Below are 136045 nucleotides of genomic sequence, written 5' to 3' on the forward strand. Positions count from 1 at the left end.
GCTCGCTAGCTTTGCAAATTCAGCTATTGTTGGAAGCCAGCCAATATGAAACAAACTATTAAAATTACAAAAGGTTGCAGCATATGTTGTGTAAATGGTGAACTCATACAGCTGTCAACTCTTGTCATTTTAATCCGTTTCACATTTGCTAGCTACCTTTTAGATCGAAGCCCAAATAGAATGATTGAAGATGATAGAAGCCCATCTCCTACTGTAAATAACTTACACACTGTGTGTGTAGCCAGCCAGTCAGGTAGAAAAATGGCAGAAAAATAAAAGACGGACATCAGAGTATTTTTCAATACACCAAAACGCATAGTAAGAACCCTAGTAGCCTAATATCTCAAAGACTAGTTGATAAAATGTTCATAAGAAAGAAATGAAATTCTAATGGAAATGTTTCACAATGATGTCATTAGGCAGAGCAGGCAACAGATGGCACACAGACAGCAGAGTTGGGGACAGATATGCAGGGACAGACTGGCAGAGACAGGGAGTCTCAGGTAAGTTTGTTGAGTCTTTGTTTGGCAACATTATGAAAGGTTCTCAATTTTTTTGACTTGTAAAATAGGAACATAATTGGAAAATGCCATGGATACCCCCACTCTCAACTTAAACTGGTGACTGAACTAACATTTGTTAAAGGCAATGGTATTGCTGTTGTGATTAGTTGTGTAGTTTTGGGTACCGGTAGTTAGGAGTACGGCAAACACCTTATTTCTTTGGTTCCTCAATATACATTTACCATATTACAATGTAGGCTATGTGTTACAGCACTACTTTTGGTGTCCCCCTCAGGAATTGCTCTTGAGAAAATGTCATGTAATTGTCCCCTCCAAAGTTGATATCAGATTTTCGCCCCTGTCTGGCAAGTGATGCTCGACCGGACCGGGTTATGTGTTGTGAAGCTAGCCACAAAAAGGATTAGGCACAATAGTGGAATTTGCGGTTTGCCTTCAAAATAAAAGTACCTCTTTGAACGTGATGCAGAAGGTTACAATTGGTGGAATCATGCCATATTTAGACTAGATAACGTTAAACAAGGTTGGAATGTGAAGCAATGAAATGGGGTATCAGTCTACTCGGTGACACCCACAGAACACAACTGAAGAGTTTACACAAATATTAGCGTTGTAGCTCTTATCACGGGACTGTGAGAAATCACCTCCCCAGTCAGCCTATTGTGTGCATTGACATTCATACTGCACTGTACAGCTTTACCTAAGGATTGGGGATCAATGAAATGGGGTATCAGTCTACTCAATCCCCAATATATTTTTTCCCAACGTCCTCCTCAGAGTTATCAGACTCCAAAACATCCACGCAGTATTGTTTTTCCTCTGGAATAGTGTTCAATACACATAGGTTGACAATAAATGTGGCTCAATTCACAGTTGTTTCAGAGTCCCGCAATAAGACGCTAATGTTCTCTGGGTGTCACTGAGTTGACTGATATCCCATGTCATTGATCCACAATCAATAGGTAAGGCTGTACAGTGTGTACAGTACAGCATACAGCTGTACAGTATGCTGTACAGTATGCCCCCAATGTAATTCTAAAGTATAATACATCCAGTGAGATTAACAGATTTGTCAAACAAATTTTATTTTGTTGATTTTATATAACATTCCAACTTCGTTTAGCATGATCTATTCAATTATAGCATAATTCTACTATTTGTATGCGTTTGCATCACTGTCAATGATATTATTTTATTTTGAAGGCTAACTGCAAAGTCCACTGTTGTGTCTAATCCTTATTGTGGCTAGCTTCACATAGATGGGTCCGGACCACCATTAATCAAATAAGAACTGTCTTATAAATTAGTCTTATTTTAGATGACACCTAGCTATATAGTTAGCCAGCTAAATATAGCTACTAAAACAGATTGTCGTTTTGCTATGTTTTTGTGGAAGAACATTGTTTGCATACGAGCTAGATAGCTTTTTTTTCTTTTTTTAATCACCAGCACTGTAGGTGCGCGAGACAACTTTACCAGCATTATAGCATACGTATCGATGAATCGTTGTGACATATGAAATACGAGTGATAGTGTAATCAATGTGTAATAACTACGTAAACAATTAATGAATGCGTTAAATGATGTGACGGTCAGTAATATTCAGGTCCTGATTGTTCAACAAGCTTATTTGACACGTCAAATAGTGTTATTTGACGTGTATCTTTTTAGACACGTAAACACCCAAACAGCGTTCCATAGAAATCCTGCTTGAGAATGAAACGACTGAACAAATGAAAAATGAAAAAGCACATCAAGTAAGCGAAAGAAATAGGTTTTGATTATGTTTTACTGGTAATGGGGACATACGTAAATGCCAATAAAATAACTTTTTGGGAAGTGTGGTGTGTGTGTGAAACCTTTATTAACTAGGCAAGTCAGTTAAGAACAAATTCAAATTTACAGTGACGACCTACCCCGGCCAAACCCAGATGATGCTGGGCCAATTGTGCGCCGCCCTATGGGACTCCCAATAACGGCCGGATGTGATACAGCCTGGATTCGAACCAGGGACTGTAGGCGTCTGTTTCTCAAACTAGATACTCTAATGTATTTGTCCTCATGCTCATTTGTGCACCGGGGCCACCCACTCTTTCTATTCTGGTTAGAGCCAGTTTGCGCTGTTCTGTGAAGGCAGTAGTACACAGAGTTGTACGAGGTCTTCAGTTTCTTGGCAATTTCTCGCATGGAATAGACATAATTTCTAAGAACATGAATAGACTGACAAGTTCCAGAAGAAAGTTCTTTGTTTCTGGCCATTTTGAGACTGTAATCGAACCCACAAATGCTCCAGATACTCAACTAGTCTAACTAAAGAAGGACAGTTTTATTGCTCCTTTAATCAGAACAACAGTTCTCTGCTGTGCTAACATAATTGCAAAAGGATTTTCGAATGATCAATTAGGCTTTTAAAATGATAAACTTGGATTAGCTAACACAACGTGCCATTGGAACACAGGAGTGACGGTTGCTGATAATGGGCCTCTGTACGCCTATATTCCATAATTTTTGTAATTTTTTAAATCAGCTGTTTCCAGCTACAATAGTCATTTACAACATTAACAATGTCTACACTGTATTTCTGACCAATTTGATGTTATTTTATATTGCCCTTTTTTTGTTGCTTTTCTTTCAAAAACAAGGACATTTCTAACATTTGGTTGAGGTTATTGCTGCCAAAGGAGGGTCAACCAGTTATTAAATCCAAGGGTTCATATACTTTTTCCACCCTGCACTGTGAATGTTTACACATTGTGTTCAATAAAGACATGAAAACGTATAACTGTTTGTGTGTTATTAGTTTAAGCAGACTGTGTTTATCAATTGTTGTGACTTAGATGAAGATCAGGTCAAATTGTATGACCAATTTATGCAGAAATCCAGGTAATTCCAAAGGGTTCACATACTTTTTTTGCCACTGTATGTAGTTCTGTCCTTGAGCTGTTCTTGTCTATTAATGTTCTATATTATGTAATGTTTTGTGTGGACCTCAGGAAGAGTATCTGCTGCATTCGCAACAGCTAAATGGGATCCTAATAAAATAACTAAATACTAAATAGTCCTAATTGTACTATTGAAAATGTAGTTTACACTTTTTTGTTATACGATAATAATATAGATGATAATATTGAGGATTTCAGAAGTGTATCATGTTGGACTAATATGTTGAATAGATGTCAAAAGAAGTGTCCCACTTCTTCTGAATTCACCCTACTATATTTCTGTTAGGTGCCATTGGAATAACAGTACTCCAAGTACCAGAGTCCTGCGTAACCTAAGTACAGGGGGTCCCTAATATAAAATGGATCTCTTTCGCCACACCCTGATCTGTTTCACCTGTTCTCGTTATTGTCTCCAACCCCTCCAGGTGTCACTTGTTTTCCCCAGTGTATTTATCCCTGTGTTTCCTGTCTCTCTGTGCCAGTTTGTCTTGTATGTTCCAAGTCAACCAGCGGTTTTCCCATTCTCCTGCTTTTTGCTATTCTCCTTTTTCTAGTCCTCCCGGTTTTGACCCTTGCCTGTTTCTGGACTCTGTATCCACCTGCCTGACCATTCTGCCTGCCTTGACCACGAGCCTGTCTGCCACTCTGTACCTCCTGGACTCTGATCTGGTTTTGACCTTTTGCCTGTCCACGACCATTCTCTTGCCTACTCCTTTTGGATTAATAAGCATGGTAAGACTCCAACCATCTGCCTCCTGTGTCTGCATCTGGGTCTCGCCTTGTGCCTTGATATCTTTCCTCCATTGGAAAAGCCTATAAGACTGCCCTACTTTAGCTAGCTATGGTTGGTAAAGTGTGACAACTAAATAAATGAATTACAAAATATATGTGCATGCTTCCATCGGGCAGAAGTCAGCCTGTTGTTGTGATTCTGGATAGCCACATTTTTAGCAAGAATGACAAACTGCCATGCGGAGAATCGTAAGTGGCTAATTTCAGCTGGTTTCATCTTTTTATTGATACTATGTCTTGTTTTGACTTATTTCATGTCAATGCTAATATGGCTAAAATTCGCTACCTAGCTAACCAGCAACTGTAACGATGTATTTGAGACAACAAGTGGTAATTGTGCAAATGTATTTATGTTTTCAATAAACATTGGAGACGAAATATAGCTTACACGTGTTGTCAACAATCTACGCCAACCTCATCTGGTGGCGGTGGGGTTATGGTATGGGCAGGCAGTAGCTACGAACAAACACAATTTCATTTTATCGATGGCAATTTGAATGCACAGAGATACTGTGATGAGATCCCATGTCACAAGAATCTGTACACAATTCCTGGAAGTTGAAAATGTCCCAGTTCTTCCATGGCCTGCATACTCACCAGACATGTCACACATTGAGCATGTTTGGGATGCTCTGGTTGAAGTGTATGACAGTGTGTTCCAGTTCCCGCCTATATCCAGCAATTTCTCACAGCCATTGAAGAGGAGTGGGACAACATTCCACAGGCCACAATCAACAGCCTCATCAACTCTATGAGAAGGAGATGTGTCTCACTGCATGAGGCAAATGATGGTCACATCAGATACTGACTGGTTTCCTGATCCAATCTACTTTTTTTTTACGGTATCTGTGACCAACAGATGCATACAGTGCATTCGAAAAGTATTCAGACCCCTTCACTTTTTCCATATTTTGTTACATTACAGCCTTATTCTAAAATGAATTTAAAAAATAATAATAATCTCATCAATAATGACTAAGTGAAAATAGGTTTTGAAATTTTTTCAAATGTATTAAAAATAAATGTACATATGTATTCAGACCCTTTACTCATTACTTTGTCAAGAGGTTTGGATACAAATACACTGTATATATACACACTACATGACCAAAAGTATGTGGACACCTGCTCGTCGAACATCTCATTCCAAATATGAAATTGGTCCCCCCTTTGCTGCTACAACAGCCTCCACTCTTCTGGGAAGGCTTTCACCTTGTGTTGGAACATTTCTGCAGGGACTTGCTTCCATTTAGCCACAAGAGCATTAGTGAGGTCGGGCATTGATATTCCAATATATCCCAAAGGTGTTCGATGTGGTTGAGGTCAGGGCTCTGTGCTGTGCAGGCCAGACAAGTCAACACCGATCTCGACAAACCATTTCTGTATGGACCTCGCTTTGTGCATGGGGGCATTGTCATTACAGTTGGCACTACGCATTCGGACAGGTAGCGTTCTCCTGGTATCGGCCAAACCCAGATTTTTCCGTTGGACTGCCAGATGGTGAAGCGTGATTCATCACTCCAGAGAACGCGTTTCCACTGCTCCAGAGTCCAATGACAGCGAGCTTTACACCACTCCAGCCGATGTTTGGCATTGTGGCATTGCGCGTGGTTATCCTAGGCTTTTTTGCGGCTGCTCAGCCATGGAAACCCATTTAAGGAAGTCCCGACAAACAGTTCTTGTGCTGACATTACTTCCAGAGGCAGTTTGGAACTCGGTAGTGAGTGTTGCAACCGAGGACAGATTATTTTTTACGCGCTACGTACTTCAGCACTCAGCGGTCCCGTTCTGTAAGCTTGTGTGGCCTACCACTTTGCGGCAGAACCGTTGTTGCTCCTTGACGTTCCCACTTCACAATAACAGCACTCATTGAGACTGAGGCAGCTCGTGCCGGGCAGAAATTTGACGAACTAACTTGTTGGAAATGTGGCATCCTATGACAGTGCCACGTTGAAAGACACTGAGCTCTCCAGTAAGGCCATTCTATTGCCAATGTTTACTATGGAGATTGCATGGCTGTATTGGAATATCAATTTTTATACACCTGTAAGCAATGGGTGTGGCTGAAATAGCAGAATCCATTCATTTGAATCCATTAATTTGTGTGTATATACAGTACCAGTCAAACGTTTGGACACACCTACTCATTAAAGGGTTTTTCTTTATTTTTACTATTTTCTATATTGTAGAATATATTGTAGAATAGTGAAGACATCAAAACTATGAAATAACACATATGGAATCATGCAGTAACCAAAAATGTTTTAACAAAATCTAAATATATTTTAGATTCTTCAAAGTAGCCACCCTTTGCCTTGATGACAGCTTTGCACACTCTTGGCATTCTCTCAACCAGCATCACCTGGAATGCTTTTCCGTCAGTCTTGAAAGAGTTCCTACATATGCTGAGCACTTGTTGGCTGCTTTTCCTTCACTCTGAGGTCCAACTCATCCCAAACCATCTCAATTGGGTTGAGGTTGGGTGATTGTGGAGGCCAGGTCATCTGATGCAGCACTCCATCACTCTCCTTCTTGTTCAAATATCCCTTACACAGCCTGGAGTTGTGTTGAGTCATTGTCCTGTTGAAAAACAAATGATACTCCCACTAAGTGCAAACCAGATGGGATGGCGTATTGCTGCAGAATGCTGTGGTAGCCATGCTGGTTAAGTGTGCCTTGAATTCAAAATAAATCACTGACAGTGTCACCTGCAAAGCATCCCCACACAATCACACCTCCTCCTCCATGCTTCACAGTGGGAACCACGGTGGGAACCACATGCGGAGATCATCCTAACCTATTCTATTCCGTGTGAGATGGTGGTTGGAACCAAAAATCTCAAATTTGGACTCATCAGACCAAAGGACAGATTTCCACCGGCCTAATGTCCATTGCTCGTGTTTCTTGGCCCAAGCAAGTCTCTTCTTCTTACTGGTGTCCTTTAGTAGTGGTTTCTTTGCAGCAATTCGACCATGAAGGCCTGATTTATGCAGTCTCCTCTGAACAGTTGATGTTGAGAAGTGTCTGTTACTTGAACTCTGTGAAGCATTTATTTGGGCTGCAATTTCTGAGGCTGGTAACTCTAATGAACTTATCCTCTGCAGCAGAGGTAACTTTGGGTCTTCCTTTCCTGTGGCGGTTCTCATGAGAACCAGTTTCATCATAGCGCTTGACAGTCTTTGAGACCGCACTTGAAGAAACTTTCAAAGTTCTTGAAATTTTCCGAATTGACTGACCTTCATGTCTTAAAGTAATGTTGACTCAAACGCATTAAGGAAAGAAATTCCACAAATTAACTTTTAACAAGGTACACCTGTTAACCTCTCTAGGCTAGGCGGGACGAATTCGTCCCACCTACGTAACAGCCACTGCTATCCTGTGGCGCGATTTTCAAAACCTTAAAAATCCTATTACTTCAATTTCTCAAACATATGACTATTTTACAGCCATTTAAAGACAAGACTCTCGTTAATCTAACCACACTGTCCGATTTCAAAAAGGCTTTACAACGAAAGCAAAACATTAGATTATGTCAGCAGAGTACCAAGCCAGAAATAATCAGACACCCATTTTTCAAGCCAGCATATAATGTCACCAAAACCCAGAAGACAGCTAAATGCAGCACTCACCTTTGATGATCTTCATCAGATGACAACCCTAGGACATTATGTTATACAATACATGCATGTTTTGTTCAATCAAGTTCATATTTATATCAAAAACCAGCTTTTTACATTAGCATGTGACGTTCAGAACTAGCATACCCCCGCAAACTTCCGGGGAATTCGCTAACATTTTACTAAATTACTCACGATAAACGTTCACAAAAAGCATAACAATTATTTTAAGAATTATAGATACAGACCTCCTCTATGCACTCGATATGTCCGATTTTAAAATAGCTTTTGGTGAAAGCACATTTTGCAATATTCTAAGTACATAGCCCAGGCATCACGGGCTCGCTATTTAGACACCCGGCAAGTTTAGCACTCACCATAATCATATTTACTATTATAAAAGTTTGATTACCTTTTGTTGTCTTCGTCAGAATGCACACCCAGGACTGCTACTTCAATAACAAATGTTGGTTTGGTCCAAAATAATCCATCGTTATATCCGAATAGCGGCGTTTTGTTCGTATGCGTTCCAGACACTATCCGAAATAGTAAAGAAGTGTCGCGCGCATGGCGCAATTCGTGACAATAAAATTCTAAGTATTCCATTACCGTACTTCGAAGCATGTCAACCGCTGTTTAAAATCAATTTCTACGACATTTTTCTCGTAGAAAAGCGATAATATTCCGACAGGGAATCTCCTTTTCGGCAAACAGAGGAAAAAATCCCAAAGGCGGGGGCGGTCGGGGTCACGCGCATAAGCCAGTGTCCCTTGATCGGCCACTTGAGAAAGGCGATAATGTGTTTCAGCCTGGGGCTGGAATGACGACATTCTGTTTTTTCCCGGGCTCTGAGAGCCTATGGAAGACGTGGGAAGTGTCACGTTAGAGCAGAGATCCTTAGTAAATGATAGAGATGGAAAACAAGTTCAAGAAATGGTCAGACAGGCCACTTCCTGTAAAGGAATCTCTCAGGTTTTGACCTGCCATTTGAGTTCTGTTATACTCACAGACACCATTCAAACAGTTTTAGAAAATTTAGGGTGTTTTCTATCCATATGTAATAAGTATATGCATATTCTAGTTACTGGGTAGGAGTGGTAACCAGATTAAATCGGGTATGTTTTTTATCCAGCCGTGTCAATACTGCCCCCTAGCCCTAACAGGTTAATGTAAATGCATTCCAGGTGACTACCTCATTAAGCTGGTTGAGAGAATGCCAAGAGAGTGCAAAGCTCTCATCAAGGCAAAAAGTGGCTACTTTGAAGAATCTCAAATGTAAAATATATTTTGATTTGTTTAACACTTTTTTGGTTACTACATGATTCCATATGTGTTATTTCATAGTGTTGACTTCTTCACTATTATTCTACATTGTAGAAAATATCAAAAATAAAGAAATACGCTGGAATGAGTAGGTGTGTCTAAACATTTGACTGGTACTGTATATGAATGGACAAAGCCATCGATCATGTGACACCATTCATTCCTATGCTAAGACTCAATAGCGCATTGAAGCCAAATGAAGTTGGTTAAGATTAAGAAGGCATCTCATTGAGACATCCACAGTCTGAGCTGCTCCAGAAAGTGACGTTGCAGGCTAACTCAGTGCTGCACCCTCTCATTGAGGAACAACATTTTTGGGCTCCCGAGTGACGCAGCAGTCTAAGGCACTACATCTCAGTGCAAGAGGCGTCACTACAGTCCCTGGTTCGATTCCAGGATGAATCACATCCAGCAGTGATTGGGAGTCCCATAGGGCGGCGCACAATTGGCCCAGCATCGTCCGGGTTTGGCCAGGGTAGGCCGTCATTGTAAATAACAATTTGTTTTTAACTGATTTGCCTAGTTCAATTAAGGTTAAATAAATACAAATATTTTTAAAAGTCTGACCGGAGTACTGCAGGCTGCCATTAGCCACTAAATTATCCTTATATCCTGTGTTCGATTTTAAAATAATCAGTTCAAGGACATACATCTTGATGTATGTCTTTATTTACACGAAGATTGACATTTTTCCATTCACTATAATGGTGGATCCTTTTTTTCTGCTAACAATACCTGCAGCACCGCGGTCGGCCTAGAACCTCTGTGGCTTCAATGAGGGGCAGTAGTTCTCCCCTGGTCTGTTCTAACACCTTCGAATCCGAGGCCGTGGGTGCGCTAACTTATCAACCTTTATTTGCATGCAATTAACATATATGAACAAATATTACCATAACTACGGTTCAAACACTTAAAAGACACACCCTATCCCCTCAGCCCACAAATGAAGTGGATACTTCTGATGACGTACCATGACGTCTGACGAGTATATGTAACCGATGTGAAATGGCTAGCTAGTTAGCGGGGTGCAGGCTAATAGCGTTTCAATCGGTGACGTCACTCACTCTGAGACCTTGAAGTAGTTGTTCCCTTGGTTGCGGGTTTTGTGGAGCGATGGGTAACGATGCTTCGTGGGAGAGAGTTGTAGATGAGTACAGAGAGTCCCTGGTTCGAGCCCAGGGACGGAAGCTATAGTGTTACATATACACTTGCAGAGCAAGGGAGGATGGAATGACTTTTAAATGGACCACCTTTGGCAGGAAATAAACGTCACTTGTTTATCCCGCGATGATTGTATTTTCAGCCACGGGTAGCTTGTGGGTGCTTTATCTGCGCTACAGTCAATTATGAGTGCATGTATACTTATATTAAATATAATTATTAATTTACACCTACTGTATGATAGCTAGCAAACCAATTTGCTAATGTTAGCCTGCCTAGCTGTAACTCCTGAAGAATGAAAATGTTTTATTTCTACAATTTCCAAAAGATAAAACAAAAACATATTTACTTTTTACATAGTAGCAACATTTCTAACTTAGTTGCATTCGTTTTTACTTACACTTGTATGTTGACTTCTCTATTGATGTTGTTTTTAAGTTTTCGTGGACTTTTCTTAGCGGATGTCGAGAAGTGAATTATGGGGAGTTTCAGGTCCCGGAGTAAACATAATTGCACACTCGCAAAGCCGACTAAAAACGAGGGCTGAGGGACTGATGTTGCAAACCTCCCTTGCTTGGCTAATCATTTGGACCACCCGCCAACATGGCGACGGGGATTCCCCCAAGGGCATAAGACGAGGGTAAGTGGACGAGGGTGTGTCTTTTAAGTGTTTGGACTGCACCCAATTTGTCCCGACAGTTGAAGAACTGCTCTGACGCGATGCATGAATGAGCACCCGCACCATGCCGAAAGAGTGACAGAGGCTGCATAACTATCCTATCCGACTATGCGCACTGCGTGGTTTCAGACGGCAATCTATCCCCGCTCTTCCAAAGAGAAAGTGAACGTTTTTAGTTCAGTGCGGCGATAGAGTGGTGTTTGAATTAGGGTTTATTCTGATGACATGATGATCGTGGATTGGGTGACGTTTGACATAAAACATATTGTCGCTCTTATCCATTAGAATCTTATAATGTAGGCAAACCTACCCGCACTATATCTGCGAGCTGTTGTCTGGAGCGCACATGGAAAATTATTGCTTGAGTTAATTAAACACATTGAGAACTTTGGATTTTATTCGGTACATGACAACTTAAGCGAAAAAGTACCTTTTAATGTGCACTACGTCATTACGCACTGCTTTTTATTAGACCACTGGTGGAAAAATGCGCAGATTTTGTTTATGCAAGATTTTGGAATATTCGCCTGAAAATCTTTCACCAATTGGATGGAAACATAGCTACTGTAATAGAAACAACAGGCAGATATATTTACCACATACTTTAATGTTGCAAGTTCAGGTTAAAATAAAACACTTTAATGAAAAACTTACATAGTCACCATCTGCTACATAATTATAGATATATGCATCCTGTTTGATATTACACACTGCTCTCTAATATGATCAAATAAATGCTTATGTACATGCTGCTCAGTGTTAAGCTGTATTTACAAGATTGATCTCAAATGGAAATAATGTAAAAATGGATATCCAATTACACATCAGAAACAAAAGATTTTACCCCCAAACTAAAGCATTTGCTAACTGTCTAGCAAGTACTGCATCTGATCATACACTCTTTCACTATAAACACACACAAACCATAAAATGCATACCCAAAGGCAGCATACAGAGAAAATACCCATACGCCAAAAATGTACACACACAGTATTCAAACTCACATGGGCCAATCGCACAGAAACACTTACAAACTGTGTAATGCTGCAGCCCTTGACATCATTAACTGAATACATTGATTGCCATTTAAAGGATAAAAAAACATGACCAATGTTATATTGCTGACATTTTAAAGTGAACTTTAACCACGCGCTCTCACGCAGACACACCCTACTGTATTGCACTTCATACTCCAACAGTAACATGACAGAGCAGCACTAAACATAATTACTTTTTTTCAACTCTGCTTGTACCATCAAACATTAAGTATGAAGTCTTAAAAAAAACACACACAAAGCAAGGTAACTTGCTTTTTCACACATTCACCTAAAAACTTCAAAAAAGGGAACAGCCTTCGGGGCGCTAGGTTTTTGCATAACGGTCTAATTGTCTCAACCCTGTGAATTGCACTTAATGAGAGAGAATTTAGTTTTTTGATGACTGCAATCCCACTCAGACGCACAGATTACATGAGTAGGATTTAGTGAGATTGCTAAAAAGTGGTCGCACTGCAACACACACACTCGTAAACACACAACTCACACATGCCCAAGTGTATACAAACTCTCGCTCACACATACAGCCTGTACTCACTCATTCTCTACCACAATATAACGAAACATTGGGATATCGATATTGACAAAGGTGCTCCCGTAACTGGAGTAGGTTTTATATGAAACTCGTAAAACCTACGTGTGTGTGTGTGTATATATCTCACACACACACAGTATACAAAAACATTAAGAACACCTGCTCTTTCCATGACAGACTGACCAGGTGACTACAGATAATCTATGATCCCTTATTGATGTCACTTGTTCAAACGACTTCAATCGGTGTAGATGAAAGCGAGGAGACAGGTTAAAGAAGGACTTCTAAGCCTCGAGACAATTGAGACATGGATTGTGCATGTGTGCCATTCAGAGGGTGTATGGGCAAGACTAAATATTTAAGTGCCTTTGAATGGGGTTTGGTAGTAGATGCCAGGCACACCAGTTTGTGTCAAGAACTGCAACGCTGCTGGATTTTTCATGCTCAACAGTTTCCTGTGTGTATCAAGAATGTTCCGCCATCCAGCCAACTTGACAACTGTGGGAAGCATTGGAGTCAACATGGGCCAGCATTCCTGTAGAATGCTTTCGACACCTTGTAGAGTCCATACCCAGACAATTGAGGCTGTTCATTTGGAAGGTGTTCCTAATGTTTGGTATACTCTGTGTGTGTGTATATATATATATATAAACATCACATGCTACTCTTGGCAAAGCTGTATGAAGTGACGGAGTGGCAGAGCCGATGGCCCTTACGCAGGGTGAGGGGACACACATTCAGGCCAGGAAGAGCAATGGATGAGGGATGAAACATCAATGAAAACATCTCCCTTCACCGCTCAGTCCCAGCCGTTGTCCTTTATCATGTGGGACAGCTCAATTATGAACTTCCCTTCCTTGTACTTCTGACTCAACTCAAAGGCCTGCTCCTGTAGGGAGAGGGATAGAGATGGTGTGGGGGATAAGAGGCTGGAGTGAGTAGTAGACAAGCATAAAAGACATCTACATTTTTTGAGGATGGGGATTGAGGATATTATTTGAGTTATTTACAGTGTGTAGACATCGATAAGTAGCATAGTATGTGTGTGTGTGTGTTTGTCCTTACGTATTTCCAGCCCAGTGTGGTATGGCAGTTCTCACAGTAGATGTCTGCCACAGCGTGGAGCCCGGTGAGTAGCAGCCTCTCCTCGGCAGGACCACAGCCCACGTTCACCCTGAAAACACCAGGAACAAGAACCACAGGTCAATTACCGACATGGTTCCCTGCCACAAATGTGTGTTTTGTGGCCTGACCTAAGCTTATCAGATTTTCTGGTGACCCACCAGATAAGCATACAGTGGGGGAAAAAAGTATTTGATCCCCTGCTGATTTTGTATGTTTGCCCACTTACAAAGAAATTATCAGTCTATAATTTTAATAGTAGGTTTATTTGAACAGTGAGAGACAGAATAACAACAAAAATATCCAGAAAAATGCATGTCAGAAATGTTATAAAATGATTTGCATTTTAATGATGGAAATAAGTATTTGACCCCTCTGCAAAACATGACTTAGTACTTGGTGGCAAAACCCTTGTTGGCAATCACAGAGGTCAGACGTTTCTTGTAGTTGGTCACCAGATTTGCACACATCTCAGGAGGGATTTTGTCCCACTCCTCTTTGCAGATCTTCTCCAAGTCATTAATGTTTCGAGGCTGACGTTTGGCAACTCGAACCTTCAGCTCCCTCCACAGATTTTCTATGGGATTAAGGTCTGGAGACTGGCTAGGCCACTCCAGGACCTTAATGTGCTTCTTCTTGAGCCACTCCTTTGTTGCCTTGGCCGTGTGTTTTGGGTCATTGTCATGCTGGAATACCCATCCACGACCCATTTTCAATGCCCTGGCTGAGGGAAGGAGGTTCTCACCCAAGATTTGACAGTACATGGCCCCGTCCATCGTCCCTTTGATGGGGTGAAGTTGTCCTGTCCCCTTAGCAGAAAAACACCCCCAAAGCATAATGTTTCCATCTCCATGTTTGCCGGTGGAGATGGTGTTCTTGGGGTCATAGGCAGCATTCCTCCTCCTCCAAACACAGCGAGTTGAGTTGATGTCAAAGAGCTCCATTTTGGTCTCATCTGATCACAACACTTTCACCAGTTGTCCTCTGAGTCATTCAGATGTTCATTGGCAAACTTCAGACGGGCATGTATATGTATTCTTGAGCAGGGGGACCTTGCGGGCGCTGCAGGATTTCAGTCCTTCACGGCGTAGTGTGTTACCAATTGTTTTCTTGGTGACTATGGTCCCAGCTGCCTTGAGATCATTGACAAGATCCTCCCGTGTAGTTCTGGGCTGATTCCTCACCGTTCTCATGATCATTGCAACTCCACGAGGTGAGATCTTGCATGGAGCCCCAGGCCGAGGGATATTGACAGTTCTTTTGTGTTTCTTCCATTTGCGAATAATCGCACCAAATGTTGTCACCTTCTCACCAAGCTGCTTGGCGATGGTCTTGTAGCCCATTCCAGCCTTGTGTAGGTCTACAATCTTGTCCCTGACATCCTTGGAGAGGTCTTTGGTCTTGGCCATGGTGGAGAGTTTGGAATCGATTGATTGATTGCTTCTGTGGACAGGTGTCTTTTTTACAGGTAACAAGCTGCGGTTAGGAGCACTCCCTTTAAGAGTGTGCTCCTAATCTCAGCTCGTTACCTGTATAAAAGACACCTGGGAGCCAGAAATCTTTCTGATTGAGAGGGGGTCAAATACTTATTTCCCTCATTAAAATGCAAATCAATTTATAACATTTCTGACATGCGTTTTTCTGGATATTTTTGTTGTTATTCTGTCTCTCACTGTTCAAATAAACCTACCATTAAAATTATAGACTGATCCTTTCTTTGTCAGTGGGCAAACGTACAAAATCAGCAGGGGATCAAATACTTTTTTCCCCCCACTGTATATATTTCTTTCTTTTTTTAACAAGAAAGGTGATCATTCTATACAGAACCTAATATTTAGCCCCAAATCGAAGGGTGTTTGCTATGCACCAGTTGAGAAATGACATGCTAACTACTAAATGGGGCGGCAGGTAGCCTAGTGGTTAGAGCGTTTGGCCAGTAACCAAAAGGTTGCTAGATCGAATCCCCGAGCTGACAAGGTCAACATCTGTCATTCTGCACCTGAACAAGGCAGTTAACCCAGTGTTCCTAGGCCATCATTGTAAATAAGAATGTGATCTTAACTGACTTGCCTAGTTAAAAAAATAAATTCAAACTACAGCTAACAGAAGGTAAATATAACTCAACTAGAACGTGACATCCACTTTTAGGATAGTGAACTGGCTTCAGGTTGCATTGTATGGGTTACAGGACTAGAGTAAACACACTGAAGTGGCATAAGGAGAACCTGGCAGATGCATGATAATGACAGTGTACTGAGGCTTGAGTGGTAACTAAGGTAGGACTGTGTTTTAGGGACCTAAAAGGGATACTATTTTGCTTATTAGTTATGGGTACACTGTGTAGGCTATATGGCCAATACACTGGATGACAAGTAAAGATACTCACACAGAGTTGAAGAGGTAAGCACGTCCCTGGCTACCCTGAAAAGACTGGACGACAGAAAAAAAAGAATGAACTCAAATGTGCCACGAAGACAGAGAGAGAGAGCGACAATGCAAGATAAATAAAATAAAAAAATTAAAATCGGTGGTTTTAAAGAAAGTGTGACATTGAGGTAACGTTTCTCAGCTTACAATGCAACAGAGGACTGTGGCTGTTTCCAATGTTATTGATATGTAATATAATTTCACACAGCAAACCAGGGGTTGGAACAATTTTCCCCCCCCCAATCGTTTGGTTCTAAACAAAACCACAAATGTTTTGTTTTCCAACCAGCAAAATAAAGCTCTGAACTAGAGGTCAACCGATTAATCGGAATGGCCGATTAATTATGGCCGATTTCAAGTTTTCATAACAATCGGTAATCTGCATTTTTGGACACCAATTATGGCCGATTACATTGCACTCTATGAGGAGACTGCGTGGCAGGCTGACTACCTGTTACGCGAGTGCAGCAAGGAGCCAAGGTAAATTGCTAGCTAGCATTAAACTTATCTTATAAAAAACAATCAATCTTAACATAATCACTAGTTAACTACACAATGTTGATGATATTACTAGTTTATCTAGCTTGTCCTGCGTTGCATATAATCGATGCGGTGCCTGTTAATTTATCATCGAATCACAGCCTACTTCGCCAAACGGGTGATGATTTAACAAGCACATTCACGAAAAAAAGCACTGTCCAATGCGTACCTAACCATAAACATCAATGCCTTTCATAAAATCAATACACAAGTATATATTTTTAAACCTGCATATTTAGTTAATATTGCCTGCTAACATGAATTTCTTTTAACTAGGGAAATTGTGTCACTTCTCATGCATTCTGTGCAAGCAGAGTCAGGGTATATGCAGAAGTTTGGGCTGCCTGGCTTGTTGCGAACTGTGTGAAGACCATTTCTTCCTAACAAAGACCATAATTAATTTGCCAGAATTGTACATAATTATGACATAACATTGAAGGTTGTGCAATGTAACAGCAATATTTAGACTTACGGATGTCACCCGTTAGATAAAATATGGAACGGTTCCGTATTTCACTTAAAGAATAAACGTTTTGTTTCCGAAATGATCGTTTCCGGATTTGACCATATTAATAACCTAAGGCTCGTATTTGTGTGTTAGTATATTTTAATTAAGTCTATGATTTGATATTTGATAAAGCAGTCTTATTGAGCAGTGGTAGGCAGCAGCATGCTCGTAAGCATTCATTCAAACAGCACTTTCCTGCATTTGCCAGCAGCTCTTCGCTGTGCTTCAAGCATTGCGCTGTTTATGACTTCAAGCCTACCAAATCCCGAGATTAGGCTGGCAATACTATAGTGCCTATAAGAACATCCAATAGTCAAAGGTATATGAAATACAAATGGTATAGAGAGAAATAGTCCTATAATAACTACAACCTAAAACTTTTTACCTGGGAATATTGAAGACTCATGTTAAAAGGAACCACCAGCTTAAATATGTTCTCATGTTCTGAGCAAGGAACGGTAGCTTTTTTACATGGCACATATTGCACTTTACTTTCTTTTCCAACACTTTGTTTTTGCATTATTTAAACCAAATTCAAAATGTTTCATTATTTATTTGAGACTAAATAGATTTTATTGATGTATTATATTAAGTTAAAATAAGTGTATTTTTTACTTTTTTTGGTTCAAACCGGTTCAGAGTAGAGGTCGACTGATTATGATTTTTCAACACTGATACCGATTTATTGGAGGACCAAAAAAAAAAAAAAAGTACCGGTTTATTTAGTTCCTTTCTGTTCATTTTTTTACCTGTGAAATCAATAGTTTCTACATTTAGCTCATTAAATTACTTCACCAATCCGTGTGGATAGAGCAGGAAACTAGTTGTTTACATGTGTGATGGACGGACAAGTGTAGCCTATTTTGCAAGATGTGACTGAAATTTTATGGGTCGGGAGAGAGCGAGAGGGTTGCTATGACATCCATTATCTGAATTAGATCCACAGAATTATACCTAGGCGGAGCAGCTTCTATGAAGGAACTTTGAATGTCCTTTGAGCTAGCAAGCTTACGCGCTTGAACTAGCAAGCTAACGCTTGTGTTTGCAGAACGTCACCAGAATAAAAAATAAGTCCAACGTGAAATGTGATAACTAAGCATAGTTAACTGACATTGAAAAAGTAAATCCATTATTCTCTAGCTAATTAAAAATGTCTATCCCGTCTTCTTACATCAGTACAGTAGCCTATGCTTTGGAGGGGGGAGGGGCAGATTGCCTGTGCATGTTTAGGCTAAGATTTTCAGCTTGCAGACAGACAATGGAATACGTTTCTGAGTGATAGAGAGGGTTTTGCATAGGTGCTTTGTTGCATTTTATTTGTGGGACTAGAAAAAAATGCCTGGAATGTAAAATAACATTTATTAACCGGTTTTCATGCTTTTAAAATAATGGTTCTGTTATGGAGCAGTATGGATCACTTTCGTTCCTGGTTCCGTTTCTGTTATTGAAAAATTACATTATTTTCCGGTTTTCTGTTCTGTTCCCTGAACCGGGTTCCAACCCCTGCAGCCAACACATAGGCTTATTATTCAATTATATGGAATTTAACCCACTGGCCACAAACGGTCCCTGTAGTCTCACCTTGGAGATGAGGTCATCATGGTTGGCCAGGTGTGCTCGGCAGTGAACACAGCTGTACCTGCGGTGGCACGAGTCTAGGTACGCCTGGAACGTCTTAGCCTTTGTCAGCTTCACCATGTCTGAGGAGATAGAGAAGAAAACAGAGAGACTTAGCGTTTAACAGGAAAACAGGAGAGACAGAGAGGATATTGGGTATTACAGGGGCTCATAATGCTAGGCTACTCCTAAATGTGATTGTAGTAAACCCTAAATTTCACTATTTGTGAAGTTTAGTAACTATGAGAAGATACCATTTCGTAAGCTTATTTGCCAAATAGGGTTAGGCAAATTTGGGTAAACAACACAAACACAAAGAGCAACATATGACTCCCATGGCTTTCAACTGAAAACTGGAAAATGCAAGTGAAAGAAACAAGTTCAACAACTTTTGGCTGTCTGTCCTGTCCAACGCTGCAAAAAAGTAATGCCAGCATTGTAGAAAACACATGCACTCAACTGTTAATTTCCTCCATTTAGGCATGACAGGTCACACCTTGAGTGTCAAAATGTCAGAAAGAATCAAACAATAATGAACTAAATGTATTATTAGGAGTGTGAAACAAGTCTGGGCGCATATTAGTGACTTAACTTTAAGCCATATGCATGTCTAATTCGCAGCACACTTCCTGGTACAATTACAGCAGGGTCCGTGCTATCAAGCGATCCTCCGTGTTATCCACGATCCTTGGAACGTCCCTACCCATTGAAGTTTACATTTGAAATGTTTTAAGTAAGGGTTTAGGGTTAGGGGTTAAGTTTTGGGTAGGGACGTCGCAAGGATCCCAATAACTCTGACCATTGCACCAGACAGAACACAACATGCATTGACCTACTTTACTGTACCAGCTAAACCCGACTATGTATGGTCAGAGTCAGTAGCGCTCCATAGATGGATGGGGAAAATGTGTTATTTTTTACTCAAAAGTCTTATGTCATTTAAAACGGTTAAATGTTAGTGTGAAAATCCATTATTGTAGCTAGAGTCATTTCAAAATAACGCCGCAGTATTAATGCCAGCGCATACACGAACAAGCAAAACATCACTCTGAACCTTGGAATTTTGCTGGCCTGCTAACGTTAGCTGACTCGCTCCACATTCTGACAAAGCAACCAGCTAACGTTACATAGGCAGCTAGCCAATAATTCCCCAAAACGATGCATACAGTGAATTATTCATCGACAGCCTTCCTCTGTGGCTAGCTATCCATTTTAGCCAACTATCGTGAGAGACTAGCAAACATGTTGACGTTAGCTTACTAGCTAGCAACTGAACCATAATCTGGGTTTAGAGAAGAAGCTGAACATGTTTACTGTAAACCCGCCATTTCAGGTTTAGCTAGCAACCTACATGGAAGGAAATACAAGCGCAATAGAAAATAGCTCTGGACTCACCTAAAGTAGTTATCGGATTTTCAGTGGAAGACCTAATTTGAACGAAGATTTGACCAGCAACTAAGATGGTCAACTAAGATGCATCAGTAAATTGCTAAATCGTCTAGGAGATCACTTTTTCCAGCAAGAAACCATCGGACAGATGGATCCAAACAAACAAGAAGAATCGTGGTGTAGATTTTCTCTCGGTCTCTCACACTTGACAACAGGAACAAGTTTTTCTCTGAGATGAAACAGTTTCGTGTATGTTGTAATTAAAATGACAATAGCTACTCCGACTTAAGTTTTGTGTAGATAGGATATTTTCGTGGTGACTGACAAACTTGCAATATTATGCAGCGTTTGTTTACAACGCTGGTTAAGGAGGCGGTACCAAAAACGTCACCAGCTACAAAACAAATCCCCAACGACCAATGGGAATCGTCAGATTGACTGGGGGAATGTAGGTCGGACAATTAGGTTGAATTTTTACTCGTTTCTATGAGGAGATTCGACCGGGCGCCAATGTAGGCATGTTTTGCACTGGCTGAAAGTTTATTGAATTCGATTCCCAGGCATGATTGTGAGCCATGTTTCTGAAGCATGAATAATGCTGCCTTGTTGACAACATAACCAAGCGGTGCAGATTTGAGCAGGGCGCTTCTCTCCCACCCAGTCACATGACGGGCTATAGGCATATTTAACCCGGGCCAGTTTAATAGAACTCTGCCATAGTTATGGTACTTTCAAGACTCTACCATAGAGAACTCGAAAAACTTTTTTTCCCCCTTCAAATCATGACGTCAGTGGTCTTCAGGTCGGAAAGTTGGAGCTCTCGAAAGATGCCGGAGTTTCCGAATTGTAATTCCGAGTTGGATGACCTTTCAAAACGATTTTTCCCAGTCGGAGATCGTTTTTCCCGAGTTTCCAGGGTTCTTGAATTTACTAATGTCGGAAGTCGGAGATTTCCGAGTTCCCAGTTGTCTCGAACCATTAGCATCTGCGTCCAGAGATACTTTTGAGGAGATGGGAAGCTCAATTGGAATCGTATTACATTGTGTAAGTTGCAAATGCTTTGTCAATGGGCAGCTCGGTGCATTCTGGGACAGATCACTCCATCAAGGAGTGAATGGAAGTCAATTGGGAACTAGCTCAAAAACTCAACATTAGCACGATTTACGGGAACCACAGCAGGTTAGTGGCGCCTTAGTTGGGGAGTACGGGCTCGTGGTAATGGCTGGAGCGGAATTAGTGGAATGGTATCAAACACATGGTTTCCATGTAACTTGCTCTCTATAATGTCGTATAAGCTTTTAAATCGTGACATTACATACTGTTAGGTTGCGTCAATTCGATCTGGTATCGGAACAAAATATTCAGCACATAGTAACTTCTGATTTCTTTGTACTTTAATTAATGCAAACCCTTGAAGGGTAAATAGGTGGTTCGTATATACGGGCTCCCTGTAACACCTCGCAGGGCAAAACAGAGAACTGAAATGACATAAGTTCTTCCTTAAATACTTCTTGACAGACGTAGTTCCCTCTCCCTGAGGGCCTGTCATAGTAGAGGCTTGGGTGTGGTTTAGACTTACTCCAGCCTATCGTTGGCGTGCAGGCTGGTCCCAGCCTCTAGACGTGTCTTTGTTGCCAAGCATAGTTGTCTTCTAGCTTATCTTCGTGTGTGTAACCGAGAGTCAGACACTCAAGGACAGTGCCTGTTTTTATGCTACAGCCATTCTCCCCTCTATCAGTTCCTCACATACACCTGTCCTTGAGCGGCCCCACAACCAGGCATTGTGTGTGTGTGTGTGTGTGTCACGAGTCTACTCAGCCTACACTACTAGCCAGCAACCCTCCAGTTAGTCATGTCTATTATATGTCGCTCAATCTATGTTAATACAATATAAACCTTTTATGTTTAGCATTAGTATTCATAAGTTATGCACCACAACTAATTTTATTATATAGGTTTAAATAGTTGTATTATATTGGTTATGCAAACAAATAGTTGGTTAAACCCTAACAATACCTTCGAGATTACCTAGTCAGGTTTCTCGGCATAGAGCCCCATAGTGGACGTGTCGTAATACCTAGCCGTCAAACAGGGAAATGGTTATAATCGTTTTTCCACCATTCATTTTTCCCATAAGGGATTTTAAAATAAGGTCTGTGTTTGGTGTGGGCTTACCCTGGCATGATGTTTCAATAACTATGTAAATCTCTCCTGGATAAGGTGACTTATATTTGTCTCTATTTACCCTCAGATTCTAAAATAGTAATTAGGATCAAAGTAGACATTGTGCAAGACTACAAATCCCTGCAAGCTCCTGCATGTCATCTCTAGCTGACACCTTTGCTAACAAGTATTGTGACAATTTTAAAACTTGCACAAGACAGTTCACAGAATAGTCAATTTAAAGAAATGTAGCCAATTTATTCATTACTAAATTTAGCTAACATTAGATAAGTTAAGAATTTAAGCTAACTTTCTGCCCATATCAGATATGGGCATGTCCTGGGATTTTGTTTTGTTACGCACAACCTCATACTAATCACATTAGCCTACGTTAGCTCAACCATCCCGGGGGGAGAGATTGACACGATTATCAAAACGTCACACCAGGGTAAACCTACATGATACCAGTGGTGGAAAAAGTACTCAATTCACATACTTGAGTAAAAGTAAAGATGCCTTCATAGAAAATGACTCTAGTAAAAGTGAAAGTCACTTAGTAAAATACAACTTGACTAAAAGTCTAAATGTATTTGGTTTTAAATATACTTAAGTATCAAAAGAAAATGTAGTTGCTAAAATATACTTAAGTATCAAAAGTAAAAGTACAACTAATTAAATTCCTTATTAAGCAAATCAGACAGGACAATTTTTTAAAATGTTATTTCTTTTTTATTTACGGATAGCCAGGGTCACACTCCAACAGTCAGACATAATTTTAAAACATGGCATTTGTGTTTAGTTAGTCCGCCAGATGAGAGGCAATAGGGATGACCAGGGATGTTCTGTTGATATGAGTGCAAATGGGACCATCTTCTGTCCTAAGAAAGTACTTTTGTGTGTCAGGGAAAATGTATCGAGTAAAAAGTACAGAATTCTATTTAGGAATGTAGTTAAGTAAAAGTTGTCAAAAATGGAAATAGTAAAGTACAGATACCACAAAAAATTACTTAAGTAGTACTTTAAGGTATTTTTACTTACCACTGCACAATACACAGCCCTTATTTGAAGTATTTCTGAAATCGCTTATGGGAAAAATTAATGGTGGGTATTATGACTCGTACGGTGGTACTGTTCATATGCTAAACGGAACTAGGAAACTCAGAAATTTCTGAGTTTCTTAGGTCCGACTCGCACATGAATGTGGCATCAAACCCTGACTTTTAGAAGGGATTGCTTGACGATTAGTTTAGCAACCGCATGACGCAGAATGACAACGTGAACGCGATTGGTCAACAGTCTGCTAGTGAGGCATTATACATTTCACCATTCATTGGCCACTGGGATTCCTATCTCCTACTTTCTAAGTATCTCTGCTGAGTCAAAAACAACCAGATGTTCCAGTTTTCAGGGGAAATGGAAAGAGCCTGTGACTCAACTTCCTCTTTTGGACGTTAACAAGGCTACTCCACTGAGGTAGGGTGACTCCTTTCTATGGCGACGCTCCATCTGTTCTCCTCCTCCACATTTACTGGATTGGTTGAACAGTGCAGAAGAGGACCTCCCCCGACAAGTTTTTTTTTCTCGTCAAGACCAGTATGTAGGGGAACTAGTTTCAGGCATTTCTACTACGCATGCTAAGCTATGTAGAAGTCATCTGAATCCTGTCCATGTTGTCCTTGGTCACGCATGAGAAAGATCATAGAGATCCTATAAAATTATTCTAATTCCATGGATATGATACTGTAGCTCAAGACAGTATACTAGCTACAGTTTACTTGCTACATAACACAATAACTGTAGACCCAATAATAAAGCCACTGGATAAACAAGGTCAAGAGCGCTGCACTGAAAATTGGTTATATGTCCTTGCTGTCAAAATGTAAAAACATTGGTGATTATTAGTGAGCTGGGCCGCAGGGGTGGACTGGGACAAGAATTTGACCCTGGCATTTTATCCATACCAGCCCACACCACTGCTCGTGCCGCCAACTCACCCCCACCACGGGGGGAGTGGTGCCCAGACCTACATCCACACCAAGCTTGACTCTTCTGACATTCGCATCCACTCTAAGTTAAACTTAGACACAGGCAGTAGTGCTGACACATAACATTGGCAGTTGGCCTACTAATACAGCCACTGTTAGATGGGCATACCACCATAGAGCCACAAACAAAAATGAAAACAATGGAGCAAATGCAACTCTGGGGGAAATTATTGTTCTAAAAACAGTCATTATACATGAACAACATGATTAGAAAATTACATTAGCTAAAGTTCTGACTTGTACTCAACTCTCAAGTCTGAAATTCTTATCTAGATTTAGATGAACCAGTCCAGTGCCCTGTGTTTCCAGCTCTTATTCATTGTGGCTGCTGTGTGCGTCACAGAAGGCTTATTTCGACGAATTCTAAAGGACAAGGTCTTAATCTCTTACCACGTCTCTAAAGAGTTGTTTGAATTTATCTACTTATTATTTTAACATTTGTTATACTGCATCCAACGCACAGGGAACCAGGTCAGGAAAGTGCAGCCTTTGTTTCCCACTGGGACCTGACTGGCTGGTAGATTATTGTTAAACTGTGAGCGGACTTTGACCATGGCATGGGCCGAGAGAATGAGGAAGTGAAGCAAGTAAATACATAAATACTGTGTGTTGGAAGCCGTTATTTTCCAGTGGTATAAACAAATGGAAGTTGGTCTTGAATGCTTCAAACTATACAAGTATTTATTTAAATCATCTTTGCTCTGATAAACATACAATTTGTATAGCATGTCATAAATACCCCAAAAGTCAGTTCCATTATGTAAATGTCATAATACCATGAGAGAATGTCAATGATATAGACTTAATTATAGACAAGTAATTATCAAGGATATAGACAAGTAATTACTTCTCCTCCCAACAACATCCAGACAGTCACTGATAGATCCATTAAGGTTTGGGAAGGTTGCAGAGAGAGGTGAACAGTGCCTCAATATATGGCCACAATCCATTAACCAAAAGACAGTAAGTGTAAGTGACATCCTTTGTGTAGATGGAATGAAGTTGCCTAAAGACATTGATCAGAGATTGGTTATGTGTTTTTCCCTCTATTGGTTAAGGTTGGGATTTGGGAAAGTTACACTGGTCTTGGATCTGTGCTTTTTGGGCAACTTCCTCACAGAGCTGTCCTTTTGCTCATTGGTGGAGACCGGAGTTGTGAAGGAAAATTGCGATTTCAGTGTGGTTCTTTCAGTGATACACAATGTACGAGTGGATGTGTCTTGATAGGTAGCTCGAGCTGTCAGTTAAGAACCCTGTTTGTGAATTAGTAGTTTGATTGGAAGTTTGGGCTGTCAGTCTTGACTCCTGTGTCTGTGTAGGTAGTCAGTCAGGAGGGTGGGGTAGTCTGTCATGACGCCTGTGGCTCCTGCTTCGAACGCCGCCTCGATGTCAGGATCCTCGTTGCAGACGAACAGGTGCACCTGAGGACAGAGCGGGCCAGACGTCAGTTATCCCACATGAAAAAAATACTACAGATTACTATAAAATACTACAATACGTACTAAATAATTCTATAGTAAACCTTTGTATACTGTACTACACACTGTAGTATCCCTTGATCATGTGTATTACTAGTATTTTAGAATGTTGTAGAATACTATAGTGAATACTACAGTATTATCTGCAAAAATAATCAGTGTAGTAAATATTACAGTAATGTCCGCAAAAACACTACACTTTTTTAACAATAGTAAATACCAAGGAGTCAATGCTGAGACCAAGGTCACTTTTCCAGATGAGCCCCGTATTAAGCACCAAAATACACATTCATATACACAATAAAATACAGGTTATTATACAGAATACACAAAAAGAAAAACAGAAAAAAGACATTCTTCAGTAAAAAGGTCCCCTAACAACCGTCTGAAATGCCATAGAGGCACAAATTCCACCAATTATAAAGTGTATTGTAGATCATTCCACAAGTAAGGTGCAAGGAAATGAAAGGCTGATTTACCTAACTCTCTGGATACCATCTACGTGACTTCAAAGAGGTGATGAGGAACTATAGTATTCAATTTGCATATACCCTGCCCATTCCCCTCACCCCATTTTGTGCCACCCATACAGTGCATTCAGAAAGTATTCCATTCACTTTTTGTTTTTTGCTCTGACATGCACTATCAACTGTGGGACCTTATATAGACAGGTGTGTGCCTTTCCAGATTATGTCCAATCAATTGAATTTACCACAGGTGGACTCCAATCAAGTTGTAGAAACATCTCAAGGATTATCAATTGAAACAGGATACACCTGAGCTCAATGTCGAGTCTCATAGCAAAGGGTCTGAATACTTTTGTAAATGTGATAGTTCAGTTTCTAAAAACCTGTTTTTGCTTTGTCGTCATGGCGTATTGTGTGTAAATTGATGAGGGGGAAAAAAACTTTTTTTTTAAATACATTTTAGAATAAGGCTGTAACATAACAGAATGTGGAAAAAGTGAAGGGGTCTGAATAATTTCTGAATGCACTGTAAGTGAGAAACCTACAGGCTAAGTATAGACCATATATTGTGATCCCTACAGGTTATTGAAAAGAGCAGAAGCTCTGAACTATTCGTTCAGACTCCAGTCCTACCTACCTACAGGTTATGTAAAATTCGCTCTTTTAGTATTTCTCCAGTAGGTTTCCTGAAGGAGAAAGCCTCCACTTCTATGTCAAAGATAATAAAACAAAAACACTATAGTAAATACTACAGTAATGCCTGCAAAAGCGCTACAGTCTAGTACATTATGCAAAACCTCTACGGTGAATACTACAGTATTTTCCATGTTGGTGGATATGAGTGAGAGGGCTGGGTTGTGTTTATTAGGTACAAAACAGAAGAAAATGGTCCAAAACAAAGTGAAACGGAGTTACTATCTGAACTTGAAATATCTGAACATTGAATGTGAAATGCTGACCCTGGTTCCATTTCAGTCACCTGTCCCTTCACCAGGTGTGTCAAACTCATTTTGACCCAGGTGCGCATTCGGTCTTCAAGAAGGTCAAGAGCGCTGCACTAAAAATTGTAAACATTTGGAAAATATAGGTGATTATTAGTGAGCTGGGCCGCAGGGGTGGACTGGGACAAGAATTCAGCCCTGGCATTTTATCTATACCAGCCCACACCACTACTCGTGCCACGAACTCACCCCCACCACAGGGGGAGTGGTCCCCAGACCCTATCAGCCACTGCCCAGACCTTATCACAGACCTACATCTACACCAGGTTTGAGTCTTCTGTCTGACATTCGCATCCACTAAGTTAAATTTAGACACAAGCAGTAGTGCTGACACATAACATTGGCAGTTAAGTACAGCGTTTCTCAACCATTTCTGTACCAGTGACTGACGAGACATGGTCCTCATCTTTTTTAACCAGTCCATGTTTAAAACAAATACAATATGTAAAAGCACCACTGGAGATACAACTCACCACTTTAACTGTGCATCTGCTCTAGCAATTTTGTTTGCCTCCCTGTTGTGCTGTCGATCTGTCTCAGCATCTTCTCTGCTGTCACTCTGTGCTTCTTCTGCTTTAGCCAACACCCACAAAGCAGTTGTTTTGGAGGTGGAACTGTGTTAGAAATGTCAAATCCACAAGTAGCTCCTGGCATTATACCTAAAGCGGACATTGCCATTGGCTGCACGAAGTTGCATTAAGAGAAATCCCATGCAGCCTTGTTTATAATTTCGAACACTGGAATTTGAGATATTAATCTACACATCGATTAGGCTGATAGAAATCCTCATTATTTTGTTTGATTTACAATATGAGTGTCGTTATTTCTATATAGACTACACTTTCTTGTTCTGAACTTCTAACGCGGGTGGGAGGGGTGTGGCTTTGTGACAATAATCAAGAGCAGCTGCTCACCGATTTGACAGCTCCAACACCGCCAAAGCATCAGCAATGCAGCTATCGCTGGTTAACTCTTGATCTGATTGAATCTAGACCTTAAGCTATATTTCAAATGACTGCCTATCATATGTGTTCCCCTGAATCAACAACTACCCTATTAATTTCTATTACAGGCCTCCAGACTATCATTTTCCACTGGTGCCACTCACTTTTACAGTTGATGGCACCAGCCCATGATTTGGTCAGTAATCATCTTATAAAGTCATTAGTAGTACTTTATTAAGAAGTATAATAAATAGACTACTGAGTTATTCACGTCCAAGCAGGAATGCATGTTTCAATATATTTTTATGTGCTAATCCAGTGATTGTCATGAATTTTGGGGTTCAAAATTAAACTATAGTTGCTATATTTTACTGTCCAAATAGGACTCCAGGATTTACTGATTTATTTTTGTTCGATAGAGATGAATTACATACATCTTAATGTGCAGTAACTAATATCATAGGCTAATTAATGTGGGGTTCAACACCTGTAGAAGTGGAAACTACTAAAAAAGCACATTAATTACATTTCTAACTCTAAATATAATATCCACTGCTAGTAGCCATGTATTAATCCAACAGTAAATGTTATGTGCTAAAAAACACATTTGTAGGCTACTACCCATGAGCTCCATATCTCAAACCCATATAAAAATATCTTGGTTGTAAAATAGTTGTGATTGAGCTGAATATTGAGAGTTGGGAAATAAATAATTATACCTACAGAAAGCCGACACCCTCCTCTCTTCGACAGGGACAAGGGGATGAAGCTTGTTGTACGCTTAGAAAGCATTTTTCTCTCAAGTGCATGGGGGGAGAGGAGAGTGGCTCGCTCATTGCAGCAGCAGGCCCCAGCAAGGGCACAGGCACATTGGGAGGGCAGACACTTTCATTACAGGAATCATTAGGATAATGCACTTTACTGTTTGACCAAATCATAGTTTTAGCCGCCCCAAAACTAGAATGTGTTCTAAGTTTATAGGCACCCTTTCCGTTTTTTACGACCCATGATCTTGGCTGTCTAACTGATGACAGAGTTGGAGCAGGTCTCTTTGCTGATGCCGCGTTTGACTTTGAATGTGAGTTTGCATGACCTCAGTCTATCAGAAAACTGGCCATTGCCCACTGATCATCCAAAAGCCCATTATAGATCAGTATAACAGAGAAATTCCACTAAAATTGGGCTGGGTTGGAACTCCTCCTATGTTTGCTCCTTGCCCTACACACTCTGAGTGTCTATAGTTCTTAAAGGGCTGGATAAGGGAAAGAGGGATGTAACAGGAGCTCTGCTGAGCCTACTGACGGGCCATGACATACTGAAGCGGTAGAAGTTAGCAGAAGGGTCTAGGAAGTGATGGCAGTAACAATTATGATGATAATAGTAATGCTGATGGTTGCTCTGTACCTGAATTCCTCTGTTGGCCAGATGTTTGAATAGACTCTTCCTCATCGTTAATCTGGAACAACATGAACGTTTTGCAGGTGCTTTAATCTTTTATCAAAGTGTTTATACATATACAAGGTATATGGTCTGTTGGTTTTAGTAGGAAAAGGGAACTGCTTTGTAACTGTAGTAAATGTACCCACTTTTCTATCAGATAGATGACCATTCTGTTCTTCAGAAGACGCTCCTCAGGAATATATGTCCTGCACCAAATAGAATGAGATTATATGATACAGTTACAATTTACGACACACACAAGGTTGCCAGAGAAAGAACAATAGAAAGCTCTCTGTCACCACACATCCGTCTGCACCTATACTCAAAGATAAACATGTGACCACACACATCCATAACAGATGATGGTGAAGTCAGATGGGTTCTGTATCAGCACATGAACTTTGGAACCCATACGCAAAAAAAACATACATGACACACACCTGTTAATAATGCGGGGCAGGTAGAACTGCAGGAAGCTCTCTCCCAGCGGTACAAAGGGCAGCAGGCCACTGTAGTAAAGGAGGAGCAGCTGCAGCCCTCGTCTCATACTGAAGCTATAGGGCATGGTGGAGTTCTACAAGGAGAGAGGGAGAGAGGGTAGGTGAGAGGGAGAGCAGAGAGGGAGAGCAGAGAGAGCAGAGGAAGAGGGGAGGAGAGGGAGAGATGGAGGAATGGGATAGAAGAGAGCAGGAGGGACAGGGAAGAGAGCGGGTGGGTTGAGAGAGAGGGAGAGCAGAGAGAGAGGGGGAGCAGAGAGAGAGGGGAGGAGAGAGGGTGGGTTGAGAGAGAGGGAGAGCAGAGAGAGGGTGGGTTGAGAGAGAGAGAGGGAGAGCAGAGAGAGAGGGTGGGTTGAGAGAGAGAGAGGGAGAGCAGGAGGGACAGGGAAGAGAGAGAGAGGGAGAGCAGAGAGAGACAGGGAAGCGAGAGGCTGGGTTGAGAGAGAGAAGGAGGGAGAGCAGAGAGAGACGGAAGAGAGGGTGGGTTGAGAGAGAGGGAGGGTTGAGAGTGTAAGAAAACATCTCTCCCTAGGACAGGAGTTGGAGTTAGACCCCTGGTTCAGTTTATTGTATCTTCCCCTAGTTGACACTTACAGTTCTGCGGCACTTTTCCATAATGGTAGAGTCTACAGTCGCCCACACTGTGAGGTCCTCTCTATCATACTGTTTCACCATGTTGGACGCCTGAGAGAGATAGAAGAAGGTATGGAGCGAGAGAGAGCGATGGAAGAGAGACCGGGGCAGAAAGGGAGAGGGGAGTTATTCGTGGTCTGTGACTTAGACATTCAGTGAAGCTGTGAAACCTATTATCGTTAGATTCTTTTTTTCCCCTGACATGGTCAAATAACTCAAGCCTAGATAGGAAAAAAGTTACCAAATTTGGCACATAAAGACCATGAGTAAAATATGTGTCAAAAAGAATGGTACCGATTGGCCTATAGGTGGCAATGTTATAAGCGGTCTCACTTAAACCCTCATATCCACCGCCCCGTTTGAGGTAGGTGTCTTTCGTCATGCTGAACAAATTTGCCTCAAGGACCCATAAGGCCTGTCAGGATATATTTTTTCATCCATCTTGAGAATTTTGGAAAACCTCTGAAAAACAAGTCCAAATAACACCAAGCTAGGGGATTGGTTAATGACAAATCAAAAAGCAGATTTTACGTGTCCATTTAAATCCACTTCACAATGGCCTATCAACTTGAAACTGCTATCATGGACGTCTCTAAGATGAACCACACTGAAATTGGTATTGATTACTCAAAAGACGGGAACTTAACAACTAATTCTTTGCATATGGAACGCTTATGCTCAAAAACATCTGCAATCATCTTCTCCTTGTGACCCAAATGTCAGATTATGTCCAGATTTTATATTTCGACTCATGACATCAGTCTTTAATGGTTTTAGTTGTTACATTCAAATATGGCTGCACTGTACCTATAAATACACATTAGCACATATGCTAATGCTAAAAATACTTAAATCTTCTCACGAACCATAAATCATATTGACTCCGGATTTGGTATAGACTCAATGAATTAGCCTCTAATGAATTGGATAATGATTAGTTGCTGCATTCAAAGTCGGCCACGTTACACAACTAGATGGCACCATATAACACCAGGGCTATAAGAACTTAACCGATAGACATGGGGCCATGAAATTTGGTTTGTAAACCAATGTATATGTCCTTAGAAGCTGTGTGACTATAACGTCACTGCAACCTTAGATGGCTGCACTGGACCAGTTGGTGGCACTATAGATGTCGTCATCCTTGTGGTATTGAGAGATAACCTTGGTAATGCTTTCACTGATTGCACATAAAGGAAGATAGTTCCAACATGATATAGTGCTTGCTTTGTTATCCAACTATCTTGTGTCCTTTCTGTCCTCCTGTGAACCCCGTTCATTGCTGCTCACTGCTATATTTATAAAGTATATTCTGTAAATAAAGTTGAATTTGATTGGATTTAGCTCAATGGGGTAACTTTAAAACAGTGTAAAGTTTAATTAAAGTTGGATTTGATTAAATTCAGCTTAGTCCTGTACTTTCTCCATCAGCAAGCTGTTGTCTTCTTTGATTTCGATGTTGACTGGCATCTTAGGGAACTTCCTGAACACTTCCTCCAACAGGGTGAACTTCCTGTCTGTACCGGTGCTGTAGCGGCCTGGTGTGGGGAAGGAAGGAAGAAAGGGAGGGGATGGGAGGGAGAAGGGTGAGGTGGTGAATGTCATGATTATACACACACACGCATGCACGCATATACGCACACACACATTGGTGCGAAACCTCACAAGGAGCATTTGTCTATGCCATTGACCCACTTCTGTCAGAGAAGTATGGTGGATGAGTGTATGTGTCTCTGTGTGTGTATTGCCTTGATTAGGCTGACAGCGTTGATGTATTTTGGTACACCAGAAGTACATGAATTTCCAATAGAAAGCTGCGTTTGCCTTGCAGCATTGAGTTGCAGTGTGTTGTGTGGTGCAACGTATGCATAGACTTGACAGAAATAGTAGCAAAAGGTGAATGTGGAACTTTTGTTGTACACACAGCCACAAAAAACTTCGGATTACATAATGAAGAAATTCAATTTATTACGCAGCATTGACGCTGTCTGTCTGATCGAGACATACTTTTGGTGATGTAGTGTATGTGGACACCCTTCAAATTAGTGGATTTGGCTATTTCTGCCACACCCGTTCTGACAGGTGTATAAAATCAAGCACACAGCCATGCAATCTCCATTGACAAACATTGGCAGTAAAATGGCCCGTACTGAAGAGCTCAGTGACTTTCAATGTGGCACCGCCATAGGATGCCACCTTTCCAACAAGTCAGTTCGTCAAATTTCTGCCCTGTTAGAGCTGCCCCGGTCAACTATAAGTGCTGTTATTGTGAAGTGGAAACGTCTAGGAGCAACAATGGCACAGCCACCAAGTGGTAGGCCACACAAGCTCACAGCGCGTAGCCTGTAAAAATCGTCTGTCTTTGGTTGCAACACTCACTACCAAGTTTCAAACTGCCTCTGGAAGCAACATCAGTACAAGAACTGTTCGTCTGGAAATGGGTTTCCATGGCCGAGCAGACACACACAAGCCTAAGATCACCATGCGCAATGCCAAGCGTTGGCTGGAGTGGTGAAAGCTCACTGTCATTGGACTCTGGAGCAGTGGAAACGCGTTCTCTGGAGTGATGAATCACAATTCACCATCTGGCAGTCCGACAGACACATCTGGGTTTGGCAGATGCCAGGAGAACGCTACCTGCCCGAATGCATAGTGCCAACTGTAAAGTTTGGTGGAGGAGGAATAATGCCCTGGGGCTGTTTTTCATGGTTCGTGCTAGGCCACTTAGTTCCAGTGAAGGGAAATCTTAATGCTACCGCATACAATGACATTCTCTAGGCGATTCTGTGCTTCCCCCTTTCCAACTTTGTGGCAATAGTTTGGGGAAGGCCCTTTCATGTTTCAGCATAACAATGCCCCCGTGCGGACCTCCTGATTGGCACAGGGGTCTAAGGCACTGCATCGCAGTGCTAGCTGTGCCACTAGAGATTCTGGGTTCGAATCCAGGCTCTGTTGCAGCCGGCGGCGACTGAGAGACCCATGGGGTGGCGCACAATTGGTCCAGTGTCGTCCGGGTTAGGGCAGGGTTTGTCCTGCAGGGATATCCTTGTCCTATCGTGCACTAGCGACTCCTGTGGCAGGCCGGGCGCAGTGCACGCTGACACAGTCGCCAGGTGTAGGGTGTTTCCTCCGACACATTGGTGCGGCTGGCTTCCGGGTTAGATGTGCATTGTGGAAGCAGTGCGGCTTGGTTGGGTTGTGTTTCGGAGGACGCAGGGCTCTCGACCTTCACCTCTCCCGAGTCCGTACGGGAGTTGCAGCGATGAGACAAGACTAACTACGAAATTGGGGAGAAAAGGGGGTTAAAAAAATATATAATAATATATTTTTCACAACTAATAATAAAAATGAAAAAAAGTTAAAAATTAAAATCAATGCCCCCGTGCACAAAGCGAGGCCCAACCTCACGAATGCTCTTGTGGCTGATTGGAAGCAAGTCACCGCAGCAATGTTCCAACATCTAGTGGAAAGCCTTCCCAGGAGCAGCAAAGGGGGATCAAATCCATATTAATGCCTATGATTTTGGAATTAAATGTTTGACGACCAGGTGTCCACATAATTTTGGCCATGTAGTGTATGTGTGTATGCGTTACAGTGGATACCTGCATTAAACGTGACCTCCAGTCTGTCCTTATACAAGGGTAAGTCCTGAAAAGAAAAACACAAATCGTATTTTATACTACAAAATGAATGAACTGTCTCATTACTGTATGGAACAGTTTATGGAACAGATTATAAAAGGGGCCTACATGTATACACATTATAATACATACACATTAAGGTCAGAATAGCTATGGTAACAGAGTTCAAGCAACAACCGAGGGGAATTTTACATTCTATTTCTATGGTTTTAATATACATTTGACCTCTGACCTCTAGGTTTAGGGAGGAGATGGTGACATCACGGCCAGTCTGCCTCAGGAGGTTTTCGTCATGTGACACGACCACATGACCATCCCGGGTCAGGTGACAGTCCAGCTCCAGCATTCCTGTACCCTGCTCCACCGCACTGAGGGGGGGGGGGCTAGATTAAATACCGACACCCGCATAACTGTTGTTTTGAAGGTGTCGTAGGTGGAACTGCATTAGAGCTGTCAATCCACAAGTGGCTCCCGGCATCATACTTATTGCAGACATTGGCACATTAGTAGAAATCCCATGTAGCCATGTTTACAAGTTCCAACACTGGAATGTGTGATACAATCTACACATCGATTAGGCTGAAATATTTAGTTTAATGATTTTTAATTTGAGTTTCATTATTTCTATATAGACTTCATTTTCTAGTTCTGAACTTCTAATGTGAGTGGGACGGGTGTGGCTTTGTGACAATGACCACACGAGCAGCTGCTCACCGATTTGAAACACCAACTATGCAGGTGTCGGTTAGCGCATGTTAATGCTTGATCTGATTGAATCTAGCTCAGAGGTGTCAAACATACGGCCCGGATCTGGCCCGTGAGGGGGTCCAAACCAGCTTAAAGGTGGTTTGAGAAAAAATACAAAAAAATAAAATAAACATACTTTAAAATGACTAAAACCAAAGCGAAAGTATGTCAAAATTATAATGGACCTACAGTGCCTTCAGAAAGTATTCATACCCCTTGACTTATTCCACATTAAGTTGTGTTACAGCCTGAATTCAAAATGGATGAAATATATTTTTTTGTAATAACAAAGTTAAGAAGATTTCATATTTTTTTCAAATATCGAATTTACATAAGTACTGTATTCACACCCCTGATTCAATTAAGTGATAATGCCTGAGAAGCCTGTGTTTGGAGGATATATTGGCACGGGTGTTCGTCTAGGGCCGGCAAACTGTGCCAATACCCTCCAAACACCGGCTTCGAGGGCATTATCTCTTTTGAACAACGGGTTACCTACATATTCAAATAATGATTGACATATTTTCATTCAACTTTATTAAAACTATTTCATCCTTCCACAAGATATAGTCCCAACACAAATCTAAGGTTGCACCCCAAGCCGGTTAGTTTGCCAGAGACTCGACCCAGTTGCTCAGTCTTTTTGTTCTAGTCATTCGTTCTAAATGTTCCATACCCATACCGGCTGGCAACGTTTTTATCCCTTGAATTCTAGCTAGCCAACTACGGCTAACTTACAGTCACATCAAACAGTGCAAAATAACAGCAAAGTAGCTTCATTTGCATTTCTTTAAGTTGTTTTCTAGTGTAATCTATTTGGATACAACCAAAACAATGAGTTAATGAGGCACGATTTCGCCTGGCATAGAAAATGTGCTCTCTCATCAGGACACTGTTGTTCAGAGGAGCTAGCCAATAACACAGCTAACACAAACACTTCAAACTGAAGCTGGATAGACTTTAAACTAGCCGTACTTCATTTCATTTGATATTTTTTCAATTGTTATTCCTTTGTAGATATCCATGAAAATGATGCCAGCTGATTCATGATTTCGACTGGCTGAGAAATGCTGCCTGCTTGTCGGTCTCATCCTGACTCCCGACACTTTCATAACTATGGGACAGCTTGAGATTGAGTTTGAATATTAAAACAATGTTGAAATGTCGAAGAGACAGACAGCAAGGTTTATGAGTACCGAGTCAATGTGAGAGGGTACAGGTTAGTCAAGGTAATTTGTGCATGTAGGTAGGGGTAAAGTGACTATGCATAATAATAAACAGCATCATAATAAACAGCGAGTAGCATCAGTGTAAAAGCAAGGGGGGGGGTTCAATGTAAATATCTCAGTGGCCATTTAATTGTTCATCAGTCGAATGGCTTGGGGGTAGAAGCTGTTAAGGAGCCTTTTGGACCTAGACTTGGCGCTCCGTTACCGCTTGCCGTGCGTTAGTAGTGAGAACAGTCTAAGACTTGAGCGACTGGAGTCTTTGACAATTTTTTGGGCCTTCCTCTGACACTACCGAGTATATAGGTCCTGAATGGCAGGAAGTTTGGCCCCAGTGATGTACTGGGCCGTATGCACTACCCTCTGTGGCGCCTTACGGTCAGATGACGATACCAGGTGTGATGCTACTGGTCAGGATGCTCTCGATGGTGCAGCTGTATTACTTTTTGAGGATCTGGGGACCCATGCCAAGTCTTTTCAGTTTGCTGAGGAGGAAAAGGTGTCGTGCCCTCTTCACGACTGTCTTGGTGTGTTTGGACCATGAAAGTTTCTGGTGACGTGGACACCAAGGAACTTGAAACTCTCGACCCTCTCCAATACAGCCCCATCGATGTTAATGGGGGCCTGTTCGGCCCTCCTTTTCATGTAAGTCCACGATCAGCTCCTTTGTCTTGCTCACATTGAGGGAGAGGTTGTCCTGATCTCTGACCTCCTCCCTATAGGCTGTCTCATCATTGTCGGGGATCAGGCCTACCACCATTGAGTCATCAGCAAACTTAATGATGGTGTTGGAGTCGTGCTTGGCCACACAGTCGTGGATGAACAGGGAGTACAGGAGGGGACTAAGTACACACCCCTGAGGGGCCCCAGTGTTGAGGAACAGTGTGGCAGACGTGTTGTTGCCTACCCTTACCACCTGGGGGCGACCCGTCAGGAAGTCCAGGATCCAGTTGCAGAGGGAGGTGTTTAGTCCTAGGATCCTTAGCTTAGTGATGAGCTTGGTCACTATGAGCTTGGGCACTATGGTGTTGAACGCTGAGCTGTAGTTAATGAACAGCATTCTCACATAGGTGTTCCTTTTGTCCAGGTGGAAAAGGGCAGTGTGGAGTGCGATTGCGTCATTTGTGGATCTGTTGAGGCGGTATGTAAATTGCAGTGGGTCTAGGGTTTCCGGGTTGATAGTGTTGATGTGAGCCATTACCAGCCTTTCAAAGCACTTAATGGCTACCAACATGAGTGCTATGGTGCAGTGCGGTAGTAATTTAGGCAGGTTACCTTCGCTTTCTTGGGCACAGGGACTATGGTGGTCTGCTTGAAACACGTAGGTATTACAGACTCGGTCAGGGAGATGTTGAAAATGTCAGTGAAGACACTTGCCAGTTGTTCCACACATGCTCTGAGTACACATCCAGGTAATCCGTCTGGCCCCGTGGCCTTGTGAATGTGGACCTGTTTAAAAGGTCTCGCTTACATCGGCTACGGCGAGTGTGATCACACAGTCGTCCGGAAAATCTGGTGTTCTCATGCATGCTTCAGGGTTGCTTGCCTCGACGCGAGCATAGAAGGCATTTAGCTCATCTGGTAGGCTCGCCTCACTGGGCAGCTTGTGGTTGGGTAGCCCTTTGTAGTCTGTAATAGTTTGCAAGCCCTGCCACATCCAACAAGCGTCAGAGACGGTGTAGTAGGATTCAGTCTTAGTCCTGTATTGACACTTTGCCTGTTTGATGGTTTGTCTGAGGGCATAGCGGGATTTCTTCTAAGCATCCGGATTAGAGTCCTGCTCCTTGAAAGTGGCAGCTCTAGCCTTTAGCTCGGTGTGGATGTTGCCTGTAATCCATGGCTTCTGGTTGGGATATGTACCTACAGTCACTGTAGGGACGACGTCATCGATGCACTTATTGATGAAGCTGGTGACTGAGGTGGTATGCTCCTCAATGCCATTGGATGAATCCCGGAACATATTCCAGTCTGTACTAGCAAAACAGTCCTGTAGCAAAGCATTCTTCTCATTTGACCACTTCCGTATTGAGTGAGTCACTAGTACTTCCTCCTTTAGTTTTTGCTTGTAAGCAGGAATCAGGAGGATAGAATTATGGTAAGATTTTCCAAATGGAGGGCGAGGAAGAGCTTTGTATGCATCTCTGTGTGTGGAGTAAAGGTGGTCTAGAGTTGTTTTCCCTCTGGTTGCAGATGTGACATGCTGGTTGAAATGAGGTAAAAAGGATTTAAGTTTGCCTGCATTAAAGTCCCCGGCCACAAGGAGCGCAGTTTCTGGATGAGCATTTTCTTGTTTGTTGATGGCCTTATACAGCTCGTTGAGTAAGGTCTTAGTGCCAGCATCGGTTTGTAGTGGTTAAATAGACAGCTACGAATAATATAGATAAACTCTCTTGGTAGATAGTGTGGTCTACAGCTTATCATGAGGTACTCTACCTCAGGCGAGCAATACCTCAAGACTTCTTTAATATTAGACATCACACACCAGCTGTTATTGACAAATAGACACACACACCCACCCCTCGTCTTACCAGACGTAGCTGTTATGTCCTGCCGATGCACGGAAAACCCAGCCAGCTCAATATTATCCGTGTCATCGTTCAGCCATGACTCAGTGAAACACAAGATATTAGACCCACCCGTTGTATAATACTTTGTAGAAGAACCTTTGGCATTGATTACAGCTGTGAGTCTTTCTGGGTAAGTCTCTTAGAGCTTTCCCCACCTGGATTGTGCAACATTTGCCCATTAATCTTTTCAAAATTCTATAAACTGTCAAATTTGTTGTTGATCATTGTTGGACAACCATTTTCAGGTTTTGCCATAGATTTTCAAGTAGATTTAAGTCAAAACTGTCTTCTTGGCCACTCAGGAACATTCACTGTCTTCTTGGTAAGCAACTCCAGTGTAGATTTGGTCTTGTGTTTTAGGTTTTTGTCCTGCTGAAAGGTAAATTAATCTCCTAGTGTCTGGTGGAAAGCAGACTGAACCAGGTTTTGCCTGTGCTTAGATCAATTCTGTATCTTTTTTATCCTGAAATTCTCCCCAGTCCTTAACGATGACAAGCATACTGTCGTGACGTGACTTCTCATTAATGTGAAGACTGTTATATCAAATCAATTCTGTGTAATTATTATTATGGGATTAAACTAATCTTGTAACATTAATGAACTAAATAGTCGAGGCACCATGGGAAAATGTTTAAAGAGTCACTATTTCCCGAATTGAACGCTTCAGATATTTTCATGTCTTATCGATTACAGTCACTTATTAATGTATTATTACCTCAGTCATTCTGAACGTCCTCATTTATTGTAGTCTGCACTAACCCTACTTTATTGATGAATCAGCTCAATTATTTATTAATTTACTAACTAATTAAACAATTACAGAATACACAAATACACAAACATTATACAGTAAATTGTCTCCAGAAGAGTAGCAAAACAGGACAGTTTGGGTATAACACGGTGGCGAATTCAGAGAGAGGATGAGACAAAGGAGTTACTCTATCGGACATTGGGAAGCTACGCTCACGAAAATACAAAATCTTAAGCACTCTAATAATCGCTCAGTCGGGAAAAGAGAATGCATGACTGAGCTGTCCTTGATCGTCCAAATCCTTGGTCACGGAGATGTTGGGTGTACGACTCTGGTTCAGCCACCAGAGATCACCATGTCCTTAGGTAGAACTCCTGGTCGTGGTGGTGGTAAGAATGTATACTTCACCGTACCTTGTACAGTAGTTCTCAGAGTTGATCTCGTTAGAATGCTTCAGAGGTTGTTGGTGTTCTCGTCCTAGGCTACGTACACTTCCACCTGCAGACTGATAAGGCGACGTCTAGGATTTGCTTCTTCTGTATTGACCGATCATTTCAGAGTTTATAACCATTTTGCAACATTCGGCTCACGCGTGGTCTATAGAGTGGTAGATATCTGAACCATTTGTAACCTTTTCAGCTGGCACTGAACATAACTGGTCTAATATGTTCATTCTTCAGTGCATCCTTTTAAACAATTGGGGAAAAAGGGTGTTCCATTACGTTTCGCACAATTACTGTGCTCACGTGGGCGTGGTTACTGACTTGGTAAACTTTATATTAAAAAAAACATTTTCTCATGTAGAAGACTAAAATCACATTTCTATCTTTTCAAAATTTGTATCTTTTAATATTTAATCATTCATTTTATACAACATTCAGATGCAAACCTCATAATTAAGAAGTGTAGACAAACAGAGGTACAGTTATGTGGTTCTACTGTCTTTCATGATGTCACATCCAAACAAATTAGGGGAAGGGCTAGCTAAAAGGGTTATGGGAAGGGTTAGCTAACATTTTAAGTAGTTGCAAAGCAGCTAAAAAACAAAGTATTTGCAAAGCTGCTAATTAGCTAAAAAGTTGTCTGTGATGAGATTCGAACATGCAACCTTTGGGTTGCTAGACGTTTGCGTTATACTTGCCCAAAATTTCAATACAGTACCGTTCTTCACCGAGCCCAGAACCGGGCAGCACAGGGCCAAACAGGTGTTGTACCTTGTTTCCCTCCTTCAGAGAACAGTAGTTATAGTCCTAAGGTTAAGTTCCCTTTCAGTCAGTACTCTCCGTACAACACAAGTATGGGAAACTAGAATCCCGCCCCAAGCCGGGCCCAACGGATACCAAATGAAATGACCCATGGCAGACCACCCAGTAGTCTGGGTATTGCGTACACTGCGTGCTGCCTAATGACCCTCTCCTCTCCCAGCTGTAAGCACGCTGTGGGCTAAACTGGGAGCAGTGGCATCCAAGCGATAAAACCTCATAAAAGTGTGTGGTGATGCCTAATTCGCTGCAACAAATATCCCCAACGGTCAACCCTTTAAATAATGCCCCTGGTGGAGTGGATGTGTACACCATTCGGTAACCTTTGCTGCTATATGCCAGGGAGATAGCCTCCACAATCCTGTGGAAAAGATGCTGCTTAGAGAGCGCCCTAAAGGGAGCAAAGCAGACAAAAAGCTGGTCACATAACTGGATATCCCGGGTCCGCTCAATGTATGTGCGTAAAGCTTGTACTGGACGCAGGGCATGTAACCTCTATTGCTCATCAGAAGAAAAAATACATCAAAAGCTAATGACCTGTAGGACATATTCATGACTTTCGGGGCGAAGGACGCATTTGGACACAACGTTACCTTAGAGTCTCCAGGGGCAAACTGTGTACAGGAAGAGTGTATGGATAACGCATGGAGCTCCCCAACGCATTTTGCCGAGGCCAAAGCCACGAGCAAGGAGGTCTTGTAGGAGAGGATCGTCAGATCCAAAGACTCCAGTGGTTTTAACCTGTTAGGGCTAGGGGGCAGCATTTGCACGTCTGGATAAAAAAAAATTACCCGATTTAATCTGGTTACTAATCCTACCCAGTAACTAGAATATGCATATACTTATTATATATGGATAGAAAACACTCTAAAGTTTCTAAAACTGTTTGAATGGTGTCTGTGAGTATAACAGAACTCATTTGGCAGGCAAAACCCTGAGACATTTTCTGACAGGAAGTGGATACCTGATGTGTTGTATTACCTTTAAACCTATCCCATTGAAAAACACAGGGGCTGAGGAATATTTTGGCACTTCCTATTGCTTCCACTAGATGTCACCAGCCTTTACAAAGTGTTTTGAGTCTTCTGGAGGGAGATCTGACCGAACAAGAGCCATGGAACGATGATGTCCCATTAGACACCTGGCGCGCGAGTTCATGTTGGGTACCCTCGTTCCAATACGTTATAAAAGAGTATGCATTCGTCCACCTTGAATATTATTCATGTTCTGGTTAAAAAAGGCCCTAATGATTTATGCTATAAAACGTTTGACATGTTTGAACGAACGTAAATATATTTTTTTCCCCTCGTTCATGACGAGAAGTCCGGCTGGCTTAGATCATGTGCTAACAAGACGGAGATTTTTGGACATAAATGATGAGCTTTTTTGAACAAAACTACATTCGTTATGGACCTGTGATACCTGGAAGTGTCATCTGATGAAGAGAATCAAAGGTAATGGATTATTTACATAGTATTTTCGATTTTAGATCTCCCCAACATGACGTCTAGTCTGTATCGCAACGCGTATTTTTCTGGGCGCAGTGCTCAGATTATTGCAAACTGTGATTTCCCAGTAAGGTTATTTTTAAATCTGGCAAGTTGATTGCGTTCAAGAGATGTAAATCTATAATTCTTTAAATGACAATATAATATTTTACCAATGTTTTCTAATTTTAATTATTTAATTTGTGACGCTGACTTGACTGCCGGTTATTGGAGGGAAACGATTTCCTCAACATCAATGCCATAGTAAAACGCTGTTTTTGGATATAAATATGAACTTGATAGAACTAAAAATGCATGCATTGTCTAACATAATGTCCTAGGAGTGTCATCTGATGGAGATTGTAAAAGGTTAGTGCATCATTTTAGCTGGTTTTATGGTTTTGGTGACCCTGTCTTTGACTTGACAAAACATTACACACAACTCTTGTAAATGTACTGTCCTAACATACTCTAAATTTATGCTTTCGCCGTAAAACCTTTTTGAAATCCTAAAACGTGGTTAGATTAAGGAGATGTTTATCTTTCAAAGGGTGTAAAATAGTTGTATGTTTGAAAAATTTGAATTTTGACATTTATTTGGATTCAAATTTGCCGCTCTTGAAATGCACCTGCTGTTGATGGAGTGCACCACGGGTGGCACGCTAGCGTCCCACCTAGCCCATAGAGGTTAAAGGGGGCCTTGCACAGAGCATCCAAAACCAAAGCTAAATCCCAACTGGATGCAATAGGTTTAGAAACCGGTCTCAGGTGGTGCACACCTTTTAGGAACCACATCGCCAGTCCCTGGAGTGGCACTACCAATTTCCACATGACATGCTGAAATAGCTGCCATGTACACTTTCAAAGTGGTGAATGGACGACCCTGCTCGAAAAGCTCCTGTGGGAACATTAAAATGTCCCTCAGAGAACTCTGAAAAGGAACAATTCCTTTATTAAGGCACCCAAGCTCAAATGCCTGCCACACTCTTGGGAGGGCGCCTTTGCGGACTGATTAGTAGCAATCAAGTTCGGAGGTAAACCTCTAACAGTCAGATTGGACCTCTCAGGGGCCAAGCCCACCGATCCCAAATCTCTGGCCGGGGTGGGCCAAACCCGCCTGGGACAACAGATCCCTGCGCAGCGGGAGTTGCCACAGGACCCCGCCCAACAGGCGAATGATCTCCACGATTTCCCCCAGCTCCAGTGGGAGCTCCAGGTAATTGATATGCAGTGCGCTCCGACCAACTGTCCATACCCCTCGAATTGAGTTGCCTTCGAATAGCACACCCCACCCTTGGGGGGATGCATCTGTTGTGATCACTTAGCGGGATACAACTCAGCCCATGGGAGCCCCCTGACAATAGCAGAGGGTCACACCACAGGGCCAGGACCCATTGGCCTGACAGGGACACCTGAAGCAACCGGCTTAGGCTGCGAGATGCATCGAGGTGAGTGGCTAACACTCAGCACCGGAAGGGCCGCGCCAACAATAGCCCAAGGGGAACGACTTCCATTACAGAAGCCAAAATGTGTCTAAGTAGAGACGGAATCCAGACACCCACCGTGGGGATAGAAAAGTGTGATACTAGTGAGTCTTGCTCGAGACCCAGAAACGGAATGCGCTGAGATGGAGTCAGACGGCTCTTTTCTGGTTTCTTATGAAGCCTAGAGACTGAATATGGGACAGTAGCATGGATGTGTGTAATACCAATCGGCTCGTGAACATTCAGAATATGTAGACTGAGGTGCTTGCTGAGGGCACGTAAGTCTTGAATGGGACAAACAATCCCGTCCCTTCCGTCCTGGATCTTCAACATTGGAACCACTCAGATTACCTGCTTCTGGAGACAGGAGGATATTTCCTCCCTCAAAACGAGCGCTGTGGACTCGGGAACAGTCGAAGTGATGACGCTGCAGAAGCTTGGGGAACGCACAACAAATTGTAGCCTGTACCCCGACATTCCTGTTGGTATGCGTTTGCGCGCCATAGATCGGTACAGACAGTGAGCCTCCCGTGAAATGCCTTCTGAAGGGCCGGGACACCACTGTCGTGTCTTTGGCATCATTAAACTGAAGACATGTTTATCAAATAACTCTGTAATTATTATTACGCGATTAAACTGATTGATCGTGTAACTGTAATTAACTAGGAGGTCGGGGCACCAAGGAAAATATTCAGATTACAAAGTTATAATTTTCCTAATATAACTTTCAGATATCATAATATCTGATCTCTGAGTCTCCTGATTAATGACGTATTAGTTTACCTCACGCCAGTCTCATTCCAAACATCGTAAATTGTTGGTTATCTGCACGAACCCAGTCTTCACTATGAGTCATCCATACATCAATTGTCTTAAAATCGTTTATTTACTAACTAAATAATTCACAGAAATGCATAACAAACAGTAGGTATCGTTACAAAGAAATGATAAAGGAATGTGCCCTAGTGGGCTAAACCGGCATGGCGGCTTCTTAGACAAAAGGGGGAGTGTGGTCAGCGGAGAAGACACTACAGAGTTGATAAATATTAACAATTGAAATGCTAATCCTTTGCACATGAACGCTCACTCATTCGGGAATAATTGCAATCAATATATATATTTACGCTCAGTGTGTCGTCGAGATCTTTGTTGAAAAGTTTGTTTCTGTTGGAGAGTTTTCCGCGCTCTCTCTCCCTCTCGGTCAGAATGGATATTTCAAAGTGACATTCATTAATGTTGTTATAGGATGGGTGTTTCGTCGGTCTTCGCATTCAATGATACCGAATTCCTAGCTGCAGACTAGTAATTAATATCAAAGACTTGTTATTATTCTGTCGGTATCAATAGTCTAAGAGTTTAACCACGTGGTATGGTCAAAGTTCAGAACGAGGAATGCATGGTCAAACCTTGACCCTCTCGTTCTCGAGGTAAGCTGGTCTGATGATAGAAACCCTGGGTGGGGGTTATATTTGGAATACAGAAAAAGGCTGTCTCATGACGCCAGGTCCTGTCTGTGTCCCTGGGGGCGTGCCAAGGACTTAGTTAAGACTCCAAAGGGAATTTGAGTTTCCTTCATTAAACAGTCCAAAATCATATTTACACAATTTCACAAACAGTTCCATCCTTATTCTTTCATTTTATACAACCATTAGATATAAGCCTCACAACTGAGGCTATTATATAAACAGAGCCATGGCAATGTGGCCGTATTGTCTCATGAGTTTCACAAAATTGTACCAAACGGACCAGTTCGTAGCTGGATTCTTCACCGATCTTTTATACCTTCTCCAGAACATAAATGTCATTCGGTTCTCCAGTCCTGTGAGGTGGAAGAATTCCTTTGTCTCTCTATGAAAACACCCTGTCTTTATACTGTGGCCATGAGGCGGGACATTTTCTTAGGAATTTACGACCGCTCAAACAGGGCCTGGGTAGGGGGAGGTAGGGGGATGGTACATAGAAAACCCAAAGAGGGCAACGTCATGACACCACCATGGGGACTGGGAGAGATTACTTATTTTTCCACCACTTTTGACAACCAAAGAGACTTTGTGTGGGATAATAGCATGGTCGTGTCCAACCCTGCTAATTCCCTCGACTCTGCTACTAACAACCACTTAAGGGGCATGGGGGCTCCGGCAAGGGCTGACGTAGTACCTCATTTGGACAGTAACCAAACGTGGGGGCACTGTTGTCAAAGTAATGTTTTTGTGGAGGGGTGCACTGGTCGCTCACACCCGTGCCAAGGACCCTCGTTCTGGGGTTTACCCGAGCCAAGTGCTCAGAGGCTGCTTTCTCATCGGAGGTGCTTGGGGAAAGCTACTAAGTTTCACTTGGCAGAAGTTATGCATCCTAGCCGACATTAGGCAGGAAGCTTTTTAGTCTAAGCTAGCTAGCCTCTTTGACCAGAGCATGGTCTGTTTAGAATAGCCAAGTGACTTAACTCTACATATTCTAAACAAGCGAGCTACCCAAGCAACTTCACCATGGGAAGGTAGGAATAACTAGTAAAAGCTAGCTCGCCTAGGTGTGTTGGCCAACGTGTCTATCACGCTATGCAGCGTTTGTTTAGCTAGCCCGGGCTCGAAAGTCTATGTAGGAACGGATCACCGGGGTGGGACCGAACCCTTAATCAAAAAAGATTCTGGGAAGAGAGGCAAGCGGTGCATGACCAAGGCAGACACAGGCGGCGGTGGGTACCCATCAAACCTGGCCGCCCTATCCCTTCAAGTAGCCTCCAGTAACCAGCATCAGGAGCCGGGTTGGGTGCAGGCAGTTACTGCATACACCACACCCAGGAAGAAAATACATTTGCTCCAACCAAAAAACAAATCCGCGTCCCGCAACTCAGACTCAGCCGAGGTACAGGCAACCGGGAGAGGAAGTCACTATTGGAAACACCAAGGCCCCTCAAGAATGAGACACGATTGTCAAGAGAACCTGCGCCTTAGACTAGCAGTACATTGCCAGCTGTGGGCAAGCCACGGTTAGTAAAATCGTCCCCTAGGCCCACACACAAACTGATTCGAGCGAGGGCAGCCAGAGAATGCACCGAGCTGGCTGAGACATACAAGACAACAAACGTGAATATCTTTTTATTAATTTGGGCATGGTCCCGACCCAGCTTGTTAGCCTTCATCGTTTCGGTTGTGTTAGCCATCTTACTCATTGCTACATTCAGGTCAAGCAATCCATATAATAACTAATTGGTTTGCACACAACGGGTGAGCACACGCTACCACAAAGGGACAGTTTAGTTGGTGAAAAGTCAGTCTCATGTTCCAAAGATGTTTGTTTTTGGCATGAATCGTTCCTGCTGAAATCGAGGTGAAGAGCGGAATAATTGAAGGGTTTCAATAAGGCATTGATTTCATTGGCCTTGTCAGGCGTGATTTTTGTTCTTCAATTGAAGTCGTGAGAGTGTAACTCATACAGTTGTGTTGTACCGAGAGTGTTGACTGAATGGAAACCTGGTTCAGTCTGCTTTTCACCAAACACAAGTTCACCTTTCAGCAGGACAATAACCTAGAAGACAGTGAATCGCAGTGAAGGCTGCTGCTGATGATGATGGCACCGGAAGAAATGGCAGCCATTTTACGGGCACCTAACCAATTGTGCTATTATGCGTTTTTTTCACATTATTTGTAACTTATTTTGTACATAATGTTTCTGCCACCGTATCTTACGGCAAAAAAGAGCTCCTGGATATAAGGACAGCGATCACTCAACTCGGATTAGACTAAGATTTTTTCTTCAACAAGCAGGACGCATAGGATATACTTCAGACACCCGACAAGGCCGAAATCCACTTCATTGGCAAGAGAAAGAGACACAGGTATAGAGGACACAGGGCGGGGTGCCTCGTAAGAATCCGCCGACAGCGAGTGGGAAATCTGTCCTGACCATCAATATTACTTGCCAACGTACAATCATTGGACAATAAATTAGACAAGGTACGATCACGAATATCCTACCAACGGGGACATCAAAAACTGTAATATCTTATGTTGTTTCACCAAATCGTGGCTGAATGACGACATAGAAAATATTCAGCTAGTGGGATATACGCTGCACCGGCCAGATAGAACAGCACGCTCCAGTAAGACGAGGGGGGGTGGTCTGTGTATATTTGTAAACAACAACTGGTGCATAAAATCTAAGGAAGTCTCTAGATTTTGCTCGCCTGAAGTAGAGCATCTCATGATAAGCTGTAGACCACACTATTTGCCAAGAGAGTTATCAATTTTTTTCGTGGCTGTTAATTGACGGACGCTGGCACCACGACTGCACTGGGTCAGCTGTATAAGGAAATAAGCAAACAGGAAACCGCTCACCCTTAGGGGGCGCTCCTAGTTGCCAGGGACTTTAATGCAGGGAAACTTAAATCAGTTTTACCTAATTTCTATCAGCGTGTTAAATGCGCAACCAGAGGGAGAAAAACTCTAGATCACCTTTACTCCACACACACAGACACATAAAGTTCTCCCTCGCCCTCCATTTGGCAAATCTGACCATAATTCTATCCACCTGATTCCTGCTTACAAGCAAAAATTAAAGCAGGAAGCACCAGTGACTAGGTCAATAAAAAAGTGGTCAGATGAAGCAGATGCTAAACTACAGGACTGTTTTGCTATCACAGACTGGAATATGTTCCGGGATTCTTCCGATGGCATTGAGGAGTACATCACATCGGTCACTGGCTTTATCAATAAGTGAATCGAGGACGTCGTCCCCACAGTGACTGTACGTACATACCCCAACCAGAAGCCATGGATTACAGGCAACATTCACAATGAGCTAAAGGGTAGAGCTGGCTCTTTCAAGGTGCGGTACTCTAACCCAGAAGCTTATAAGAAATTCTGCTATGCCCTCCGACGAACCATCAAACAGGCAATGCGCCAATACAGGACTAAGATTGAATCATACTACATTGGCTGCGACACTTGTCGGATGTGGCAGGGCCTGCAAACTATTACAGACTACAAAGGAAAGCACAGCAACGAGCTGCCCAGTGACACGAGCATACCAGACAAGCTAAATCCCTTTATGCTTGCTTCGAGGCAAGCAACACTGAGGCATGCATAAGAGCACCAGCTGTTCATGACGACTGTGTGATCACGCTCTCCGTTGCCGATGTAAGACCTTTAAAAAGGTCAACATTCACAAGGCCGCTGGGCCAGACGGATTACCAGGACGTGTGCTCCAGGCATGTGCTGACCAACTGGCAGGTGTCTTCACTGACATTTTCAACATGTCCCTGATTTGAGTCTGTAATACCAACATGCTTCAAGCAGACCACCATAGTCCCTGTGCCAAAGAGCACTAAGGTAACCTGCCTAAATTACTACAGACCCGTAGCACTCACGTCCGTAGCCATGAAGTGCTTTGAAAGGCTGGTAATGGCTCACATTAACACTATCAACCGCTCAAACAGATCCACAGATGATGCAATCTCTATTGCACTCCACACTGCCCTTTCCCACCAAGACAAAAGGAACACCTATATGAGAATGCTGTTCATTAACTACAGCTCAGCGTTCAACACCATAGTGCCCACAAAGCTCATCACTAAGCTAAGGATCCTGGGACTAAACACCTCCCTCTGCAACTGGATCCTGGACTTCCTGACGGGTCGCCCCCAGGTGGTGAGGGTAGGTAGCAACATCTGCCCCGTTGATCCTCAACACTGGAGCCCCTCAGGGGTGCGTACTCAGTCCCATCCTGTACTCCCTGTTCACCCACGACTGCATGGCCAGGCATGACTCCAACACCATCATTAAGTTAGCAGACATTTTTACATTTTAGTCAAATAGCAGACGCTCTTATCCAGAGCGACTTACAGTAGTGAATGCATACATTTCATACATTTTTTTTTGTTCTGTGCTGGCCCCCCGTGGGAATTGAACCCACAACCCTGGCATTGCAAACACCATGCTCTACCAACTGAGCTAAAGGGAAGGCAGACGACACAGGTGGTAGGCCTGATCACCGACAACGACGAGACAGCCTTTAGGGAGGAGGTCAGAGACCTGGCGGGGTGGTGCCAGAATAACAACCTATCCCTCAACGTAATCAAGACAAAGGAGATGATTGTGGACTACAGGAAAAAGAGGACCGAGCACACCCCATTCTCATTGATGGGGCTGTGGTGTGGCAGGATGAGAGCTTCTTTGGTATCCACATCACCAACAAACTAGAATGGTCCAAACACACCAAGACAGTCGTGAAGAGAGAGAGAAAAAAAAGATTTGGCTTGGGTCCTCAGATCCTCAAAAGTTTCTACAGCTGCAACATCGAGAGCATCCTGACTGGTTGCATCACTGCCTGGTACGGCAAATGCTCGGCCTCAAGGTACCACAGACGGTAGTGCGCACGGCCCAGTACATCACTGGGGTTAAGCTGCCTGCCATCCAGGACCTCTACACCAGGCGGTGTCAGAGGAAGGCCCTAAAAATGGTCAAAGACCCCAGCCACCACAGTCAGACTGTTCTCTCTGCTACCGCATGGCAAGCGGTACCTGAGTGCCAAGTCTACGACCAAAAGGCTTCTCAACAGCTTTAACACCCAAGCCATAAGACTCCTGAAAAGGTAATCAAATGGCTACCCAGACTATTTGCATTGTGTCCTGCCATTCAAGACCCCCCCCCCCCCAACCCCTCTTATACTCTGCTGCTTACTCTCTGTTTATCATCTAAGTATAGTCACTTTAACAATACCTACATGTAGATATTACCTCAATTAGCCCGACTCACCGGTCCCCCCGCACATTGACTCTGTACCGGTACCACCTGTATATAGCCTCGCTACTGTTAGTTTCACTGTCATTTTACTGTTTTTTTACTTCTTTACTGTTTACCTAATACCTATTTTTTACTTAAAAATTGCACCGTTGGTTAGGGCTTATAAGTAAGCATTTCACATGACAAACAAACTTTGATTTGATGGGAGGACGGCTCATAATGTCTGGAATGGAGTAAATGGAATGGTATCAAACACATTAAAGATGTGGTTGCCACTCCATTGACTCCATTCCAGCCATTATTATGAGCCGTCCTCCCCTCAGCAGCCTCCAATGAGTGAATGTTCTTGAGTGGCCTACTTACAGTTTTGACTTAAATCTGCTTAAAAATCTATGGCAAGACTTGAAATTCGCTGTCTGTGTCTAGCAATGATCAACAACCAAGTTGACAGAGCATGAAGTATTTTTTAAAGAATAATGGGCAAATATTTCACAATCCAGGTGTGCAAAGCTCTTAGAGACTTACCCAAAAAGAATCCCATCTGTAATTTCTGCCAAAGGTGTTTCTAACATGTATTGACTCGTTTATTAAAAATAAATGTATTTTGGTTAGACCGTTGAAGAAAAATACAACTAAATCCATTTTAATACCACTTTGTAACACAAAAATGTGAAGGAATCTCATGGGGGTGAATACTTATGATAAGCACTGTAACTGATCTGAAGTCAGGTTTGGTTAGGGTTGGTCACTTACTGTGTGAAGGCCTCCATGGTGCTCTCTATCCTCTCGCCGCTTCCTGCCAACACAGATCAGAAGAAAAGCAGAGAATATCAGTGTCATATCCAGCTCCAAGACTCTCGCTCTATAGCCTGCTTTTCCTTGATCCCCACTGACTTGAAATAACAGGATAGTTCAAATCAGAGCCAAATATTTACCCAAATATAGTGTGACTCTGGGTCAAATCAATAGTCACTCAGCATTCCTGCTTGCAGCTACACCACAGGCTCCAAACATTCCACTTTCACTAGTCCAGTCCATTCACGTCAATGATTACGGATGAAAAGTGAAACAGCAAGGTTAACTACTACATCCCTCCACCGTTCCTTCCTTACCTCCTCTGTGTGAGATGTGGGTGCAGTGGAAGGCAGCCCGTTTCTTCTTGTGGAGGATCTGAGGGTTCTTCAACAGGTAGAGTGACGTCAGGGTGTAGCCCCCTAGGGCCGGAAGGATAAAGTACAGGGAACTGGCCATAATCAATTCTCCTCAACAAACGGTCCTCAAAAGTGTCCGAAGGCAATTAGGCGCAGTATCAAAAGGCAGAGGTCCTTGGATCCTCCTAGATACTCTAACAATAAATGAATAGAACACCTACAAATGTCAGGCTGTGTACTGATGGAAAAGAACCTGCCAGATGAGTCCCTTGTTCTGCAAGTTGTAATAAAATACTTTGAATATTTTCAGCTATCCCCCACCGAGCTGCTTCATAACACAGGTAACTAACAGCCAATGTAGAAACCACTCCAAATCCTCTTCAAGTGCATCTAAAGACACTCAATTGACCTGCTCATATAATAAACTTCACTTGACTCTTTTTCACACAATTATCTTCTCTCTTTCTATCCTCCACTTTACTACGCCTTCTCTTATTCTGATCACTCGGTTTCTCTCTCCGTCAGTCCATTGGTCACCTGTCAGCCTAGAACAATGTTGTAACAACTTTCATACAGTTAACAAAAAAACAGGACATGAAAAACTGGTACAACCAAAGGAGGCATCCGAAGGAAGTGCCACAAGGTCCTACTCCCATAACTTGCACTCGAATGCTTAGCAAAACTCTTACTCATAACCTCACCTAACACTACTCTCCTTCCCTCCATGGGCTCTGTTTGTAGTCAACCCTCTCCATCGCACTCTCCTTTTTACCGTTCTCTCTTTCTCCCTCTCACTGTGTAACTGGTACCCACACAAAGTCGTAAAATAACAGTTAATTAAAATACTAGTCCGTCAGTAGGAGCTGGTCTCCCACACCTCTCTTTCCCCTCTTTTTCCCTTCCCTGTGGCATAGATTGTTCTTCTCAGGCTTTACTGCCTTTTGTGACACAGAAACTCACGCTCTCTTTCACTGTGTGTGTGATAAAGTAATCATGTAAATGGAACTATCCTACACGAAGTGCGGCTATAATATACATTAAAAGCAAACCTCAAATAACATGCATTTATGGGTGGGAATATGAATGTAATGATAACATTATGGGTGCTACCTCTAGCAACAGATATGAGAGAGAGCTAACAGTATAGGCTGGTAAAGGGCGTGTGAGCAAGCGTTGATACATGGCAGGTTTCGACGCCGTCAGGTACCTTTTATTTAACAAAGGATGGGTATGTAAACTCACTCAAATTTTTATCACACACGGGCGCAAACACACAGACATAGCTTTTGACACCTATTCTTTGTTAAGTACACTATGTAAATGCACTTTCACAAGCTGGCATGCAACTTCAGCAGAATTCTGTATAGCACAGCATTGTTTACATCAATACAAATGCTGAAAGCTAGCAAACGAGAGACTAGACTAGATAAATCGGAGAAGCAAAAGCATAGAATGTATGCCAGAGAAAAAAATTAAATTGTTCACTCCCCAGTATAGCATTCCTTCCTCAACTGACACACAAACACAATCCAAGGTCCAGTTCAAGCAGGTATTGTAAGATTTTCTAGTGCCCTTTGCCTTCTGTAACCAACCAGTATATCAAATGCAGTCTGTCACTCAATCCTGCATTAGCTATTAAACTAAAGTCGTGCTTTACGTATTCCCAAACCTTGATGAAGTAAACAGAGGTTGAGCTCCGTGGGAGAATACCTGACCCATGCAGACATGCCGAGGAGGAAAAGGAGAAAGAGTTGTCTAACAGGACAGACAACTTGGCTTGGAACAGGAGGGAGGAGATTACTCTTTTTAGCAGGTTGTGACACGTTAACAGCGAATATTACTGGCAAATTCACTATTATCCTTAGATTTTTCTATAACGCTGTCCACACTGCCATTCAGTACCACGAACAAGGACAGACCATAAGACAAAGAAAACCAACAGACAGTTTACCAGTATCAGGAATTGTATTTATTATATGTATATAATTGTTTGTTAAATTGTTTAATTCATAATACTCAGACGATAACCCTCAATAGCTCATATCTGTGAAAACACTACTAGTTATAGCACAACCATAAGAGAAACAAAAAAGAGAAATAAAAACATTAATAAAAAAAAAAAATCCCTTATGTATATAAAAAAAAAAACAACTCATCACTATAACAATAATAAGAACAGCCATTTAAAAAAAGGACATTATTTAGAAACCGGCCTGACTATTTATGTTTTATTCATGTATTCTGTGCGTGTGCATGTGTGGTGCGTTTTGTGTGCAAGGATGTGTGTATGCGTGCGTCTGTGAAAAAGTGAGTGATTGTGTATTGCAAACATGGTCCCGTTGGTTCATTCATATGGTCCTCCGATGAGACTGGCGGTCAGTTGGGTCGTGTCGCTGGTGGGGGGATAGGGGGGGGGAAAAGGGGTTGGGGGATAGTAAAAGCAGCTTTTGGTCAGAGAACGACAGACAGTCACAAGAATCCAAACATGCAGATACAAGTAAGGGGAAAGCCTCTGGAGTACGTTTCAAAAAGATAAAACACAGACGCAGAGAGACACATGCATACATCCTGCCGATTGGAGTAGTGTCTGCTGTGTTTCAACCACAGACTATACACACACACACACACACAATGAAACAGTGCGGACCAGGGTGGGACACCGCAAATGTGTGTTCAGACACTTGACACGCACACACTCAATAAAAAGTGTGACGAGCTCCAGTGAGCTTCCATGAAAAATCTGCCCAGAAATACAAGCAGATTAGAGGGAGGAAAAAGAAGAAATTTAAGTAAGCGCAAAAGAGTAGGCCAATGTCTTGACTTAAGACTAAAACAGTTGAAAAAAAAAAAGAAAAAAACAGAAGGGGAAAAAGTTTGGTTACTGTGGCAAAGTGCAGGTGCGCTGATTGAGATGATTGACGCAAGTAACCCCTCTTCCCCCAACATGACTGACAGATGTCACTCAAGCAATGCTCCTCCCCTTTAAATCAGATCTGCTTTAATTTCTAGCCACGATTGGGGAAAAAAAAAAAGTTACAGTTCGAGGGAGGAACAAAAAAAATAAAAATGTACAGGAGGAAATAAGAGAAAAAGAAATGAGTAAACGAATGGCAGAGCAACCTGGGATGTGGTTTGGGAGGTCTCAGCCAATCAGAAGCGAGATAAATGTAAGGTGGGTGGGACCTGAAGGGGAAAGCCCTTTGAGTAAAGCATGGTTGGTAATTGAGGGATGTGGAATGGATGATACTGCTCATATGCACTGATCGATCAGAGGTGCGTTCAGTTCGCTTTAACATTTGCTACGTTGCGGAACGGTTTGTACTGACCGACACGTTTCCCAAAAACATTCTTGAACACACTTTGAGGTGTGTTTGCTCATAACTGACAGTGTTTTAAAAAAGGGCAGTAGCCATGCTGACAGCTTTACCCAACCCCTCCCAGTTTTTCAACTGGTCATTCAGTACAGCATTGCTTCCGTTCAATTGAACGTTCCAGAACGTACTGAACACAGCCCTGGCCTCAGATTTACTCTCCGCCTCCTCTATTGACTAAATGTAAGGATTAGGAGAGGCTAAACTGATCCCAGATCTGAAAGTAGGGCCACTTCTACCAATGAAAGGCTTATAGCGTCTGAGGGGCTGAGGATGTGCTATGGCAAAATGGAGCAGTCCACTGTTCGATGTGAGTGGAAAATGTGACACTCAGAGATCTGACAGCAATGCGTTAAGCTCTGAGCAACAATCACCATAAAACATGGTACATTAGCAGGAAACAAAGAGCAAATCAGCCGCGAATTACCATAGACACCGTAACCATGGCAACCAGTATCAGATTAACACAAGCTTAAAGTAAATGTCAGCTGTATATCTGCTGATTCTGCCTGCCACCCTCCACAACTAAATAAATGAACAGTATTTACAGATCACTGTCCTCCCTGAAACGATACCAGACACATGAAGGGAAGAGAGAGGGAGGAATGGCAAATAGGCAGAGAAATTAATATTTTCTAATATGGAGGCTGATTTCAAGTTGAATTTGGTTTTGGTGACATTTTGGTTTTGGGCAAAGAGAAACATACTATATGTACCTCTCTACAACAAAGATTGGAGTTATTTTCTTAACCTCCCATTTAAGGACCGGTGAGGGTCTGTGGCATGTCGCTGATCGGTGTTAGTGAGTCAGAGACTAGCACAGAAAGAATAGGAGAATCACATCAGCATTTCTAAGATGTGGGGTAATCATACCTGTTCTAGGTCATGTATTTCTATCTGAAAACTCTTTCATCCTCTTTATAAGTGTGGATAGAGAAAGAGAGCTGTGGGTTACAGTACAAAGACGATTCAAGCCATTTCTCGTCTCTCCATGCCTCCATCCCACTCTCCCTTTGCCACTTTTGTACATTTTAAGAATGTATGCATGTTCATTTAGATGAACATACATAATTTCTAAAGAAAAGACAACGCAATATAAAACTTCAACATGCTAGTAAAACAGTTTGTTTTTGCAAGTAGAGAATGTCTAGAAATCAGTGGCCCCCCCCAAAAAATGTTAAATTATTCTTAAATATAAACTTCAAAACATACAAATACGACTCCTGACTGATCATAAACATTCAAATAACGGTGTACAAACCAAACCGCCACGAGATCACTCAAACAAAACCATGTATGTACACATATAACCAGCGCCCAGCCATCTTTTCTTTGTCTTTTTTCTCAAACAATAATTCCATGGAGCAAGACAGACAGTTAAGGTGTTGGTTAATACAGTAACATATACTGTGACTAGTGAGAAAGAGATGGAAAGAAAGAAAACAGATTTACAGAGGGGAAAAAAGAAAGGCTCCTAGGGAAGAGTGGTAAATGGAGTTGGTCAGACAGAAGTAAGATTAAGTTCTTGCTTTTTAAACAGTGCACACTCCTCGCAGAAAGCAGTAAAAGAAGAGAAAGAGGGAAGAGTATCCTGATGGTGGTTAAAATGAGCGCAGTAGTACTTAAAGAAAATATCCACCCAAAACCACTCATTCCTATAATTTACAGTGTTAAATAACACTAATGTAAGAACAACGTTTTTGTGAACAAATGTTTCATTTTGTTGTTATAATAAGGTTGGTAGCAACATGTGAAAATGGAAATCAGTTGCAGCTCAATTCGACAACAAAACCCACAATCCAATGTTCTCTTTATGGGCTGGCTGGCAAGCTGGCTAGCAAGTGTAGCTACACAAAATAACACCAGAGTCAATATCAGCATGCAAAATAGTTGTAAAATTGCCTAAACAAACAGCACTATCAATTTAGGAGTCTACAATCTCACCATGTTTAACCTGCAGCTCGATGTGAGTCGCAGAGCAGAGTCTGACATACGCAATGGAACCATGAAATGCACCATGAACTAAAAGAGCAGACAAATAGAAGAAATGTGGTGGACCCTCTGTTTAATTACACATTTCGAGGTAGGAATAATCACAAAAATATGATCAATGGCTCATTCAAGAGAAGACAACCTCCCGTGAGACATCGGCCAGGATTTGAAATCTGACATGTATCATAGACGTTTTTGCGATCTAACAGTCGAATTCCTATTAACTTACAGTGTAGTGAGAGTGGCTTTATCACAATGCTACGACATACCATCCGAATTTCTGCCTGTTTGATTGGCAATAGCTCAGGATACACATGAAATAACCCGGGAATCAATAGAACGTCGCTGATATGCACATAAACAAAATAACATTCAAAATGGGTGAATCTTTCCTTTAAGTAGACAACAGTCCCCCCCACCAAAAAAACACAACTTCCCCGCAATAGAAATAAAAATATATATATAAGAAAATACTAACTGTTAAATGTTTCTGGTCCTTTTTTTTTGTATGCTGTATATATATATATGTTGTTTTTGTATCTTGTCGTTTGGAGTCTTCCTGTTTCAAGACTCCGTGCCGCTTTGTCACTCGTCTTCAAAGCTGAAACACATATGAACAGGAGATAAAAATGACAAAAGAAAAATCACAGCTAAAAGTGTCTTCATGTGTGAGCAGAATGTCCACCCATCTTTTCCAAAGCTCTAGTAATCGTTATGGAGTGAATGTATGTATGTATGTATGTATGCATGTATGCATGTGTGTATGTATGCGTGTGTCTACCTCTATATGTCTCAGGAGCCCTGGTAGGTGGCCTGGAAGCGGAACGTCTCCTCAAAGATGAGCTCCTTCAGCTTCTCCTTAGGCAGGTCATCCAGCTCCATGGTGAAAGTGAACGGCTCCTCTGCTACAGGCTACACACACACACAAATGAAAATACTACACTGAACAAAAATAGAAACGCAAAATTTTAAGTTGGTCCCATGTTTCATGAGCTGAAATGAAAGATCCCAGAATTTTCCATACGCACAAAAAGCTTATTTCTTTCAAATGTTGTGCACAAATTTGGGGGACAATAAAAGGCCACTAAAATGTGCAGTTGTGTCACAACACAATGCCACAGATGTCTCAAGTTGAGGTAGTGTGCAATTGGCATGCTGACTGCAGGAATGTCCATCAGAGCTGTTGCCAGAGAATTGAATGTTCATTTCTCTAGCACAAGCCCCCTCCATCACTTTAGAGAATTTGGCAGTATGTCCACCCGGCCTCACAACTGCAGATCACGTGTAACCATGCCAGCCTGAGACCTCCACAGCTGGTTTCTTCACCAGCGGAATCATCTGAAACCAGCTACCCGGACAGCTGATGAAACTGTGGGTTTGCACAAGAAAGAAACAGTCTCAGGGAAACGCATCTGTGTGCTCGTTGTCCTCAACCGCGTCTTGACCTGACTGCAGTTCATTGTCGTAACCAATTTCAGTGGGCAAATGCTCACCGTCGATGGCCACTGGCATGCTGGAGAAGTGTGCTCTTCACCAATGAATCCCGGTTTCAGCTGTACCAGGCAGATGGCAGAGAGTCTATGGCGTTGTGTGGGCGAGTGGTTTGCGGATGTCAACAGAGTGCCCCATGTTAGCGGTGGTGTTATGGTATGTTGAACTAAGCATGTAACAACCCTAGGGAATATCAATATTTAGGGGGTGTAACGGTACACGTATTCGTACCGAACCGTTCAGCACAGGGACCTCGGTTCGGTCTGCACTGCGAACCCAAATAAATAAATTAAAGAAAATACATAAAAACATCTAGGCCTATAGGCTATGCTTACGTTACGTTGTATGCCTCGAGTCAATCTGAGCTGGGAAAAAAAAAAACATTTCAGACTATTCCGTTGAAACAACTAGTGCCCATGCAAACATTTTAATCTAAAATAAAATCTCAATTGCCGCATTTCAAACTGTCCTTTTGTGATACGCAGCCGGGATCCAGCTCTGTGCAATGGCGAGGTCGATAAACCAGGAGAATTCTCCATCATCGTCATCATCAACATCAGGAGGCTGAATAAATTTGGCTTGGCCCCTAAGACCCTAACAAACTTTTACACATGCATCCTGTCGGGCTGTATCACCACCTGGTACTTAGCCACTGTAACTAGCTGGCTACCACTTGGTTACTCAACCCTGCACCTTGGAGGCTGCTGCCCTATGTACATAGAATCACTGGTCACTTGAATAATGTTTGCATACTGTTTTACTAATTTCATATGTATATACTGTATTCTGGTCAATGCCATCCTATTTAACTATTGCTGTGTGTGTGCGCTAAATGTGTATGGCACCAAAATTGGATTTGATTTTGACATGTTGACATCACCCCAGCATTCCTACCACTGGAGCAAGACGGAAACTAAAAAAAGAAAAACCTTTGTCTCCCCTGTGCATCCAAACAGCCCTTCGCAGCTGATTCTGACCAGGTCAAAGAAATTACAAGAGCGATAGGTATGTTTATAGCCACGGATATGCACCCATTATCGGTGGTTGAGAAGAATAGGGTGTCTTCAGCACCTCTTGAAAGTGCTTGCGCCACATTATGAACTTCGCCCTCTCGTACCCATTTCAGCCAACAAGTAGTACCCACTCTATATAAGCAAGCTGAAGTCGTCAACGAATTATCCAATGCACCTTGTGTTGCACTTACTACATACTGTATGGACGGACTGCCAGGGCTCGAGAGCTACTTAACAGTTACAGCCCATCACATTAACCCAGAGTGGGATATGAGAAGTACAGTGCTACAGTGGGTTTGTTGAAACGTTACACGCATATCAGTATCCTAGTAGCCTGATACCCTGACCAACACGATGTAGGCTGCCTGTCCTGAATCTGCACCTTCAGCATTCAAATGCTAAAATGGCTTGCGCAATATTAGGCTTAATTACTATAGTTGAGTGATAATACCCTAGAAAATTATATAGGTTATCATCTATAAGCTGTTGAAAATGGTGTTTTACTGGAATAAAAGTAAGCTACTGGCTATACCTGCTGAACGGGGCATGCATACATACAGCTCAGAGAGGCCCAGCTCATGAGATCCAGCAGCAGCAGATTTTTATTTAGAATGGAAAATGTGTTTATTCAACAAATGTTAGTGCATCGAATCGTATCACTTCAATTTGTTCTCTAAACTGAATCGCAGCGAATCGTTTCAAACCAAAATGTATCGTTCTTGTATCGTATCAGAGCCCATGTATCTAGATAGGTCTTGAAAGGGAAAGATGCGCATCCCTACTTATCCACGCTATAAAGCATGTGTAAAACGCAAACGAACCATGGCTGAAACAAATCCTGGACCTGCAGGAGTAGTAGGACCACAATCCAGGACCAAAGTTTCAGGTATTGTGACGTGACAGCGTGAGCCGTGTGGAACTTTGCCCGTTAGAAAGCTAGCATGTAAAATGTGGTCTATTTTTAGGTGTTGTGAAAGCAAAACATATTTTGTAGAATTCTCAAACGCTTCAGGAAATTGAACCAGAGTAACAAATTTTATATGTGAAAAGGGCCTTCGATGGTTTCTGGACAAGGCACTACAGTATGTGAGGACACTAGTGTATGTGAGGGTGGCCTGCTGCTGTCATACCTCGTCAGTGGGGTCGTAGTACTGCTCCAGATAGGGATGAGCCAGGGCCTCCTCTACCGTGATGCGCTTGATAGGGTTAAAGGTCAACATGCGGCCCAGCAGGTCCAGAGCTGGAGGGAGGAGACGGAGAGACGGGTGTTGTTAAAAGGTCATTAACAGGCATTCTGATTCCCATGTAAAAGCCTTTTGAGTTACTCAAATATCAGCTATAATATTTGTTTTGGATAGAAATGCTCAACATCGGAGAAAAATTATTTTTCTCCCCTCTCATGGCTAACTACCAGGAAGTTTGAAAAAACACTGAGAGGGCCAGGGAGCTTACATTCATGAACTCGACTGACAGCTCTTTGAAACACCTACACTACCGGTCAAACGTTTTAAAACACCAACTCATTCAAGGGTTTTTTCATTTGTACTACTTTCTACATTTCTTTTTTTTGGTTACTACATGATTCCATGTGTGTTATTTCATAGTTTCCATGTCTTCACTGCTATTCTACAATGTAGAAAACAGTAAAAACAAAGAAAAACCCATGAGTGAGTAGGTGTTCTAAAACTTTTGACCAGTAGTGTGTAAATCAACTTGGATGCAGTGGGGCCGTGTTGCAGTAAAATCATCTCAAGCTAATTTTGTGATACACAAAGCAACTCAAAGCACATCGAAACTGCATCAATGTTTGGCATGTCTCTTGGGAGGCGGCTGACAGCAACACTGACGGATGTGTTGACAACTTTGAACGACTCTTCCCCCCTTTTGTTTCATGCTGGCTGAAGACCTAGCTAGCCAGTAACTAGTTAACGCCAGACACAGATGAAAGGGGAAACATACAAGTATCTTTGCCATAGATGAAGTGTAAAATTTGTATTATATATTTGCTGACACCCAACAGTCACATTTTGGCACCCGTCGCCAATGTTGGTTACAAGGCTATACTTATTTAAATTAGGTAAGGGAATATCATGTTACCATTGGCGTATTAAAATTAGGTAAGGTGATGTCACCCTATCCCCTTACTAATCCCACCTCCTGAATCCAAGTGTTTGACATGGGGGAGGGGACCACTAACTTTATGATCAAACTTGATCAAACTGTGAATGTATGTATTTTGTGTGTGAAAAAATAAATAAAAACAATGCTGTTGTACTTGCCTTTCTTGCACTGACTTTGCTAATAGCTGCTTTATTGAAGAACAGTTTCTTACTATGACGATCTTACCTAGTGACCCTAAGATGAATGTACTAAGTCACTCAGGGTAAGATAAATTACTATAATGTAATAATGTGTGTTCTACCCTTGCTGTCCGCCTTGGGGAACAGCTTGTTCCAGGGGATCTTGGGTTTCTCAGGCAGAGACTGCAGGTAGTTCCTGGCCTTCATGTTGATGATGCAGTTCAGGTCATCCGGAGTGGGAGAGCCCAGGATCCCTGCACAACCAATCACACACTTTACACCTGGGTCCTGTTCAGCAGGACACAAGGTAGCAAACAGTTGAAATGCTTTGAAAATGGAAATATAAAATGTATACTGAACAAAAATTATAAACACAACATGTAAAGTGTTGGTCCCATGTTTCAGGAGATCTATTTGTGCACAAATTTGTTTACAACCCTGTAAATTAGCATTTCTCCTTTGCCCAGATAATCCATCCATCTGATAGGTGTGGCATATCAAGAAGCTGATTAAACAGAATGATCATTACACAGGTGCACCTTGCGCTGGGGGCAATAAAAGGCCACTAAAATGTGCAGTTGTGTAACACAACACAATGCCACAGATGTCTCAAGTTGAGGGAGCGTGCAATTGGCATGCGGACTGCAGGAATGTCCACCAGAGCTGTTGCCAGAGAATTTAATGTTAATTTCTCTACTGCGTCGTTTTAGAGAATTTGACAGTATGTCCAACCGGCCTCACAAGTGCAGACCACATGGAAGCAAGCCAGCACAGGACCTCCAAATCCAGCTTCCTCACCTGCAGGATTGTCTGAAACCAGCCACCCGGACAGCTGATGAAACTGTGGGTTAGCAGAACCAAAGAATTTCTGCACAAACTGTCAGAAACCTTCTCAGGGAAGCTCATCTGCATCCTTGTCGTCTTCACCAGGGTCTTGACCTGACTGCAGTTCCGCGTCGTAACCAAGTTCAGTGGGCAAATGCTCACCTTCAATGGCCACTGGCACGCTGGAGAAGTGTGCTCTTCACCAATGAATCCCGGTTTCAGCTGTACCAGGCAGATGGCAGAGAGTCTATGGCGTTGTGTGGGCGAGTGGTTTGCGGATGTCAACAGAGTGCCCCATGGTGGCGGTGGTGTTATGGTATGGGCAGGCAAAAGCTACAGACAACGAACACAATTTAATTTTACCAATGGCAATTTGAATGCATAGATATACCGTGACAAGATCCTGAGGATCTATTTTTGTTCAGTGTATAAGGCAAGTTCAGGTAAGTTTAGCCATGTCCACCCTTCTCACAGACAGAAGCCAAAGTCAAGGATATTTCCAAAGGGTATTTCGGAAAAGAGGACACAGCAAGTCATGCAAAAGTTTGAGGGAGTGTCACACCCTATTCCCTTTATATTGTACTACTTTTGACTAGGGCCCATAAGGCTCTGGTCAAAAGAAGTGCACTAGATAGGGATTAGGCTGCCATTTGGTTCGCAACCTGTCTCTCTCTCACCCAGTATGTGGTTGAGCTGGTCCAGGTAGTGCTTCCCAGGAAAGATGGGCCTGTTGGACAGCATCTCAGCCAGGATGCAGCCCACTGACCAGATATCAATGGACTTGGAGTAGCCCTGAACAACACACGGCGTTAGTACAAACATTCACATACACACTATCAAAGGACTAGGAGTAGTCCTGACAGAGAAAACATGGTCCACAGACATGTAATCAATGCACAGTCCACACACCCACCTTGGAGTTGAGCATGATCTCGGGGGCCCTGTACCAGCGCGTAGCCACATACTCTGTCAGGAAGCCTGTGTGGTCATGCTCTGGGTCAGCTATCCGTGCCAGCCCAAAGTCACAGATCTGACGGAAGAGGGTCATTAAAACACGGAGAGAAGCATGCAGACACACATACACAAAACTTAAGAAACAATTTGCAACAGAACCGGCGGAAGAAATACATGCCTGTTCATGCCAGCAAATCCTCACAACGCCCTCTAATGCTTATAGAGTAGATCATTTTCTTCACACGTTGGTTAGACCCTAACCACTGGTCCAAGATTAGATTTCCCCACTCTCTAATGGTTATGATTGGGTGATAGCTAGGGTAAACATGGGCGTATTCATAAGTGTCTCAGAGGAAAAAGTGCTGATCTAGGATCAGATGCCTCCTGTCCATTAGTGAACTGCCGTAGCGCAGTGGTCTGAGCAGCACGCTTCGGCTCTGAGTATCACGAGTTCGCGCCCAGTGGTAGGCAATAGTTAAGGCTAGGCTGTATCACAACCGGCAGTGATCTGTAGTCCCATAGGGTGGCGCACAACTGGCCCAGCGTTGTCCTGATTTGGGGAGGGTTTGGCCTGGGTAGGGCATCATTGTAAAATAAGAATTTGTTCTTAACTGACTTGCCTAGCTAAATAAATAAAAATGTATTGACAAGGAAATACTGACCATAGAACAGCACTTATACTCTGAAATGCTTTATAAATATCAGCCCTGATCTTATACCAATGGGTAGCTAACCATGCCTTAAGGTTACAGTTGGGATTAGTAGTAGTGTTGGGGTTAGCAGTAGTAGTATTGTAGATATAGGGTTAGTAGTAGTATTCTGGTTATTATTACCTTGAGGTCACAGGTGGTGTTGATGAGCAGGTTGGAGGGCTTGAGGTCACGGTGCAGCACGTTGGCAGAGTGGATGTACTTCAGGCCTCTCAGGATCTGGTACAAGAAGTAGCAGGTGTGGTCGTTGCTCAACATCTGGGTCTTCAGGAGCTTGTACAGGTCTGTCTCCATCAGGTCCTGCACTATGTAGCTGGGAAACAAGGGGTTAAGGAGCCTAATGAACAGAGGGGGACCAAACCATAACCCATGTTATTCTGTTAGACCTAAGCTTGAAAAGGTCTGTCTCCATGAGGACCAGCACTATATAGCTGGGAACCAGCAGGTGGCGCCATTCCAGGAGACAACAGAGGATGAGGAGGAATATGACAGTTGCGGGCACTACAGGTCAACAACCGCATATCCATTTGAACCTGACCGCAAACAATTCCATGTATTAAGTGTGAATTTTTGGTGGAGTTTTAAAAAACATAAAGGCCTTTACACACCCATAATAATATCACTTAGTCCCGTCCCCCTCTGTATTGCTAACATTCACTTCCTGTAATTTTCACTTCGGCGCAGGTCCAATGAATTTGTTTATTTTCCAATGCTTCTGTATGGAATTATAACACTGAAAACAAAGGTTAAGTCATCAACCTTGGAACAAGGAAATACTGCACTCATGCAAAACATTTAGGGACTGTACGTTATTTATGAGGGATACTTGGAGAAAAATTGGACATCTCTGAAATGAAAATGGATGGCCCTCCCTTCAGTAAAATATATTTGTACCAGACCCTCCCTGAACACTTAAAAAAAATAAAACCCAGACCCTCCATTATACCCAAAATAATAATTAAAACAAAGTAGATAGAGAAAATGCATACTATTTACCCTCACTCCTTGGACAGACCAGAGCCTTAGCTATGCAGTTTCAGATTATTATAACAAAAAAAAAGTTTAACTTTATAATAATTGTTTTATTTTACCTTTATTTAACTAGGCAAGTCAGTTAAGAACAATTGGGACTCCCAATCACGGCCGGTTGTGATACAGCCTGGATAAATTGCATAAATCTATCATTATGATGCTATGATACAGCCTGCATTGCATAAATCTATCATAGTATTTGCTCGTCTGAGAAAAGCCTTTGATAAACCCATTTCATGCAATTCTACATCATTTTATATGAGTATTTTTTTAATACCACACCAGAGCATGTGCGCTGAGTGGAGCGAGGAGCCATGCTTGTGTAATTTTGCAGGTTGGTGGAGCGGATGTAAAAAAGAAATAAAACAAATGGAATGTTGGCCTTCTCTCCCAGTCCAATTTCAATCCGGGTACTGTTCAGCCATGAGCTCTGGGCATGCTCTTCCCAGCATATTTCGGTTCCTTTATCACTATTATTTTAACTAGGCCTATTCTGTTGTATTTATTTAGCCTACCCACCACTAGTAATGTGCAGAGATCGATATATCTCTCTCACACACACACACACACACACACACACACACACACACACACACACACACACACACACACACACACACACACACACACACACACACACACACACACACACACACACACACACACACACACACACACACACACACACACAGTTTCCCCATTTGTCTCTGATTCAGATGGGTTGGGTTAAATGCGGAAGACACATTTCAGTTGAATGCATTCAGTTGTACAACTGACCAGGCATCCCCCTTTCCCTTTTCGGGTAAAAGAATACACGTCCCTCATGCACTCGATGCGGCGGGCCCTCAGGATGTCGTTGATGCCGATGATGTTTTCATGGCGGAACCGCAGCAGGATCTTGATCTCCCTCAGTGTGCGCTGACAGTACGTCTGATGCTCAAATGGACTGATCTTCTTAATGGCCACGCGAGAATCTGTCATCCCATCATTGGCCGAGCTGCGTGGGGTGGGGGGGGGGGGGAAGAGAGGGCTCCAGTTACAACCTGCACAATAAGCCCAGCACATTGCATATGACATGGCAGTTCTTTATAATAGTGACACAGTGATGACTGACACCTGAGCATGAGCACAATGAGACGACCAACTAAGAGGAACCATCGCAGAACATGGGCTCATATTGAATTATTAAGGTTAGGCTCTAATTGACAACTTAGTCAATAAAAAACTGTCAAGGTAATGTAAAAGTTCTTGAGTCATTAAAAATAAATAGTCTATACACGGTTTTGATTACATTCAGAGTGTGCATGCTATGGCGTGCCCTAGGAAGTTCTGCGTTTGGTAAAAAAATGTCAAGTAGGAAATAATGGTGTAACACTTTCCCTAGCCATTGTTTAGATAACTTGGATAAGGCCAGAAATGCTTGATCTGACTCGCAAGTCAAAACTTGCCTCGCTGACTTGACATCCATACACCTACAAGAGGTACATAAAATGTTGATACTGCATATAGCTGGAGCTGTAAAGTCTGGTTCCCTTTACCATAAAAGGCCCAATGAAAACATCTGAAATCGTGCTAAACTCAATCTTTGAACTTGCTTAATTAAACAATTCTCTCGCCCACCTTGTGCACTATGCAACATTGCACAGAAATACATTTGCTATTAGAAAACTAGTGGTATGACCAGTGAGGTTGGTTAATTAACCAACGAACTGTTTAGTTAGCTACCGGTAACTAACTTGCTAGTAACAGTTGACCCATCAAAAAACGACTCACGCTGTGTGAACGATAGACTGTTTAATGTATCAAGATTACAAAGACCTGCGCAATCACTTCATCGCACTTCCTGTATTGAAAAAGATTTTGGCAGCCTCATAATAACCACGCCTATTAGCTAATTATAAGATAACGTTTATAGCTAGCAAGTTAGCCTGCGCTGCGGTTATAATATAGCTAGTTAGTTTGCAAACTAGCTAGATAGCTAACATTGTTTGCCCCAATGTACTACACATGACGTATGCTGTGTCTTGTAGAAACTAGCTTGTTCGTTTTATGCAATTGTGCACGTTACTTTGATACAATAGGTGGGCATCAAAACCACAAAGCGTAGCTAGTTAGTAGCTACCTACAAACCTAACTACTATAGCTAGCTAAGTGAGCCAAACGCTGTCAATCTGTTGCTAGCTAGCCAGTTAACTACGTATAAATAGTTTCTTACTACCAATGGTAACGTTAAGTACAATTGAATACACAACAAGGGTATGTGCAGAATTGTGCGTTTACATCCAGAGGAGGCAGTGAGCTAGCCAACGCCTTCAGGCGAAGCTTAGCTGGCTTGTTTAAAAAAAAAAAAAAACATACTCAAGGCAACGTTTTTACGGCGAACATTGTTTATTTTCTCTTACCAAACCATTCCATAGGCCCCTTCCCCGATGTACGAGAGGTTGACATAGCGGGGGCCAACGTCAAAGTTCTGCCCCTTTACCACCTCCAAAACGGGCTTGATCCCCGTAGCTCCAGTAGCTCCCTCGGGCTCAACAGCCCCGGCGGCACCAGTATTCGAGCCTGTAGCTCCAGTCGAAGCAGCACTGTTGCTCGAATCCGCCATGATTCAGTCTAGAAATCTACTATTTCAGTCAATATTTGGGAGGGGGCCTGGCGCAAATCTAAAATTGACTTCAGGTTGATAGGAAGGTTAAATATATTTCCCTGGTTCGTTTCGTTGACGGATGAATATGAGTCGTTCAAGGCCCCCCTCCAGAGTGTGTAAATGGATTCGTTTCTAGTTCTTCTTCTTCTTTGCTTTGGAATTTAAGCCGCGGTTGACATCCCAACTGTGATGTGTTACTGCCACCATCTGGATGGCAGGCTGAATAGAAAAATTGAAACTGAACCCAAATAAAAGGGAAAGGGGATACCTAGTCAGTTGTACAACTGAATGCATTCAACTGAAATGTGTCTTCCGTTAAGGGGGAACCTAGTCAGTTCCACCTGAATGTATTCAACTGAAATGTGTCTTCCGCATTTAAAAGTGATCCAATGTGATGTTGTTTGTGATAAAAACCTGTATTCCTCCATTTTCCCCACACCCAGGACGTTTCATGTATTTTTACAACCCATTTTACATTTACATGTTAGTCCTTTAGCAGACGTTCTTATCCAAAGCGACTTACAGTTATTGCATTCACCTAGGGCCTCTCGAGTGGTGCAGCAGTCTAAGGCACTGCATCTCATTGCTAGAGACATCACTACAGACCCTGGTTCGATCCCGGCTGTATCACAACTGGCCTTGATCGGGAGTCCCATAGGGCGGTACACAATTGGCCCAGCGTCGTCCATATTAGGGGAGGGTTTGGTCGGGGTAGGCCGTCGTTGTAAATAAGAATTTGTTCTTAACTGACTTGCCTAGTTAAATAAATGCCAAATTAAAAATTAAAACCTCTTAATTAAGATAGCTGGGTGGACAACCACATATCACAGCAGTGGTGGAAAAAGTACCCAATTGAGTAAAAGTATAGATACCTTAATAGAAACTTACTCAAGTAAAAGTCACCCAGTAAAATACTACTTGAGTAAGTCTAAAAGTATATGGTTCTAAACATACTTAAGTATCAAAAGTAAATGTAACTTCTAAAATATACTTTAAAATTCCTTCTTTCAAGCAAAGCAGATGGCACCTTTTTCTTGTTTTTAAAATGAATGGATAGCCAGGGGCACATTCCAACACTCAGACATAATTTACAAAAGATGCATTTGTGTTTAGTGAGCCCACCAGATCAGAGGCTGAAGGGATGACCATGTGTTGTTGTCTTGATAAGTGTGTGAATTGGACCATTTTCTAATCCTGCTAAGCATTCAAAATGTAACGAGTACTTTTGGGTGTCAGGTTAAATGTCTGGAGTAAAAACGACATGATTTTCTTTGGGAATGTAGTGAAGTACAGGACTGCAGCGCAGCTCCCACAGGACTGCAGCGCATACATATTAGCCCACAGAAAGAAGCACGAGATTCAATTTCACTCAACTTTCTTGAGCAGTGGTCACTAACAGGTCGATCGCGATCGACTGGTCAATCTCCAAGGCATTCCTAGTCGATCGCCAAACATTTCTGTAAAAAAACCTAACGATACAGCTACACCTTCGCCTGTCCCGAGCCGGTCGGGGAGTTGCACCGATGAGACAATATTGACATTAAGGAGAAAAGGGTGGCTGTTGGCGGTAGATGCACTCAATTCAGCTGCCCTGCGCGCCGGGTGTGCGAACTTTTACTATTTTTAACAATTTCATGTGTCTAGACTAGAGAAACAATCTGCAATCCCGGCATGCCCAGAGAGCAAATCAAGTGCACTGCCGGCTTCCGCGGGCCAATCGGCTGGCTCAGATGACGGGTTTTGCAGTAATTAAGCAGGCATTAAAGAAAGCTACAGCAAATTGATACTGTGAGATTTCAAAACCATTTTCACTCAGCGCTACAAGTACTTCAGAAGTAGTAAATGAGTAGGAAAGTGTATCTATAGCCTTTTTTTTCTTTTCTTTTTTTTCTTAGGGGTGGATCAGCTTAATAATGCGGAAAGATTGTTGCTTCCATCAATGTAATTGTCTGCATAATTTCCAATCCCCATATCTTTTTTTTGGTAAATATACACTGCTCAAAAAAATAAAGGGAACACTAAAATAACACATCCTAGATCTGAATGAATGAAATAATCTTATTAAATACTTTTTTCTTTACATAGTTGAATGTGCTGACAACAAAATCACACAAAAATAATCAATGGAAATCCAATTTATCAACCCATGGAGGTCTGGATTTGGAGTCACACTCAACATTTTTGTGGTAATGCTGCAATTAGTTGATTGTAATTTTGGGTAGAGCAGACATTTCCATATGTCTGTTAGCTGCATGTGTGACACAACTCCACCAGTCCTATTTATGATATCATTCACTAAAATTATACTTTAACATTTTTTTTAAAATGAATTAGTATATTTGAGTTTAACCACAATATTTGCTGTATTATTTGTTCTGTCTTTTCAGATGGATTAAACTGAAATTGCAACCAACTTTCTAAGGCTTGTTTAAAAAAGAACGATATTTTTTTAGATTATTTCCTTTTCAAACAACCGAAAGTGAGCAGTTGTAATCTGAATAAAGGGAAAAGGGCCATTCTTGAACATGGGATGAGACATTCCTACCAATTTACTAGAGAAACAGTTTGGATTTAAGTATAACTTTTGTATGACTGATGCCTTTAATGAGAGGTCTAATGTCATTTCTGTCCTCCGAATTCATATTCGTTATATACTGCTCAAAAAAATAAAGGGAACACTTAAACAACACATCCTAGATCGGAATGAACGAAATAATCTTATTAAATACTTTTTTCTTTACATAGTTGAATGTGCGGACAACAAAATCACACAAAAATAATCAATGGAAATCCAATTTATCAACCCATGGAGGTCTGGATTTGGAGTCACACTCAAAATTAAAGTGGAAAACCACACTACAGGCTGATCCAACTTTGATGTAATGTCCTTAAAACAAGTCAAAATGAGGCTCAGTAGTGTGTGTGGCCTCCACGTGCCTGTATGACCTCCCTACAATGCCTGGGCATGCTCCTGATGAGGTGGCGGATGGTCTCCTGAGGGATCTCCTCCCAGACCTGGACTAAAGCATCCGCCAACTCCTGGACAGTCTGTGGTGCAACGTGGCGTTGGTGGATGGAGCGAGACATGATGTCCCAGATGTGCTCAATTGGATTCAGGTCTGGGGAACGGGCGGGCCAGTCCATAGCATCAATGCCTTCCTCTTGCAGGAACTGCTGACACACTCCAGCCACATGAGGTCTAGCATTGTCTTGCATTAGGAGGAACCCAGGGCCAACCGCACCAGCATATGGTCTCACAAGGGGTCTGAGGATCTCATCTCGGTACCTAATGGCAGTCAGGCTACCTCTGGCGAGCACATGGAGGGCTGTGCAGCCCCCCAAAGAAATGCCACCCCACACCATGACTGACCCACCGCCAAACCAGTCATGCTGGAGGATGTTGCAGGCAGCAGAACGTTCTCCACGGCGTCTCCAGACTCTGTCACGTCTGTCACATGTGCTCAGTGTGAACCTGCTTTCATCTGTGAAGAGCACAGTGCGCCAGTGGCGAATTTGCCAATCTTGGTGTTCTCTGGCAAATGCCAAACGTCCTGCACGGTGTTGGGCTGTAAGCACAACCCCCACCTGTGGACGTCGGGCCCTCATACCACCCTCATGGAGTCTGTTTCTGACCGTTTGAGCAGACACATGCACATTTGTGGCCTGCTGGAGGTCATTTTGCAGGGCTCTGGCAGTGCTCCTCCTGCTCCTCCTTGCACAACGGCGGAGGTAGCTGTCCTGCTGCTGGGTTGTTGCCCTCCTACGGCCTCCTCCACGTCTCCTGATGTACAGGCCTGTCTCCTGGTAGCGCCTCCATGCTCTGGACACTACGCTGACAAACACAGCAAACCTTCTTGCCACAGCTCGCATTGATGTGCCATCCTGGATGAGCTGCACTACCTGAGCCACTTGTGTGGGTTGTAGACTGGATCCGTAACGATGGACGTTGTGGGTGTGAAAGCACTAGAGTGAAAGCACCGCCAGCATTCAAAAGTGACCAAAACATCAGCCAGGAAGCATAGGAACTGAGAAGTGGTCTGTGGTCCCCACCTGCAGAACCACTCCTTTATTGGGGGTGTCTTGCTAATTGCCTATAATTTCCACCTGTTGTCTATTCCATTTGCACAACAGCATGTGAAATTTATTGTCAATCAGTGTTGCCTCCTAAGTGGACAATTTGATTTCACAGAAGTGTGATTGACTTGGAGTTACATTGTGTTGTTTAAGTGTTCCCTTTATTTTTTTGAGCAGTGTATAAATAGGCCACTTTAATTTTGTCTAGCTTGCCATTCCAAATAAAATGGAACATTTTTTGTTCATATAATTTAAAAAGCAGGTCACTAGGTATAGGCAAAACCATAAGCAAATAGGTAAACTGTGATATGACTAAAGAGTTAATCAGGGTGATTTTTCCACAAATAGACTGGTATTTTCCTTTCCATGGTAGCAAGATCTTATCTATTTTTGCTAAGTTTCTATAAAATGTATTGGAGTGAGATCATTTCTTTCTTTTGGGATTTGTATAAAGAGTATGTCCACATCTCCGTCAGACCATTTAAGCCACGGATTTCTAATCCCTTAATATTATTGTTGGATCTAATTTTAGCAGCTAACATTTCGATGGCAATAATAAATAGATATGCCGATAGTGGACAACCTTGTTTTACTCCTCTAGATAGTTTAAAACTTTCTGAAGTGTAGCCATTATTTACTATTTTACTCCTGGGGTTACTATACATAACTTTAACTTCTTGGGGCTATGTGGGACGCTAGCGTGCCACCCGTGGTGCACCCTATCAACAGCAGGTGCATTTCAAGAGCGGCAAATTTGAAACCAAATAAATGTCAAAATTCAAATTTTTCAAACATACAACTATCTTACACCCTTTGAAAGATAAACATCTCCTTAATCTAACCACGTTGTCCGATTTCAAAAAGGTTTTACGGCGAAAGCATAAAGTTAGATTATGTTAGGAGAGTACATTGACAATAGCTGTGTGTAATGTTTTGTCAATTCAAAGACAGGCGTCACCAAAACCATAAAACCAGCTAAAATGATGCACTAACCTTTTACAATCTCCATCAGATGACACTCCTAGGACATTATGTTAGACAATGCATGCATTTTTAGTTCTATGAAGTTCATATTTATATCCAAAAACAGCGTTTTACTATGGCATTGATGTTGAGGAAATCGTTTCCCTCCAATAACCGGCAGTCAAGTCAGCACCACAAATTAAATAATTAAAATTAGAAAACATTGGTAAAATATTATATTGTCATTTAAAGAATTATAGATTTACATCTCTTGAACGCAATCAACTTGCCAGATTTAAAAATAACCTTACTGGGAAATCACACTTTGCAATAATCTGAGCACTGCGCCCAGAAAAATATGCTTTGCTATACAGACAAACGGCCATGTTGGAGAGATCTAAATTCGAAAATACTATGTAAATAATCCATTACCTTTGATTCTCTTCATCAGATGTCACTTCCAGGAATCCCAGGTCCATAACGAATGTAGTTTTGTTCAAAAAAGCTCATCATTTATATCCAAAAAGCTCCGTGTTGTTAGCACATGATCTAAGCCAGCCGGACTTCTCGTCATGAACGAGGGGAAAAAATATATTTACGTTCGTTCAAACATGTCAAACGTTGTATAGCATAAATCATTAGTGCCTTTTTTAACCAGAACATGAATAATATTCAAGGTGGACGAATGCATTCTCTTTTATAACGTATTGGAACGAGGGTACCCAACATGAACTCGCGCGCCAGAGTCTAATCGGCCATCACCGTTCCATGGCTCTTGTTCGGTCAGATCTTACAGTAAAAGACTCAAAACACTTTGTAAAGGCTGGTGACATCTAGTGGAAGCAATAGGAAGTGCCAAAACATTAATCAACCCCTGTGTGTTTTAATGGCATAGGCTTAAAGGTAATTCAACACATCAGGTATCCACTTCCTGTCAGAAAATGTCTCAGGGTTTTGCCTGCCAAATGAGTTCTGTTATACTCACAGACACCATTCAAACAGTTTTAGAAACTTTAGGGTGTTTTCTATCCATATATAATATATGCATATTCTAGTTACTGATTAGGATTAGTAACCAGATTAAATGGGGTACGTTTTTTTATCCAGCCGTGAAAATACTGCCCCCTAGCCCCAACAGGTTAACCCATTTTATAAGAGATTCCCCAAAATTGAAATTTTCTAGGCATTTATATATAAACTCCAGTCGTACTTTATCAAAAGCCTTTTCAAAATCAGCTATGAAAACCAGGCCTGGTGTCCTTGATATTTCATAGTATTCTATTGTTTCCAGTACTTGTTTTATGTTATCGCCAATGTATTTCCATGTAAAAACCTGTCTGATTAGGATGAATCATATCTGACAATACTTTTTTAATTCTATGCACCAAGCATTTTGCTAGGATTTTTGCATCACAACACTGAAGTGTAAGAGGCCTCCAATGTTTTAAATGGACTGGATCTGTAACGATGGACGTTGTGGGTGTGTAATCAGGTGCAGGAAACAAGAGCGTTTACTATAGTGCTTTATTAGACGCACGACCAAAAAGAGTATTCACCCAAAAATACAACAGGGCGTAATCAAAATACAGAGTCTCATACAAAAACACGTTCCACTACACAACACACAGTGTGAAAGAACGAAACAAGCCCGCACACAGAACAGGTGGGGAAACGGGCTTAAATACCCAACTAATTACTAAATAGAACACAGGTGCACTAAATAAAGGCAAAACCAACAGAAAAGGAAAAAGGAAAAAGGGATCGGTGGCAGCTAGTAAGCCGGTGACGACGACTGCCGAGCGCCACCCGAACAGGGAGAGGAGTCACCCTCGGCAGGAGTCGTGACAGGATCTTTATATGTACCACTTGGGTCCTGTTTCAGTAATAATGATATCAGACCTTGTTACGATAATCTACCATTTATATGGGCGTGGTTAAAACATGCTAATAATGGTCCTCTGAGTATATCAAAAAAAGTTTGGTATACTTCCACTGGTATGCCATCTAGCCCTGGAGTTTTCCTAGTCTTAAAGGCTTTAATTGCATAAAGAAGTTCCTCCTCTGTAATTTGGCCTTCACATGAGTCTTTCTGTACAGATGTTAATTTTACATTATTATTAGGGAAATAAATCCATACAACTAGCTTCGGTTAGTGGAGATGGAGGAGACTGAAACGAAAACATATTCTTAAAGTACTTTACTTCCTCTTTCAAAATATCATTCGGTGAATCATGCGTGACTCCATCATTTGTAACAAGTTTCAATACATTTTTTTGGTAGCATTTCTATATTGAAGATTGAAAAAGAATTTGGTGCATTTTCCCCCATATTCCATCCAGTTCGCTTTATTTTTATAATATATTACACTGGATCTTTCTTGAATAAGTTCCTCCATTTCTTTTTGTTAACTTATTCTGTGCCTATATGGTACAGTTTTTATTGCTATCCAACTGTACTGTTAGTCCTTCAATTTCCTTGGTTAATATGGACTCTTGATCTCAATTGCTTTTGTTTTATAGATGAGTACTGAATTGCTTGGCCTCTAAATGCACATTTAAAAGTGTCCCATACAATAAGGGGATCTGCTGTACCTATGTTATGTCTTAAAAAGTCAGTTATAAATTATTCTGTCCCAGTTCTAAACAATTTATCATCTAGTAGGCTTTGATTAAATTTCCAATATCCTCGCCCACGTGGAAATTCTGTAAGAGTAATATATATGCCAATTATGTGATGATCCGACCGCATTCTGTCCCCTATCAACACTTTTTAAACTTTTGGTGCCAGAGAGAATGGCATAAGAATGTAGATAAGATGACTAGCTTGATTAAGCCTCCGCCATGTATATCTCACTAGGTCAGGGTATTTAAGCCTCCATATATCCACTAATTCCAATATATCCATGACATTCATGATTTCCTTAAAACCTCTTACATCTAGATGTTCCGCTAGCGGAACACCTCGCCAATATCCAATGATAGGGCGTGGTGCGAATTACAAACTCCTCAAAAATCCTAAAACTTCAATTTTTCAAACATATGACTATTTTACACCATTTTAAAGACAAGACTCTCCTTTATCTAACCACATTGTCCGATTTCAAAAAGGCTTTACAACGAAAGCAAAACATTAGATTATGTCAGGAGAGTACCCAGCCAGAAATAATTACACACCCATTTTTCAAGCTAGCATATAATGTCACAAAAACCAAAACCACAGCTAAATGCAGCACTAACCTTTGATGATCTTCATCAGATGACACTCCTAGGACATTATCTTATACAATACATGCATGTTTTGTTCAATCAAGTTCATTTTTATATCAAAACCCAGCTTTTTACATTAGCATGTGACGTTCAGACCTAGCATACCCACCGAAACTTCCGGTGAATTTACTAAATTACTCTTGATAAACGTTCACAAAAAACATAACAATTATTTTAAGAATTATAGATACAGAACTCCTTTATGCAATCGCTATGTCAGATTTTAAAATAGCTTTTCGGTGAAAGCACATTTTGCAATATTCTGAGTAGATAGCCCGGCCATCATGGCTAGCTATTTTGACACCCACCAAGTTTGGCACTCACCAAACTCAGATTTACTATAAGAAAAATGGTATTACCTTTGCTGTTCTTCGTCAGAATGTACTCCCAGGACTTCTACTTCAACACTCAATGTTGGTTTGGTTCCAAATAATCCATAGTTAAATCCAAATAGCTGCGTTTGTTCTTGCGTTCAAGACACTATCCGAAGGGTGACGCGCCGGCGCGTATCGTGACAAAAAATGTCAAAATATTCCATTACCGTACTTCGAAGCATGTCAAACGCTGTTTAAAATCAATTTTTATGCGATTTTTCTCGTGAAATAGCGATAATATTCCGACCGGGAGACATTGTTTTCGTTCAAACACTGAACATGTAAAATGGACTCTTCGCGTGCACGTGTCATTGTTCTCAGATCGACCACTATCCAAATGCGCTACTGTTTTCCGCCCAGGGACTGCAGAGTCATCATTCCCCGTTCTGGCGCCTTCTGAGAGCCTATGGGAGCCTTGGAAAATTTCACGTTACAGCAGAGATCCTCTGTTTTCGATAAGGAGGCTATAGAAGGCCAAGAAATGGTCAGAGAGGGCACTTCCTGTATAGAATCTTCTCAGGTTTTGGCCTGCCATATGAGTTCTGTTATACTCACAGACACCATTCAAACAGTTTTAGAAACTTTAGGGTGTTTTCTATCCAAATCAAACAATTATATGCATATTCTAGTTTCTGGGCAGGAATAATAACCACATTAAATCGGGTACGTTTTTTATCTGGCCGTGAAAATACTGCCCCCTATCCTAAACAGGTTTTAAGTAATGTTTAGTAACCTAGCCAAGTTTTATTCTCCCTTAGGTAGTTAGCTGTTGTTGTATGTAGATGATATTTTTGTGTGAAATTTAACACAACAAGGCTGTAAAATTGATATAGTATTATTATATTTTTTTGTTGAATAAGATTATAAAGTTAGCAAGAATCATTTTGAATTATGGTAGACTTATGTTAATAAGTATTTAGGACATATTTTAAGCCAACAGGGCAGGGAAATAGATAGAGATAGAAAAACAGTGATTTTATAAGCATTAAAATTAATTATGAAAAGAAATATGTTGCAGTTCTTAGGGATGGCAAATTACTGTAGATAATGGATCCCACACTATGCAATATATATTAAATTATTGATGGGACTAATTTATGATTAACCCATGTTATTGTTAGATAAAATACAGTGGACTCCCGAAGGAGAGATTTCATTTGTACAGATAAAACATATGCTATGTTTAGCATTGGCTTTAGTTTTATTATTATTAGAATAAAAAATGTTTTATATGTTTTTAGTGAGATATTTGTGGTGTATAGCTATTCTGTTAAGTGCCTGAGGGTGATAGTTTGTAGTGTGATTTCCTTTCCGGTTCATAGAGGTATTTAAACCCGTATTAAAATCTCCCACCATAATGTTAGAGTTGAGTGTTGCTTGTAGAGTTGATAAATTGTTATATATAGTTTCAAAGAAGCTTAGATCATCATTATTTGAACCGTATAGGTTAATAAGCCATATCTGTTTATTGTCCAATAACATATTTAAAATAATACATCTACCTTGATGATCTGTTTGGACAATTTGCACATTTGGATCAAAATTACTGCTAATTAATACCATCACCCCTTTTGAATTTCTTTGCCCATGGGAGAAATATATTTCGCCCCCCTAGTCCTTTTTCCACAAAACTTAATTTAAAATTGTTGAATGAGTTTCCTGTAAACAATAGATATTATATTCCTTCTCTTTTAGCCAGGTAAATACTGATCGTCTTTTCTTATTATCTGCTAGGCCATTACAATTGTAACTGGCTTTACTTATTTCACCACTTACCATAATGAGACACAACTTTCAATTCTATTTATCAAAATATATGTTTGTAAATGTACCATTAAAAAGTAACATGATGATTGAGTGTCTATATAGCTATACCATGATATTTGCATTGCTACTAAGTAAACCTCCAATTGGTCCCCACTATTCCACCCGCTAAAAGCCCTCCTCATCCGAGTTGGGTTGTCATCCCAATGCCCGGCAGACCACCCCCGACCCCCCGTATCCCATAGCCCTGAAGAGACTGGGATCCATCCTTCGAAAAGAGCACACAGTGCCATTTACAGAACAGAAGCAGATCAACCGCCAAATGCATTTCCATCGCCCTCACCTCGATTTGTATTATATATATAGCCATCAAAAAATATATATATATTTTTTTAAAACCCTGTTTCTTATTTTCATAGTTAGCTATTCATATTTGTAGTAATATAGGCAATTTATGCAAAGGATTTTACCTCTGACCAGTCTAGCCATTACCAAAATTACATTATTGCAAGCAATTGTTATATTAGCAAACAATTATTGTGAATCATCCTATATTGTCTCTAACATCTTTTACTCCTTCGCAACAGTTGCTGTATACACACATACACCCACACACTCATACACACTGTAACCTTTTCCCCCACACAACCATAGGCTCACATTCGCAACAGTTGCACCATCCCAGAGCCCAACTCAAGAAAGGTCTTGATTTACAAATGCATGTACAGTTGTAGCTGTATGAGAAGGCCTGCAAGACTGCAAAAAAATGGGCAAAAATGGGGAGATTTTATTAACCATTGTCACGTCTTAGATGATGGAAGTCAAATGTACACCTTTTCCCTGAAACACTCACAACACGGTCCCCCGTATTGGCCATATGTCCAAGCATCCCCATGCAGTCAGACTTTTGATTTTGTGCCACCAGGGCCAAAATAATATACCCCCTCTTTGAATCTCTATAGGCTTGCGTTGTTGTTATTATTTGCGACTTGGGTCTTTTTTAATATCGAGGAATATTTCACTTTCTCTGTTCATTGGAGTAACAACATGAGACAGAAATAATACGGTGCAATTCGAGTTTCGCCATCATCTGGAAGACGGTGTCCCTTTTTGGTAAGGGAGAGCAGTGGGATGTTGAGAGGCAGACCCACAGTCTGCTGCTCTCTCCCTCCGCTGAGACTGACCATCAGATGCAGGCACCATCAGCCCAATAAAATAAAAAGTTAATTATTTAAATGTATGCTCACTCCGCTGTGCTTCACGAGTAATACAACAACGGATCTATTATCGGTGTGATCATATGGCCTAGCTCACATTTTGAAATATAATTTACAAAAATGTCCCGAACAACAATGGATTGGCAGGGCAATTCAAGCAAAGTCAATATGCGGTGATAATGTATTGGCTCTATAGCTTACTGCACAAACCTCATTGCTACAGTACTGTTTTTAATTGGTTAATATTGCATAGGCTTACGTTTTTTAAGTCTGAGTGATAGATCTCAGCTTGCATTTTGCATTTTGACTTGAGTTTTCCCTGTTAACATTATCAACGTTTCCCTTTACTGTGGCAATTGTGATCAAATCAATGCAATATTAGTCACTTTCAATGAAACATACCGAAACAAAACGAACTATGTAGGAGATTTTGTTGTAGGCAGAACGCATCGGAGTAGGATTCTATTGCATTGACATGCACTACTCAGCTCATACTCTATACACAGACCGGTGTGGCATAAACAATCAGAGCTGCAGTTTTCCTATTTATAGGCCATTGCCATATATGGATCTGTGCCGTTTACTTTTAACTGGACTGTGTTTACAGCACGAACACAGTCCAGTTAAAAGTAAACGAGATCAAAGCGAGAGCTGCATGTAGCCACGTGTGCACATTATGTTCATATCCTTTGCTAGTTAGTGAGTTGCCCGGTTATAAATTATCTGTAGTAATTAATAAGGGAGTGATTGCTTCCTACAAGAGCACAAAATGTATATATATTTCTAGACATCTTTGAAAAGTGAGTCAGGTAAATAGCTTTTTTTTTTAAAGGGGAAGGTTGTATTTTGAGACAGGCTTGAATAAGCTAAGTAGCCAATAGGCAGAGGGTAGCATAATTTGTCTGATTCTCTGTAATAATGGTATGGGAATAATAATGCATTTTATTTTGTAAAGTGATTTCTTGCATCAAACAATACAACAACATTTTCAGTCACCTTGTCTGAAGGACAAGTGGATAAACAGGTTAATGTCAAGCCCTGCATGTTTTTTTTTCTCCAAAAGTCTCATTGAAAGTAGTCCAGTTGTTTCCAATGGGAGCAAATTAATCATAGTGGGCAGAACAAGCAAAGAGGTGGGCAGAACAAGCAAAGAGGTGAGCAGAGCCAAGCACGAGCTAGCGAAATCCCATTGGTGCGTTCTAGCATGTATTTGCATATTTCCATTAGGGAACTCCTACTCTTTGAAGTGCGCATGTGCAATAACTGAATTCGCCTTTGCACTCCTTTTAAAGAATACCTGTAAGGGGTGCGTAACTGGTGGCAGGGAAGTCAGACGCAGGAGAGCAGAACTAGGTAATAGCCGGAGCAGTTTAATTGCAAAACCAACGGCATAAAGAATAACAAACATGGGTACAAAACCTGTCGCGCACCAGTAAACATGTGCACAAGCACTTACAACAAACAATTCCACACAAAGACATGGGGGGAACAGAGGGTTAAATACACAACAATTAATGAGGGAAATGAAAACCAGGTGTGTAGGAAAACAAGACAAAACGAATGGAAAATGAAAAGTGGATCGACGATGGCTAGAAGACCGCCGACCGCCGAACGCCGCCCGAAGAAGGAGAGGAACCAACTTCGGCAGAAGTCGTGACAATACCATTTAAAAAAAACTATTTGTAAAAGATTATAGTTTTTGGAACAAAAAACTGTATTGAGGTCAAATGTTTCATTGATGAGAAAATTTGCAGAATGTCTACCAAAATCCACCTCGCTCCATCTTCTCCCACTGCCGGCCACTGAGCTTCCTCTCATCACCATATTTGGTGGTGAGTGGAAACGCCTTCTTCTTGTGAATTTCCGGGAAAGACTAGATGCTTTTTGGCGTATTGTTGCCTTTCTCAGTTCGGAATGTGCGTTCCACATTGTGACAAAAAAAGCATAAATACAGGGCAAAGGGGAATGGGAAAAACTTGCCCTGCACCTATACACTTTCTCCAAAAACTCACCTCTCAAAACTTCCTGTTGATCTTCAGCACTAAAATCTCTCACACCTAAATATTTCTCTGCTGCTGCAACTACCACATCTATCTTCTGTGATTTTCGCTCGATCATTGCAGTGCAGTTGATCACAATGGCTATAAACGCAAGAAATGCAAACTTATTAAAACTCAAACCTTTTCTGTCTCTCTCTCTCTTCAGACCTACTCGCTGTTTGGCCTCCCAGTCGACTCAGTCACCCTTGGGCTATCCTCTACTCTCTTCACTGCCTCAGCATAGGAAACTTTCTGCCCCAATCGAACTCTGGCAATCTTAAGCTGTCTCTCTCTCACAGGGCACTTCGGATCACCAGCTGCATGGGCACCCCCACAGTTGACACAGTGCTTTCTCTATCCCAACTGTACTGTACACTCCCTCTGACTATGCCCTCCTGCATATTTCTCACATTGTTGGATCTCCCTTCTACAAACTGCTACAACATGTCCGAATCCTTAACACCTAAAGCACCGAAGTGGGTTCAGCACATAGGCCCTCACAGAATAGGAAATATAACCTAGCCTGACCTTATCAGGAAGAAACAATGTATCAAAGCTCAACAAGACAAACAGGGTATTTTCAGTCTCGCCATTGCCACCGGGTCTATGTCTCACCAAACAGCGGCACCACAAACACTATATTACTTGGTTTGAAATCAGGAAATGTATGTACACCTTGAACGAAGGTACAAACTCAGTAGACAAATCTCTGATCTTAACAGCGCCATTTTTACGCTTTCACGTCATCGCACCTCCTCCGCCCTTCTCGTGTTCTTTCTCTTTCCTCAAATCTGTATCCCGCCAAAGATTATGGATATACTGACAAGATACATGTGTCTCCGCCCTAACAACGAGATTCGCTGTCCACAAAGCGGTGGGCTGTCCAGCTAACCTTTCATTGGATTGGTGGATACGTCTCATTATTGTAATCCTTTTAAAAATATTTGACGAGGGTTGTTGACATCAACCGCCTGTATTCAATGGAGAGAGATGCTATCCTACTAGCCTCCTGCCATGAATATACATAGCCATCTTGAGACAACTCTAATGTCACATGTCCTACTTATATCAGAACATAACATTTTGGGGGATCAAATTCGACACTCATTGACCTCCATACAAAACCTCTTTGCTTGGTGTGCAAAACAATGGAAAACCACCACCTTCTGGAGGGAGACAGATTTTCCGCCGAGTTGGGCCTCTCTTTCAATTCAATTCAATTCAATTCAATTCAATTCAATTCAAGGGCTTTATTGGCATGGGAAACATATGTTAACATTGCCAAAGCAAGTGAAGTAGATAATAAACAAAAGTGAAATAAACCAAAATAATTTACAGCAAACATTACTCTCACAGAAGTTCCAAAATAATAAAGACATTTCAAATGTCATTTTGTCTATATACACTGTTGTAACGATTTGCAAATAGTTAAAGTACAAAAGGGAAAATAAATAAACATAAATATGGGTTGTATTTACAGTGGTGTTTGTTCTTCACTGGTTGCCCTTTTCTTGTGGCAACAGGTCACAAATATTGCTGCTGTGATGGCACACGGTGGTATGTCACCCAATAGATATGGGAGTTTAGCAAAATTGGGTTTGTTTTCAAATTCTTTGTGGATCTGTGTAATATGAGGGAAATATGTGTCTCTAATATGGTCATACATTTGGCAGGAGGTTAGGAAGTGCAGCTCAGTTTCCACCTGGTTTTGTGGGCAGTGTGCACATAGCCTGTCTTAATTCTTTCCAACGTGTCAAGTAATTATCTTTTTGTTTTCTCATGATTTTTTGGGGTCTAATTGTGTTGCTGTCCTGGGGCTCTGTGGAGTCTGTTTGTGTTAGTGAATAAAGCCTCAGGACCAGCTTGCTTAGGGGACTCTTCTCCAGGTTCATCTCTCTGTAGGTGATGGCTTTGTTATGGAAGGTTTGGGAATTGCTTCCTTTTAGGTGGTTGTAGAATTTAATGGCTATTTTCTGGATTTTGATAATTAGCGGGTATCGGCCTAATTCTGCTCTGCATGCATTATTTGGTGTTTTACGTTGTACACTCAGGATATTTTTGCAGAATTCTGCATGCTGAGTCTTAATTTGGTGTTTGTCCCATTTTGTGAATTCTTGGTTGGTGAGCAGACCACAGAGCTCACAACCATAAAGGGCAATGGGTTCTATAACTGATTCAAGTATTTTTAGCCAGATCCTAATTGGTATGTCAAATTTGATGTTCCTTTTAATGGCATAGAAGGCTCTTCTTGCCTTGTCTTTCAACTCGTTCACAGCTTTGTGGAAGTTACCTTTGGCGCTGATGTTTAGGCCGAGGTATGTATTTTTGTGTGCCCTAGGGCAACGGTGTCAGGATGGAATTTGTATTTGTGGTCCTGGCAACTGGACCTTTTTTGGAACACCATTATTTTTGTCTTCCTGAGATTTACTGTCAGGGCCCAGGTCTGACAGAATCTGTGCAGAAGATCTAGGTTCTGCTGTAGGCCCTCCTTGGTTGGTGACAGAAGACCCAGATCATCAGCAAACAGTAGACATTTTACTTCAGATTCTAGCAGGGTGCTGCAGACTGTTCGAGTGACTTTGTTATAGGGCCAAAAAGATTTGAGAAGTGGTTTACGCATACATCTCCATTTTGGATAGATAACTCTTCGTGTTGTTGTTTGTTTAGTGTTTTCCAATTTTCTATGGATTCTTCAATTATATTGAGCTGATTTCTGATGTGCTGTTCCTTCTTTTTCTGTAGTGTATTTCTGTATTGTTTTAGTGATTCACCATAGTGAAGGCGAATACTCAAGTTTTCTGGGTCTCTATGTTTTTGGTTGGATAGGTTTCTCAATTTCTTTCTTAGGTTTTTGCATTCTTCATCAAAACATTTGTAATTGTTGTTCATTTTCTTCGGTTTCTGTTTGAGATTTTTAGATTTGATAGGGAAGCTGAGAGGTCAAATATACTGTTTAGGTTTTCCCCTTCACTATTACAGTGGAACGTTTTGTTCAGGAAGTTGTCTAAAAGAGATTGAATTTGAGAGAATACAGTATACGGCATGTGTCCAAAAGTGATTGATGATCTATTTTTAGTGTCACTTGTTTATGCCCTTTTATGGACATCCGGTCCGGATGTTCTCACACTATTGAGTGCTTATGTAACATGATAGTGCAGCTGTTTTGGTTAAAGCAAATGTTTGCAATAAAAATGTCCTGGTGATTGATGTGTATGACCTTGTTGAACAGAAAGAAAATGTGAAACAGTTGGTAAATTTTGTAGTGAACTTATGGATCTGCTGTGTATCTTGTGACCAATTGTATATGAATAAGTAACTTCCGGGGTAGGTCTGCCTGAGTATAATTAAGACCTGTGAACACTACAAGCGACAAGAAACCTCAAGAGAGATAAACTACATAAAACATGGCTCCTAGGCCAATTCTCTGTGTATTGTGTCCTTCGTGTCAGGAACACAATGACAAAACCATCGATGCCATTCTTTGTGATGCACCTGATTGTTTTAATGGTGTGATTGATATGAGTCAAGGACATATGGCTTACATTTTCCAACCAGACGATTCAACAGTGAAGAGTTTCCGAAACAGCTGCCTCAACACCCCTTTTCAGCCACAAACCGGGAGATTTTCGCCTGTGTTGCACATGAGAGAATGGCTTAAGATAAGACTTGCTCTATGTCAGATCAAACAGGCCCTGAGTGGAACATCCCTGCCTGGGTACGCATTGGAAGAGGAAGTCTGCGGTCGAGATGATTTGAAAGCCATAAGAATCTCTTCAGTGACATATAGTCCAAACTCCAAATTGACAATTTTAGGTTGTGCCAAATTCAATAGCTCAAATGCCACCAAATCTGTTAGTTCGTATGTATATTCAAAAGCATGCACAGAGGGCAACTATTTTGTGCCTGTCTTTAGCTTCAGGTGGGGAAATTATTTTGAAGTGCTTGATATGATGAAACAAGTACAGCAGTTTTTCCATAATCGTTAACATTTACGACAATGGGCCCTTCTGTCCTCAAGACATAACTTGGGCATAAAGTCAAGAAGGTTGATCTATAATGGAAAAGAAAACATACGAAACCTGGAAGGCTCTGGAGATCAGTCATGGAAGAGACATTGTCTGAGGCGCTCACAGCTTGAAGATGGGGATTTAGAGACTGATGGTTTACAATAGACCCTTCCCAAGGCCTTTTTCTCGAAGAAAGGAATTAAAAGAGCGGAGCTGCTCTTCCTCCCGGGGAAGGACTGCCCGTTCCATGATCTCGCCATCACGGTTGACAACTCCCTTGTGTCCTCCTCCCAGAGTGCTAAGAACCTTGGCGTGATCCTGGACAACACCCTGTCGTTCTCCACTAACATCAAGGCGGTAACCCGATCCTGTAGGTTCATGCTCTACAACATTCGCAGAGTACGACCCTGCCTCACACAGGAAGCGGCGCAGGTCCTAATCCAGGCACTTGTCATCTCCCGTCTGGATTACTGCAACTCGCTGTTGGCTGGGCTCCCTGCCTGTGCCATTAAACCCCTACAACTCATCCAGAACGCCGCAGCCCGTCTGGTGTTCAACCTTCCCAAGTTCTCTCACGTCAACCCGCTCCTCCGCTCTCTCCACTGGCTTCCAGTTGAAGCTCGCATCCGCTACAAGACCATGGTGATTGCCTACGGAGCTGTGAAGGGAACGGCACCTCCATACCTTCAGGCTCTGATCAGGCCCTACACCCAAACAAGGGCACTGCGTTCATCCACCTCTGGCCTGCTGGCCCCCCTACCTCTGAGGAAGCACAGTTCCCGCTCAGCCCAGTCAAAACTGTTCGCTGCTCTGGCACCCCAATGGTGGAACAAGCTCCCTCACGACGCCAGGACAGCGGAGTCAATCACCACCTTCCGGAGACACCTGAAACCCCACCTCTTTAAGGAATACCTAGGATAGGATAAAGTAATCCTTCTAACCCCCCCCCCCTTAAAAGATTTAGATGCACTATTGTAAAGTGGTTGTTCCACTGGATATCATAAGGTGAATGCACCAATTTGTAAGTCGCTCTGGATAAGAGCGTCTGCTAAATGACTTAAATGTAAATGTAAATGTAAAATATATATATAAATATAGACATGTATTGTGTAGTAAAGTATATGTTGTATATAAAGATTTAGAATAAAATAAAGGTTTTAATTTTTTTTTTACCATCAATAAATGAAATCTATCCTCCAAGAGGTGTATGTGTGTGCGTGTGTTTGTGTGTGTGTGAGCGTGAATGTGTGTGTGTGAGGCATGGTGTTAGGTTACATGTAAACATTTAATGGGTATTAAAGTGTAGTATTGTATGATAATAATATGTATGATTTATATAAATGTTTAGTAAAAATCAAAACATAAACATAAGGTATAGTTTAATATTGCATAGTAAACTTTTAATAATAGTAATATGTTTAAATGTTGGTATGAACAATTTTGAAGAAATAAAGGGTTTTAAAATGTAATTTACCTTTAATGAAATATCAGGCTCTCTCTGTCTCTATGTGTGTGTGTGTGTGTGTGTGTGTGTGTGTGTGTGTGTGTGTGTGTGTGTGTGTGTGTGTGTGTGTGTGTGTGTGTGTGTGTGTGTGTGTGTGTGGAGGCATGGTGTTAGGTTACAAGCTATGGGTTTACACACAGAGGAAAATACTCAAGGACATTTTTCTATGAACAAAATACATTTAAAAATAGTAATTGTAATATGTTTAAATGTGGGTAGCAACATTTTGAAGGAAAAAATAAAGGTTTGGAAAAAGAAGCATGTACTTACCTTCATGGAATAACATATCTCTTCTTCTGGCCTTCTGTGTCTCGTCTTCGGGCCCTCTGGCTGCATGGTAGGGGTCATGTTGCGAGCTGTGGATTTACACACAGAAAGAGAATCCTGATCGAGGAGCAAAAGGCCTTATTTCATATGAATACAGTTAAAGAAAAACATTAAAAAATTATACATGTAAACATATAAGGGGTATTAAAGTGTAGTATTGTGTGATAATAATATATATGGTTTATATAAATGTTTAGTGAAAAAACATGAGAAGGATAGTTTAATATTGCATAGTACACTTTTTAATAATTGTAATATGTACAGTAGGCATTTCGGTATTAACATTTTTGAAGAAAATATTATATTTAAAAAGAAAATGTAATTTACCTTTAAGGAATTAAATATATCTCTCCCTCTCTCTGTATGTCTGCCTTAACCCCTAGGACTCCTAGGGCTGTTTTTCAGACAGTTGTTTGGGGGTTCGAGGATGTCAGAACCTCTGGCTCTCCCCCAGGGGGTGCGAATGTGTCGGTATGCTCGTAGGAACCAACATCTTTTTAAACTGTCTAACCTCTGACCTTCCAAAAGACTTCTCAGCAAATCCATATCAATGGTCAACAAATGTTTACAACCCTTAGACAGTATTTCACTATATGTACATAATGGTACCACCAAACAACTGTTTGAAAACAGTGTGTGTGTTGCAACTGAATTAAACATCGAATCATATGAGCAAAGGCAGCTTCAAAATTATTTATGATTGCGCCGTTCTCAACAACACTGAAATATTCCTATACGATTCGGTGCCCTCCTTTTTTAAAAGCAGCGGGCTTTGACTGTATCTCCTGGTTACTGCATCATTATCAGTGTGTATACAGGACTGTACTGTGTTGACTGACTGGTACGAGTGGGACGAAACTGGGTTGGGCCAATTCAAATCGCACTTACCCTTTTAGGATTTCCATATTGCTTCTGCATTTCAGGAATCGGGTATGGAATCATTCTGAAGTAATTTTGGAGACCTAAGATCATTCTATTCATATCATTAGGTAGTTTCTGTTCTTTTCACCTTCTGTAGACTACTATTGCCTTGTTGTCTGCATTGTAGCTACTCTCTGTTTTATGTTACTATTGTCATACATTGCTAAGGTTACTTAAAATTTTACTTTTAGATATTAAATCTCTCTCTCCCTCCCCAGGCCTCTCACCTCATGCACCAGTTTTCTGCCAGTGTTAGTAAAAGCCTCAGTACCAGTGCATGTAGTCTGTGTGCTACTGCCCAGTGTCTTCACCATGCCCTCCTCAGCCCCTCACAGCAAGGCCAGATGCCCAAAGTACCCCGGCTCAGAGACACAGCAGTTCCCAGTGCCTGATGACAAAGTGGACTGGAAGACCGACTGGCCCCAGTACAGCCCAGTGAGCTACACTGCCACGTCTGTGCTCATCAAGCCTGTATGTGCCGATCAGGACATCGGGTGAGAGAGAGAGAGAGGGTTACAAATTCATTTTTCATCTGTTTTACTGACATTTGGTTATAACTGATTAGTTGATATTAATGAATATTAAGTATTATTACAATGTTGTATTATTTCACAGGTCTTTCTCCCCGTGGTTTAACGCTCTGGATGGCAATGTGGAAGGGCGGAGTCACGAGGGAGACTAGAGAGTGGAGCAGGTGATGCCACTGTGAGCCTTCATCCACCACAGTTCTACAATGGTGACCCTCAGCAAGATTACATCATAATACACAACTCCCTACTTACAGACAACATCAACAGCATTCAAATATGCCAAGGATGCCATTTTTGGCTCAAATTGTGGAAATCCCCAAGAAAATCAGTCTTAGCAGGTATTAATACTGTTGATGCTGATGTAATCTTGCTACATCAGCATCAATCTTGTTACATCATATCCTGACAATTTTAAGAGTAAATGACTCCACGGACACTAGGAAAGCTTCACCAATTTTAATTATTTCCAAAGGGTCGATACAGCTGCATTCAGACAAACAGCATTTCACAGAAGCACTGATATTTAACGCTTTCTCCTAGGTTGAGTCTCCTCCTCCACATCTGAACAGCCAATGCATCTCTGTTGCTAGACAGAACCTTAGTTATATCTGTTCTTCCTCACTTCATCTAACGTGACCTCTACCCCAAAGTGCTCACTCCTCCCCAACTCAAGGCTGTCATGGTTATTGATACCAGATTGTGTCTCTTTTCCTCCCAGAGGATCCCTGATGGCTAACAACCTCTCTCCCTCAGTGACATTGTTATGTTCTAAGATTTCCACCCGTCTCCCCTACACATTCCAAAACCATCTGTCTCCTACCGATAATCATTAACTTCTGATGTAACAACCATTCTCTATCACCCCTCAGATACTATAGTATTACTTCTGATCTATCATGTCTCTAGTATAGCAATGTTCAAAGTTTCACCCAGAATCCAACACTTGTGTATCTATATCTTTAAAATCTCCAACATAATGCCTACTTGACATAAGCTGTCAGAAGCAGCTTTGGCAAATATGTGACCCTATTCAATCATTGACTAGCCAATGATAAGCTAGCATTCTGCAGCATGTTACTACCCAGCTAGCACAGTGGAGCAGTCGGGACACTCGGCTGAGAGTCAGACTCAGCCGACGTTATGTGGCCCGAGTCTGGGCCGCCTTCGGCAGTATTACTTATGACTAGGATGCGGGGATTGAGCTCGGGCCGATTCCGGTGAGAGTTATCTGGCCTAAATGTATTACTTTGGGCTCGGGCCGATTGGGGCTATTCTGGCTGATGATTACACGGGCTGCTTTATATAATTAACATTTCATTATTTCTTTTTCCATATTTTCTCATTGTTTCTGTGATCAAAAAATACAATTAACATTTAAATTAAATTCTTTAAGATTCCTGCATAGTATTTTAGAATTTTGATACTTTGTGAAAGGCAATTAATAAGCATTAACTTTGTGGGTGGAGCCTCCCGAGTGGTGCAGCGGATGCTGGTTCGAGAACCGTGCCAGCCATGACCGGGAGACACATGAGGTGACGCACAATTGGTCCAGCATCGTCCGAGTTAGGGGAGGGTTTCGCCGGCCAGGATGTCCTTGTCCCATCGCGCTGTAGCGATTCCTGTGACGGGCCAGGAACATGCACGGTCACCAGGTGTATGGTGTTTCCTCTGACATATAATTTTTTTTGTGGATGTGTATAATATGTATTTCTAAAATGTATAATAGTAATATTTAAAATGACTAAATCGGGTAATTTTGTATATATTTATTTCAATTTGCATCGGGCCACTTCTGGGGGGATTCTGGTAAGATGCCGGCAAAGTTGGCTGAATTCCTGTAGATGGAAACGGCCCAATGTACTTGGGCCGATTCTGAGCAGTCATTCATTTTGATTCTGGGCCGAGTCCGACACCCGATTCCGGGCCGAATCAATCAGTTCCGGCCCTCCGGAAGAGGGCCGCTTCTGGACCGTTTCCTCATTGCTAGCTGGGTAAGTTGTGTTTTGCTACAGAGTTCTACATGTATATGACCTGATATCAATTTGAAATAATTGATTCTGTATACAAATCATCATACGTAAGCTAACCCCTGGCCCCCTCTTGAAATCCTCGCGGCCGCACTGGTTTGATTGGGAGAGGTTTGCTGGACGGTGAGGACCCAATCACGCAACAGATCCGATTGCTACCAGGTAACATTCCCACTTTATTCCATCAACTCTTAAACTATGCACCTACTTTTCAGATAACTTAACCCTAACCTTCCCACAAACTTTCTTTAAAGTCAAACCAAATCCTGTGCCCAATTTTGGCCACCCCTACCCCCTAGGCAAGAGAATTTGTGTAAGCAATATGGTAGTATCCAGGGTTGTGGTCAATTCTGAAAGTAAACCAAATTATAAATGTTCCAAATTGAAATGTATTTTTTTTTTAAAGATTTCAGTGTACTTTCTGGATTGACTGGAATTTAAATGGAATGGCCCCCAACCCAGGTAGCTCCACCCTGACCTTGCCCTCTGAAAGGCTATGTGGAATCCTCGCCATATTGGTTACATCTCTCTCAGAAGTGCCTATGACCCTCAAACTCAACTCTGGACCTTGAAGCCAGTGCCACTGCATTTTTTCATTGTTCCCTTATAATCAGGGACTGATTTAGACCAGGGACACCAGGTGTGTGCAATTATTAGGTAGAACAAAAAACCAGCAGGCTCGGGGGGTAAGAGTTGAATACCCCTGGCCTATGGAGTTAGGGGTAGATTTGCATACTGTAGTCTCCGTAGTTTAACCTGTCTCTACTGTATGTGTCACCACCCTACAGGTGGAAGAGAGACTCAGCTGGACACCAAGTGTCGCACCCAGTGTCCAAACTGCCAGTTCTGCAGTTTGTGTCCATCAAGAGGAGAGACTGTGGGGAATGGGCCATCCCAGGGCCAGTGGGATTCTTTAAACTCCTTCCTTCCTCCCTCCTCTGTCTAACCCTCATCCTCCACATACAACACCTGTTTTGCCAGTCACATTCTGTTAAAGTTCCCCAAAACACACACATTCCTGGGTCGCTCGTCTTTTCAGTTTGCTGCAGCTAGTGACTGGAACGAGCTGCAACAAACACTGAAACTGGACAGTTGTATCTTCATCTCTTCATTCAAAGACTCAATCATGGGAACTCTAACTGACAGTTGTGGCTGCTTTGCGTGATGTATTGTTGTCTCTACCTTCTTGCCCTTTGTGCTGTTGTCTGTGCCCAATAATGTTTGTACCATGTTTTGTGCTGCTGCCATGTTGTGTTGCTGCCATGCTATGTTGTTGTCTTGGGTCTCTCTTTATGTAGTGTTGTGGTGTCTCGCTTGTCGTGATGTGTGTTATGTCCTATATATTTTTGGTTGTTTTTTTAATCCCCCATCCCCACAGGAGGCCTTTTGCCATTTGGTACGCTGTCATTGTAAATTGTTCTTAACTGACTTGCCTAGTTCAATAAAGGTGTAATATATATAATATATATATAATATAAAATAACCTGCTCTTTCCTCCTCTTTCTCACCTGCTACTCCCTCCTCTTTCTCACCTGCTCTGAACATCTGTATCATCTTGGCCATCTTGGGAGCATAGGGCATCAACCATGGCTCTACACCTCACTGTATTCTTATGGATGATGATGATGTGTGCAGGGTATGGTAGACCCGGGGGAGCTGGTGTCCCTCACCCTGCAGCGTGAGTTCTCTGAGGAGGCTCTGAACTCCCTGGCAGCTTCCTCCCAGGACAGAGAGCAGATCCACGAGCACATCACTCAGCTGTTCAACTCGCTGGGTCTGGAGGTCAGCAGGCTAGAAAGAATTTCATTTCCTCATATGTTTTATGAGGAACACTACTTATATTTTTCATTTTGTATTTCTTTGTTTAGTTGACATAAAACACGTGTTTTCTTTCTCTCTCTCTGTCCCTCATCTACTTCTTAGGTTTATAATGGCTATGTAGATAACCCAAGAAAAGGTGACAACTCTTGGATGGAAACGGTTGCTGTCAACTTCCATGATGATACTGGTATATCAATGATTACTCTTATAATATTACAGACACTGATAAACAGAACGTTAAGGCAGTCTTATCTATGCAGAAACAATGTTGACTAAATTCAATGAAAACAATAAGAATTTGGCTATTATCACAGCAGGATAGCATGCAACTTGTTTCCTTATACTTATAATTGTTCCCCATTCAGCTCTTTATTTGTACATACATTGCAGTTTCTCTGAAATGTAGATTCTTGTTCTGGTTACCTAGGTAACAGTTTGAGCGAGCTCCCAATGCAAGCGGGTGTTGGAGGTGGTCACTAAGGAGAGGCATGCTCACTGGTAACCAAGGAAACCGTGTTTGGCCGAAGGACTAGTGTAACCGATGTGAAATGGTTAGTTAGTTAGCGGTGGTGCGCGCTAATAGCATTTCAATCAGTGACGTCACTCGTTCTGAGACTTGAAGTAGGGTTTCCCCTTGCGTTGCAACGGCCGCGGCTTTTGTGGCGCGATGGGTAACGATGCTTCATGGGGTGTCAGTTGTTGATGTGTGCAAGGGTCCCTGGTTCGAGCCTGGGTTGGTGCGAAGAGAGGGACCTACACTGTTACACTAAGATGATTCGCACTGATGTTGGTGCAAGGTTGAGTAGAATATACTGATGGAATTTTGAGGTAGTGGGACCTCAAGTGGTGACACACTGTCCTCACGTTCAAGAGGATTTGCCAGAGCAAGGCCCTGCAGCACAATCACTGTTTTGGCATCATGACCTTGGTCAGGGAGTAAAAAAAAAAAAAAATGGCGTCCACCAATGACTACTCTGTAACCACTCCCTCTGTAATCAGAGCTGATGGGAATATGGTTTGCTCAAAAGAAGACATGCTCTCATTGTTCCTTTGTTACTCCCTGACACTGAAATGATGAAGCCAAGTGTTATGTAAAGACATATAAATTATTATACTTTGGTATGTATGTTTAGGGTTAGTTGGTGGTGAAATGTTGTCCTTTTTTTGTATTACAAAATGTAACATGACTGACCACACACTACTGCACTGTAGCTGATGGCACGTGCAAACGTCATGATACCAAAGAAAAGAACCAGGAACTACACTACCCGAAAGGCTTTGCATATACTGGTTGACTACGTGGCTCCGACGTTCCTCTACAACGGACCGGGGTGATTTAAATTTAGACGGAGTAAGAAGAGGGGCAATTTAGATCTGTCTGAAATTGAATGAGTAGCTAGCTAATACTTTTATAGTTTAAAGCAACATTTATTATTTTCCATTCATACGTTTGGATTAACGGTTTGCAATGTCTGGGAAAATCAAGAGCCGAATCGCGGCAAATGCCGACTTGTTATCTGGAAGTGTGTCTTGCGATGAGCGCATTTTACGAGACTGTCATCAGTTGTACATTGATGCCGACAGTGGTGAGTTAGATTGCTAGTTAATGTCTGATCAAATGAAGAGGTCAACCAATTTCAACAGGCATTTGCAGTCGGAATGTCATTCAGCCTGTATGTCTAGCTAGCTATATTTGGTATGACTCATTGATCCGGGTGGGTATAATTTGTGGAACGTTCCAACCCGAATCTGTAACAGAAACTTCGTAAAGTACAAGGTTGCCAACAAACAACGCATATAAAGTAAGTTAGCACGATCAATATAACTAACTGCCGAATAAGCATCAACTCACCACGTAGCTTATTCTTAATGTTTGTCCATAGGTTACCAGAGTGAGGACAGACATTTTTCGTAATGAACGTGGTGAGTGAAAAATGTAATGAAATACCCCACTCCCTACCCGGTATCTTATTCGCCCGCTGTACAACCTTGTTATTTACGACGTTTTTGGAACAGATTCCTGTTGAAATGTGGGAGAGACAAAAAGTGAGTAAAAAAAACACCCTAAATATGTTTAGAACTACAAATGAACTTTATTCTGTCGATTCTTTTTTTATTTTATTTTTATGTCACAATTCCAACCCTCCTCCTTTATCCGGGCTTGGGACCAGCAAAAGTGACCCAAAAGAGAGAATGGCGGAGTTACTTATTTTTTTATTTTTTATTTTATTTGTTATTTAATTTTTCTTAATTTGGTTTGGTTTTTAACCTTATGGTCCACTTAGGAGCCTATACAATCTACATTAACAATCTAAATGGACCAAAAAGAGACAATAGAAAAAACTGTCAATGGCAATGTGAGAAAATTATGGTAATTAGCCTGGCCCTAATTCAATTTAATTGTTTAAAAAAAAATTTTTTTGACCCCCCCCCCCCCCCCCTCCACACACACACACACAGGCTGTGCTGGCTCACAGAAATTATGGGTCATTGTAATTTTGGTCAAGGCTCTCTATGGCAGGTTCAGCAACTGAGGGAGCTGACTTAAATGAGTAAGCAGCTGATGTGCCAAAAAGCTGCAAAACATTCAGGCAGCTGGTGCTCATAGCAAGCCTCACCAGACAGCTTCAGTCCATATTGAATGTACAGGATGGAGTTAAGGGTCTGCAAGGACATCCTATTTCTAAGTTTGCTTTTTACCACACATCTGGCAGAATACTCTCTTGACTTCAGCATTCGAGTGTGGCAAGGACAACACAGACACAGCAGCCTTGGCAAGTTCTTGAAACAGGTTGATATCAGCTGCATCCCTGAACTTCCAAATCTCACTCCAGAAGCCCAGTGTGTTTTTTTTGTCTCATTCCATTTACTAAGATGGATGGCACGCCATTGCTGGACAATCTTGTCTATCTCTGCAGGGGAGTAGCCAAGGAGCTTGGCTATTTCTTTCTATTTATCCAGGGCTCTTATTGTGCTTTAGAGTTTCCTCCACGTTGAAAACTGACATGTACTGCAGTGCTTCGATGTTGTCCAGCAGTCTCACCCTCAACTCATTAGTGAGGGAGATGGTGAAGGCTACGCACCACTTTCAGACAGGCGCAAGGTGGAGCTCAGCTGCCTTTGACTCAAAGGTAACCAAGGTACGGTTTGGGACTGATGTATCCATCTATTGGCCCTTTGAGTACATCAACGTTTGCCAGTGGATTCAGCACCCTGCTGCTCACAGACTTGATCAGGCTAACCAAGCTGTCAACTTGCTCTCCCTCAAAAACCTTGATGGCCAACTGTACCTCACCCAGCACTGACTTCAAAAAGTCAGATACAATATGTTTTGAGGATAAATGTACATGGAGTATAAAACCTCAGCCATGTAGCAGTGTTCACTGGACTTGCTGATTGCGAGATGCAGCCTAAGCTCCTCCCACTGGTCCAAAATGCGTGAAACCGCGGGTTTAATGCAGAGCCAACGTGTGGCACACACCTTGGTTATCTAAAGGTTTCTCCCCACAGTTGGTCTCATATATGGCCTTGTAGGCCTCCCTGCACTTTGGAGACACTGAAAACCAGTTATAAGTCTCTTGTACCAAGTACTCCACACTACGGGGGATGGTGTCATTGGAAGGATGACTTACAGCAAGCTGCAGATAGTGGCACACACAGCAAATAAGAACCAGATATTTGAGGCCATGCTCCTCCTTCAGCACTTTATGGACCCCATTGTTAATCCCCGTCATAACAGAGGCATTGTCAGTCCCTATCCCCAGGAGTTTCTCTTTTTTTAAGACAACACTTCGAGGAAATCCACAACAGCACGGGCTATAGATTTGGCATCTCCTCCCTCCAACTCAACAAGCCCCAGAAATGTTGATACAATTGTCTGCTTGGTGTCACTAAAGTACCTTATCACAACCCCCCCCTTAGAAACACTTACATCCGTGGACTCATGGAGGAGGAGGCTGAAACGCTGGTCTCCCACATCTGCGACCAACTTTTTCAGAAAGTATGGTGCTAGAACACCATTAATCATTTCTGTGCACTTTGTCCTGTGCATTTTGAAGTGGGTAGCGTTAGTGGAGTCTGAGAAAGCAGCTCTACATGCTTCTCCAATGTGATCACATGCCAGCATGGAACAGTGTTCAGCGATAGCTAATGCCATGGTGGCCTCAGCCTTTTTTTGCAGAGTCAATTTTTTTTTACCATAAATGGCAGCTTGTTTTGGGTGGAACTGTTATAAGGCTGTCTCTTTTGAGTATGTTTTTGAGTTGTCATGTGTTTTTTATATATATATATATTTTTTTTCATCACTAAGTTTGGCGTAGAAATCAGCCTTACAATATAGGCAGTACGCCTGTGTATCATCTCATATAAACGGCTTCAACCAGCCTTTGAATTCAGGGTTTGATTCCCACTCCTTTTTGTATTTTTGAGTGTACAGTTTAGACTGAGACATGATAAGCTAGCTAGCTAGATGTTTAGCTTATGGCACAGAGGCACACACACAGTGGACAAGATGAGTAAATGACTGAGGCTGTGTGAGTCAAATGCAGTGACTTATTTTTGTGCAGTGATTTATTTTAGACAAAAGAACATTTTACATTTACATCCCACCCTGAATGTAAGCCAGGGCGGGATCAGCCAGCGGCGGCTTCCCGCATGCGCGATTCATATGCAGTCTGGACGTGGAGGGGTGAACATCTCCTGCTCTGACTGCATCTGGGAGGGACTGCTGCGTGAGAACTTTGGGACGGGGGTGGGGCCCATGGCAGCACCCGCTGCTCGTTGAGAAGAGTAAGAACAATATGTGCTTTCACGTCAGAGTCTCAAAGTCTCCAATAACACCAGAAAAAGTCTCTAGATATGTCGCTAGTTGATAATTTTTTTTGAAAATGTGTCGCTAGAGGGGTCTGAATACTCGCTAAATATAGCGACAAAGTTGCTAAGTTGGCAACACTGGTTTGGGAAACCCTGGCTTAGCCCTGGCCCCCAAAATGTTTTTGTATGTATTATTTTTCTTCAATCTGGGCTCAGCCATAAGCTTCTATGTGGCATATAATGTTAAAAGGATTTCAATAGAGAAGTACATACATTTTAATGGATAAATAATCACATCAAATATATTAATTCATGTTCATCACACATTTGTTAAAGCGATAGTTCCCTAAATGACAAATACACTATCTTATGGATAAGAACCAATTTATGCTTGATCTGAAAATGTGGTTGGAGGCGCCGTATGGATCGTGTAACGCAATTGCATAGCCTCCAGAGGCACGCAGAGGCCAAATTGAACTCCGTACCGCATCGCCGTGCACCTCTCAAATGTTTTTTGCAATGCGGAGGGCTCCGTATAGCTCTGCATTGACATGAACCAAAATGTGCGCTCCTAGTGGCCGGGGACTTTAATGCAGGGAAACTTAAATCTGTTTTACCTCATTTCTACCAGCATGTTAAATGTGCAACCAGAGGGGGAAAAAAACTCTAGACCACCTTTACGCCACACAGACGCGTACAAAGCTCGCCCTCCATTTGGCAAATCTGACCATAATTCTATCCTTCTAATTCCTGTTTAAATGAAAGCAGGAAGCACCAGTGACTTGGTCAATAAAGAAGTGGTCAGATGACACAGATGCTAAGCTAAAGGACTGTTTTGATAGCACAGACTGGAATATGTTCCGGGATTCTTCCGATGGCATTGAGGAGTACACCACATCAGTCACTGGCTTCATCAATAAGTGCATTGATGACGACGTCCCCACGTGACCGTACATACATACTAGAGGTCGACCGATTTAATCGGAATGGCTGATTTCAAGTTTTCATAACAATCGATAATCTGCCTTTTTTGATGCCGATTACATTGTAATCCACGAGGAGACTGTGTGGCAGGCTGACCACATGTTACGCGAGTGCAGCATAAAAAAGACCTTGTAAGTTGCTAGCATTAAACTTTGTTTTTTTTTATATATAAGAAATCTTCACATAATCACTTAACTACACATAGTTGATATTACTAGGTTAACTAGCTTGTCCTGCGTTGCATATAATCAATGTGGTGCCTGTTAGTTTATCATCGAATCACATCCTACTTCAACTTTGCCAAACGGATGGTGATTTAACAAAAGCACATTCGTGAAAAAAGCACAATCGTTGCACAAATGCACCTAACGATAAACATCAATGCCTTTCTTAAAATCAATACACAGAAGTGTTTTTTTTTTTTTTAAACCTGCATATTTAGTTAAATTCTCGTTAGCAGGCAATATTAACTTGGGAAATTGTCACTTCTCTTGTGTTTAGTGCAAGCAGAGTCAGGGTATATGCAGCAGTTTGGGCCGCCTGGCTCGTTGCGAACTGTGCGAAGACCAATTCTTCCTAACATTTACATTTAAGTCATTTAGCAGACGCTCTTATCCAGAGCGACTTACAAATTGGTGGATTCACCTTATGATATCCAGTGGAACAACCACTTTACAATAGTGCATCTAAATCTTTTAAGGGGGGGGTTAGAAGGATTACTTTATCCTATCCTAGGTATTCCTTAAAGAGGTGGGGTTTCAGGTGTCTCCGGAAGGTGGTGATTGACTCCGCTGTCCTGGCGTCGTGAGGGAGCTTGTTCCACCATTGGGGTGCCAGAGCAGCGAACAGTTTTGACTGGGCTGAGCGGGAACTGTGCTTCCTCAGAGGTAGGGAGGCGAGCAGGCCAGAGGTGGATGAGCGCAGTGCCCTTGTTTGGGTGTAGGGCCTGATCAGAGCCTGAAGGTACGGAGGTGCCGTTCCCCTCACAGCTCCGTAGGCAAGCACCATGGTCTTGTAGTGGATGCGAGCTTCAACAGGAAGCCAGTGGAGAGAGTGGAGGAGCGGGGTGACGTGAGAGAACTTGGGAAGGTTGAACACCAGACGGGCTGCGGCGTTCTGGATGAGTTGTAGGGGTTTAATGGCACAGGCAGGGAGCCCAGCCAACAGCGAGTTGCAGTAATCCAGACGGGAGATGACAAGTGCCTGGATTAGGACCTGCGCCGCTTCCTGTGTGAGGCAGGGTCGTACTCTGCGAATGTTGTAGAGTATGAACCTACAGGATCGGGTCACCGCCTTGATGTTAGTAGAGAACGACAGGGTGTTGTCCAGGGTCACGCCAAGGTTCTTAGCACTCTGGGAGCAGGACACAATGGAGTTGTCAACCGTGATGGCGAGATCATGGAACGGGCAGTCCTTCCCCGGGAGGAAGAGCAGCTCCGTCTTGCCGGGGTTCAGCTTGAGGTGGTGATCCGTCATCCACACTGATATGTCTGCCAGACATGCAGAGATGCCAGAATTGTACATAATTATGACATAACATTGAAGGTTGTGCAATGTAACAGCAATATTTAGACTTAGGGATGTCACCCGCTAGATAAAATACGGAACGGTTCCGTATTTCACTGAAAGAATAATCGTTTTGTTTTTCAAAATGATAGTTTCCGGATTTGACCATATTAAGAACCTAAGGCTTGTATTTCTGTGCGTTTATTATAATTTTAAGTCTATCATTTGATTGAGCAGTCTGAGTGGTGGCAGGCTCATAAGCATTCATTCAAACAGCACTTTACTGCGTTTGCCAGCAGCGCTTAGCAATGCTTGATGCACAGCACTGTTTATGACTTCAAGCCCATCAAATCCCGAGATTAGGCTGGCAATACTAAAGTGCCTATAAGAACATCCAATAGTCAAAGGTATATGAAATACAAATGGTATAGAGAGAAATAGTCCTATAATAACTAATAAGACTCATGTTAAAAGGAACCACCAGCTTTCATCTATTCTCATGTTCTGAGTTTAACTTAAATGTTAGCTTTTTTACATGGCACATATTGCACTTTTACTTCCTTCTCCAACACTGTGTTTTTGCATTATTTAAACCAAATTGAACATGTTTCGTTATTTACATGAGACTAAATTAGATTTTATGTATTATATTCAGTTAAAATAGAAGGGTTAATTTTTCATTCAGTATTGTAGTAACTCATTATTACAAATATATAAAAACGAATAATTAAAAGTCAGATGTATCGGCTTTTTTTTGGTCCTTGTCGGTGATTTATTTAGAATTCAAGGCACACTTAAACAGCATGGCTAACACAGCATTCTGCAGCAATACGCCATCCCATCTGGTTTGGGCTTAGTGGGAGTATAATTTGTTTTTCAACAGGACAATGACCCAACACACCTCCAGGCTGTGTAAGGGCTATTTGACCAAGAAGGAGAGTGATGGAGTGCGTCATTAAATGACCTGGCCTCCACAATAACCCGATCTCAACCTAATTGAGATGGTTTGGGATGGGTTGGACCGCAGAGTGAAGTAAAAGCAGCCAACAAGTGCTCAGCATATGTGGGAACTCCTTCAAGACTGTTGGAAAAGCATTCCTCGTGAAGCTGGTTGAGAGGATGGCAAGAGTGTTCAAAGCTTTCATCAAGGCGGCTACTTTGAAGAATCTCAAATATATTTGTATTTAACACTTTATTTTAATCTTTTGGGGGGTTACTACATGATTCCATATGTTATTTCGTAGTTTTGATGCCTTCACTATTATTCTTCAATGTAGGAAATAGTAAAAAATAAAGAAAAACCCTTGAATGAGTAGGTGTGTCCAAACTTTTGACTAGTACTGGACATAAAAGATGATCAAAGATCACTATCATGAAGACAGTATATTTAAAACGCAACTTGGAAACTCTCCTCCCTTTGAGAGCAAATGGATTATCTTTGAAAATTAACAAAATAAGCTGAATTTTGAAATAATCAAGAACAATTCTTGAAGTTAAATCACAACTTTCAAGCAACTGAAAAATAAATCTGACAAATTCTAGTCTGTGTGAGAATTAGTGTAAGTTCAGTTGTTTCACAAGCAATTTGTAAATGTATTAGCATCTCAGTTCTACAGAACCCAACATTATCAATGGTGAAAGTTCTAAGGCCATTTTGTGACAAACAAAGCAATGACTTTCCATAGCGCGCACACATTGGCCATATGCACCACACACAGTTTATTTTCCTATGTGTTTTTTGAGGCATTCGTTTATCTAGCAATCTCTGTACATTAAAGAAAGCACATTCACAAAAGTAACCTATATAACCATCACATATGGATATAGAAATTGAGTTGCAAAGGAAGAAATGATTAACACATTGTCAAATAATCAACATCCTAAGTTTTAGGGTAGATTTTGAGCTTCTATGTTGCAATAAGAATCGAGACGGTCTTCCTCTACCTAAATCCCAAGATTTCTGCATTTTATGACGAGTTAGAATTTCCTCAGTCTAGGTTCCAACAACGTCACTCCAACAAATCACTTTGGCGATTATTTGTGCCCTGTTATAACGAATCTGTGCTTCATGTATAAATGACCTTGTCAAATCATGCTCTTTTTCGCATGCTTGAAGTTCTGATTGCAACTGCTCTATTTTGCGCTCTGATGTCCTCTGGGACTTCAGTCATATCAAGCATGTTCAACACTAGTTTGCTGTGTCACAATTCACTTTTTCCAAGTATGAACACAAGCTATAGCATTAACAACTTTGATTTTTTTTCTTTCTTATGCATGCCAACATATTGCCAATAATGGATTTCATTCCTAGTCAATTAAATGTCACACCATTCTTGCCTTTCTTGATCAAATCATTAATTAGAGATTGCCGTAACTCAAACATCTATTGCTTGCATATTCTCCATCATGCATGTGTTCGTTATTTATTTATATATATATAAATAATCTAATGAAATAAACTCCAAATGATCCGTAAGATATATTACGTCGGGGTCACCATTAACTGTAGTGGGCAGTAATATTTGATATGTGAATATGCAGTATATTATATACTCAGCAAAAAAAACATCCCTTTCTCAGGACCCTGTCTTTCAAAGATAATTTGTAAAAATCCAAATAACTTCACAGATCTTCATTGTAAAGGGTTTAAACACTGTTTACCATGCTTGTTCAATGAACCATAAACAATTAATGAACATGCACCTGTGGAACGGTCGTTAAGACACTAACAGCTTACAGAAGGTAGGCAATTAAGGTCACAGTTATGAAAACGTAGGACACTAAAGAGGCCATTCTACTGACTCTGAAAAACACCAAAAGAAAGATGCCCATGGTCCCTGCTCATCTGCGTGAACATGCCTTAGGCATGCTGCAAGGAGGCATGAGGACTGCAGATGTGGCCAGGGCAATTAATTGCAACGCCTAAGACAGCGCTACAGGGAGACAGGACGGACAGCTGATCGTCATCACAGTGGCAGACCACGTGTAAAAAAACCTGCACAGGATCGGTACATCCAAACATCACACCTGCGGTACAGGTACAGGATGGCAACAACTGCCCGAGTTACACCAGGAACACACAATCCCTCCATCAGTGCTCAGACTGTCCGCAATAGGCTGAGGCTGGACTGAGGGCTTGTAGGCCTGTTATAAGGCAGGTCCTCACCAGACATCACCGGCAACAACGTCGCCTATGGGCACAAACCCACCGTCGTTGGACCAGACAGGACCGGCAAAAAGTGCTCTTCACTGACAAGTTGTGGTTTTGTCTCACCAGGGGTGATGGTCGGATTCGCGTTTATCGTTGAAGGAATGAGCGTTACACCGAGGCCTGTACTCTGGAGAGGGATCGATTTGGAGTTGGCGGTGTGTCACAGCATCATCAGACTGAGCTTGTTATCATTGCAGGCCATCTCAACACTGTGCGTTACAGGGAAGACATCCTCCTCCCTCGTGGTACCCTTCCTGCAGGCTTATCCTGACATGACCCTCCAGCATGACAATGCCACCAGCTATACTGCTCGTTCTGTGCGTGATTTCGTGAAAGACAGGAATGTCAGTGTTCTGCCATGGCCAGCGAAGAGCCCGGATCTCAATCCCATTGAGCACGTCTGGGACCTGTTGGATCGGAGGGCTCGGGCCATTTCCCCCCCCCCAGAAATGTCTGGGAACTTGCAGGTGCCTTGGTGGAAGAGTGGGGTAACATCTCACAGCAAGAACTGGCACATCTGGTGCAGTCTGAGGAGGAGATGCACTGCAGTACTTAATGAAGCTGGTGGCCACACCAGAGACTGACTGTTACTTTTGATTTTGACCCCCCCCCCTGTTCTGTTAGTCACGTGTCTCTGGAACTTGTTCAGTTTGTCTGTTGTTGAATCTTGTTATGTTCATACAAATATTTACACATGTTAAGTTTGCCGAAAATAAACGCAGTTGACAGTGAGAGGATGTTTGTTTTTTTTGCCTAGTATGTATATATGTATATGTGTATATACATATGTGTATATATATGTGTATATGTATATGTGTATATATATATGTGTGTGTGTGTGTGTGTGTATATGGTATGATATATGTGTGTGTGTGTGTATGTATGTATATATATGTGATATATATATATATATATATATGTATATATATGGTGTGTGTATATGTATTATATATGTATTATGTATTATATGTATGTATATGTGTGTGTGTGTGTGTATGTGTGTGTATATATATATGTGTGTGTATATATATGTGTGTATATATGTGTGTGTGTATATATGTGTGTTATGTGTATATATATGTGTATATATATATGTGTGTGTGTATATGTATATATATGCGTGTGTGTGTATATATATATATATTGTATGTATGTATATATATGTATGTGTGTGTGTGTGTGTTGTGGTGTGTGTGTGTGTTTATATATGTGTGTATATATATGTGTGTGTATATGTGTGTATATATTGTGGTGTATATATATGTATATATATATGTGTGTGTATATATATGTATATATATATGTGTGTGTGTGTGTGTATATATATATATGTATATGTGTGTGTGTATATATATAGTATGTATGTGTGTGTATGTGTGTGTATGTGTGTGTGTGTGTGTATATATATGTGTGTGTGTGTGTGTGTATATATATATATATGTGTATATATACCTACCTCACATGCGACTCATAAGACTAAGCAATTAGCCCATTCAATGAATTATCTTTATCTGACTCCATAGTATAAATGGGAATATGCAAGGAGACTTGAGTTACACTAATAGGCATTGAAGAAAAGTCTGGGAATAGAATTCTCAATACAAGTGTATTTAAGTACTTCATGAAATGGATGGATTCCCATGCAAGGCATAAAGCTTAAGTTACAAGGCATAATTCTAAGCATGGTCAGAGAGAGCGAAATCATAGCCTGAAAGGCCATGTCCCAAAAGTCCATGGGTTGGAGAGAGAAATAAAGTGTCTCATCACAGCAGGTCAGGAACAAATAAGAGAAGGAACAATTTAATCTTAGACCCTTTTATAAGCATCTGAGTTGTTTGGTCAAAAACGTAGGTTTTGAATTCAATTGTACTACTGTAACGTTAAACAACAATCAGATACACTACATGACCAAAAGTATGTGGACACCTGCTCTTCGAACATCTCATTCCAAAATCATGGGCATTAATATGGAGTTGGTCCCCCACAAACCGACTTGTTGGAAAGGTGGCATCCTATGACGGTGCCATGTTGAAAGTCACTGAGCTCTTCAGTAAGGCCATTCTACTGCCACATACCTTTGTATATATAGTGTATCAGAGCTACATGATGTTACCTTTGCTTCTCAGAGGTGTGACAATGGGGGTTGGCAAGACCAACACAGAGTACACTGAATTCCTAAGACAACAGAGAGGAAATGATTGTATACAGTTGATAAGAGGAGTCACTTCTGGGGCTGCCCAACACTTTTGAACGGATTATGATATAGAAATTAGATTTGGATCTTTTTTTGTGCCGGGGGGGAATTATCTACACAATTTTTAAAACATGATTTGGCGGGGGACCCTACTTAGTTGCTTATACATTTATGGTATGTAGCTACCCATTGATTCCTGAAGAATATAACGTATAAATGACTGAGCTTAGTTCAACAGTTGAACCCCATCAGAACCCTTGCATACATAGCGTAGTCTATGGATTTGAAGTTGTTGTATTTCTCCAGCCACATCCCTCAGCTTTTTACTGAAAATAATGGGGAGGACACTTTGTTAATATTTCAATTCGGATTGCCGCTTTAACGTAACTACCAGCAGGAGTTGTTAGCAATAGCTAGCGGTAGCTAGATTAGTGAGCTAGCTATAGGTTAGCGGCTAATACTAGTAAACTAACAAAGTTGATAAACCTGCATTGCTTGCTGTTTGGGGTTTTAGGCTGGGTTTCTGTACAGCACTTTGAGATATCAGCTGATGTAAGAAGGGCTATATAAATAAATTTGATTTGATAAATAAGCATTATGCGAAACTCATCAAATCGATGCGCAAGTTTACAGCTAGTATTTATCTCATAGCTAGCTAGCCGATGTTCGCTTATCTAACGTTAGCTAATTGTCCTGATCACATCCCTCATCTGCTGTCTCTATTCTAGGGCTGGTAGCAGTGGCCCAGTCAGTTGGCGTGACTCTGCTGGCACCCAGGAAAAAGATCACTGTCATGTTGATGGGCAACCACTCTGCTGGCAAGAGCTCCTTCATCAACTGGTAATGTTCAATCAAATCAAGGTTACCATTGACAACGCCAGAAGTGGGTAGAGAGAAGGATGCACTTTGAAAAGTATTCCATCAGGGACTGGGACATTTCCGTACACTGATACTTACTGGCCCCTATGCTTCCTTTTGCTTCAGTCATTGTAATTATGTCCCATGGTCCATTTGTTAATGTGTGTCATTGTGTGTGGACATGAATGCCAGAGAGAGTGCTTGTTAATGCCTGCTGTAACTTTGTCTCAGGTATGTGGAGGAGCACATCCAGCGTACAGGAGTGGCCATTGAGACGCAAGGCTTCAGCTTTGTTACTAGTGGGCGCAAGAGAGAGTCTCTCACAGTGAGTACTGCTGGTATAGTTCTGAGTGAATTTCCACTTCAGTTTGCTCCTCAATTCATGCACTTTGGTTGAGGTACCGAGTAAGTGCTCACACGGTGGATATTTGTTTTTCTCGCAGAATGAAAACTTTGTTTTGTTTCTTGCTGTATTTCAGGGAAATGCCACGCTGCACCTTTACCCACACTTCAAACCTCTACACGAGATCAAGGGTGAGACTTCAGAGTTGATTCAACCTCATTAGTCTGCGTCATAGTAAGACTCAGGAAACACCTCCCTCCCCTGACCCATTCTAAACATCAGTCAGCACTTTGAGTGAAATGCATGAACATACTGTTCAAGTAAAGGGCTCTCGCTCTCTGCCTGTAGGTGTGTCTGAGTACCTGGGCACTGAGATCTGCACGTCGCGGCAGAAACGCTTCAGCCTAGTGACGTTTGTGGACTCTCCTGGCCTGGTGGACGGGGACATGAAGTACCCCTTCGATGTGGACCAGGCCATCATGTGGCTGGGTAGGTCACCACAATATGGTGGTGTAGGGTGTGTAATTTTGTGAATATACAGTAACAGTCAAACGTTTGGACACACCTACTGATTCAAGAGTTTTTCTTTATTTTTACTATTTTCTACATTGTAGAATAATAGTGAAGATGAAATAACACATCCGGAATCATGTAGTAACCAAATTGTTTTTAAACAAATCAAAATATATTTTATATTGGACATTCTCCAAAGTAGCCACCCTTTGCCTTGATGACAGCTTTGCACACTCTTGGTATTCTCTCAACCAGCTTCATGAGGTAGTCACCTGAAATGCATTTCAGTTAACAGGTGTGCCTTGTTAAAAGTAAGTTTGTGGCATTTCGTTCCTTTTTCATGCGTTTGAGCCAATTCGTTGTGTTGTGACAAGGTAGGGGTAATATACAGAAGATCGCCCTATTTGATAAAAGACCAAGTCCATATTACGGCAAGAACAGCTCAAATAAGCAAAGAGAAATGACAGTCCATTATTACTTTAAGACATGAAGGTCAGTCAATCAGATAAATGTCAAGAACTTTTGAAAGTTTCTTCAATTGCAGTCGCAATAACCATCAAGCGCTATGAGGAAACTGGCTCATGAGGACCACCACAGGAAAGGAAGACCCAGAGTTACCTCTGCTGCAGAGGATAAGTTCATTAGAGTTACCTGCCTCAAATAAATGCTTCACGGAGTTCAAGTAACAGACACCTCTCAACTGTTCAGAGGACACTGTGTGCAAAGAAACCACTACTAAAGGACAGCAATAATAAGAAGAGACTTGCTTGGGCCAAGAAACACGAGCAATGGACAGTGGAAATCTGTCCTTTGGTCTTATGAGTCCAAATATGAGATTTTTTGTTCCAACCGCCGTGTCTTTGTGAGACACCGACTAGGTGAACGGATGATCTCCTATGTGTGGTTCCCACCGTGAAGCATGGAGGTGGGGGTACTTTGCTGGTGACACTGTCTGTGATTTATTTAGAATTCAAGGCACACTTACCCAGCATGGCTACCACAGCATTCTGCAGCGATAGCGCAAACCAGATGGGATGGTGTATCATTTGTTTTTCAACAGGACAATGAGCCAACACACCTCCAGGCTGTGTAAGGGCTATTTGACCAAGGAGGAGAGTGATGGAGTGCTGCATCAGATGACCTGGCCTCCACAATCACCCAACCTCAACCCAATTGAGATGGTTTGGGATGAGTTGGACCTCAGAGTGAAGGAAAAGCAGCCAACAAGTGCTCAGCATATGTAGGAACTCCTTCAAGACTGATGGAAAAGCATTCCAGGTGATGCTGGTTGAGAGAATGCCAAGAGTGTGCAAAGCTGTCATCAAGGCAAAGGGAGGCTTTGAAGAATCTAAAATATATTTTGATTTTGTTAAAACATTTGTGGTTACTGCATGATTCCATATGTGTTATTTCATATTTTTGATGTCTTCACTATTATTCTACAATATAGAAAATAGTAAAAATAAAAGTAAAGAAAAACCCTTTAATGAGTAGGTGTGTCCAAACTTTTGACTGGTACTGTATATACACACAAATTAATGGATTCAAATGAATGGATTCTGCTATTTTAAGACTGTTGGAAAAGCATTCCTCATGAAGCTGGTTGAGAGAATGCGCAAAGCTGTCATCAAGTGGCTACTTTAAAGAATGTCAAATCTAAAATATTTAGAGTTGTTTTAACACTTTTTTTTGGTTCCTACATGATTCCATGTGTTATTTCATAGTTTTGATGTCTTCACTATCATTCTACAATGCAGAAAATAGTAAAAATAAAAACCCTCGGATGAGTAGGTGTTCATACTTTTGACTGGTACTGTACTTTTGACTTTAACTTCTCAGGGCTACGTGGGACGCTACCGTCCCACCCACGGTTCACACTATTCAACAGCCCATGAAAAATCAGAGCGCCAAATTCAAAACAACAAAATGTCATCAAAGTTCTCAAACATACAACTATTTTACACTATTTTAAAGATAAACCTCTCCTTAATCCAACCACATTGTCCGATTTCAAAAAGGCTTTACGGCGAAAGCATAAAGTTAGATTATGTTAGGACAGTGCCAACACAAGAAAAAACACAGCCATTTTCAAAGCAGGAGAGGGGTCACAAAAACCATAAATACAGCTAAAATTAAGCACTAACCTTTGACGATCTTCATAAGATGACACTCCTAGGACTCAATTCAGTTCATATTTATATCCAAAAACCCCATTTAACATTGGCGCGTGATGTTCAGAAAATATTTTTCCTCAAACTGCCGGTGAATCAGCACAACAATTTACAAAAATACTCATCATAAACGTTGATAAAATTTTAAACTGTTATTCAAAGAATTATAGATAAACATCTGAATGCAACCGCTGTGACAGATTTCAAAAAAGCTTCACGGGGAAAGCACACTGCAATAATCTGAGTACAGCGCTCAGAAAAATACATCATACAATACAGATACCCGCCATTTGAATCATCGAAAATCATAAATAGCATTAGAAATATTCACTTACCTTTGATCTTCATCAGAAGGCACTTCCAGGATTCCCAGGTCCACAATAAGTGTTGTTTTGTTCGATAAAGTCCATCATTTATGTCCAAATACCTCCTTGTTGTTTGCGCGTTCAGTAAGCTACTCCAAATGTAGGAAGCGCGCGAAAATGTCACGACAAAGTCAAAAAAAGTTATATTTACGTTCGTTGAAACATGTAAAACGTATAGCATCAATCTTTAGGGCCTTTTTAACATAGAACTTCAATAATATTCCAACCGGACGATTCCAATGTCTTGAAAAATGTTATGGAACACAGCTACCTCATCACGTGAAAGCGCGCCATTAAACTCATGTCATTTTCTGAGTCACCAACTTCCCGGCCTTCTTGTTAGCTCTCTGTTCACTGCAAAAGGCTGAAAGAAGGTTCTAAAGACTGTTGACATCTAGTGGAAGCCTTAGGAAGTGCAAAATGAACCCTAAGTCACTGTGTTTGATAGGCAATGACTTGAAAGGTCTACAAGCATCAGATTTCCCACTTCCTGGTTGGATTTTTCTCAGGTTTTTGCCTGCCATATGAGTTCTGTTATACTCACAGACGTCATTCAAACAGTTTTAGAAACTTCCGAGTGTTTTCTATCCAAATCTACTAATAACATGCAAATATTTGACTCTGGGCCCGAGTATTAGGCAGTTTACTCTGGGCACGCTTTTCATCCGAAATCGAAAATGCTGGCCCCTATACCTTGACAGGTTAACGCATGCTTTCATATTCATCTCTGTATGTGTTTCATCATGACACACATCTGTGTGTAAAGATTTGCTTTTGTTTATCTATCTGGCTAGTTGAGAAGAACATAACAGGCTCGTCTCTGTCCCCTCCCAGGCGAGCTGTGTGACCTCATCCTGGTGTTCTTTGACCCCATGGGCCAGGCGCTGTGCAAGCGCACCCTCAACATCGTGGAGAAGCTCAACGAGAAGCACGGTGACCGCCTGCGCTTGTACCTCAGCAAGGCCGACGAGGCCGGGGGAGAGTCGGACAGACAGGTACACACACTGTAGTGGGAAATTTAAGATGAATAAAGTTCATATTCACTTAAGTTATTAACGCAATGTATTATACACTGCTCAAAAAAATAAAGGGAACGCTAAAATAACACATCCTAGATCTGAATGAATGAAATAATCTTATTAAATACTTTTTTCTTTACATAGTTGAATGTGCTGACAACAAAATCACACACAAATAATCAATGGAAATCCAATTTATCAACCCATGGAGGTCTGGATTTGGAGTCACACTCAAAATGAAAGTGGAAAACCACACTACAGGCTGATCCAACTTTGATGTAATGTCCTTAAAACAAGTCAAAATGAGGCTCAGTAGTGTGTGTGGCCTCCACGTGCCTGTATGACCTCCCTACAACGCCTGGGCATGCTCCTGATGAGGTGGCGGATGGTCTCCTGAGGGATCTCCTCCCAGACCTGGACTAAAGCATCCGCCAACTCCTGGACAGTCTGTGGTGCAACGTGGCGTTGGTGGATGGAGCGAGACATGATGTCCCAGATGTGCTCAATTGGATTCAGGTCTGGGGAACGGGCGGGCCAGTCCATAGCATCAATGCCTTCCTCTTGCAGGAACTGCTGACACACTCCAGCCACATGAGGTCTAGCATTGTCTTGCATTAGGAGGAACCCAGGGCCAACCGCACCAGCATATGGTCTCACAAGGGGTCTGAGGATCTCATCTCGGTACCTAATGGCAGTCAGGCTACCTCTGGCGAGCACATGGAGGGCTGTGCGGCCCCCCAAAGAAATGCCACCCCACACCATGACTGACCCACCGCCAAACCGGTCATGCTGGAGGATGTTGCAGGCAGCAGAACGTTCTCCACGGCGTCTCCAGACTGTCACGTCTGTCACATGTGCTCAGTGTGAACCTGCTTTCATCTGTGAAGAGCACAGGGCGCCAGTGGCGAATTTGCCAATCTTGGTGTTCTCTGGCAAATGCCAAACGTCCTGCACGGTGTTGGGCTGTAAGCACAACCCCCACCTGTGGACGTCGGGCCCTCATACCACCCTCATGGAGTCTGTTTCTGACCGTTTGAGCAGACACATGCACATTTGTGGCCTGCTGGAGGTCATTTTGCAGGGCTCTGGCAATGCTCCTCCTGCTCCTCCTTGCACAAAGGCGGAGGTAGCTGTCCTGCTGCTGGGTTGTTGCCCTCCTACGGCCTCATCCACGTCTCCTGATGTACTGGCCTGTCTCCTGGTAGCGCCTCCATGATCTGGACACTACGCTGACAGACACAGCAAACCTTCTTGCCACAGCTTGCATTGATGTGCCATCCTGGATGAGCTGTACTACCTGAGCCACTTGTGTGGGTTGTAGACTCCGTCTCATGCTACCACTAGAGTGAAAGCACTGCCAGCATTCAAAAGTGACCAAAACATCAGCCAGGAAGCATAGGAACTGAGAAGTGGTCTTTGGTCACCACCTGCAGAACCACTCCTTTATTGGGGGTGTCTTGCTTATTGCCTATAATTTCCACCTGTAGTCTATTCCATTTGCACAACAGCATGTGAAATGTATTGTCAATCAGTGTTGCTTCCTAAGTGGACAGTTTGATTTCACAGAAGTGTGATTGACTTGGAGTTACATTGTGTTGTTTAAGTGTTCCCTTTATTTTTTTGAGCAGTGTACTTTTCCTTTTCTGTATACACATGATTCTGTTCGTGCAAGGTTTTTAATCACTAGACTTGGAGGCCAGACGTGAAAGAGAACTGTCCATAACCTATCTGCTGATAGTGTTGGCGCCAGTCTAAAGGTGCCAGTTCCGAGGACACACTGGTTATTATTGTATTCTGTGAGAGTGTGTGATTCACTGCCTTGTCTTTTATGTGTTTAGAGAACATATGTGCTTGGGATATTAGGGCCAGCTCATGGAAGGCTCAGAAAACATTTCCTGTGCTGGAGGTTTCTCCCTCATGCAAATTGTACTAAAATATAGATATATTTTTTTTGAACTTTATCAACGGCCGCTTTTGTGTTTATTTCACCTGGAAATTCTCTATTACACACACCTTATACATATCCACATTATGAGCAAGGTTGACAAGGGGCTGGGAGGAAGTTGGCCAGTTTGTTATAATCTAACAGCTCCTAGCTCGAAGTTTCAAACATTAGCAAATCAGAAAATATATCCCTGTCGTGATTGGCTCTTTCAGAGGGTGATGATGCAGATAGTCCAGGAGCTGTGCAAGCGGCCGGGACTCAACAAGTGTGGCTTTGACATGCCTACCATCTATGTCCCCAACCCCAACAAGGTAGCTACCGCACCGCACCCACCTTTTTGTACACGGCACCTGACAGTCACTGGATGTGCCAATCTGGGCAATCTTGGACTATCCTAGCTAAATAAATCAAATGTATTTATAATATGTACATATGTTTTGAACTTCACTTCCACCTGCTTGTCCCAACCCCAGCCCAGTCGCTGTGTGAACCAGATTGAGGAGGCATGTCGCACCATCGAGAAGACCATCAACCAGACGGTCCAGAACACACTCAACTCACTAGAGAAGGACTGTGAGCTTATCACTGAGGCCATTGCAGATACACTCAGCCAAGACAGGTAACACACGCATTCATGCAGTGTGTTTTACACCTACACTCATTCTCAACTTGCTGATTAAGACTGTATGACTGAGGATAGATATTGTAGATGACGCACACACGAGCACACACACATCACTGATCTTCTCTCCTTTCCAACACAACAATAACCCCCCCCACCCTCTCTCTCTCTCCCTCAGGCAGACCAGTGTAGATAACCGGCGGGCGCGCTGTAAGGGCTGTTTGTTGGCTCTTCTGGGCTTCAGTGTGCCCTTCATGCTGATGGCAGCCCTGGTGCTGGGCAGCTTCTCCAAAGAGCTGCTAGAGATGGCCCTGGGGGATGACGGCATCGAGGCCCTCTCTCTCTACCTGGTCAGTGTATTTGTAAGAGAGAGACAGTGTTAAGGGGTGGGGGTTGTTTGTGTGTGTGTGTGAGTGAGTGAGTGAGTGAGACGGAGTCGGCAATTTTTGTGTTTGTGTGACTCTCTGCCCCCCCACAGGCTCCTGTAGTGAGAGTGTTTGACTCCATGTCCGTGGAGTACCAGCTCTACAGTTGTGGCGGACTCATCTTCCTCTCCTTCCTACTCCTCATCCTTGCCCGCTTCTCCTTCAGGTAAGAGCTGAGCACACTCACAAACTGCGGCATCTTGTTCAAGTACCACCAGTTATCAATTTATTATGGCTAAAGCATCTCTCTCTATCTCTGCAGGATTCAGCCCACTCTCTCTGGCCGACAGAAGAGGCAGCTACAGGAAAAGCTGGATTATGTGCAGGAGGTGGTGAAGACAAAGAAGGTAGTGTGTGTGTGAGCATGCAGTGGTATGTGTGTGAGCATGCAGTGCCGTGTGTGCTTGACCACTAACTGTGCATCTCTCTCCCTTCCTGTAGAAGAAGCTCTATGAGGAATACCTTCGCCAGAGTGTGGGTGATCAAGATATGGACTGAAAGAAAATGGAGGAAACCACTGAAGTACCACTTAACATTCCTACTGTAGAGGACCAAATGTAATGTAGGGTTTAAACTGTTCCGGCTTTACCTTCCTGGCCATGCCTTATGGTGCATTCATGACAATTCTGAAACTCAAGAGTTTAAATGAACATAAGTTATTTGTGTAGAGCAGGGCTGTTCAATGTCAGTCATGGAGGGCCAAAGCACTTCTGGTTTTCATCCTTCTAATCAGATTCAATGTCAGTCATGGAGGGCCAAAGCACTTCTGGTTTTCATCCTTCTAATCAGATTCAATGTCAGTCATGGAGGGCCAAAGCACTTCTGGTTTTCATCCTTCTAATCAGAGACTGATTCAGACCTGGGACACCAGGTGAGTGCAATTAACTACCAGGTAGAAACAAAAGTGTTTCGGCCCTCCAGGACCATAATTGAACGGCCCTGGCGTACAGCTTCCTATTGGTTGATTCTGATTCTTTCCAAGTGGGAAAACTCTGGCCTCCTCTTTCTACAACGAATGTCCAAGTAAAAAATGTCTGAGTTTCCGTTTCTGAGTTTTGTCTTGAACGCACCATTTACGTGTCACTGCGGAGTACGCAGGGTGACATGGGAAATGTAATCCTTGTCCAAGTGTTGTCAGTCCAATATCTGTTCATTCATGTAGTTGTAAACCATAGATCGCCTCAATTTCTGATAATTTGAGCTTTCAGAACCCAACTCCTAACTTCGGCACGCACTGTAATATTAATTTCCCAATTTTTCACTACCATGTTACCTGATTGTTGTTTTTAAAATCTACCTAACATCATGGGACCTGTATTTTTGTATGAGATTAGATTCTGTTTCCAAACTACATTAGGAATTGAACAAAGCATTTATATACGTTTTTACAATGTGTTTGGTATCCACAGTTGTGCCTGTTTGCTACTCCAGGCTTCAACATCTCAGACTCAGACAAACACCTATGATGCAATATAAACCAATAATAACATTCTATGAGGGTCATGGGACCTGTATTTTTGTACAAGGTGAACTCTCAGCAATCAATGTCTCTGTGAGCAAATCGGCATTAAATGACTTTTGCGATACTATTTACTTGCTGTTCCTTTTGTTCACGTAACTGTTCAAAGCAGCAATTGTGCTGTTCCGCACGTGTTCTGACCATGAATGTCAATTGTTTCTAACTGTAAGACGAATGAATAAGCACAACGGCTGCTCTATACTGATGTGTGTGAACAAGCAGTTTACAACCATGACACTGAGGATCTGTTGATGATCAGTAATATCTATCAGTGACGTTTTACTTTCTTTTCATAGATTGTTAGTACGTTTCATTCAAAATTATATAAATAAACGCAAATGTTTGTACAATGTGTTCTGTTCAGCAGGGGTCATGCATTTTTAGGATATCGACCCCATGTTTGGTGTCAGCTATGTAAACCTCTTTATATATGGGCAGTGAGAAAATGGTCACATTTGTTAACCTATTGTGTGGTGTGTAGTACCTACAAATTGGATTTGAGCAGGCAGCATCACATTTTTAAACCATTTAACATGTTTAAAAATAGTTTAGACATTAAATCAACCGGCCTACACCCCAAAGAGCAAGCTAAGCGAAAGCGCAGTGGCCAGGAAGAACTATCGAATGAAGAAACCTGGAGAGGAACCAGGGGTGGGTTTAAGGGTCTCTTTTCCAAGCTTAAAAAGGAAAAAAATTCACATGCCATGGGTCAGAAAAGGTTGAATACATTGGCCATGCTGTCAATCCAGCATGACTTCTGCGCATTCAAAACAACTGAAAACTCGGAACTGGGTCGCGTCTAACGGAACCCAAACCGGCTGCGCACGTGCGCCATCGTGCAAAATGTATTTTGTCCCCCCACACCAAACGTGATCACGACATGCAGGTTAAAATATCAAAGCAAACTCTTAACCAATTACATTAATTTGGGGACAGGTCGAAAAGCATTAAACGTTTATGGCAATTTAGCTAGCTAGCTTGCACTTCCTAGTTAATTTGTCCTATTTAGCTGGCTTGCTGTTGCTAGCTAATTTGTCCTGGGATATAAACATCGAGTTGTTATTTTACCTGAAATGCACAAGGTCCTCTACTCCGACAATTAATCCACACATAAAACGGTCAACCGAATCGTTTCTAGTCATCTCTCCTCCCTTCTAGGCTTTTTCTTCTCTGGACTTTATATTGCGATTGGCAACTTTCATAAATTAGGTGCATTACTGCCACCAACCTCATTCGTCTTTCAGTCACCCATATGGGTATAACCAATGAGGAGATGGTACATGGGTACCTGCTTCTATAAACCAATGAGGAGATGGGAAAGGCAGGACTTGCACCGTGATCGGCGTCACAAATAGAACTGACTTCTATTTTAGCCCTTGGCAACGCTGGCGTGCGCGCAATAATTGAATAATATAGATTTCTAAATTTATTTTGCAACGCTCGCGTAGTCAGCCTGTTTGGCAACCGAACCGATAGAACGAACAACCAGCCGGCTTGGAAAGCAACCCTAGGTTTTGTGTCGGGACTATATCTTGTGGAAGGATGAAATAGTATGAATAAATTAATCAAAATAACATTTTAATGAAAATATGTCAATCATTGTTTGAATATGTTGGTAAACCAATGCATAAAAGTAATAACACCCGTGCCAATATTTCCTCAAAACACCGGCTTATCGGGCATTATCGCTTGAATAATGACTTTATTTTTATTTAATTTTGCACTCCGGCACCTAAATGAATAGCACTACACTACTGAGTATAATAGGTTATATCTGCAATGGCACTATAGTTAGACATCTTTATTTAGACTTTTACTTAGTTGTGTAAAGGCTGAAAGGACTCATCAAAGTATTTTGTTAAAATGGGTTACCTGTCTCTCTGCTGGACACAATACATTCAATTGGGATTTTACCTAGTGACGTGTACAGGGCAGATTTCCTTTAATTCTTCTTAAAAGTGACACAAAACAGAATATCATATTACATATCATTGCAATCAGTAGAATTCAGGGAACACCCATATTACCTTTTATAGTGTTTACATGTAAACTATTGGAACTAGTCATGAAAACATTTACCAAAAAACTCATTTGACATGCGTTTTCACCACTTTTCTACTAAAGTGTAAAGGATAAGTATATATGGAATTTTTTGACCATTTTATTGTGTTTTCCAGACCCCCTCAAACATTTTAAGCCATGATTGAGCTGTATGTACCAATTATGTAGGGAGATATTGCCATGTGAATCATATGGCCCCATGCAGCTGGTTGGTGGCGATGTTGGAAATGGCCGCCAGTGGGGTAATGGACAAAATCTGTAATGGCACTACAGCCATGATACTTCTTTAGACATTCCCCAGCTGTGTGTGAAATTTGATGGCTCTATGTCCACAATTTTTTCCTGTAGCCGCTAGACTAGGGATGGGCAACTTTGATGGGGGTGGGAGCCACAAAAAATCTGAACTCATCATGAGGGGCCGCAGTTGCTCGTGGGTCTGCGTACCCACATGTACCATTTTACCAGCCCCCCTCTTGACAGCGGAGAGAAATGTTTTGGTTTTAGAGTTAATTTCATGCAATTATACACATTTTGCCATGGGGCGGAGATAAGATTGACGTTTTTATTAAGATACACTATATTTACAAAAGTATGTGGATACCACTTCAAATTAGTGGATTTGGCTATTTCAGCCACACCCGTTGCTGAAAGATGTATACAATTGAGCACACAGCCATGTAATCATAGACAAACATTGACAGAAAAATGGCCTTATTGAAGAGCTGTTACTTTCAATGTGGCACCGTCATTGGATGCCATCTTTCCAACAAGTCAGTTCGTAAAATTTCTGCCCTGCTAGAGCTGCCCCGGTCGACTGTAAGTGCTGTTATTGTGAAGTGGAAACGTCTAGGAGCAACATTAGTGCAGACGTGAAGTGGTAGGCCACTCAAACTCACAAAACAGGAATGCCGAGTGCTGAAGCGCGTAAGTCTAAAAATTGTCTGTCCTCAGTTGCAACACTCACTACCGAGTTCCTGCCTCTGGAAGTAACGTCAGCACAAGAACTGTTCATCGGGAGCTTAATGAAATGGGTGTCCGTGGCCGAGCAGCCGAACACAAGCCTAAGATCACCATGCACAATGCTAAGCGTCAGCTGGAGTGGTGTAAAGCTCGCCGCCATTGGACTCTGGAGCAGTGGAAACACGTTCTCTGGAGTGATGAATAATGTTTCACCATCTGGCAGTCCGACGGAAAAATGTGGGTTCAGTGGATGCCAGGAGAATGCTACCTCCCCCAATACATAGTGCCAAGTTTGGTGGAGGAGGAATAATGGTCTGGGGCCGTTTTTCATGGTTCGAGCTAGGACCCTTAGTTCCAGTGAAGGGAAATCTTAATGCTACAGCATACAATGATATTCTGGCCTGCACAGAGCCCTGACCTCAACCCCATCGAACACCTTTGGGATGAATTGTAATGCCGACTGCGAGCCAGGCCTAATTGCCCAACGTCAATGCCCGACCTCACTAATGCTCTTGTGACTGAATGGAAGCAAGTCCCCTCAGAAATGTTCCAACATCTACTGGAAAGCCTAATGCCCATGATTTTGGAATGGGATGTTAATGTAGCTTTTGGTAATGTAGTGTACTTACCAGACTACCTCCAATCTATAAAATGTTTCTTAATACTTGTATCAGAGTGGAACGATCTTGGGTATATTTGGTTCTTATCCACTGGACTATGTAGGGTACATGTGCTTAAACAAGGACGGACGTGGTGCTAAAGAACATATCGATATCCAAAGGACTTTTCATTCACTTTCAAACTGAAAAAAGAACGCATTTCCACAATAAAGCAAAGTAATTGGACTTGTCCACTCAATTTGCTCCATGCTACCTGGGCTGTTGAAAAGATGATGGAAACTTTTTTGACCCAATGTCGACTAATTGTGCACTGCAGTGAATTGTGGAAGTTATATTCTAGATCTTCTGTGAGGAGACATGCATTGCTTAAAATACCACGCCCAATCAGGCAATTATGTCGGTGTGTAGGCATAATAACTTTTCAAGCTTTACCAAAACAAACATTTAGCCACAAAGGGGTGGCCAAACTATATACCTACTCAACCCTCTCAGATCTCCTGCTAGGGTTGGTTCAATTTGGAATTAGTTGATTTGGGATAACAACAAACATGAATTAAACATATTTGGCACAGGGCACAGTTTCACCCCAGGACAGGTGTGTACCTATCTCTCACTCTCTCCTCTCCCCCACCCCCTCCCTTTCTCTCTCTGTCAACAGTACCATCTCCCCTACCCCTCACCTCCCTCCCTTCGCCGAAGGTAAACGACAGGCCACACTTAAAACATACAAAAACACGTGGCACGAGTATAAATAGCCCCTTATGCAAAGTGTTGGAAACAAATATCTTTATATACCCCCAACGAGAGATTGGTCCAAGGCTGTGTCGGGTATCACATATCAAATTGTTTGTAAACCTAAATCGGTCTCTAAATAGGGAGTGTTAAAAGATCGGCTGAAGCAGGGGTATCTCCAGCCGAGGATCCAATGTCAGATTATAACAACAGGGGAAGTCATTATATGGCATTATTATCACTTGGTTAATTGGTTTGACATTGAGAACAACACCTATCAGAGCCTCTTTGAGCAGCAGATTTGTTTTGACTTTGACTGACTGTTGAAGATATATACAGTACTACGCCAATATGTAGGCTACATTTGAAGCGGTTAGAAGACCTCTTTCAGTGTGCATTGTTATGAGGCATTGTGTTAACATTTAGGGTTGCGATTTTCCTTTTGTGTGTGGTGTGTTTGTATTTCTAGATGTTTTTATTATAGTTCACTATATAACCAAAAGTATGTGGACACCTGCATTAATATGGAGTTGGTCCCACCTTTGCTGCTATAACAGCCTCCACTCTTCTGGGAAGGATTTCCACTAGATGTTGGAACATTGCTGCGGGGACTTGCTTCCATTCAGCCACAAGAGCATTAGAGAGGTCGGTCACTGATGTTGGGCGATTAGACCTGGCGTTCCAGCGTTCCAATTCATCCCAAAGGTGTTTGATGGGGTTGAGGTCAGGGCTCTGTGCAGGCCAGTCAAGTTCTTCCACACCGATCTCAAAAAACAATTTCTTTATGGACCTCACTTTGTGCATGCGGGCAATGTCATGCTGAAACAGGAAAGGGGCTTTCCCAAACTGTTGCCACAAAGTTGGAAGCACAGAATCGTCTAGAATGTCATTTTATGTTGTAGCGTTAAGAGTTCCCTTCACTCGAACTAAGGGGCCTAGCCTGAAACATAAAAACAGCCCCAGACCATTATTCCTTCTCCACCAAACTTTACAGTTGGCACTATGCATTGGGGCAGGTAGCGTTCTCCTGGCATTCGCCAAACCCAGATTCCTCTGTCGGACTGCCAGATGGTGATGCGTGATTCATCATTTCAGAGAATGTTTCCACTGCTCCAGAGTGCAGTGGCTGCGAGCTTAACACCACTCCAGCCAACGCTTGGCATTGTGCATGGTGATCTTCGGCTTGTGTGCGACTGCTCGGCCCATGGAAACCCATTTTATGAAGCTCCCGACAAAAAGTTATTGTGCTGACGTTGCTTCCACAGGCAGTTGGAACTCGGTAGTGAGTGTTGCAACTGAGGACCGATGATTTTTTACATGCTATGCGCTTCAGCACTCCAAGGTCTCGTTCTGTGAGCTTGTGTGGCCTACCACTTTGCGGCTGAGCTGTTGTTGTTCCTAGATGTTTCCACTTCACAATAACAGAACTTGACCGGGGTAGCTCTAGTATGGCAGAAATGTTATGAACTGACTTGTTGGAAAGGTGGCATCCTATGACGTTGCCATATTGAAAGTCACTGAGCTCTTCAGTAAGGCCATTCTACTGCCAATGTTTGTCTATGGAGATTGCATGGCTGTGTGCTTGATTGTATACACCTATCAGAGACGGGTGTGGCCGAAATAGCCAAATCCACTAATTTGAATGGGTGTCCACATACTTTTGTATATATAGTGTATCTCCTAGGCTCTGGCAGAAGTTTATTCATTGTGCAAGTGTGTTAGGAGTAGAACCTTCAGTAATTGGCTGTTTGTATGTATTTGTTGGGCTGCAAAGGTAAGTACAGTTGAAGTCGGAAGTTTACATACACTTAGGTTGGAGTCATTAAATCTCGTTTTTCAACCACTCCACAAATTTCTTGTTAACAAACTATAGTTTTGGCAAGTCGGTTAAGACATCTACTTTGTGCATGACAAGTTATTTTTCCAACAATTGTTTACAGACAGATTATTTCACTTATAATTCATTGTATCACAATTTCAGTGGGTCAGAAGTTTACATACACTAAGTTGACTGTGCCTTTAAAAAGCTTGGAAAATTCCAGAAAATTATGTCAAGGCTTTAGAAGCTTCTGAGAGTCTGATTGACATAATTTGAGACAATTGGAGGTGTACCTGTGGATGTACTTCAAGGCCTACCTTCCAACTCAGTGCCTCTGCTTGACACCATGGGAAAATCTAAAGAAATCAGCGAAGAAAAATAATTGTAGGCCTCCACAGGTCTGGATCATCCTTGGGAGCAATTTCCAAATACCTGAAGGTACCACGTTCATCTGTACAAACAATAGTACACAAGTATAAACACCATGGGACCACGCAGCAGTCATACTACTCAGGAAGGAGGCACATCTCTGTCTCCTAGAGATGAACGTACTTTGGTGCGAAAAGTGCAAATCAATCCCAGAACAACAGCAAAGAAGATGCTGGAGGGAACAGGTACAAAAGTATATATATCCATAGTAAAACTAGTCCTATATCGACATAACCTGAAAGGCCGCTCAGCAAGGAAGAAGCCACTGCTCCAAAACCACCATAAAAAAAGCCAGACTACGGTTTGCAACTGCACATGGGGACAAAGATCATACTTTTTGGAGAAATGTCCTCTGGTCTGATGAAAGAAAAATAGAACTGTTTGGCCATAATTGACCATCATTATGTTTGGAGGAAAAAGGGGGAGGCTTGCATGCCGAAGAACACCATCCCAACCGTGAAGCACGGGGCGGCAGCATCATGTTGTGGGGGTGCTTTGCTGCAGGAGGGACTGGTACACTTCACATAATAGATGATGGCAAAATTATGTGGATATATTGAAGCAGCATCTCAAGACATCAGTCAGGAAGTTAAAGCTTGGTTGCCAATGGGTCTTCCAAATGGACAATGACCCCAAGCATACTTCCAAAGTTGTGGCAAAATGGCTTAAGGACAACAAAGTCAAGGTATTGGAGTGGCCATCACAAAGCCCTGACCTCAATCCTATAGAAAATGTGTGGGCGGAACTGAAAAAGTGTGTGCGAGCAAGGAGGCTTACAAACCTGACTCAGTTACACCAGCTCTGTCAGGAGGAATGGGCCAAAATTCTGCCAACTTATTCTGGGAAGCTTGTGGAAGGCTACCTGAAATATTTGACAAAAGTTAAACAATTTAAAGGCAATGCTACCAAATACTAATTGAGTGTATGTAAACTTCTGACCCACTGGGAATGTGATGAAAGAAATAAAAGTGGAAAAAATCATTCTCTACTATTCTTCTGACATTTCACATTCTTAAAATAAAGTGGTGATCCTAACTGACCCTAAGACAGGGAATTTTTACGAGGATTAAATGTCAGGAATTGTGAAAAACTGAGTTTAAATGTATTTGGCTAAGGTGTATGTAAACTTCCAACTTCAATTGTAGATTCTCGTAATCTTTCCCATCTCCCTCCTCTGTCAGTCTCTCTGTGTTTCAGCACCTCTACTCCCTCGTTCTCTATCATTCTTTATTTCTCTCTAGCCATCTTCTTTACACATCTCTCTTTCTTTGTTTCTCTCTCATTTACTCTAGGCCACTGTACCTCTCTGTCTCTATCCCGCCCACCCTCTCTCTCGCTCTACCCCCTCCCTCTCTCTCTAACTCTCTGACTAGGGTGGCATGGTGGGGAGAGACGTTAAACCAGGCATGTGCGTGCAATGTAAATGTAACCTCAAGGACAGAAACACAATAAAATAAAATCCACCCGGTATCAGGTTTCAATATGGACACTAACAAATCTCCTCTCATTGCTCACACAGACAGGTTAGCTTAGACATTGACTATATTTCATTCCTCTTCAGTCTAGTGGCCTGCAGAGGGCAGTCTGCTAGAGAGGTTTAACCAGAGCCCTATGGCCCTGTCAAAAGTAGTGCCCTATATAGGGAATAGGATGCCATTTTGGTACAGCCCAGCATACATACATCAGAGTATATAGTTCCAGGAGCAATTAGGAACAGTGTACAGTAATTTCATTGGGACTGGCAAACTGTAGTGCACCTAAACAGAGTTTGCATTTATATGAAGTGCACTTATAAGGAGTGGACTGTCATTGGCCATCAATCTTGCTTCCTCCTCGTCAGTCGACAACAATCTGCCTTTATCTGTGTCCTCTGTCTATGACTTGGACCGACGCCCCCAACTATCTCTCTCTCTCTCTCTCTCTCTCTCTCTGTCTCTCTCTGTCTCTCGCTGTCTCTCGCTGTCTCTCTCTCTCTCATAGACACCTGTTACAACACCCTCAGCTTGTGTTACCATTATAAATGTAATAGAACACTGTGTCTTTCTTCTCCTCTCCCTCCCCCTCCCCTCCCATCTTCCTTTCTTTTCTCTTCCTCTCTCTCTCTGTCTTTCTGTCACTCTCGCACACACTGTGTCTCTCTCTCCCTATTTTCTCGAGTTATGTTATCTGAACCTGGCTGCCACAACAACAATCTGGCTTTGCGCTTTTTGCATGTAAATCAGGATTGGGGTCAATTCCATAAAAATGTCAGTCAGCCCGGGAGCTGGATTGTACTCCTGACAAAGAAACTCCTCATCCAATTCTCTTCTGATGAAATCATATAGGCTGTGTCCCAAATGGCACCCTATTCAAAGAAAAAATGTATTTGTCACATGCTGTGGACTAACAGTGAAACGCTTACTTATGGGCCCTTTCCAATAATGCAGAGAGAAAGAAAATAGAGAAATAATAGAAAAGTAAAACACGTAATGATAAAGTATTAATAGATACACAATGAGTGACGATAACTTGACTATGTACAAGTGCTACCAGTACCGAGTCGATGTGCAGGGGTACGAGGTAATTGAGGTAGATATGAGCATATAACTAGGAATAAAGTGACGGATAAACAGTATTAAACAGTTGTCCTGGGTAGCTATTTGGTTAACCATTTAACTAACTCCTTAGCAGACTTATGGCTTGGGGGTAGAAGCTGTTCAGGGTCCTGTTGGTTCCAGACTCGGAATCGCTTGTCGTGCGGTTGCAGAGAGAACAGTCTATGACGTGGCTGGAGTTTTTAGAGCTTTCCTCTGACACGCCTGGCATAGACGTCCTGGATGGCTTTTTTGAGGAACTTTTTGAGGAACTGAGCGCCAATGCCAAATCTTTTCAGCCTCCTGAGGGGGAATAGGCGTTGTTGTGCCCTCTTCGCGATTGTGTTGTTGTGTTTGGACCATGATAGATCGTTAGTGATGTGGACACTGAGGAACTTGAAGCTTTCGAACCGCTTCATACAGCCCTGTTGATGTGAATGGGGGGTGCTCGTTCCTCCATTTCCTGTAGTCCACGATCAGCTCCTTTGTTTTGCTGACGTTCAAGGGAGAGGTTATTCCCTATATAGTGCACTACTTTTCGCCAGAGTCATATGGGGAATAAGGTTCCATTTGGGACTCAGGCTATAGAGTAGGAGACCGGTATACTGTAATCTCTTCCCCTGCCTTGCTTTCTCCTCCTATGACCTCAGTCTCTCCAGCAGTTGCTGATAATGCCGCTGACCTTAATTATCCTCATGGCCTCTGTCTTTCACTCCTTTTTGCTATCACACGCCTCTCGCTCTCATTCTCTCACTTTCTCCCTCCTCTTTCTGTGACTCCTTTTCTCTCTCACTCCTTAAATCTTTGTAACGGAGGTGAGAAATGGTAACACGTGTTGTACTGCAACAGTTCAAATGTTTTGAAGAAGACTTCTTGTATGCGGTTCTTTCAGGCAACACTGAAACACATTGGTTTTATTAATAAAGAAGCACTTTTGAAATCTACTTCTATTGTCCTCCGAGAGAAGCTGAATATTTTCCTCTCTTCTGTTTCACTGTCTACAATGTATATTTAAAAAAGGAGGTGAAGGAAGAGGAGGAGGTGGAGTGAAAAGGTGATGCTGCCGGTGGTGATGATGAAGGTGAAGGAGGAGAAATCAGCAGTGAATATAATAAATAAACTCGTACGTTCAACTTTTAAAAAAGGTTTTGAAAGATTATTAGAAAGAGATAGTAAGTAAGGAGAGGTTTGTTGGCATGGATTTGAACATCGGCATTCCAGTACTCTGTAGTCAGCGGCTTCAGTAACTGCTAGGCTAGTATACCCCAGGCCACCATACTTCAGACGACAGTCTTCAAGCACCTTTTCCCCAATTGTTTCAGCACATACAATTCTCCTCTCTAAAACTCAATGAAGCACCATAGAGGAGCGAGCGGACAGACCGTCGTTCCACTGGACATCTGTTTATCAGGCGGCCGCATTAACACCGTGAAGGATGACGAGGAGGATGAGGATGATGGTGGTGGTAGTGATGGTGATAATTAGTACGGCGAAGGCTAGGTGGGGGTCGGACACTGGACCTTCACAGCTTAGGTGAAAACACGGCCGGTTACCAGGCAACCGTGTCCCTGCTTAGGCCTTGTAAGGCTCGGAGTGGCAGTGAGGCCAAGGGGTTGACGGCTCTACCACCAAACCCCCTGCAGCTAAATATAACTCAGAGGAGAGAGGGGAAGAGAGAGATTGAGAGAAAGCCTGAGAACAGAGAATATAAGTGAGTAATAGGGGAAGACAGTATTGAGGAGTGACAGTTGAGAAAGCAAGTGAGAGAAAGAGTAAAGAACAAAAATTTGAGAAATAGGAGAGAGAGATAGGGAGAATAAATGCAGTGTTAAAGGCGGCCGGAAGGGTACAGTAACACTAGCTTATCCCCTCTGTCTTCTCTGGGAAATCCTCAACTGCAACCCCCACCTGTTTCCTTTTACCTATAATACCCAAGGATAACCCTACCTATTAATAGCAAGTGTTGTCAGCTGTCACCGGAGAAATGGGACCTTCTGTACAGTTAACTATTTTCCTCTCTGTCCTCTTTGTAGCCCAGCGAACTCTCCCATTGTGAAATATCCCCAGTCAACAGCAGATATTCCCAATTGTTCTCAATCCATTCATAGCCAAAACATTCCTGTTTCCTACCGTCTGTCACTAGTCATTTACTCTCCACCCACAATGTTTTTCTCTATTGCTATTGGCCAGGGACACCTGGGGATGTTCTGAAACAGAATTTATTTCTGTGTTCTTTTTTCAGTATTTAGTTTGAATTGAATCCTGAAGATTTATTTGTATTGATTCATGGCGTATCCTCAATATTCCATTGAAGCAAGCATCTATCCAAAAAAGTATCTTCAAATCATCGCCGTTTCGTGTAGCTAATTGCGCCCTGGGTCAACAGTGAGTGGCACCCCAGGCTAGCTGTCACCTGTGGAGAAACCCTCCTCCCATTCAGTGTTAGTAGCAGATAGTAAGCATAGCATGTTAGGTCTAGCTAGTTAGCATAGCATAGCATGTGAAGTCTAGCTATTTATAGTAGCATGTTAGGTTTAGCTAGTTTGCATAGTATATCATGATAGGTCTAGCTAGTTAGCATAGCATGTTAGGTCTAGTTTGTTAGCATGACATAACATAGTATGTTACTGTAACCTTGGTCTGAGAGCTAGCCAGTTAGCATAACATGTTGCTAATGCAAAGCCAGTTAGCATGGATCATAACTAGCTAAATAGCCTTTGAAGTACATTTGCTTGTCATTTAGATTGCTGGTTATGTACCAGCTAATGTGACATATAGAGCTTTTGGTCAGTAGGGCCTATATACATTTTAGACATAGACTTAATGGCTGTTTACAAGTGAGGGATCACTTGTTTACAGTCTCTTGGAGGTGTACTTTGGATGTAGACTTTAGACTGAGGTGAAGATGAAATACTTGGTAATGGGGGTTAGGAGGTGTTGAAAATAAACAGGGGGCTCCAATTGCTTCTCTACGCAAACAGTCTTGCAAGATGAGACGGTCGTCTGTCTCCAAGAAAAACTGTCACTCTCTGGATATGAGAGAACCTCAAACCCTCAGTGGCCAACTGAGTCCAACAATTCCTGCTGATTTATACGCATGTCACACACAGCAATGAGAATAGATATGCAGACCGAAGGTGCTGCCAGAAGTACTGACTCCTCCACAGAGAAGTTGAGTCGTGGTTCTGTTACGGCTAGACTATGCTTAGGTCCTTTGCACAGTCACAATGAGTCAGTAGGGGCCAGGTAAGGGTAAGGGCCGTAAAGGGAGTGACAAGGCAGAGTGTTAAGGGTATCGATGACTGAGGAGGTTATAGAGTACCGGGTCAAGAGTGAAAAGTCATTGGTGGTAAAATGAAGATGAATGAATGACGAGGGGGTCCTGAGACAAGGGGGTCCTGAAACCAGGGGGTCCTGAGGAGGGTGGTGGATGCAGAAAGTGATGAGCAGGGATTGAGTAGGGGGTCATTCCACCTCAAAAAGCACAAAAAAGAGGATTTCGACACCCACCATCTCAGATTGTTCTGAAATTGTTTCTATAGTTACTAACAGATACGATTAACATTCCTGATACATTATTTTATTGAAATATAATATGATCTCTGAGGAATTAAGCTAATTGATTGCACCCAAATTGGCCATTTTAATTTATAGGATTCAGATAATATTCAATAAATATAGTACCCAACATCCGATTTGAACCAAACTTTTTCCTACCAATGAGTAAGACATGAGGAATCCATTTTTTTTAAAGCCACCCATGGACTCCCCACACCAATAACCAGTATACAGTATCAGATCTCTATATTTGACAATTAGTATGAAGCTGTGGCTTGGAGTATTGCTTCTCCATACTATGTAATGTGAATCTGGTCATGTTTTTTTCTCCTGTTCAGAAAGTTTTGTCATTTAAATTGCTTGCATTATTTACCATAAAGTAGTGTGAAAGTAGATACTGTAGATTTGTCTCATTATAAAAAATAAATTGTGTGGTCATTTTCACAATTCAAGCCAGTCCTCTTGGAAAGCAATTACATTTTTCCTCATAGCAACCTAATGCTTCAACCCAACTCTCCTTGAATAGACCAACAAATGGCTGCTCTCTGAGAGGGCTATCCCGATGCAATTCTCATATGAAGACTTTTCCTACAAGCTCAAAACTTTGATGGAGAAATGGGCTAGGGACTAAAATGTTGTGACAGCCCTAATAAAATAATGAATTGCATGGCAGTCATATTTTTCTAGAGAATTATCAGGAAACGTCTCTATATGTATTGTGATTAGTGATATTTACCATTGAATATTATCAGAGACCATAACAATGAAACCATTAAAACAGCTGTAGCCTAATGGTTTTCTTGTTCACCAGTTATGATCTAACAGTAACTAATCCAGACCTTTTTTGAAGGGAATAAACCACACACAAAGGGGCCACTTGAATTGTGAGAATGACCACATAATTAATTTTCATCATGAGCCAAATATATTGGCTTTCTACCCAAAGTTGCAAAGAAAATATTGTGAGCTATTTATTAAACACGAGACCAGCAAAATGGATAAAAGAGTGTGGCAGTATAGCAGGAACAGCGGCCTCTAGTGGTCAAAACATGGTACTTTCACACTACTTTATGGTAAATAATGCAGGGGGGCCATCACCAGATTCACAGGGAATATATTACATAGTATGAAGCTTCATAATACTTGTCAAACATAGAGAACTGATACTGTATACTGGTTGTTGGGGTGGGATTGGCATGGGGTGTGGGCGGTCCACGGATGACTTTCGGATGTTGGATCCAAATCAGATGTTGGGTACTAGATTAATTGAATATTATCTGAATCCTATAAATGAAAATGGACAATCCAGTTAGGCAATTTTTCTGAGATAAAACTTAATTCCAACAAAATGATGTTTCAGGGATGCCAATCTGACCTGTTTCTAACTACAGAAACAATTTCAGAACAATCTGAGATGGTGGGTGTCATGGCTTGCTGAAATGACATGGAACGACTTGTAGGGCAAGTCCCACAACTTTAACGTGGGACAGAAGTTTGTGACAATTCCATTGTTCTTTTTTTTTTAGAAGTTCTTTTTTTTTTTATAATACTAGTCAGTTCCAACCACTACAACCCTGGCTGGATAAAACTGTAGCAAACATGAAATCACAATGAGAGAAAAGGAGGTTGGGAATGAGGTAGTGCTACGAATCCTAAGAGAATAATATTCTAATATACATTAGAATAGTGTGAGCCATAGAGCATATAAGCATGTAGCATGTAAGTTTGTCAAAATGACAAGATGTCAGGTCAGCCTGCTTAAAGGAACTGTCTGTTCACTTCACTCTACCTGTTCCTCCCACCACAACTACAAACAAGAACAACCTTAACCTAACCTTCAACGCTCAACCCCTACATACAGTTGAAGTCGGAAGTTTACATACACTTAGGTTGGAGTCATTAAATCTCGTTTTTCAACCACTCCACAAGTTTCTTGTTAACAAACTATAGTTTTGGCAAGTCGGTTAGGACATCTACTTTGTGCTTGACACAAGTCATTTTTCCAACAATTGTTTACAGACCGATTATTTCACTTATAATTCACTGTATCAGAATTCCAGTGGGTCAGAAGTTTACATACACTAAGTTGACTGTGCCTTTAAAAAGCTTGGAAAATTCCAGAAAATTATGTCAAGGCTTTAGAAGCTTCTGAGAGTCTGATTGACATAATTTGAGACAATTGGAGGTGTACCTGTGGATGTACTTCAAGGCCTACCTTCCAACTCAGTGCCTCTGCTTGACACCATGGGAAAATCTAAAGAAATCAGCGAAGAAAAATAATTGTAGGCCTCCACAGGTCTGGATCATCCTTGGGAGCAATTTCCAAATACCTGAAGGTACCACGTTCATCTGTACAAACAATAGTACACAAGTATAAACACCATGGGACCACGCAGCAGTCATACTACTCAGGAAGGAGGCACATCTCTGTCTCCTAGAGATGAACGTACTTTGGTGCGAAAAGTGCAAATCAATCCCAGAACAACAGCAAAGGACCTTGTGAAGATGCTGGAGGAAACAGGTACAAAAGTATATATATCCATAGTAAAACGAGTCCTATATCGACATAACCTGAAAGGCCACTCAGCAAGGAAGAAGCCACTGCTCCAAAACCACCATAAAAAAGCCAGACTACGGTTTGCAACTGCACATGGGGCCAAAGATCGTACTTTTTGGAGAAATGTCCTCTGGTCTGAAGAAACAAAAATAGAACTGTTTGGCCATAATGACCATTGTTATGTTTGGAGGAAAAAGGGGGAGGCTTGCAAGTTGAAGAACACCATCCCAACCGTGAAGCACGGGGGTGGCAGCATCATGTTGTGGGGGTGCTTTGCTGCAGGAGGGACTGGTGCACTTCACAAAATGGATGGCATCATGAGGATGAAAAATAATGTGGATATATTGAAGCAACATCTCAAGACATCAGTCAGGAAGTTAAAGCTTGGTTGCAAATGGGTCTTCCAAATGGACAATGGCCCCAAGCATACTTCCAAAGTTGTGGCAAAATGGCATAAGGACAACAAAGTCAAGGTATTGGAGTGGCCATCACAAAGCCCTGACCTCAATCCCATAGAACATTTGTGGGCAGAACTGAAAAAGCGTGCGTGAGCAAGGAGGCCTACAAACCTGACTCAGTTACAGGAGGAATGGGCCAAAATTCACCCAACTTATTGTGGGAAGCTTGTGGAAGGCTACCCGAAACGTTTGACCCAAGTTAAACAATTTAAAGGCAATGCTACCAAATACTAATTAAGTGTATGTAAACTTCTGACCCACTGGGAATGTGATGAAAGAAACAAAAGCTGAAGAAAAAAAAATTCTCTCTACTATTATTCTGATATTTCACATTCTTAAAATAAAGGTGATCCTAACTGACCTAAGATAGGCAATTTTTACTAGGATTAAATGTCAGGAATTGTGAAAAACTGAGTTTAAATGTATTTAGCTAAGGTGTACGTAAACTTCCGACTTCAACTGTGTGTGGCGTTCACGGTGTTAACACATTCCCCCACCACACCGGAATAACACAGAAATTTGTGAATTGCGCTGTATCCCTGTCTGACTGCATCACAGAGGGTTGTTTATACTGACGCAGTACAATTGCTACTGTAGCTATGGTTACCTCAAACTTTGCACTCCCCTAATAATACAACACACTATTTGAATGTTTTCAAATACTTTTAGCATTTGCTTTAGCCTACCTGGAGTTCCAGATGGGCGAGGTTTGCAGTTTTGCGACTTTCTATTGCAGGGATCATCAAGTAGATTCAGCCGCAGGACAATATTTTCTTCAGCGGATGGTCGGGGTGCTGGAACATAATAATTTGTAGACTACGAATTGATCGCAAGAAGCCCATACAGATATAATATTTGACTAAAACATAATAATTTCAAACATTGCTTACATTTGTATACAATCACGTGTCTATTATGCGTAGGAAGACTTGGGAACAGATTTCCAAACTTAAAATCTATTGGAGCTGATTTCCTGGTGTTTTTACAGTCTTAATATCCAAATCGATGGAGCATCCAAACAATAAGGATATCTGAAGTGAATAGCCACATTCATTTATTAATTGCTAATATTTGCTCATCACATTCATTGTCAGTTATTTCTTTCTATCTCTTATTTAACATTTACATTTACGTCATTTAGCAGACGCTCTTATCCAGAGTGACTTACAAATTGGTGCATTCACCTTATGATATACTGTGGAATAACCACTTTACAATAGTACATCTATATCTTTTTTTGGGGGGGGTTAGAAGGATTACTTTATCCTATCCCAGGTATTCCTTAAAGAGGTGGGGTTTCAGGTGTCTACGGAAGGTGGTGATTGACTCCGCTGTCCTGGCGTCGTGAGGGAGCTTGTTCCACCATTGGGGTGCCAGAGCAGCGAACAGTTTTGACTGGGCTGAGCGGGAACTGTGCTTCCGCAGAGGTAGGGGGGCCAGCAGGCCAGAGGTGGATGAACGCAGTGCCCTTGTTTGGGTGTAGGGCCTGATCAAAGCCTGAAGGTACGGAGGTGCTGTTCCCCTCACAGCTCCGTAGGCAAGCACCATGGTCTTGTAGCAGATGTGAGCTTCAACTGGAAGCCAGTGGAGTGTGCGGAGGAGCGGGGTGACGTGAGAGAACTTGCAATTCTTGTTTTGAATGTATTTTATTTTCTAATATTTTTTTGTTGTGCTTTACTGTCAAGCAGTGATAATTTTGGCACTCTTATTCAGATTTAGTTTAGTCAGTCATTTTGACAAAAATATAACTTAATGATATTTTTGTCAAAACATCTTGATTCTAGCCCTTACTAGTGAAAATATATGACCCATAATACATAATACTCTCTCTCTCTCTCTCTCTCTCTCTCTCTCTCTCTCTCTCTCTCTCTCTCTCTCTCTCTCTCTCTCAATTGAGTAATAATTTAGTCTAGTTATTGTCAAAATTATATAAACAGTGGACAATTTTAGTCAACTAAATATTGCACATTGAGAGAGAGATTGAGAGAGAGAGAGAGAGAGAGAGAGAGAGAGAGAGAGAGAGAGAGAGAAAATTATGTATTATGGGTCAAATCTTTTCACCAGTAAGGGCTAGAATCAAGATGTTTTCTCTGCGGTAGACTTGGCTACATTGAGGTAGACTTAGCTACATTGGCTACAGAACCTGGCTATGAAGTGCAGTGGGAAAGTGGAAGGGTTGAGCAAGACAGCAAATTCAAAGACAGCTACTACTTTACTTTTTTCTATACTCAAGGGAGAGAAAAACATAGCTAGACTTTTGTTTTACTATTGCTGCTATTGCTTTTGATTTCGTAAAGCAGCTTGTGTTTCTTAACCAGGCAAAGGGCAGTTAACTAGAAGGCTGGTGGTAACTGGTTAGCTCCGGGGAAGCAAGAGGACTGCGCTGAACAGAACACATCTGTGCTGCTAATATTAATTGCGCTTTTCACTAAAAAGCTCTCAATCTCTCCAGAAACTCTTGTCCAGTCGACCAAATAGTCAGATTTTAGTCACATATATAAACGTGTCTCTTCTCGTTTTAGTCAACTGAAATGAAAAATAATTTTTGTTTAGTTTTAGTTTTTTCTGGGTCTATTTAGTCAGTTATAGTCTCGTCAATTGCCACTGAAAAAAAGGTGTTTGACAAATATTTGTTTAACTATTTTGTTAATGAAATTAACACTGCTGTCAAATAGCCAACACTTCAACGTTTAAATGTACTTTTAGTAAAAGTTTTGATTGATCCATATATTTTGGTTAATTGGCAGAAGCTGACGCATGGCCAAGATCACAGGGATTGCTATCACATCCTAAAGTGTTCTGGAGCTCTGTGTGCATAAAAAGGGTGGTACAAAGATAACATCAGACTCAGTCTCATCAAGGTTGAGCCACAGGTGGTGCATAGTCCTCCCTTAGCTGTGATGTTACCCAGAATAGTCTGGGAGACATACTTGGTTGCGAGAAGATAGAGAAGTGGAGACAGAAAATAAATATACTCCAATATAGCCGGCTTCACCAGAAAAATAAAGTTTCCTCATCATCAAAGGCATATGTATAATCTCTAGGAACTCTACTTACCAGACATAAAGTGAAATGTGGCCCTCGCTATCAAATAAACGTCTGAATCCAACTTTTGTCCGAAACACACCATATTCCTGCTGTGTAAACAGCAGGGCTGGGGCCAATTCAGAATTTTATTCAATTCAAACAATTAATTTTAATTCAATTTGAATTGACCACACCTAAAAGAAGCAGGATTTGAATTCAATTTGAATTGAAGAAAGTAGAATTTAATTCAAACCAATTCAAACCAATTCAACTGAGGCATGAAACATGAAAGTATCATTCATTTGACAAATCTTTTATCAAAAGGATATGCCACCTATTAATGCAGAAAATACACATTTATAATATTAGTTTGAACTTTGATTATAATTTAAAGATGTCAAAAAGTGTTATTCTTTGTCACGAGATGTTCCCTTCCATACCGCAGTGTTTGATTTAATGCATTCTGGGATTTCTTTCTGGATATTTTCTAAACATTAAAGGAATTATGAATGATTATAGACAACCCACATGACCTTGGAATATTTCCAGACCACTATAATTATAAAAAATTGGTTCAATACCACATTCAATTAGTTTGAACCAAATTTGAATAGGTATTTTTAATGGTGTAGAATGACCTGCGTGCTTTCCCTCTCGGTTCATTCTCTGCCTCATTTAGGTGTCCAATTGAGCTTATTTTTAAACCTGAGTAATTGTAGTGTGTGCAGTACTCTATATATTTTGTGCCAATTGAGAACTTTGGTCTAATTCCCTGATCTGGATCTTCTCTGGAAAATCATTATTTTGATCTTTTTGGGATTTACTGCCAGGGCCCAGGTCTAGCAGTACTGCTCTAGCAGGTCCAGCAGGTCCAGGCTCTGTTAGAGGCCATGTGCTGTGGGTGACAGCAAGCACAAGTCATCTGCGAAGAGCAGGCATTTAACCTCTTAATTGTAGAGACTAACACCAAGGACTGAGGATTTTTCTAGAATAGTGTCCAATTCATTGATGTAAATATTGAAGGGGCTGAGCGTGGGGCTGAGATTTTAACTATTGCAACGGCCCCACCTCTGGTTAAAGAATTCTGTTCTTCTCTTGCCAATTTTGATGCTGCGCCTGTTTCCCCCCGAAATAGTCATATCTGTTACGCCATTTGATTTAATTATGTCATACATTTTACCCCCTACACCGCTTTCAATAACTTTATAGAACAGTCCTGTATGCCAAATAGAATTAAATGCTTTTTGGAAGTCAATAAAGTGAGCATACACTTTGGTCTTATTGTGGTGGACATGTTTATCTATCAGGATGTTTAGGGTGGAAATATGATCGGTCGTGCAATGTTTTGGTATAAATCCAATTCGTTTTTTACTCAAGACATTGTGCTTATTAAGGAAGTTTAAAACTCTCTCTGTCTCTGTACTCTCTATCTGCCTCTTTCTCTGTCCCCCATCTCTCTTTATCTCTATTTGCCTCTCTCTGTACCCCCTCTCTCTATATATCTCTATCTGCCTCTCTCTCTGTACCCCCTCTCTCTCTTTATCTCTATCTGCCTCTCTATCTTTACCCCCCATCTGTCCTATCTGCCATACATACTGTAGCACACTGGACCCATCATTTAATGCCCCCTACCTCTCATTCAA

General features: G+C 41.9%; 4 protein-coding genes and 1 non-coding gene across 14 annotated transcripts; 2 read left to right on the forward strand and 3 right to left on the reverse strand.

Moving 5' to 3' along the window:
- Positions 1 to 11624: 11624 nt before the first annotated feature.
- Positions 11625 to 21270, reverse strand: LOC106583905 (protein yippee-like 3). The gene is made up of 5 exons (XM_014168554.2): positions 20235 to 21270; positions 18804 to 18922; positions 16134 to 16177; positions 13691 to 13799; positions 11625 to 13514 (listed from the first exon to the last, which is right to left on the reverse strand). Exons 2-5 carry the CDS (start codon positions 18918 to 18920, stop codon positions 13425 to 13427), a joined length of 360 nt encoding a protein of 119 aa, XP_014024029.1. The 5' UTR covers positions 18921 to 18922; positions 20235 to 21270; the 3' UTR covers positions 11625 to 13424.
- A 3826-nt stretch (positions 21271 to 25096) lies between these two features.
- On the reverse strand, positions 25097 to 53779 carry LOC106583904 (lysophospholipase D GDPD3). Of its 8 annotated transcripts, none has more exons than XM_045706009.1 (11): positions 51914 to 53779; positions 51555 to 51597; positions 34770 to 34905; positions 34499 to 34544; positions 32316 to 32434; positions 30858 to 30947; positions 30207 to 30340; positions 29913 to 29972; positions 29731 to 29782; positions 27856 to 27952; positions 25097 to 25857 (listed from the first exon to the last, which is right to left on the reverse strand). In XM_045706009.1, the coding sequence occupies exons 1-10, from the start codon at positions 52050 to 52052 to the stop codon at positions 27860 to 27862; spliced, it is 912 nt and encodes a 303-aa protein (XP_045561965.1). In that variant the 5' UTR covers positions 52053 to 53779; the 3' UTR covers positions 25097 to 25857; positions 27856 to 27859. The 8 variants fall into 8 exon arrangements, 7 of the variants coding, with proteins under 7 accessions (XP_045561965.1, XP_045561964.1, XP_014024025.1 ...); XM_045706008.1 differs by having other exon boundaries at positions 27856 to 27955; XM_014168550.2 differs by lacking the exon at positions 27856 to 27952 and having other exon boundaries at positions 51914 to 52146; positions 53663 to 53773.
- On the forward strand, positions 27031 to 27085 carry LOC123729954 (U7 small nuclear RNA). The gene has a single exon (XR_006761650.1). It is a non-coding gene; the product is annotated as a U7 small nuclear RNA (small nuclear RNA).
- A 119-nt stretch (positions 53780 to 53898) lies between the features above and the next one.
- Positions 53899 to 68449, reverse strand: mk03 (Mitogen-activated protein kinase 3). 2 transcript variants are annotated; one of them, NM_001173796.1, is given in 10 exon segments: positions 53899 to 54345; positions 57794 to 57916; positions 58097 to 58227; positions 60950 to 61059; positions 62242 to 62373; positions 63622 to 63736; positions 63858 to 63974; positions 64732 to 64921; positions 66455 to 66637; positions 68043 to 68382. In NM_001173796.1, coding segments are annotated over 8 exon segments (1170 nt in total). In that variant the 5' UTR covers positions 68246 to 68382; the 3' UTR covers positions 53899 to 54345; positions 57794 to 57916; positions 58097 to 58107.
- Positions 68450 to 92923: 24474 nt separating this feature from the next.
- LOC106583903 (uncharacterized) lies at positions 92924 to 115678 on the forward strand. Of its 2 annotated transcripts, XM_014168547.2 has the most exons (13): positions 92924 to 93082; positions 93224 to 93308; positions 106557 to 106668; positions 106918 to 107011; positions 107166 to 107220; positions 107378 to 107518; positions 110913 to 111073; positions 113255 to 113353; positions 113516 to 113661; positions 113843 to 114014; positions 114143 to 114255; positions 114352 to 114436; positions 114531 to 115678. In XM_014168547.2, exons 1-13 carry the CDS (start codon positions 92939 to 92941, stop codon positions 114585 to 114587), a joined length of 1464 nt encoding a protein of 487 aa, XP_014024022.1. In that variant the 5' UTR covers positions 92924 to 92938; the 3' UTR covers positions 114588 to 115678. The 2 variants fall into 2 exon arrangements, with proteins under 2 accessions (XP_014024022.1, XP_014024023.1); XM_014168548.2 differs by lacking the exons at positions 92924 to 93082; positions 93224 to 93308 and adding an exon at positions 94401 to 94707.
- Positions 115679 to 136045: the final 20367 nt, after the last annotated feature.

This window comes from Salmo salar, chromosome ssa23, assembly GCF_905237065.1.
Source record: "Salmo salar chromosome ssa23, Ssal_v3.1, whole genome shotgun sequence".
NCBI classification, from domain to species: domain Eukaryota; kingdom Metazoa; phylum Chordata; class Actinopteri; order Salmoniformes; family Salmonidae; genus Salmo; species Salmo salar.

Coding starts and splice junctions, on each gene's coding strand:
- LOC106583904 (XM_014168551.2), bottom strand. CDS start 52,052: ATGGCCAGTTCCCTGTACTTTATCCTTCCGGCCCTAGGGGGCTACACC. Junction 34,906..51,554: donor ACCATGGAGGCCTTCACACA/GTAAGTGACCAA, acceptor CCCCCCCCTCAG/TGCGGTGGAGCAGGGTACAG. Junction 25,858..29,730: donor TGGCCAACAGAGGAATTCAG/GTACAGAGCAAC, acceptor CTCTGTCCTCAG/GTGCACCTGTTCGTCTGCAA.
- LOC106583903 (XM_014168547.2), top strand. CDS start 92,939: ATGGTAGACCCGGGGGAGCTGGTGTCCCTCACCCTGCAGCGTGAGTTC. Junction 106,669..106,917: donor AAGAGCTCCTTCATCAACTG/GTAATGTTCAAT, acceptor ACTTTGTCTCAG/GTATGTGGAGGAGCACATCC. Junction 114,437..114,530: donor AGGTGGTGAAGACAAAGAAG/GTAGTGTGTGTG, acceptor CCCTTCCTGTAG/AAGAAGCTCTATGAGGAATA.
- mk03 (XM_014168528.2), bottom strand. CDS start 68,245: ATGGCGGATTCGAGCAACAGTGCTGCTTCGACTGGAGCTACAGGCTCG. Junction 64,922..66,454: donor ATCGAGTGCATGAGGGACGT/GTATTCTTTTAC, acceptor CTTGTTTCCCAG/CTACATAGTGCAGGACCTGA. Junction 63,737..63,857: donor AGATCATGCTCAACTCCAAG/GTGGGTGTGTGG, acceptor TGTGTTGTTCAG/GGCTACTCCAAGTCCATTGA.
- LOC106583905 (XM_014168554.2), bottom strand. CDS start 18,920: ATGGTGAAGCTGACAAAGGCTAAGACGTTCCAGGCGTACCTAGACTCG. Junction 16,178..18,803: donor ATGATGACCTCATCTCCAAG/GTGAGACTACAG, acceptor TCTGTCGTCCAG/TCTTTTCAGGGTAGCCAGGG. Junction 13,515..13,690: donor CCACACTGGGCTGGAAATAC/GTAAGGACAAAC, acceptor CTCTCCCTACAG/GAGCAGGCCTTTGAGTTGAG.